Source organism: Pelophylax lessonae (genome assembly GCF_965119305.1).
Source record: "Pelophylax lessonae genome assembly, chromosome: 3".
NCBI classification, from domain to species: Eukaryota; Metazoa; Chordata; class Amphibia; order Anura; family Ranidae; genus Pelophylax; species Pelophylax lessonae.
In genome coordinates, this window is record NC_138770.1 from 5,095,721 (window position 1) to 5,239,899 (window position 144,179).

Consider the following 144,179-nt stretch of genomic DNA (forward strand, 5'->3'; position numbering starts at 1 on the left):
GTTAGGGTGGTATAGATGACAGGTTAGGGTGGTATAGATGGCAGGTTAGGGTGGTATAGATGACAGGTTAGGGTGGTATAGTGTGACAGGTTAGGGTGGTATAGTGTAGCAGGTTAGGGTGGTATAGTGTGACAGGTTAGGGTGGTATAGATGGCAGGTTAGGGTGGTATAGTGTGACAGGTTAGGGTGGTATAGATGACAGGTTAGGGTGGTATAGTGTAGCAGGTTAGGGTGGTATAGATGGCAGGTTAGGTTGGTATAGTGTAGCAGGTTAGGGTGGTATAGTGTGGCAGGTTAGGGTGGTATAGTGTGACAGGTTAGGGTGGTATAGTGTGACAGGTTAGGGTGGTATAGTGTGACAGGTTAGGGTGGTATAGATGGCAGGTTAGGGTGGTATAGTGTGGCAGGTTAGGGTGGTATAGTGTGACAGGTTAGGGTGGTATAGATGGCAGGTTAGGGTGGTATAGTGTAGCAGGTTAGGGTGGTATAGATGGCAGGTTAGGGTGGTATAGTGTGGCAGGTTAGGGTGGTATAGTGTGGCAGGTTAGGGTGGTATAGATGACAGGTTAGGGTGGTATAGTGTGACAGGTTAGGGTGGTATAGTGTAGCAGGTTAGGGTGGTATAGTGGGGCAGGTTAGGGTGGTATAGATGGTAGGTTAGGGTGGTATAGTGTGGCAGGTTAGGGTGGTATAGTGTAGCAGGTTAGGGTGGTATAGTGTGACAGGTTAGGGTGGTATAGTGTGACAGGTTAGGGTGGTATAGTGTGACAGGTTAGGGTGGTATAGATGGCAGGTTAGGGTGGTATAGTGTGGCAGGTTAGGGTGGTATAGTGTGACAGGTTAGGGTGGTATAGATGGCAGGTTAGGGTGGTATAGTGTAGCAGGTTAGGGTGGTATAGATGGCAGGTTAGGGTGGTATAGTGTGGCAGGTTAGGGTGGTATAGTGTGGCAGGTTAGGGTGGTATAGTGTAGCAGGTTAGGGTGGTATAGATGGCAGGTTAGGGTGGTATAGTGTAGGAGGTTAGGGTGGTATAGTGTGGCAGGTTAGGGTGGTATAGTGTAGGAGGTTAGGGTGGTATAGTGTGGCAGGTTAGGGTGGTATAGTGTAGCAGGTTAGGGTGGTATAGATGACAGGTTAGGGTGGTATAGTGTGGCAGGTTAGGGTGGTATAGTGTGGCAGGTTAGGGTGGTATAGTGTAGCAGGTTAAGGTGGTATAGTGTGGCAGGTTAGGGTGGTATAGATGGCAGGTTAGGGTGGTATAGATGACAGGTTAGGGTGGTATAGTGTGACAGGTTAGGGTTGTATAGTGTAGCAGGTTAGGGTGGTATAGATGACAGGTTAGGGTGGTATAGATGGCAGGTTAGGGTGGTATAGTGTAGCAGGTTAGGGTGGTATAGATGACAGGTTAGGGTGGTATAGATGACAGGTTAGGGTGGTATAGTGTAGCAGGTTAGGGTGGTATAGATGACAGGTTAGGGTGGTATAGTGTGGCAGGTTAGGGTGGTATAGTGTGACAGGTTAGGGTGGTATAGTGTGGCAGGTTAGGGTGGTATAGTGTAGCAGGTTAGGGTGGTATAGATGACAGGTTAGGGTGGTATAGATGGCAGGTTAGGGTGGTATAGTGTGGCAGGTTAGGGTGGTATAGTGTAACAGGTTAGGGTGGTATAGTGTAGCAGGTTAGGGTGGTATAGTGTGGCAGGTTAGGGTGGTACAGTGTAGCAGGTTAGGGTGGTATAGATGGCAGGTTAGGGTGGTATAGTGTGGCAGGTTAGGGTGGTATAGTGTGGCAGGTTAGGGTGGTATAGTGTAGCAGGTTAGGGTGGTATAGATGGCAGGTTAGGGTGGTATAGTGTGACAGGTTAGGGTGGTATAGTGTGGCAGGTTAGGGTGGTATAGATGGCAGGTTAGGGTGGTATAGTGTAGGAGGTTAGGGTGGTATAGTGTGGCAGGTTAGGGTGGTATAGTGTAGCAGGTTAGGGTGGTATAGATGGCAGGTTAGGGTGGTATAGTGTAGGAGGTTAGGGTGGTATAGTGTGGCAGGTTAGGGTGATATAGTGTAGGAGGTTAGGGTGGTATAGTGTAGCAGGTTAGGGTGGTATAGTGTGGCAGGTTAGGGTGGTATAGTGTAGCAGGTTAGGGTGGTATAGATGGCAGGTTAGGGTGGTATAGATGACAGGTTAGGGTGGTATAGTGTGGCAGGTTAGGGTGGTATAGATGGCAGGTTAGGGTGGTATAGATGACAGGTTAGGGTGGTATAGTGTGACAGGTTAGGGTGGTATAGTGTAGCAGGTTAGGGTGGTATAGTGTGACAGGTTAGGGTGGTATAGTGTGGCAGGTTAGGGTGGTATAGTGTGACAGGTTAGGGTGGTATAGTGTGACAGGTTAGGGTAGTATAGTGTGGCAGGTTAGGGTGGTATAGTGTAGCAGGTTAGGGTGGTATAGATGACAGGTTAGGGTGGTATAGTGTGGCAGGTTAGGGTGGTATAGTGTGGCAGGTTAGGGTGGTATAGTGTGGCAGGTTAGGGTGGTATAGTGTAGCAGGTTAGGGTGGTATAGTGTGGCAGGTTAGGGTGGTACAGTGTAGCAGGTTAGGGTGGTACAGTGTAGCAGGTTAGGGTGGTATAGTGTGACAGGTTAGGGTGGTATAGTGTGGCAGGTTAGGGTGGTATAGTGTAGCAGGTTAGGGTGGTATAGATGACAGGTTAGGGTGGTATAGTGTAGCAGGTTAGGGTGGTATAGTGTAGCAGGTTAGGGTGGTATAGTGTAGCAGGTTAGGGTGGTATAGATGACAGGTTAGGGTGGTATAGTGTGGCAGGTTAGGGTGGTATAGTGTGACAGGTTAGGGTGGTATAGTGTGGCAGGTTAGGGTGGTATAGATGACAGGTTAGGGTGGTATAGTGTAGCAGGTTAGGGTGGTATAGTGTGACAGGTTAGGGTGGTATAGTGTGGCAGGTTAGGGTGGTATAGTGTGACAGGTTAGGGTGGTATAGTGTGGCAGGTTAGGGTGGTATAGATGGCAGGTTAGGGTGGTATAGATGGCAGGTTAGGGTAGTATAGATGGCAGGTTAGGGTGGTATAGTGTGGCAGGTTAGGGTGGTATAGTGTGGCAGGTTAGGGTGGTATAGTGTGGCAGGTTAGGGTGGTATAGATGGCAGGTTAGGGTGGTATAGATGACAGGTTAGGGTGGTATAGATGACAGGTTAGGGTGGTATAGATGACAGGTTAGGGTGGTATAGTGTAGCAGGTTAGGGTGGTATAGTGTAGCAGGTTAGGGTGGTATAGATGACAGGTTAGGGTGGTATAGTGTAGCAGGTTAGGGTGGTATAGTGTAGCAGGTTAGGGTGGTATAGTGTAGCAGGTTAGGGTGGTATAGATGACAGGTTAGGGTGGTATAGTGTGGCAGGTAAGGGTGGTATAGTGTAGCAGGTTAGGGTGGTATAGTGTAGCAGGTTAGGGTGGTATAGATGACAGGTTAGGGTGGTATAGTGTAGCAGGTTAGGGTGGTATAGTGTAGCAGGTTAGGGTGGTATAGTGTAGCAGGTTAGGGTGGTATAGATGACAGGTTAGGGTGGTATAGTGTGGCAGGTTAGGGTGGTATAGTGTGACAGGTTAGGGTGGTATAGTGTGGCAGGTTAGGGTGGTATAGATGACAGGTTAGGGTGGTATAGTGTAGCAGGTTAGGGTGGTATAGTGTGACAGGTTAGGGTGGTATAGTGTGACAGGTTAGGGTGGTATAGTGTGGCAGGTTAGGGTGGTATAGTGTGACAGGTTAGGGTGGTATAGTGTGGCAGGTTAGGGTGGTATAGATGGCAGGTTAGGGTGGTATAGATGGCAGGTTAGGGTGGTATAGATGGCAGGTTAGGGTGGTATAGTGTGGCAGGTTAGGGTGGTATAGTGTGGCAGGTTAGGGTGGTATAGTGTGGCAGGTTAGGGTGGTATAGATGGCAGGTTAGGGTGGTATAGATGACAGGTTAGGGTGGTATAGATGACAGGTTAGGGTGGTATAGATGACAGGTTAGGGTGGTATAGTGTAGCAGGTTAGGGTGGTATAGTGTGGCAGGTAAGGGTGGTATAGTGTAGCAGGTTAGGGTGGTATAGTGTGGCAGGTTAGGGTGGTATAGTGTGGCAGGTTAGGGTGGTATAGTGTGGCAGGTTAGGGTGGTATAGATGACAGGTTAGGGTGGTATAGTGTGACAGGTTAGGGTGGTATAGTGTGGCAGGTTAGGGTGGTATAGTGTGGCAGGTTAGGGTGGTATAGTGTGGCAGGTTAGGGTGGTATAGATGACAGGTTAGGGTGGTATAGATGGCAGGTTAGGGTGGTATAGTGTAGCAGGTTAGGGTGGTATAGTGTGACAGGTTAGGGTGGTATAGTGTAGCAGGTTAGGGTGGTATAGATGGCAGGTTAGGGTGGTATAGTGAGGCAGGTTAGGGTGGTATAGTGTGACAGGTTAGGGTGGTATAGTGTGACAGGTTAGGGTGGTATAGATGACAGGTTAGGGTGGTATAGTGTAGCAGGTTAGGGTGGTATAGTGTGGCAGGTTAGGGTGGTATAGATGACAGGTTAGGGTGGTATAGTGTGGCAGGTTAGGGTGGTATAGATGACAGGTTAGGGTGGTATAGTGTGACAGGTTAGGGTGGTATAGTGTGGCAGGTTAGGGTGGTATAGATGGCAGGTTAGGGTGGTATAGTGTAGCAGGTTAGGGTGGTATAGATGACAGGTTAGGGTGGTATAGATGACAGGTTAGGGTGGTATAGTGTGGCAGGTTAGGGTGGTATAGTGTGGCAGGTTAGGGTGGTATAGTGTAGCAGGTTAGGGTGGTATAGATGACAGGTTAGGGTGGTATAGTGTGGCAGGTTAGGGTGGTATAGTGTAGCAGGTTAGGGTGGTATAGTGTGGCAGGTTAGGGTGGTATAGTGTGACAGGTTAGGGTGGTATAGTGTGGCAGGTTAGGGTGGTATAGTGTAGCAGGTTAGGGTGGTATAGTGTGGCAGGTTAGGGTGGTATAGTGTGACAGGTTAGGGTGGTATAGTGTGGCAGGTTAGGGTGGTATAGATGACAGGTTAGGGTGGTATAGTGTGACAGGTTAGGGTGGTATAGTGTGACAGGTTAGGGTGGTATAGTGTGACAGGTTAGGGTGGTATAGTGTAGCAGGTTAGGGTGGTATAGTGTGACAGGTTAGGGTGGTATAGTGTAGCAGGTTAGGGTGGTATAGTGTAGGAGGTTAGGGTGGTATAGTGTGGCAGGTTAGGGTGGTATAGTGTGGCAGGTTAGGGTGGTATAGTGTAGCAGGTTAGGGTGGTATAGATGACAGGTTAGGGTGGTATAGATGACAGGTTAGGGTGGTATAGTGTGGCAGGTTAGGGTGGTATAGTGTGACAGGTTAGGGTAGTATAGTGTAGCAGGTTAGGGTGGTATAGATGGCAGGTTATGGTGGTATAGTGTGACAGGTTAGGGTGGTATAGTGTGGCAGGTTAGGGTGGTATAGTGTGACAGGTTAGGGTGGTATAGTGTGACAGGTTAGGGTGGTATAGATGACAGGTTAGGGTGGTATAGTGTGACAGGTTAGGGTGGTATAGTGTGACAGGTTAGGGTGGTATAGTGTGGCAGGTTAGGGTGGTATAGTGTAGCAGGTTAGGGTGGTATAGTGTAGCAGGTTAGGGTGGTATAGTGTGACAGGTTAGGGTGGCATAGTGTAGCAGGTTAGGGTGGCATAGTGTAGCAGGTTAGGGTGGTATAGTGTGGCAGGTTAGGGTGGTATAGTGTAGCAGGTTAGGGTGGTATAGTGTAGCAGGTTAGGGTGGTATAGTGTGACAGGTTAGGGTGGTATAGATGACAGGTTAGGGTGGTATAGTGTGGCAGGTTAGGGTGGTATAGTGTGACAGGTTAGGGTGGTATAGATGACAGGTTAGGGTGGTATAGTGTGACAGGTTAGGGTGGTATAGTGTGGCAGGTTAGAGTGGTATAGATGACAGGTTAGGGTGGTATAGTGTGGCAGGTTAGGGTGGTATAGATGGCAGGTTAGAGTGGTATAGATGACAGGTTAGGGTGGTATAGATGGCAGGTTAGGGTGGTATAGTGTGACAGGTTAGGGTGGTATAGTGTGGCAGGTTAGGGTGGTATAGTGTGGCAGGTTAGGGTGGTATAGTGTGGCAGGTTAGGGTGGTATAGTGTGACAGGTTAGGGTGGTATAGTGTAGCAGGTTAGGGTGGTATAGTGTGACAGGTTAGGGTGGTATAGTGTGGCAGGTTAGGGTGGTATAGTGTGACAGGTTAGGGTGGTATAGTGTGACAGGTTAGGGTGGTATAGTGTGGCAGGTTAGGGTGGTATAGTGTAGCAGGTTAGGGTGGTATAGATGACAGGTTAGGGTGGTATAGTGTGGCAGGTTAGGGTGGTATAGTGTGGCAGGTTAGGGTGGTATAGTGTGGCAGGTTAGGGTGGTATAGTGTGACAGGTTAGGGTGGTATAGTGTAGCAGGTTAGGGTGGTACAGTGTAGCAGGTTAGGGTGGTATAGTGTGGCAGGTTAGGGTGGTATAGTGTAGCAGGTTAGGGTGGTATAGTGTAGCAGGTTAGGGTGGTATAGATGACAGGTTAGGGTGGTATAGTGTGGCTGGTTAGGGTGGTATAGTGTGGCAGGTTAGGGTGGTATAGATGACAGGTTAGGGTGGTATAGTGTAGCAGGTTAGGGTGGTATAGTGTGACAGGTTAGGGTGGTATAGTGTGGCAGGTTAGGGTGGTATAGTGTGGCAGGTTAGGGTAGTATAGTGTGGCAGGTTAGGGTGGTATAGATGGCAGGTTAGGGTGGTATAGATGGCAGGTTAGGGTGGTATAGATGGCAGGTTAGGGTGGTATAGTGTGGCAGGTTAGGGTGGTATAGTGTGGCAGGTTAGGGTGGTATAGTGTGGCAGGTTAGGGTGGTATAGATGGCAGGTTAGGGTGGTATAGATGACAGGTTAGGGTGGTATAGATGACAGGTTAGGGTGGTATAGTGTGGCAGGTAAGGGTGGTATAGTGTAGCAGGTTAGGGTGGTATAGTGTGACAGGTTAGGGTGGTATAGTGTGGCAGGTTAGGGTGGTATAGTGTGGCAGGTTAGGGTGGTATAGTGTGGCAGGTTAGGGTGGTATAGATGACAGGTTAGGGTGGTATAGATGGCAGGTTAGGGTGGTATAGTGTGGCAGGTTAGGGTGGTATAGTGTGGCAGGTTAGGGTGGTATAGTGTAGCAGGTTAGGGTGGTATAGTGTGACAGGTTAGGGTGGTATAGTGTAGCAGGTTAGGGTGGTATAGATGGCAGGTTAGGGTGGTATAGTGAGGCAGGTTAGGGTGGTATAGTGTGGCAGGTTAGGGTGGTATAGATGGCAGGTTAGGGTGGTATAGTGTAGCAGGTTAGGGTGGTATAGTGTGGCAGGTTAGGGTGGTATAGATGGCAGGTTAGGGTGGTATAGTGTGACAGGTTAGGGTGGTATAGTGTGGCAGGTTAGGGTGGTATAGTGTGGCAGGTTAGGGTGGTATAGTGTGACAGGTTAGGGTGGTATAGATGACAGGTTAGGGTGGTATAGTGTAGCAGGTTAGGGTGGTATAGTGTGGCAGGTTAGGGTGGTATAGTGTGGCAGGTTAGGGTGGTATAGATGACAGGTTAGGGTGGTATAGTGTGACAGGTTAGGGTGGTAGTGTGGCAGGTTAGGGTGGTATAGATGGCAGGTTAGGGTGGTATAGTGTAGCAGGTTAGGGTGGTATAGATGACAGGTTAGGGTGGTATAGATGACAGGTTAGGGTGGTATAGTGTGGCAGGTTAGGGTGGTATAGTGTGACAGGTTAGGGTGGTATAGTGTGGCAGGTTTGGGTGGTATAGTGTAGCAGGTTAGGGTGGTATAGTGTGGCAGGTTAGGGTGGTATAGTGTGACAGGTTAGGGTGGTATAGTGTGACAGGTTAGGGTGGTATAGTGTGGCAGGTTTGGGTGGTATAGTGTAGCAGGTTAGGGTGGTATAGTGTGGCAGGTTAGGGTGGTATAGTGTGACAGGTTAGGGTGGTATAGTGTAGGAGGTTAGGGTGGTATAGTGTGGCAGGTTAGGGTGGTATAGTGTGGCAGGTTAGGGTGGTATAGTGTGGCAGGTTAGGGTGGTATAGTGTAGCAGGTTAGGGTGGTATAGATGACAGGTTAGGGTGGTATAGTGTGGCAGGTTAGGGTGGTATAGTGTAGCAGGTTAGGGTGGTATAGTGTGGCAGGTTAGGGTGGTATAGTGTGACAGGTTAGGGTGGTATAGTGTGGCAGGTTAGGGTGGTATAGATGACAGGTTAGGGTGGTATAGTGTAGCAGGTTAGGGTGGTATAGTGTGGCAGGTTAGGGTGGTATAGTGTGACAGGTTAGGGTGGTATAGTGTAGGAGGTTAGGGTGGTATAGTGTGGCAGGTTAGGGTGGTATAGTGTGGCAGGTTAGGGTGGTATAGTGTAGCAGGTTAGGGTGGTATAGATGACAGGTTAGGGTGGTATAGTGTGGCAGGTTAGGGTGGTATAGTGTGGCAGGTTAGGGTGGTATAGTGTAGCAGGTTAGGGTGGTATAGTGTAGCAGGTTAGGGTGGTATAGATGGCAGGTTAGGGTGGTATAGTGTAGCAGGTTAGGGTGGTATAGATGACAGGTTAGGGTGGTATAGTGTAGCAGGTTAGGGTGGTATAGTGTGGCAGGTTAGGGTGGTATAGTGTGACAGGTTAGGGTGGTATAGTGTAGGAGGTTAGGGTGGTATAGTGTGGCAGGTTAGGGTGGTATAGTGTGGCAGGTTAGGGTGGTATAGTGTAGCAGGTTAGGGTGGTATAGATGACAGGTTAGGGTGGTATAGATGACAGGTTAGGGTGGTATAGTGTGACAGGTAAGGGTGGTATAGTGTGGCAGGTTAGGGTGGTATAGTGTGGCAGGTTAGGGTGGTATAGTGTGGCAGGTTAGGGTGGTATAGATGACAGGTTAGGGTGGTATAGATGACAGGTTAGGGTGGTATAGTGTAGCAGGTTAGGGTGGTATAGATGACAGGTTAGGGTGGTATAGTGTGGCAGGTTAGGGTGGTATAGATGACAGGTTAGGGTGGTATAGTGTGACAGGTTAGGGTAGTATAGTGTAGCACGTTAGGGTGGTATAGATGGCAGGTTATGGTGGTATAGTGTGACAGGTTAGGGTGGTATAGTGTGGCAGGTTAGGGTGGTATAGTGTGACAGGTTAGGGTGGTATAGTGTGACAGGTTAGGGTGGTATAGATGACAGGTTAGGGTGGTATAGTGTGACAGGTTAGGGTGGTATAGATGGCAGGTTAGGGTGGTATAGTGTGGCAGGTTAGGGTGGTATAGTGTAGCAGGTTAGGGTGGTATAGTGTAGCAGGTTAGGGTGGTATAGTGTGACAGGTTAGGGTGGTATAGTGTGGCAGGTTAGGGTGGTATAGTGTGACAGGTTAGGGTGGCATAGTGTAGCAGGTTAGGGTGGCATAGTGTGGCAGGTTAGAGTGGTATAGTGTAGCAGGTTAGGGTGGTATAGTGTGGCAGGTTAGGGTGGTATAGTGTGGCAGGTTAGGGTGGTATAGTGTAGCAGGTTAGGGTGGTATAGTGTGACAGGTTAGGGTGGTATAGATGACAGGTTAGGGTGGTATAGTGTGGCAGGTTAGGGTGGTATAGTGTGACAGGTTAGGGTGGTATAGATGACAGGTTAGGGTGGTATAGTGTGACAGGTTAGGGTGGTATAGTGTGGCAGGTTAGAGTGGTATAGATGACAGGTTAGGGTGGTATAGTGTGGCAGGTTAGGGTGGTATAGATGGCAGGTTAGAGTGGTATAGATGACAGGTTAGGGTGGTATAGATGGCAGGTTAGGGTGGTATAGTGTGACAGGTTAGGGTGGTATAGTGTGGCAGGTTAGGGTGGTATAGTGTGGCAGGTTAGGGTGGTATAGTGTGGCAGGTTAGGGTGGTATAGTGTGACAGGTTAGGGTGGTATAGTGTAGCAGGTTAGGGTGGTATAGATGACAGGTTAGGGTGGTATAGATGACAGGTTAGGGTGGTATAGATGACAGGTTAGGGTGGTATAGTGTAGCAGGTTAGGGTGGTATAGATGGCAGGTTAGGGTGGTATAGTGTGGCAGGTTAGGGTGGTATAGATGACAGGTTAGGGTGGTATAGTGTGGCAGGTTAGGGTGGTATAGATGGCAGGTTAGGGTGGTATAGTGTGACAGGTTAGGGTGGTATAGATGACAGGTTAGGGTGGTATAGTGTAGCAGGTTAGGGTGGTATAGTGTGGCAGGTTAGGGTGGTATAGTGTGGCAGGTTAGGGTGGTATAGATGACAGGTTAGGGTGGTATAGTGTGACAGGTTAGGGTGGTATAGATGGCAGGTTAGGGTGGTATAGTGAGGCAGGTTAGGGTGGTATAGTGTAGCAGGTTAGGGTGGTATAGTGTGGCAGGTTAGGGTGGTATAGATGGCAGGTTAGGGTGGTATAGTGTAGCAGGTTAGGGTGGTATAGTGTGGCAGGTTAGGGTGGTATAGATGGCAGGTTAGGGTGGTATAGTGTGACAGGTTAGGGTGGTATAGTGTGGCAGGTTAGGGTGGTATAGTGTGGCAGGTTAGGGTGGTATAGTGTAGCAGGTTAGGGTGGTATAGTGTGACAGGTTAGGGTGGTATAGATGACAGGTTAGGGTGGTAAAGTGTAGCAGGTTAGGGTGGTATAGTGTGGCAGGTTAGGGTGGTATAGATGACAGGTTAGGGTGGTATAGTGTGACAGGTTAGGGTGGTATAGTGTAGCAGGTTAGGGTGGTATAGTGTGGCAGGTTAGGGTGGTATAGTGTGACAGGTTAGGGTGGTATAGTGTAGGAGGTTAGGGTGGTATAGTGTGGCAGGTTAGGGTGGTATAGTGTGGCAGGTTAGGGTGGTATAGTGTGACAGGTTAGGGTGGTATAGTGTGGCAGGTTAGGGTGGTATAGTGTGGCAGGTTAGGGTGGTATAGATGACAGGTTAGGGTGGTATAGATGACAGGTTAGGGTGGTATAGTGTAGCAGGTTAGGGTGGTATAGATGACAGGTTAGGTTGGTATAGTGTGGCAGGTTAGGGTGGTATAGATGACAGGTTAGGGTGGTATAGTGTGGCAGGTTAGGGTGGTATAGTGTAGCAGGTTAGGGTGGTATAGATGGCAGGTTAGGGTGGTATAGATGACAGGTTAGGGTGGTATAGTGTGGCAGGTTAGGGTGGTATAGATGACAGGTTAGGGTGGTATAGTGTAGCAGGTTAGGGTGGTATAGATGACAGGTTAGGGTGGTATAGTGTGACAGGTTAGGGTGGTATAGTGTGGCAGGTTAGGGTGGTATAGTGTGACAGGTTAGGGTGGTATAGTGTGACAGGTTAGGGTGGTATAGTGTGGCAGGTTAGGGTGGTATAGATGACAGGTTAGGGTGGTATAGTGTGGCAGGTTAGGGTGGTATAGATGACAGATTAGGGTGGTATAGTGTAGCAGGTTAGGGTGGTATAGATGGCAGGTTAGGGTGGTATAGTGTGACAGGTTAGGGTGGTATAGTGTGGCAGGTTAGGGTGGTATAGTGTGACAGGTTAGGGTGGTATAGATGACAGGTTAGGGTGGTATAGTGTGGCAGGTTAGGGTGGTATAGTGTAGCAGGTTAGGGTGGTATAGATGACAGGTTAGGGTGGTATAGTGTGGCAGGTTAGGGTGGTATAGTGTGGCAGGTTAGGGTGGTATAGTGTGGCAGGTTAGGGTGGTATAGTGTGGCAGGTTAGGGTGGTATAGTGTGGCAGGTTAGGGTGGTATAGTGTGGCAGGTTAGGGTGGTATAGTGAAGCAGGTTAGGGTGGTATAGTGTAGGAGGTTAGGGTGGTATAGTGTGGCAGGTTAGGGTGGTATAGATGACAGGTTAGGGTGGTATAGTGTGACAGGTTAGGGTGGTATAGTGTAGCAGGTTAGGGTGGTATAGATGGCAGGTTAGGGTGGTATAGTGTAGCAGGTTAGGGTGGTATAGATGGCAGGTTAGGGTGGTATAGTGTAGCAGGTTAGGGTGGTATAGTGTGGCAGGTTAGGATGGTATAGTGTGGCAGGTTAGGGTGGTATAGTGTGGCAGGTTATGGTGGTATAGTGTGGCAGGTTAGGGTGGTATAGTGTAGCAGGTTAGGGTGGTATAGTGTAGCAGGTTAGGGTGGTATAGTGTGGCAGGTTAGGGTGGTATAGATGACAGGTTAGGGTGGTATAGTGTGACAGGTTAGGGTGGTATAGTGTGGCAGGTTAGGGTGGTATAGATGGCAGGTTAGGGTGGTATAGTGTAGCAGGTTAGGGTGGTATAGTGTGGCAGGTTAGGATGGTATAGTGTGGCAGGTTAGGGTGGTATAGTGTAGCAGGTTAAGGTGGTATAGTGTGGCAGGTTATGGTGGTATAGATGGTAGGTTAGGGTGGTATAGTGTGGCAGGTTAGGGTGGCATAGTGTGATAGGTTAGGGTGGCATAGTGTGGCAGGTTAGGGTGGTATAGTGTGGCAGGTTAGGGTGGTATAGTGTGGCAGGTTAGGGTGGTATAGATGGCAGGTTAGGGTGGTATAGTGTAGCAGGTTAGGGTGGTATAGTGTGGCAGGTTGGGGTTGTATAGTGTGATAGGTTAGGGGTTGTATAGTGTGGCAGGTTAGGGTGGTATAGTGTGGCAGGTTAGGGTGTTATAGTGTAGGAGGTTAGGGTGGTATAGTGTAGGAGGTTAGGGTGGTATAGTGTGGCAGGTTAGGGTGGTATAGTGTAGCAAGTTAGGGTGGTATAGTGTGGCAGGTTAGGGTGGTATAGTGTAGCAGGTTAGGGTGGTATAGTGTAATAGGTTAGGGTGGTATAGTGTGGCAGGTTAGGGTGGTATAGTGTGGCAGGTTAGGGTGGTATAGTGTAATAGGTTAGGGTGGTATAGTGTGGCAGGTTAGGGTGGTATAGTGTGGCAGGTTAGGGTGGTATAGTGTAGCAGGTTAGGGTGGTATAGTGTAGGAGGTTAGGGTGGTATAGTGTGGCAGGTTAGGGTGGTATAGTGTGGCAGGTTAGGGTGGTATAGTGCTGCAGGTTAGGGTGGTATATATAGTGTGGCAGGTTAGGGTGGTATAGTTTAGCAGGTTAGGGTGGTATAGTGTGGCAGGTTAGGGTGGTATCGTGTGGCAGGTTAGGGTGGTATAGTGTAGCAGGTTAGGGTGGTATAGTGTGGCAGGTTAGGGTGGTATAGTGTAGCAGGTTAGGGTGGTATAGTGTGGCAGGTTAGGGTGGTATAGTGTGGCAGGTATAGTGTGGCAGGTTAGGGTGGTATAGTGTAGCAGGTTAGGGTGGTATCGTGTAGCAGGTTAGGGTGGTATAGTGTGGCAGGTTAGGGCTGTATGTAGTGACCGTGTGTGCATTGCTCAGTCACTTACAGCAATAGCAGGTGATGAAGATTCCCAGGCTGCTGTGTTGTCTCCTCCTCTTTCTCCTTTAGCAGCGAGATCAGCCTGAGGATAGGAGTCTCTGAAGGAGGAGTGAAGAGGCAGGCAACTACACACCCTGACCCCACCTACCAACTTCGGCTGCCTCAGGCTGCCCCCCCCCCCCGTGTCATCTATATTGTCCGTCCATCCCCCCAGTGTCATTTGTATTGTAGTAATCACATACCTTAGATCAGCGTGGACTCGGAGCATGGCATGCATAATGATTTCCCTCCCCCTCCCCGACTCCTCCTGTGTGTACTGTGTACAGGAATACATCAGAGCCGTGGGAGGAGGAGAGGGCGGGGCGGCTGCAGTCCGCTCTCTGAAAGGTGGCCGGCGGTGGACGGGGAGAGTGTAGAGCCGAGTGGAGATTGTATCATATGGCATATGCTGCGGAGGGGAGGGGGGTGAAACTGGTGCTGCCTGGTGCCCACAGTAGCGTGCCCACGGCGCCCCTCCCGGGTACTTGGCTCTGCTCCAGGATTCACTGGAACTCCAGGACCAGGAGGTATGCAAATTTACCGCCTCCACCACCCTAGCACCCTCAGGCGGCTGCCTGAGCTGCCTTACGGGTTGCGCTGGCCCTGGGTGTGTATAATGTTCTCGTGGGTGGTATAATATTCTGGTGGGTGGTATAATATTCTGGTGGGTCGGTATAAGGTTCTGGTGTGTGGTTAGAATGTCCTGGTGGGTGGGTATAATGTTCTGGTGGGTAGTATAATATTCTGGTGGGTGGTCATAATGTTCTGGTGGGTGGGTATAATGTTCTGGCCCATTCCTGACAATGGGCATCAAAAGCATAAACATGAAATATTCCTGACAACGGACATCAAACACATAAACATGAAATATTCCTGACAACGGACATCAAACACATAAACATAAAATATTCCTGACAATGGGCATCAAATGCAAGAACATGAAATATTCCTAACAATGGGCATCAAACGCATAAACATGAAATATTCCGGACACAATGCCAATAGCTTATAAACGCCGCCCAGCGATGTCAATTATTGATAACGCCGTCCAGCAATGTCAATTATTGAAAACGCCGTCGAGCGATTTAAATTATTGATAATGCTGTCCAGCGATGCCAATTATTGATAATGCCGTCCAGCTATGTAAATTGTTGGTAATGCCTTCCAGCGATGTAAATTGTTAAGTACACCATCCAGCGATGTAAATTATTGATAACTCCGTCCAGCGATGCCAATTACTGATAACGCCATCTAGCGATGTAAATTTTTTATAACGCCGTCCAGCGATGTAAATTTTTTATAACGCCGTCAAGTGATGTAAATTGCTGATAATGCCGTCCAGCGATGTTAATTATTGATAACGCCATCCAGCCATGTAAATTTTTCATAAGACCGTCCAGCAATGTAAATTATTGATAACGCCGTCCAGCGATGCCAATTGTTGATAACCCTGTCCAGTGATGTAAATTCATGATAACAAGGGTTGAGCGAACCCGGACTCTATTGTTCGTGTTCGTACTGTACTTTTGGGTATTCGGTACCCGGACTCGAACATTTCACTATATGTTCAGGTACTGTCCGTTGTGTCAATGAGAATAGTACCACAGGGCCTTTACCGACAGTGTCGGGAGTATTCTGGTGTAGAAGTATAGTGAATCCAGCATGCCCATTTTTTGTGGTGTTTGGAAGGGGTATCTCTGGCGATGGCAATAAGCTCCTCCATCTCCGCCACCTTAGAGAGGCGCTGAAACCACTGCTTGACAGTGGGCTAGTGCGTGGACTTCCAAAGTGCCGGGATGCACTGTCTGGCGGCGTTCACCATGAGAATCGCAAGGGATTTAGAGTAAGTCCTACTGGAGGTAGAGGAGTGGTGCAGAAGGTATTGGGCAGGAGTGAAGGCGACGTCAGCTGTGGTCACTATGTAAATTGTTGATAACGCCATCCACAAACGGTCAAGAGGGAAAAGAACCGCTCAAGTGAGGGGATAGTTCCAAACACATCCAACCCAGGTGCAGGCACGGATCCGCAGTCCTGATAGCAGCAAATGGAAGAGCACAAAAAGCCGCACAACTGGTTGAAGATGCAAAAAGTTAAAATCCAAATTTATTTTGCAGGCAAAAAGATAAAATCATCCAAGATGAAACCAAAACAGTCGGAGACATGGGGGGGAAAAGGGGAGCACGGCGGTTGACGCGTTTCACGGAGTCTTCCGCTTAGTCGTAACGCCATCCAGCCATGTGCATTTTTCATGGGACTGTCCAGCCATGTAAATTATTGAGAACACCGCCCAGCAATGCCAATTGTTGATAACCCTGTCCAGTGATGTAAATTCATGATAACTAGGGTTGAGCGAACCCGGATTGTATTGTTCGTACCGGACTTTTGGGTATTCGGTACCGGGACCTGAACCCGGAAATTTCACTGTATGTTCGGGTACTGTCCGTTGTTCTGTAACATGATTTTAATGTTTTGGCGTGGTTTTAATAGTGCGCTTTCAACAGCCAATCAGCAAGCGTTTAACTAGTGTGCCCTAGGAGCCTTCACAGCCATGTCTAGTAATGGCCTGGCTGTGATAGGCCAGTGCAGCATGTGACCCAGACTCTATATAAGCTGGAGTCACACAGCGCCCTGCGTCACTCTGCTAATACTATACTAGGGAGAGGTTCCTGACTGCTGCTGCTGAGGGACAGCTAGGACTTTACTATAGGGCGAGGCTGGAGAAATTGCTTGTAGGGAAAGCATAGGAGGAACAATCTGCTTTATCATACAGCAATCTACATTGATTTGATTTTGTGGTGTGCAGTGAACAATGTTTTTACCAGGAGGGAGAGATGGCAGTTTACTGTAGGGCCAGGCTGGAGAGATTGCTTTTAGGGAAAGCATAGATAGGAACAATCTGCTTTAATCAGACAACGATCTACATTGATTGTATTGTGTGGGGGTGCAGTAGAACAATCTTTATGCCCTGACCTGAGCCAAGTGAGGAGAAGGGAGAAACAAAAAAACTATTATCAGTCTGTTAGGCGTGCGGTGCTGCACATTTCATGCAACCTCAGTGCATATGTGTGTGCTTAATCTGCATTTAAAAAAGAAAAAACATTTTTTCCTTCATATTTAACTTTAAAGACTGTATGTCAGACAGACATTGCTTTTCTAACCTCCTGTTCAAAAAGCACCAATGTGAGGGGAAAATAATTATCTTACAGTATTTAGGGTAAAAAAATAATTTTTCAGTTTTTCATTCATACATTATAGTGAGATACACCCATTGCATACTGTAGTATTGCGCCGTGCAATAAAAAAAAAAACTATTTAGGGGACAAAAGTTTATTGCTGCCCTGTCCTCATATGTCACAGTGAGATACACCCATTGCGTACTGTTGTATTGCGCCGTGCAATAACATACTATATATATGGATTAAAAACAATACTATATATATATGGATTAAAAAAAGTGGTTGATCCTCACTTCCAGGAGGTCGGCTTGGCATTTGGAGAAATTAGATCTGGGAATTAGATCTGTTCCAAGATTGCCATACCAAGCCGGCCTGGAAGAAGCTTGGGAACTTGAGCATTTCCTAACGCCTGCACTTGTCCCCCCCCGTTAAACGTGCTTTGGGTGAACAGGTCCTTCTGTCTGTCATCCGAAAAAAGAGGTATACCTTCTTTCCCCTTTGACAGTTGAGCCGAAGCACACAGACGGGACAGCAGGAAAGAACTCAGCAAGGACAGGAGGGAAGCATTTTGATAGGCATTTACTATGAATGTCTTTGTAAACAGGCCTCTCTACTAATCCCATAGAAAACTAAAACTAGCCTTCTCTTTACAAGTGAGTTGTAGGACTGTCTAAACAGGTTCTTTTTAACCCATTGCACAGAGTACTGCAGGTTACAACAAGATGGCAGTGTATTCCCACCCACCCATACTCAGAGTTCCCTCGTATATCCGCAGCAACCTTTCTGATCAACCCCCTATAATGGAACACTGAGGGAGAGGAGCGGCAAAATCGCATACTAGCACATTATGATAGGCTTACCTTAAATATCCACTGACAGGGATTCCATCGTCACCTGGTTTTCTTTCCAGGTTCACAGGCTCTGGACACTTGAATGGCGACAATCCAGCAAAAGTGGTTGGTCCTCGCCTAGAGGAGGTCGGCTTGGCATTTGGAGAAATCCTGGGAAATAGATTTGTCCCAAGATTGCCATACCAAGCCGGCCAGGAAGAAGCTTGGGAACCCAAGATTGTTGATAATGCTGTCCAGCGAAGCCAATTGTTGTTAACGTTGTCCAGCAATGTAAATTATTGATAATTCCCTCCAGCAATGTAAATTCTTGATAACGCCATCCAGGAATGCAATTTATTGAAAACGCCGTCTAGAGATGGAAATTGCTGATAATGCCATCCAGCAATGTAAATTGTTGATAACGCTGTCCAGCAATGCCAATTATTGATAGCGCCGTCCAGCGATGTAAATTTTTGATAACGGCGTCCAAAGATGTAAATTGCTAATAATGCCATCCAGCGCTAAAAAAAAAACAACTATATTTATGTATTAAAAAAACATACTATATATATGGATTAAAAAACATACTATATATATATATATATATATATATATATATATATATATATACACACACACAAACACATATATATATAGCAGGTTAGGGTGGTATAGTGTGGCAGGTTAGGGTGGTATAGTGTAGTAGGTTAGGGTGGTATAGATGGCAGGTTAGGGTGGTATAGTGTAGCAGGTTAGGGTGGTATAGTGTAGCAGGTTAGGGTGGTATAGTGTAGCAGGTTAGGGTGGTATAGTGTAGCAGGTTAGGGTGGTATAGTGTAGCAGGTTAGGGTGGTATAGTGTGGCAGGTTAGGGCTGTATGTAGTGACAGTGTGTGCACTGCTCAGTCACTTACAGCAATAGCAGGTGATGAAGATTCCCAGGCTGCTGTGTTGTCTCCTCCTCTTTCTCCTTTAGCAGCGAGATCAGCCTGAGGATAGGAGTCTCTGTTGTAGGAGGACTGAAGAGGCAGGAAACTACACACCCCGACCCCTTAGGCTGCCCCCCCCCGTGTCATCTATATTGTCCGTCCATCCCCCCAGTGTCATTTGTATTGTAGTAATCACAGACCTCAGATCAGCGCGGACTCGGAGCATGGCATGCATGATTTCCCTCCCCGACTCCTCCTCCTACTGTGTACTGTCTACAGGAATACATCAGAGCCGTGGGAGGAGGAGAGGGCGGGGGTGGCTGCAGTCCGCTCTCTGAAAGGTGGCCGGCGGTGGGCGGGGAGAGTGTGGAGCCGAGTGGAGATTGCATCATATGGCATATGCTGCGGAGGGGAGGGGGGTGAAACTGGTGCTGCCTGGTGCCCACGGCGCCCCTCCCGGGTACTTGGCTCTGCTCCAGGATTCACTGGAACTCCAGGACCAGGAGGTATGCAAATTTACCGCCCCCACCACCCTGGCGCCCTCAGGCGGCTGCCTGAGCTGCCTTACGGGTCGCGCCGGCCCTGGGTGTGTATAATGTTCTCGTGGGTGGTATAATATTCTGGTGGGTCGGTATAAGGTTCTGGTGTGTGGTTAGAATGTCCTGGTGGGTGGGTGGGTATAATATTCTGGTGGGTAGTCATAATGTTCTGGTGGGTGGGTATAATGTTCTGGCCCATTCCTGACAATGGGCATCAAAAGCATAAACATGAAATATTCCTGACAATGGGCTTCAAACTCATAAACATGAAATATTACTAACAATGGGGATCAAACGCATAACATGAAATATTCCTAACAATGGGAATCAAATGCATAAACAAAATATTCCTGACAAGAGGGATAGAGAGATATGCAGTGCACAGCCCAACACACGCCTAATGAAAGTATCAGCCTCCAAACACTCTATAGCTGGACCAACACACACCTAAAAAAATACAAACCTTCAACCTCCATATAGAGTGCTGAACACACACCTAAAAAAAATTACTGGCTTCCAACCTCCCCTATAGCTAGTCCAAAACACGCCTAATAAAAGAACAAACCTTCAACCTCCATATAGAGGGTCAAACACACCTAAAAAATTACTGGCCTCCAACCTCCCCTATAACCAGTCCAACACACGCCTAATAAAAGTTCAAACATTCAACCTTCATATAGAGGGTCTAAGACACCTAAAAAGAAAAATACTGGCCTCCAACCTCCCCTATAGCCAGTCCAACACACGCCTAATAAAAGTACAAGCCTTCAACCCCTAAATAGTGGGTCCAACACACATCTAAGATAAAAAAATACTGGCCTCCAACCTCCCCTATAGCCAGTCCAACACACGCCTAATAAAAGTACAAACCTTCAACCTCCATATAAGAGGGTCCAACACACAACTAAAATAAAAAAACTGGCCCATTCCTGACAATGCTCATCAAACGCATAAACATAAAATATTCCTGACAATGGGCATCAAATGCAAGAACATGAAATATTCAAGACAATGGGCATCAAACGCATAAACATGAAATATTCCGGACACAATGCCAATAGCTTATAACGCCGCCCAGCGATGTCAATTATTGATAACGCCATCCAGCGATGTCAATTATTTATAACGCCGTCCAGCGATATCAATTATTTATAACGCCGTCCAGCGATTTAAATTATTGATAACACTGTCCAGCAATTTAAATTGTTCATAACACCGTCCAGCGATGTAAATTGATAAGGCCGTCCAGCTATGTAAATTGTTGATAATGCCGTCCAGCGATGTAAATTGTTGATAACGCCATCCAGCGATGTCAATTATTGATAACTCTGTAAAGCGATGTAAATTGTTGATAACGCCATCCAGCGATGTAAATTATTGATAACTCCGTTAAGCGATGCCAATTACTGATAACGCCGTCCAGCGATGTAAATTTTTTTATAACGCCGTCCAGCTATGTAAATTGCTGATAATGCCGTCCAGCGATGTAAATGAATGAAAACGCCGTCCAGCGATGCCAATTGTTGATAACCCTGTCCAGTGATGTAAATTCATGATAACTAGGTTTGAGCGAACCCGGACTGTATTGTTCGTGTTTGTACCGGACTCGAACATTTCACTGTATGTTCGGGTACTGTTCGTTGTTCCGTAACATGATTTTAATGTTTTAGCGCACTTTAAATGGCGCGCTTTCAACAGCCAATCAGCAAGCGTTTAACTAGTGTGCCCCAGAAGCCATCACAGCCATGTCTAGTAATGGCATGGCTGTGATAGGCCAGTGCAGCATGTGACCCAGACTCTATATAAGCTGGAGTCACACAGCGCCCTGCGTCACTCTGCTAATACTATACTAGGGAGAGGTTCCTGTCTGCTGCTACTGAGGGACAGATAGGACTTTACTATAGGGCGAGGCTGGAGAAATTGCTTGTAGGGAATACATAGGAGGAACAATCTGCTTTATCATACAGCGATCTACATATATTTGATTTTGTAGGGTGCAGTGAATGAAGTTTTTGCCAGGAGGGAGAGATAGCAGTTTACTGTAGGGCCAGGCTGGAGAGATTGCTTTTAGGGAAAGCATAGATAGGAACAATCTGCTTTAATCAGACAACAATCTACATTGATTGTATTGTGTGGGGGTGCAGTAGAACAATCTTTATGCCCTGAGCCAAGTGAGGAGCCAAGTGAGGAGGAGAAGGGAGAAACAAAAAAAACTTTTATCAGTCTGTTAGGCATGCGGTGCTGCACATTTCATGCAACCTCAGTGCATATGTGTGTGCTTAATCTGCATTTAAAAAAGAAAAAACATTTTTTCCTTCATATTTAACTTTAAAGACTGTATGTCAGACAGACATTGCTTTTCTAACCTCCTGTTCAAAAAGCACCAATGTAAGGGGAAAATAATTTTAAAGTATTTAGGGTAAAAAAAATATTTTTCAGTTTTTCATTCATACATTATAGTGAGATACACCCATTGCATACTGTTATATTGCGCTGTGCAATAAAAAAAACTATTTAGGGGACAAAAGAGTTTCTTACTGCCCTGTCCGCATATATTACAGTGAGATACACCCATTGCATACTGTGGAATTGCGCCGTGCAATAACATACTATATATATATATATATATATATATATATATATATATATATATATAATGGATTGAAAAAAAACATACTATATGTATGGATTAAAAACACAATACTATATATGTGGATTAAAAAAAAGTGATTGATCCTCACTTCCAGGAGGTCGGCTTGGCATTTGGAGAAATCCTGGGAAATAGATCTGTTCCATGATTGCCATACCAAGGCAGCCAGGAAGAAGCTTGGGAACTTGAGCATATCCTAATGCCTGCACCTGTCCCCCCGTTAAACGTGCATTGGGCGAACAGGTCCTTCTGTCTGTCCTCCGTTAAAAGAGGTATACCTTCTTTCCCCTTTGACAGTTGAGCCGAAGCACACAGACCAGACAGCAGGAAAGAACTCAGCAAGGACAGCAGGGAAGCATTCTGATAGGCATTTACTATGAATGTCATAGTAAACAGGCCTCTCTACTAATCCCATAGAAAACTAAAACTAGCCTTCTCTTTACAAGTGAGTTGTAGGACTGTCTAAACAGGTTCTTTTTAACCCATTGCACAGAGTACTGCAGGTTACAACAAGATGGCAGTGTATTCCCACCCACCCATACTCAGAGTTCCCTCGTATATCCGCAGCAACCTTTCTGATCAACCCCCTATAATGGAACACTGAGGGAGAGGAGCGGCAAAATCGCATACTAGCACATTATGATAGGCTTACCTTAAATATCCACTGACAGGGATTCCATCGTCACCTGGTTTTCTTTCCAGGTTCACAGGCTCTGGTCACTTGAATGGCTACAATCCAGCAAAAGTGGTTGGTCCTCGCCTAGAGGAGGTTGGCTTGGCATTTGGAGAAATCCTGGGAAATAGATCTGTCCCAAGATTGCCATACCAAGCCGGCCAGGAAGAGGCTTGGGAACCCAAGATTGTTGATAATGCTGTCCAGCGAAGCCAATTGTTGATAACGTCGTCCAGCAATGTAAATTATTGATAATGCCATCCAGCAATGCAATTTATTGAAAACGCCGTCTAGAGATGGAAATTGCTGATAATGTCGTCCAGCGATATAAATTATTGATAACGCCATCCAGCGATTTAATTTTTTGATAACGCCGTCCAGCAACGTATACTGTCTCTGTATATTAGAGGGTCAGCTCTGCAGCACACATCTCTATATACTGTCTCTGTATAGTAGAGGGTCAGCTCTGCAGGACACATCTCTCTCTATATACTGTCTCTGTATCCTCTCTATATATTAGAGGGTCAGCTCTGCAGGACACATCTCTCTATATACTGTCTCTGTATATTAGAGGGTCAGCTCTGCAGGACACATCTCTATATACTGTCTCTGTATATTAGAGGGTCAGCTCTGCAGGACACATCTCTCTATATACTGTCTCTATTAGAGGGTCAGCTCTGCAGGACACATCTCTCTATATACAGTCTCTGTATCCTCCCTGTATATTAGAGGGTCAGCTCTGCAGGACACATCTCTCTATATACTGTCTCTGTATATTAGAGGGTCAGCTCTGCAGGACACATCTCTCTGTATACTGTCTCTATTAGAGGGTCAGCTCTGCAGGACATCTCTCTATATACAGTCTCTGTATCCTCCCTGTATATTAGAGGGTCAGCTCTGCAGGACACATCTCTCTCTATATACTGTCTCTGTATATTAGAGGGTCAGCTCTGCAGGACACATCTTTCTCTATATACTGTGTCTGTATATTAGAGGGTCAGCTCTGCAGGACACCTCTCTCTATATACTGTCTCTGTATATTAGAGGGTCAGCTCTGCAGGACACATCTCTCTCTATATACTGTCTCTGTATATTAGAGGGTCAGCTCTGCAGGACACATCTCTCTCTATATACTGTCTCTGTATATTAGAGGGTCAGCTCTGCAGGACACATCTCTCTCTATATACTGTCTCTGTATCCTCTCTGTATATTAGAGGGTCAGCTCTGCAGGACACATCTCTCTCTAGGACACATCTCTCTCTATATACTGTCTCTATCCTCTCTGTATATTAGAGGGTCAGCTCTACAGGACACCTCTCTATATATACTGTCCCTGTATATTAGAGTGTCAGCTCTGCAGGACACATCTCTCTATATACTGTCTCTGTATATTAGAGGATCAGCTCTGCAGGACACATGTCTCTCTATATACTGTCTCTGTATATTAGAGTGTCAGCTCTGCAGGACACATCTCTCTATATACAGTCTCTGTATCCTCTCTGTATATTAGAGGGTCAGCTCTGCAGGACACCTCTCTCTATATACTGTCTCTGTATATTAGAGGATCAGCTCTGCAGGACACATCTCTCTCTATATACTGTCTCTGTATATTAGAGGGTCAGCTCTGCAGGACACATCTCTCTCTATATACTGTCTCTGTATCCTCTCTGTATATTAGAGGGTCAGCTCTGCAGGACACATCTCTCTATATACTGTCTCTATATATTAGAGGATCAGCTCTGCAGGACAAATCTCTCTCTATATATACTGTCTCTGTATATTAGAGGGTCAGCTCTGCAGGACACATCTCTCTCTATATACTGTCTCTGTATATTAGAGGGTCAGCTCTGCAGGACACATCTCTCTATATACTGTCTTAGTATCCTCTCTGTATATTAGAGGGTCAGCTCTGCAGGACACATCTCTCTATATATACTGTCTCTGTACTGTCTCTGTATATTAGAGGGTCAGCTCTACAGGACACATCTCTCTATATACTGTCTCTGTATATTAGAGGGTCAGCTCTGCAGGACACATCTCTCTATATACTGTCTCTGTATATTAGAGGGTCAGCTCTGCAGGACACATCTCTCTATATACTGTCTCTGTATATTAGAGTGTCAGCTCTGCAGGACACATCTCTCTCTATATACTGTCTCTGTACTGTCTCTGTATATTAGAGGGTCAGCTCTACAGGACACATCTCTCTATAAACTGTCTCTGTGTATTAGAGTGTCAGCTCTGCAGGACACATCTCTCTATATACTGTCTCTGTATCCTCTCTGTATATTAGAGGGTCAGCTCTGCAGGACACATCTCTCTATATACTGTCTTAGTATCCTCTCTGTATATTAGAGGGTCAGCTCTGCAGGACACATCTCTCTATATACTGTCTCTGTATATTAGAGTGTCAGCTCTGCAGGACACATCTCTCTATATACTGTCTCTGTATCCTCTCTGTATATTAGAGGGTCAGCTCTGCAGGACACATCTCCCTCTATATACTGTCTCTGTATCCTCTCTGTATATTAGAGTGTCAGCTCTGCAGGACACATCTCTCTATATACAGTCTCTGTATATTAGAGGGTCAGCTCTGCAGGACACATCTCTCTATATACTGTCTCTGTATATTAGAGGGTCAGCTCTGCAGGACACCTCTCTCTATATACTCTGTATATTAGAGGGTCAGCTCTGCAGGACACATCTCTCTATATACTGTCTCTGTATATTAGAGGGTCAGCTCTGCAGGACACATCTCTCTATATACTGTCTCTGTATATTAGAGGGTCAGCTCTGCAGGACACCTCTCTCTATATACTCTGTATATTAGAGGGTCAGCTCTGCAGGACACATTTCTCTATATATACTGTCTCTGTATATTAGAGTGTCAGCTCTGCAGGATACATCTCTCTATATACTGTCTCTGTATATTAGAGGGTCAGCTCTGCAGGACACATCTCTCTCTATATTGTCTCTGTATATTAGAGGGTCAGCTCTGCAGGACACATCTCTCTCTATATACTGTCTCTGTATCCTCTCTGTATATTAGAGGGTCAGCTCTGCAGGACACATCTCTCTATATACTGTCTCTATATATTAGAGGATCAGCTCTGCAGGACAAATCTCTCTCTATATATACTGTCTCTGTATATTAGAGGGTCAGCTCTGCAGGACACATCTCTCTCTATATACTGTCTCTGTATATTAGAGGGTCAGCTCTGCAGGACACATCTCTCTATATATACTGTCTCTGTACTGTCTCTGTATATTAGAGGGTCAGCTCTACAGGACACATCTCTCTATATACTGTCTCTGTATATTAGAGGGTCAGCTCTGCAGGACACATCTCTCTATATACTGTCTCTGTATATTAGAGGGTCAGCTCTGCAGGACACATCTCTCTATATACTGTCTCTGTATATTAGAGTGTCAGCTCTGCAGGACACATCTCTCTCTATATACTGTCTCTGTACTGTCTCTGTATATTAGAGGGTCAGCTCTACAGGACACATCTCTCTATAAACTGTCTCTGTATATTAGAGTGTCAGCTCTGCAGGACACATCTCTCTATATACTGTCTCTGTATATTAGAGTGTCAGCTCTGCAGGACACATCTCTCTATATACTGTCTCTGTATCCTCTCTGTATATTAGAGGGTCAGCTCTGCAGGACACATCTCTCTATATACTGTCTCTGTATATTAGAGTGTCAGCTCTGCAGGACACATCTCTCTATATACTGTCTCTGTATCCTCTCTGTATATTAGAGGGTCAGCTCTGCAGGACACATCTCCCTCTATATACTGTCTCTGTATCCTCTCTGTATATTAGAGTGTCAGCTCTGCAGGACACATCTCTCTATATACAGTCTCTGTATCCTCTCTGTATATTAGAGTGTCAGCTCTGCAGGACACATCTCTCTATATACTGTCTCTGTATATTAGAGGGTCAGCTCTGCAGGACACATCTCTCTATATACTGTCTCTGTATATTAGAGGGTCAGCTCTGCAGGACACCTCTCTCTATATACTCTGTATATTAGAGGGTCAGCTCTGCAGGACACATCTCCCTCTATATACTGTCTCTGTATATTAGAGGGTCAGCTCTGCAGGACACATCTCTCTCTATATACTGTCTCTGTATATTAGAGTGTCAGTTCTGCAGGACACATCTCCCTCTATATACTGTCTCTGTATCCTCTCTGTATATTAGAGGGTCAGCTCTGCAGGACACATCTCTCTATATACTGTCTCTGTATATTAGAGTGTCAGCTCTGCAGGACACATCTCTCTCTATATACTGTCTCTGTACTGTCTCTGTATATTAGAGGGTCAGCTCTACAGGACACATCTCTCTATATACTGTCTCTGTATATTAGAGGGTCAGCTCTGCAGGACACCTCTCTCTATATACTGTCTCTGTATATTAGAGTGTCAGCTCTGCAGGACACCTCTCTCTATATACTGTCTCTGTATCCTCTCTGTATATTAGAGGGTCAGCTCTGCAGGACACATCTCTCTATATACTGTCTCTGTATATTAGAGGGTCAGTTCTGCAGGACACATCTCTCTCTATATACAGTCTCTGTATATTAGAGGGTCAGCTCTGCAGGACACATCTCTCTCTATATACTGTCTCTGTATATTAAAGGGTCAGCTCTGCAGGACACATCTCTCTCTATATACTGTCTCTGCATATTAGAGGGTCAGCTCTGCAGGACACCTCTCTCTATATACTGTCTCTGTATATTAGAGGGTCAGCTCTGCAGGACACATCTCTCTCTATATACTGTCTCCGAATATTAGAGTGTCAGCTCTGCAGGACACATCTCTCTCTATATTGTCTCTGTATATTAGAGGGTCAGCTCTGCAGGACACATCTCTCTATATACTGTCTCTGTATATTAGAAGGTCAGCTCTGCAGGACACATCTCTCTATATACTGTCTCTGTATATTAGAGGGTCAGCTCTGCAGGACACATCTCTCTCTATATTGTCTCTGTATATTAGAGTGTCAGCTCTGCAGGACACATCTCTCTGTATACTATCTCTGTATATTAGAGGGTCAGCTCTGCAGGACACATCTCTCTCTATACTGTCTCTATATATTAGAGGGTCAGCTCTGCAGGACACATCTCTCTCTATATGCTTTCTCTGTATATTAGAGGGTCAGCTCTGCAGAACACATCTCTCTATATACAGTCTCTGTATATTAGAGGGTAAGCTCTGCAGGACACATCTCTCTATATACTGTCTCTGTATATTAGAGGGTCAGCTCTGCAGGACACATCTCTCTATATACTGTCTCTGTATATTAGAGTGTCAGCTCTGCAGGACACCTCTCTCTATATATACTGTCTCTGTATCCTCTCTGTATATTAGAGGGTCAGCTCTGCAGGTCACATCTCTCTATATATACTGTCTCTGTATCCTCTCTGTATATTAGAGGGTCAGCTCTGCAGGACACATCTCTCTATATACTGTCTCTGTATATACGAGGGTCAGCTCTGCAGGACACATCTCTCTCTATATACTGTCTCTGTATATTAGAGGGTCAGCTCTGCAGGACACATCTCTCTATATACTGTCTCTGTATATTAGAGTGTCAGCTCTGCAGGACACATCTCTCTCTATATACTGTCTCTGTATATTAGAGGGTCAGCTCTGCAGGACACATCTCTCTATATACTATCTGTAAATTAGAGGGTCAGCTCTGCAGGACACATCTCTCTATATACTGTCTCTGTATCCTCTCTGTATATTAGAGGGTCAGCTCTGCAGGACACATCTATCTATATACTGTCTCTGTATCCTCTCTGTATATTAGAGGGTCAGCTCTGCAGGACACATCTCTCTATGTACAGTCTCTGTATATTAGAGGGTCAGTTCTGCAGGACACATCTCTCTATATACGGTCTCTGTATATTAGAGGGTCAGCTCTGCAGGACACATCTCTCTATATACTGTCTCTGTATCCTCTCTGTATATTAGAGGGTCAGCTCTGCAGGACACATCTCTCTATATACTGTATCTGTATATTAGAGGGTCAGCTCTGCAGGACACATCTCTCTCTATATACTGTCTCTGTATATTAGAGGGTCAGCTCTGCAGGACACATCTCTCTATATACTGTCTCTGTATATTAGAGTGTCAGCTCTGCAGGACACCCCTCTCTATATACTGTCTCTGTATCCTCTCTGTATATTAGAGGGTCAGCTCTGCAGGACACATCTCTCTATATACTGTCTCTGTATATTAGAGGGTCAGTTCTGAAGGACACATCTCTCTCTATATACAGTCTCTGTATATTAGAGGGTCAGCTCTGCAGGACACATCTCTCTATATACTGTCTCTGTATATTAAAGGGTCAGCTCTGCAGGACTCATCTCTCTCTATATACTGTCTCTGTATATTAGAGGGTCAGCTCTGCAGGACACATCTCTCTATATACAGTCTCTGTATCCTCTCTGTATATTAGAGGGTCAGCTCTGCAGGACACATCTCTCTCTATATACCGTCTCTGCATATTAGAGGGTCAGCTCTGCAGGACACATCTCTCTATATACTGTCTCTGTATATTCGAGTGTCAGCTCTGCAGGACACCCCTCTCTATATACTGTCTCTGTATCCTCTCTGTATATTAGATTGTCAGCTCTGCAGGACACATCTCTCTATATACTGTCTCTGTATATTAGAGTGTCAGCTCTGCAGGACACATCTCTCTCTATATACTGTCTCTGTACTGTCTCTGTATATTAGAGGGTCAGCTCTACAGGACACATCTCTCTATATACTGTCTCTGTATATTAGAGGGTCAGCTCTACAGGACACATCTCTCTATATACTGTCTCTGTATATTAGAGGGTCAACTCTGCAGGACACATCTCTCTATATACTGTCTCTGTATATTAGAGGGTCAGCTCTGCAGGACACATCTCCCTCTATATACTGTCTCTGTATATTAGAGTGTCAGCTCTGCAGGACACATCTCCCTCTATATACTGTCTCTGTATCCTCTCTGTATATTAGAGTGTCAGCTCTGCAGGACACATCTCTCTATATACAGTCTCTGTATCCTCTCTGTATATTAGAGTGTCAGCTCTGCAGGACACATCTCTCTATATACTGTCTCTGTATATTAGAGTGTCAGCTCTGCAGGACACATCTCTCTCTATATTGTCTCTGTATATTAGAGTGTCAGCTCTGCAGGACACCTCTCTCTATATACTCTGTCTCTGTATATTAGAGGGTCAGCTCTGCAGGAAACATCTCTCTATATATACTGTCTCTGTATATTAGAGTGTCAGCTCTGCAGGATACATCTCTCTATATACTGTCTCTGTATATTAGAGGGTCAGCTCTGCAGGACACATCTCTATATATTAGAGTGTCAGCTCTGCAGGACACATCTCTCTACATATACTGTCTCTGTATATTAGAGTGTCAGCTCTGCAGGATACATCTCTCTCTATATACTGTCTCTGTATATTAGAGTGTCAGCTCTGCAGGACACATCTCTCTATATACAGTCTCTGTATCCTCTCTGTATATTAGAGGGTGAGCTCTGCAGGACACATCTCTCTATATACTGTCTCTATATATTAGAGGATCAGCTCTGCAGGACACATCTCTCTCTATATACTGTCTCTGTATATTAGGTCAGCTCTGCAGGACACATCTCTCTATATACTGTCTTAGTATCCTCTCTGTATATTAGAGGGTCAGCTCTGCAGGACACATCTCTCTATATACTGTCTCTGTATATTAGAGGGTCAGCTCTGCAGGACACATCTCTCTATATACTGTCTCTGTATATTAGAGTGTCAGCTCTGCAGGACACATCTCTCTCTATATACTGTCTCTGTACTGTCTCTGTATATTAGAGTGTCAGCTCTGCAGGACACATCTCTGTATATACTGTCTCTGTATCCTCTCTGTATATTAGAGGGTCAGCTCTGCAGAACACATCTCTCTATATACTGTCTCTGTATATTAGAGGGTAAGCTCTGCAGGACACATCTCTCTATATACTGTCTCTGTATATTAGAGGGTCAGCTCTGCAGGACACATCTCTCTCTATATACTGTCTCTGTATATTAGAGGGTCAGCTCTGCAGGACACATCTCTCTATATACTATCTCTGTAAATTAGAGGGTCAGCTCTGCAGGACACATCTCTCTATATACTGTCTCTGTATCCTCTCTGTATATTAGAGGGTCAGTTCTGCAGGACACATCTCTCTATATATACGGTCTCTGTATATTAGAGGGTCAGCTCTGCAGGACACATCTCTCTATATACTGTCTCTGTATCCTCTCTGTATATTAGAGGGTCAGCTCTGCAGGACACATCTCTCTCTATATACCGTCTCTGCATATTAGAGGGTCAGCTCTGCAGGACACATCTCTCTATATACAGTCTCTGTATATTAGATTGTCAGCTCTGCAGGACACATCTCTCTATATACTGTCTCTGTATATTAGAGGGTCAGCTCTGCAGGACACATCTCTCTATATACTGTCTCTGTATATTAGAAGGTCAGCTCTGCAGGACACATCTCTCTCTATATACTGTCTCTGTATATTAGAGGGTCAGCTCTGCAGGACACATCTCTCTCTATATTGTCTCTGTATATTAGAGTGTCAGCTCTGCAGGACACATCTCTCTGTATACTATCTCTGTATATTAGAGGGTCAGCTCTGCAGGACACATCTCTCTCTATATGCTTTCTCTGTATATTAGAGGGTCAGCTCTGCAGGACACATCTCTCTATATACTGTCTCTGTATCCTCTCTGTATATTAGAGGGTCAGCTCTGCAGAACACATCTCTCTATATACTGTCTCTGTATATTAGAGGGTCAGCTCTGCAGGACACATCTCTCTATATACTGTCTCTGTATATTAGAGGGTCAGCTCTGCAGGACACATCTCTCTATATACTGTCTCTGTATATTAGAGTGTCAGCTCTGCAGGACACCTCTCTCTATATATACTGTCTCCTCTCTGTATATTAGAGGGTCAGCTCTGCAGGTCACATCTCTCTATACATACTGTCTCTGTATCCTCTCTGTATATTCGAGGGTCAGCTCTGAAGGACACATCTCTCTGTATACTATCTCTGTATATACGAGGGTCAGCTCTGCAGGACACATCTCTCTCTATATACTGTCTCTGTATATTAGAGGGTCAGCTCTGCAGGACACATCTCTCTATATACTATCTCTGTAAATTAGAGGGTCAGCTCTGCAGGACACATCTCTCTATATACTGTCTCTGTTAATTCTCTGTATGTTAGAGTGTCAGCTCTGCAGGACACATCTCTCTATATACTGTCTCTGTATATTAGAGGGTCAGCTCTGCAGGACACATCTCTCTATATACTGTCTCTGTATCCTTTCTGTATATTAGAGTGTCAGCTCTGCAGGACACATCTCTCTATGTATACTGTCTCTGTATATTAGAGGGTCAGCTCTGCAGGACACATCTCCCTCTATATACTGTCTCTGTATATTAGAGGGTCAGCTCTGCAGGACATCTCTCTCTATATACTGTCTCTGTATATTAGAGGGTCAGCTCTGCAGGACACATCTCTCTATATACTGTCTCTGTATATTAGAGGGTCAGCTCTGCAGGACACATCTCCCTCTATATAATGTCTCTGTATATTAGAGGGTCAGCTCTGCAGGACATCTCCCTCTATATACAGTCTCTGTATATTAGAGGGTCAGCTCTGCAGGACACATCTCTCTATATACTGTCTCTGTATATTAAAGGGTCAGCTCTGCAGGACACATCTCTCTATATACAGTCTCTGTATCCTCTCTGTATATTAGAGGGTCAGCTCTGCAGGACACATCTCTCTATATATACTGTCTCTGTATATTAGAGTGTCAGCTCTGCAGGACACATCTCTCTCTATATATTAGAGTGTCAGCTCTGCAGGACACATCTCTCTATATACAGTCTCTGTATCCTCTCTGTATATTAGAGGGTCAGCTCTGCAGGACACATCTCTCTATATACTGTCTTAGTATCCTCTCTGTATATTAAAGGGTCAGCTCTGCAGGACACATCTCTCTATATACTCTCTCTGTATATTAGAGTGTCAGCTCTGCAGGACACATCTCTCTCTATATACTGTCTCTGTACTGTCTCTGTATATTAGAGGGTCAGCTCTACAGGACACATCTCTCTATATACTGTCTCTGTATATTAGAGGGTCAGCTCTGCAGGACACATCTCTCTATATACTGTCTCTGTATCCTCTCTGTATATTAGAGTGTCAGCTCTGCAGGACACATCTCTCTATATACAGTCTCTGTATCCTCGCTGTATATTAGAGGGTCAGCTCTGCAGGACACATCTCCCTCTATATACTGTCTCTGTATCCTCTCTGTATATTAGAGTGTCAGCTCTGCAGGACACATCTCTCTATATACAGTCTCTGTATCCTCTCAGTATATAGAGAGATGTGTCCTGCAGAGCTGACACTCTAATATACAGAGAGGATACAGAGACTGTATATAGAGAGATGTGTCCTGCAGAGCTGACCCTCTAATATACAGAGACAGTATATAGAGAGATGTGTCCTGCAGAGCTGACCCTCTAATATACAGAGAGGATACAGAGACTCTATATAGAGAGATGTGTCCTGCAGAGCTGACACTCTAATATACAGAGAGGATACAGAGACAGTATATAGAGAGAGATGTATCCTGCAGAGCTGACACTCTAATATACAGAGACAGTATATATAGAGAGATGTTGTTCTGCAGAGCTGACCCTCTAATATACAGAGACAGTATATAGAGAGATGTGTCCTGCAGAGCTGACACTCTAATATACAGTCTCTGTATATTAGAGGGTCAGCTCTGCAGGACACATCTCTCTATATACTGTCTCTGTATATTAGAGGGTCAGCTCTGCAGGACACATCTCTCTATATATACTGTCTCTGTATATTAGAGTGTCAGCTCTGCAGGATACATCTCTCTCTATATACTGTCTCTGTATCCTCTCTGTATATTAGAGTGTCAGCTCTGCAGGACACATCTCTCTATATACTGTCTCTGTATATTAGAGTGTCAGCTCTGCAGGACACATCTCCCTCTATATACTGTCTCTGTATCCTCTCTGTATATTAGAGGGTCAGCTCTGCAGGACAAATGTCTCTATATACTGTCTCTATATATTAGAGGATCAGCTCTGCAGGACACATCTCTCTCTATATATATACTGTCTCTGTATATTAGAGGGTCAGCTCTGCAGGACACATCTCTCTATATACTGTCTTAGTATCCTCTCTGTATATTAGAGGGTCAGCTCTGCAGGACACATCTCTCTATATACTGTCTCTGTATATTAGAGGGTCAGCTCTGCAGGACACATCTCTCTATATACTGTCTCTGTATATTAGAGGGTCAGCTCTGCAGGACACATCTCTCTATATACTGTCTCTGTATCCTCTCTGTATATTAAAGGGTCAGCTCTGCAGGACACATCTCTGTATATACTGTCTCTGTATCCTCTCTGTATATTAGAGGGTCAGCTCTGCAGGACACATCTCTCTATATACTGTCTCTGTATATTAGAGTGTCAGCTCTGCAGGATACATCTCTCTCTATATACTGTCTCTGTATCCTCTCTGTATATTAGAGTGTCAGCTCTGCAGGACACATCTCTCTATATACTGTCTCTGTATATTAGAGTGTCAGCTCTGCAGGACACATCTCCCTCTATATACTGTCTCTGTATCCTCTCTGTATATTAGAGGGTCAGCTCTGCAGGACAAATGTCTCTATATACTGTCTCTATATATTAGAGGATCAGCTCTGCAGGACACATCTCTCTCTATATATATACTGTCTCTGTATATTAGAGGGTCAGCTCTGCAGGACACATCTCTCTATATACTGTATCTGTATATTAGAGGGTCAGCTCTGCAGGACACATCTCTCTATATACTGTCTCTGTATATTAGAGGGTCAGCTCTGCAGGACACATCTCTCTATATACTGTCTCTGTATCCTCTCTGTATATTAGAGGGTCAGCTCTGCAGGACACATCTCTCTATATACTGTATCTGTATATTAGAGGGTCAGCTCTGCAGGACACATCTCTCTCTATATACTGTCTCTGTATATTAGAGGGTCAGCTCTGCAGGACACATCTCTCTCTATATACTGTCTCTGTATATTAGAGGGTCAGCTCTGCAGGACACATCTCTCTCTATATACTGTCTCTGTATATTAGAGGGTCAGCTCTGCAGGACACATCTCTCTATATACTGTCTCTGTATATTAGAGGGTCAGCTCTGCAGGACACATCTCTCTATATACTGTCTCTGTATCCTCTCTGTATATTAGAGGGTCAGTTCTGCAGGACACATCTCTCTCTATATACAGTCTCTGTATATTAAAGGGTCAGCTCTGCAGGACACATCTCTCTCTATATACTGTCTCCAAATATTAGAGTGTCAGCTCTGCAGGACATCTCTCTCTATATTGTCTCTGTATATTAGAGGGTCAGCTCTGCAGGACACATCTCTCTATATACTGTCTCTGTATATTAGAAGGTCAGCTCTGTAGGACACATCTCTCTCTATATACTGTCTCTGTATATTAGAGGGTCAGCTCTGCAGGACACATCTCTCTGTATACTATCTCTGTATATTAGAGGGTCAGCTCTGCAGGACACATCTCTCTCTATACTGTCTCTATATATTAGAGGGTCAGCTCTGCAGGACACATCTCTCTCTATATGCTTTCTCTGTATATTAGAGGGTCAGCTCTGCAGGACACCTCTCTATATACTGTCTCTGTATCCTCTCTGTATATTAGAGGGTCAGCTCTGCAGAACACATCTCTCTATATACTGTCTCTGTATATTAGAGGGTAAGCTCTGCAGGACACATCTCTCTATATACTGTCTCTGTATATTAGAGTGTCAGCTCTGCAGGACACCTCTCTCTATATATATACTGTCTCTGTATCCTCTCTGTATATTAGAGGGTCAGCTCTGCAGAACACATCTCTCTATATACTGTCTCTGTATATTAGAGGGTCAGCTCTGCAGGACACATCTCTCTATATACTGTCTCTGTATATTAGAGGGTCAGCTCTGCAGGACACCTCTCTCTATATATACTGTCTCTGTAAATTAGAGGGTCAGCTCTGCAGGACACATCTCTCTATATACTGTCTCTGTATCCTCTCTGTATATTAGAGGGTCAGCTCTGCAGGACACATCTCTCTATGTACAGTCTCTGTATATTAGAGGGTCAGTTCTGCAGGACACATCTCTCTATATATACGGTCTCTGTATATTAGAGGGTCAGCTCTGCAGGACACATCTCTCTATATATACGGTCTCTGTATCCTCTCTGTATATTAGAGGGTCAGCTCTGCAGGACACATCTCTCTATATACTGTATCTTTATATTAGAGGGTCAGCTCTGCAGGACACATCTCTCTCTATATACTGTCTCTGTATATTAGAGGGTCAGCTCTGCAGGACACATCTCTCTATATACAGTCTCTGTATCCTCTCTGTATATTAGAGGGTCAGCTCTGCAGGACACATCTCTCTCTATATACCGTCTCTGCATATTAGAGGGTCAGCTCTGCAGGACACATCTCTCTATATACAGTCTCTGTATATTAGATTGTCAGCTCTGCAGGACACATCTCTCTATATACTGTCTCTGTATATTAGAGGGTCAGCTCTGCAGGACACATCTCTCTCTATATACTGTCTCCATATATTAGAGTGTCAGCTCTGCAGGACACATCTCTCTCTATATTGTCTCTGTATATTAGAGGGTCAGCTCTGCAGGACACATCTCTCTATATACAGTCTCTGTATATTAGAGTGTCAGCTCTGCAGGACACCTCTCTCTATATATACTGTCTCTGTATCCTCTCTGTATATTAGAGGGTCAGCTCTGCAGAACACATCTCTCTATATACTGTCTCTGTATATTAGAGGGTCAGCTCTGCAGGACACATCTCTCTATATACTGTCTCTGTATATTAGAGGGTCAGCTCTGCAGGACACATCTCTCTATATACTGTCTCTGTATATTAGAGGGTCAGCTCTGCAGGACACATCTCTCTATATACTGTCTCTGTATATTAGAGGGTCAGCTCTGCAGGACACATCTCTCTATATACTGTCTCTGTATATTAGAGTGTCAGCTCTGCAGGACACCTCTCTCTATATATACTGTCTCCTCTCTGTATATTAGAGGGTCAGCTCTGCAGGTCACATCTCTCTATACATACTGTCTCTGTATCCTCTCTGTATATTCGAGGGTCAGCTCTGCAGGACACATCTCTCTCTATATACTGTCTCTGTATATTAGAGGGTCAGCTCTGCAGGACACATCTCTCCATATACTGTCTCTGTATTCTCTCTGTATATTAGAGGGTCAGCTCTGCAGGACACATCTCTCTATATACTGTCTCTGTATATTAGAGGGTCAGTTCTGCAGGACACATCTCTCTATATACTGTCTCTGTATATTAGAGGGTCAGCTCTGCAGGACACATCTCTCTATATACTGTCTCTGTATATTAGAGGGTCAGCTCTGCAGGACACCTCTCTCTATATACTGTCTCTGTATATTAGAGTGTCAGCTCTGCAGGACACATCTCTCTCTATATACGGTCTCTGTATATTAAAGGGTCAGCTCTGCAGGACACATCTCTCTATATACTGTCTCTGTATCCTCTCTGTATATTAGAGGGTCAGCTCTGCAGGACACATCTCTCTATATACTGTCTCTGTATATACGAGGGTCAGCTCTGCAGGACACATCTCTCTCTATATACTGTCTCTGTATATTAGAGGGTCAGCTCTGCAGGACACATCTCTCTCTATATACTGTCTCTGTATATTAGAGGGTCAGCTCTGCAGGACACATCTCTCTATATACTATCTGTAAATTAGAGGGTCAGCTCTGCAGGACACATCTCTCTATATACTGTCTCTGTATCCTCTCTGTATATTAGAGGGTCAGCTCTACAGGACACATCTATCTATATACTGTCTCTGTATCCTCTCTGTATATTAGAGGGTCAGCTCTGCAGGACACATCTCTCTATGTACAGTCTCTGTATATTAGAGGGTCAGTTCTGCAGGACACATCTCTCTATATACGGTCTCTGTATATTAGAGGGTCAGCTCTGCAGGACACATCTCTCTATATACTGTCTCTGTATCCTCTCTGTATATTAGAGGGTCAGCTCTGCAGGACACATCTCTCTATATATACGGTCTCTGTATCCTCTCTGTATATTAGAGGGTCAGCTCTGCAGGACACATCTCTCTATATACTGTATCTTTATATTAGAGGGTCAGCTCTGCAGGACACATCTATCTATATACTGTCTCTGTATCCTCTCTGTATATTAGAGGGTCAGCTCTGCAGGACACATCTCTCTATATACTATATCTGTATATTAGAGGGTCAGCTCTGCAGGACACATCTCTCTCTATATACTGTCTCTGTATATTAGAGGGTCAGCTCTGCAGGACACATCTCTCTATATACTGTCTCTGTATATTAGAGTGTCAGCTCTGCAGGACACCTCTCTCTATATACTGTCTCTGTATCCTCTCTGTATATTAGAGGGTCAGCTCTGCAGGACACATCTCTCTATATACTGTCTCTGTATATTAGAGGATCAGCTCTGCAGGACACATCTCTCTATATACTGTCTCTGTATATTAAAGGGTCAGCTCTGCAGGACACATCTCTCTCTATATACTGTCTCTGTATATTAGAGGGTCAGCTCTGCAGGACACATCTCTCTATATACAGTCTCTGTATCCTCTCTGTATATTAGAGGGTCAGCTCTGCAGGACACATCTCTCTCTATATACCGTCTCTGCATATTAGAGGGTCAGCTCTGCAGGACACATCTCTCTATATACAGTCTCTGTATATTAGATTGTCAGCTCTGCAGGACACATCTCTCTATATATACCGTCTCTGTATATTAGAGGGTCAGCTCTGCAGGACACATCTCTCTCTATATTGTCTCTGTATATTAGAGGGTCAGCTCTGCAGGACACATCTCTCTCTATATTGTCTCTGTATATTAGAGTGTCAGTTCTGCAGGACACATCTCCCTCTATATACTGTCTCTGTATCCTCTCTGTATATTAGAGGGTCAGCTCTGCAGGACACATCTCTCTATATACTGTCTTAGTATCCTCTCTGTATATTAGAGGGTCAGCTCTGCAGGACACATCTCTCTATATATACTGTCTCTGTATATTAGAGTGTCAGCTCTGCAGGACACATCTCTCTATATACTGTCTCTGTATATTAGAGTGTCAGCTCTGCAGGACACATCTCTCTCTATATACTGTCTCTGTACTGTCTCTGTATATTAGAGGGTCAGCTCTACAGGACACATCTCTCTATATACTGTCTCTGTATATTAGAGGGTCAGCTCTGCAGGACACATCTCTCTATATACTGTCTCTGTATATTAGAGTGTCAGCTCTGCAGGACACATCTCTCTATATACTGTCTCTGTATCCTCTCTGTATATTAGAGTGTCAGCTCTGCAGGACACATCTCTCTATATACAGTCTCTGTATCCTCGCTGTATATTAGAGGGTCAGCTCTGCAGGACACATCTCCCTCTATATACTGTCTCTGTATCCTCTCTGTATATTTGAGTGTCAGCTCTGCAGGACACATCTCTCTATATACAGTCTCTGTATCCTCTCTGTATATTAGAGTGTCAGCTCTGCAGGACACCTCTCTCTATATACTGCCTCTGTATATTAGAGTGTCAGCTCTGCAGGACACATCTCTCTCTATATACTGTCTCTGTATATTAGAGGGTCAGCTCTGCAGGACACATCTCTCTATATACTGTCTCTGTATATTAGAGGGTCAGCTCTGCAGGACACATCTCTCTCTATATACTGTCTCTGTACTGTCTCTGTATATTAGAGGGTCAGCTCTACAGGACACATCTCTCTATATACTGTCTCTGTATATTAGAGGGTCAGCTCTGCAGGACACATCTCTCTATATACTGTCTCTGTATATTAGAGTGTCAGCTCTGCAGGACACATCTCTCTATATACTGTCTCTGTATCCTCTCTGTATATTAGAGTGTCAGCTCTGCAGGACACATCTCTCTATATACAGTCTCTGTATCCTTGCTGTATATTAGAGGGTCAGCTCTGCAGGACACATCTCTCTATATATTGTCTCTGTATATTAGAGTGTCAGCTTTGCAGGACACATCTCTCTATATACTGTCTCTGTATATTAGAGGGTCAGCTCTGCAGGACACATCTCTCTATATACTCTGTCTCTGTATATTAGAGGGTCAGCTCTGCAGGACACATCTCTCTATATATACTGTCTCTGTATATTAGAGTGTCAGCTCTGCAGGATACATCTCTCTCTATATACTGTCTCTCTATATTAGAGGGTCAGCTCTGCAGGACACCTCTCTCTATATACTCTGTCTCTGTATATTAGAGGGTCAGCTCTGCAGGAAACATCTCTCTATATATACTGTCTCTGTATATTAGAGGGTCAGCTCTGCAGGACACATCTCTCTCTATATTGTCTCTGTATATTAGAGGGTCAGCTCTGCAGGACACATCTCTCTCTATATTGTCTCTGTATATTAGAGTGTCAGTTCTGCAGGACACATCTCCCTCTATATACTGTCTCTGTATCCTCTCTGTATATTAGAGGGTCAGCTCTGCAGGACAAATGTCTCTCTATATACTGTCTCTGTATATTAGAGGGTCAGCTCTGCAGGACACATCTCTCTATATACTGTCTCTATATATTAGAGTGTCAGCTCTGCAGGACACATCTCTCTATATATACTGTCTCTGTATATTAGAGTGTCAGCTCTGCAGGATACATCTCTCTCTATATACTGTCTCTGTATATTAGAGTGTCAGCTCTGCAGGACACATCTCTCTATATACAGTCTCTGTATCCTCTCTGTATATTAGAGGGTGAGCTCTGCAGGACACATCTCTCTATATACTGTCTCTATATATTAGAGGATCAGCTCTGCAGGACACATCTCTCTCTATATACTGTCTCTGTATATTAGAGGGTCAGCTCTGCAGGACACATCTCTCTATATACAGTCTCTGTATCCTCTCTGTATATTAGAGGGTCAGCTCTGCAGAACACATCTCTCTATATACTGTCTCTGTATATTAGAGGGTAAGCTCTGCAGGACACATCTCTCTATATACTGTCTCTGTATATTATAGGGTCAGCTCTGCAGGACACATCTCTCTATATACAGTCTCTGTATCCTCTCTGTATATTAGAGGGTCAGCTCTGCAGAACACATCTCTCTATATACTGTCTCTGTATATTAGAGGGTAAGCTCTGCAGGACACATCTCTCTATATACTGTCTCTGTATATTAGAGGGTCAGTTCTGCAGGACACATCTCTCTATATATACGGTCTCTGTATATTAGAGGGTCAGCTCTGCAGGACACATCTCTCTATATACTGTCTCTGTATCCTCTCTGCATATTAGAGGGTCAGCTCTGCAGGACACATCTCTCTATATACAGTCTCTGTATATTAGATTGTCAGCTCTGCAGGACACATCTCTCTATATACTGTCTCTGTATATTAGAGGGTCAGCTCTGCAGGACACATCTCTCTATATACTGTCTCTGTATATTAGAAGGTCAGCTCTGCAGGACACATCTCTCTATATACTGTCTCTGTATATTAGAGGGTCAGCTCTGCAGGACACATCTCTCTCTATATTGTCTCTGTATATTAGAGTGTCAGCTCTGCAGGACACATCTCTCTGTATACTATCTCTGTATATTAGAGGGTCAGCTCTGCAGGACACATCTCTCTCTATATGCTTTCTCTGTATATTAGAGGGTCAGCTCTGCAGGACACATCTCTCTATATACTGTCTCTGTATCCTCTCTGTATATTAGAGGGTCAGCTCTGCAGGACACATCTCTCTATATACTGTATCTGTATATTAGAGGGTCAGCTCTGCAGGACACCTCTCTCTATATACTGCCTCTGTATATTAGAGTGTCAGCTCTGCAGGACACATCTCTCTCTATATACTGTCTCTGTATATTAGAGGGTCAGCTCTGCAGGACACATCTCTCTCTCTATATACTGTCTCTGTATATTAGAGGGTCAGCTCTGCAGGACACATCTCTCTATATACTGTCTCTGTATATTAGAGGGTCAGCTCTGCAGGACACATCTCTCTATATACTGTCTCTGTATCCTCTCTGTATATTAGAGGGTCAGCTCTGCAGGACACATCTCTCTATATACTGTATCTGTATATTAGAGGGTCAGCTCTGCAGAACACCTCTCTCTATATACTGCCTCTGTATATTAGAGTGTCAGCTCTGCAGGACACATCTCTCTCTATATACTGTCTCTGTATATTAGAGGGTCAGCTCTGCAGGACACATCTCTCTCTATATACTGTCTCTGTATATTAGAGGGTCAGCTCTGCAGGACATATCTCTCTATATAATGTCTCTGTATATTAGAGGGTCAGCTCTGCAGGACACATCTCTCTATATACTGTCTCTGTATCCTCTCTGTATATTAGAGGGTCAGTTCTGCAGGACACATCTCTCTCTATATACAGTCTCTGTATATTAAAGGGTCAGCTCTGCAGGACACATCTCTCTCTATATACTGTCTCTGCATATTAGAGGGTCAGCTCTGCAGGACACCTCTCTCTATATACTGTCTCTGTATATTAGAGGGTCAGCTCTGCAGGACACATCTCTCTCTATATACTGTCTCTGTATATTAGAGGGTCAGCTCTGCAGGACACATCTCTCTATATACTGTCTCTGTATATTAGAGGGTCAGCTCTGCAGGACACATCTTTCTATATACTGTCTCTGTATCCTCTCTGTATATTAGAGGGTCAGTTCTGCAGGACACATCTCTCTCTATATACTGTCTCTGCATATTAGAGGGTCAGCTCTGCAGGACACCTCTCTCTATATACTGTCTCTGTATATTAGAGGGTCAGCTCTGCAGGACACATCTCTCTCTATATACTGTCTCCAAATATTAGAGTGTCAGCTCTGCAGGACACATCTCTCTCTATATTGTCTCTGTATATTAGAGGGTCAGCTCTGCAGGACACATCTCTCTATATACTGTCTCTGTATATTAGAAGGTCAGCTCTGTAGGACACATCTCTCTCTATATACTGTCTCTGTATATTAGAGGGTAAGCTCTGCAGGACACATCTCTCTCTATATTGTCTCTGTATATTAGAGTGTCAGCTCTGCAGGACACATCTCTCTGTATACTATCTCTGTATATTAGAGGGTCAGCTCTGCAGGACACATCTCTCTCTATACTGTCTCTATATATTAGAGGGTCAGCTCTGCAGGACACATCTCTCTCTATATGCTTTCTCTGTATATTAGAGGGTCAGCTCTGCAGGACACATCTCTCTATATACTGTCTCTGTATCCTCTCTGTATATTAGAGGGTCAGCTCTGCAGAACACATCTCTCTATATACTGTCTCTGTATATTAGAGGGTAAGCTCTGCAGGACACATCTCTCTATATACTGTCTCTGTATATTAGAGTGTCAGCTCTGCAGGACACCTCTCTCTATATATACTGTCTCTGTATCCTCTCTGTATATTAGAGGGTCAGCTCTGCAGAACACATCTCTCTATATACTGTCTCTGTATATTAGAGGGTCAGCTCTGCAGGACACATCTCTCTATATACTGTCTCTGTATCTCTATATACTGTCTCTGTATATTAGAGTGTCAGCTCTGCAGGACACCTCTCTCTATATATACTGTCTCTGTATCCTCTCTGTATATTAGAGGGTCAGCTCTGCAGGTCATATCTCTCTATATATATACTGTCTCTGTATCCTCTCTGTATATTAGAGGGTCAGCTCTGCAGGACACATCTCTCTATATATTGTCTCTGTATATACGAGGGTCAGCTCTGCAGGACACATCTCTCTATATATACGGTCTCTGTATATTAGAGGGTCAGCTCTGCAGGACACATCTCTCTATATATACGGTCTCTGTATCCTCTCTGTATATTAGAGGGTCAGCTCTGCAGGACACATCTCTCTATATACTGTATCTTTATATTAGAGGGTCAGCTCTGCAGGACACATCTCTCTCTATATACTGTCTCTGTATATTAGAGGGTCAGCTCTGCAGGACACATCTCTCTATATACAGTCTCTGTATATTAGAGGGTCAGTTCTGCAGGACACATCTCTCTATATATACGGTCTCTGTATATTAGAGGGTCAGCTCTGCAGGACACCTCTCTATATACTGTCTCTGTATCCTCTCTGTATATTAGAGGGTCAGCTCTGCAGGACACATCTCTCTATATACTGTATCTTTATATTAGAGGGTCAGCTCTGCAGGACACATCTCTCTCTATATACTGTCTCTGCATATTAGAGGGTCAGCTCTGCAGGATACCTCTCTCTATATACTGTCTCCAAATATTAGAGTGTCAGCTCTGCAGGACACATCTCTCTCTATATTGTCTCTGTATATTAGAGGGTCAGCTCTGCAGGACACATCTCTCTATATACTGTCTCTGTATATTAGAGTGTCAGCTCTGCAGGACACCTCTCTCTATATATACTGTCTCCTCTCTGTATATTAGAGGGTCAGCTCTGCAGGTCACATCTCTCTATACATACTGTCTCTGTATCCTCTCTGTATATTCGAGGGTCAGCTCTGAAGGACACATCTCTCTCTATATACTGTCTCTGTATATTAGAGGGTCAGCTCTGCAGGACACATCTCTCTATATACTATCTCTGTAAATTAGAGGGTCAGCTCTGCAGGACACATCTCTCTATATACTATCTCTGTAAATTAGAGGGTCAGCTCTGCAGGACACATCTCTCTATATACTGTCTCTGTTTATTCTCTGTATGTTAGAGTGTCAGCTCTGCAGGACACATCTCTCTATATACTGTCTCTGTATATTAGAGGGTCAGCTCTGCAGGACACATCTCTCTATATACTGTCTCTGTATCCTTTCTGTATATTAGAGTGTCAGCTCTGCAGGACACATCTCTCTATGTATACTGTCTCTGTATATTAGAGGGTCAGCTCTGCAGGACACATCTCCCTCTATATACTGTCTCTGTATATTAGAGGGTCAGCTCTGCAGGACATCTCTCTCTATATACTGTCTCTGTATATTAGAGGGTCAGCTCTGCAGGACACATCTCTCTATATACTGTCTCTGTATATTAGAGGGTCAGCTCTGCAGGACACATCTCTCTATATACTGTATCTGTATATTAGAGGGTCAGCTCTGCAGGACACATCTCTCTCTATATACTGTCTCTGTACTGTCTCTGTATATTAGAGGGTCAGCTCTGCAGGACACATCTCTCTATATACTGTCTCTGTATATTAGAGGGTCAGCTCTGCAGGACACATCTCTCTATATACTGTCTCTGTATCCTCTCTGTATATTAAAGGGTCAGCTCTGCAGGACACATCTCTGTATATACTGTCTCTGTATCCTCTCTGTATATTAGAGGGTCAGCTCTGCAGGACACATCTCTCTATATACTGTATCTGTATATTAGAGGGTCAGCTCTGCAGGACACATCTCTCTATATACTGTCTCTGTATATTAGAGGGTCAGCTCTGCAGGACACATCTCTCTATATACTGTCTCTGTATCCTCTCTGTATATTAGAGGGTCAGCTCTGCAGGACACATCTCTCTATATACTGTATCTGTATATTAGAGGGTCAGCTCTGCAGGACACCTCTCTCTATATACTGCCTCTGTATATTAGAGTGTCAGCTCTGCAGGACACATCTCTCTCTATATACTGTCTCTGTATATTAGAGGGTCAGCTCTGCAGGACACATCTCTCTCTATATACTGTCTCTGTATATTAGAGGGTCAGCTCTGCAGGACACCTCTCTCTATATACTGCCTCTGTATATTAGAGTGTCAGCTCTGCAGGACACATCTCTCTCTATATACTGTCTCTGTATATTAGAGGGTCAGCTCTGCAGGACACATCTCTCTCTATATACTGTCTCTGTATATTAGAGGGTCAGCTCTGCAGGACACATCTCTCTATATAATGTCTCTGTATATTAGAGGGTCAGCTCTGCAGGACACATCTCTCTATATACTGTCTCTGTATCCTCTCTGTATATTAGAGGGTCAGTTCTGCAGGACACATCTCTCTCTATATACAGTCTCTGTATATTAAAGGGTCAGCTCTGCAGGACACATCTCTCTCTATATACTGTCTCTGCATATTAGAGGGTCAGCTCTGCAGGACACCTCTCTCTATATACTGTCTCTGTATATTAGAGGGTCAGCTCTGCAGGACACATCTCTCTCTATATACTGTCTCTGTATATTAGAGGGTCAGCTCTGCAGGACACATCTCTCTATATACTGTCTCTGTATATTAGAGGGTCAGCTCTGCAGGACACATCTCTCTATATACTGTCTCTGTATCCTCTCTGTATATTAGAGGGTCAGTTCTGCAGGACACATCTCTCTCTATATACAGTCTCTGTATATTAAAGGGTCATCTCTGCAGGACACATCTCTCTCTATATACTGTCTCTGCATATTAGAGGGTCAGCTCTGCAGGATACCTCTCTCTATATACTGTCTCCAAATATTAGAGTGTCAGCTCTGCAGGACACATCTCTCTCTATATTGTCTCTGTATATTAGAGGGTCAGCTCTGCAGGACACATCTCTCTATATACTGTCTCTGTATATTAGAGTGTCAGCTCTGCAGGACACCTCTCTCTATATATACTGTCTCCTCTCTGTATATTAGAGGGTCAGCTCTGCAGGTCACATCTCTCTATACATACTGTCTCTGTATCCTCTCTGTATATTCGAGGGTCAGCTCTGAAGGACACATCTCTCTCTATATACTGTCTCTGTATATTAGAGGGTCAGCTCTGCAGGACACATCTCTCTATATACTATCTCTGTAAATTAGAGGGTCAGCTCTGCAGGACACATCTCTCTATATACTGTCTCTGTTTATTCTCTGTATGTTAGAGTGTCAGCTCTGCAGGACACATCTCTCTATATACTGTCTCTGTATATTAGAGGGTCAGCTCTGCAGGACACATCTCTCTATATACTGTCTCTGTATCCTTTCTGTATATTAGAGTGTCAGCTCTGCAGGACACATCTCTCTATGTATACTGTCTCTGTATATTAGAGGGTCAGCTCTGCAGGACACATCTCCCTCTATATACTGTCTCTGTATATTAGAGGGTCAGCTCTGCAGGACATCTCTCTCTATATACTGTCTCTGTATATTAGAGGGTCAGCTCTGCAGGACACATCTCTCTATATACTGTCTCTGTATATTAGAGGGTCAGCTCTGCAGGACACATCTCCCTCTATATACGGTCTCTGTATATTAGAGGGTCAGCTCTGCAGGACATCTCCCTCTATATACTGTCTCTGTATATTAGAGGGTCAGCTCTGCAGGACACATCTCTCTATATACTGTCTCTGTATATTAGAGGGTCAGTTCTGCAGGACACATCTCTCTCTATATACAGTCTCTGTATATTAGAGGGTCAGCTCTGCAGGACACATCTCTCTATATACTGTCTCTGTATATTAAAGGGTCAGCTCTGCAGGACACATCTCTCTATATACAGTCTCTGTATCCTCTCTGTATATTAGAGGGTCAGCTCTGCAGGACACATCTCTCTATATATACTGTCTCTGTATATTAGAGTGTCAGCTCTGCAGGACACATCTCTCTCTATATACTGTCTCTATATATTAGAGTGTCAGCTCTGCAGGACACATCTCTCTATATACAGTCTCTGTATCCTCTGTGTATTAGAGGGTCAGCTCTGCAGGACACATCTCTCTATATACTGTCTTAGTATCCTCTCTGTATATTAAAGGGTCAGCTCTGCAGGACACATCTCTCTATATACTCTCTCTGTATATTAGAGTGTCAGCTCTGCAGGACACATCTCTCTCTATATACTGTCTCTGTACTGTCTCTGTATATTAGAGGGTCAGCTCTACAGGACACATCTCTCTATATACTGTCTCTGTATATTAGAGGGTCAGCTCTGCAGGACACATCTCTCTATATACTGTCTTTGTATATTAGAGTGTCAGCTCTGCAGGACACATCTCTCTATATACAGTCTCTGTATCCTCGCTGTATATTAGAGGGTCAGCTCTGCAGGACACATCTCCCTCTATATACTGTCTCTGTATCCTCTCTGTATATTAGAGTGTCAGCTCTGCAGGACACATCTCTCTATATACAGTCTCTGTATCCTCTCTGTATATTAGAGTGTCAGCTCTGCAGGACACATCTCTCTATATACTGTCTCTGTATATTAGAGTGTCAGCTCTGCAGGACACATCTCTCTATATAGAGTCTCTGTATCCTCTCTGTATATTAGAGGGTCAGCTCTGCAGGACACATCTCTCTATATACTGTCTCTGTATATTAGAGGGTCAGCTCTGCAGGACACATCTCTCTCTATATACTGTCTCTGTATATTAGAGTGTCAGCTCTGCAGGACACATCTCCCTCTATATACTGTCTCTGTATCCTCTCTGTATATTAGAGGGTCAGCTCTGCAGGACAAATGTCTCTATATATACTGTCTCTGTATATTAGAGGGTCAGCTCTGCAGGACACATCTCTCTATATACAGTCTCTGTATCCTCTCTGTATATTAGAGGGTGAGCTCTGCAGGACACATCTCTCTATATACTGTCTCTATATATTAGAGGATCAGCTCTGCAGGACACATCTCTCTCTATATATATACTGTCTCTGTATTTTAGAGGGTCAGCTCTGCAGGACACATCTCTCTCTATATACTGTCTCTGTATATTAGAGGGTCAGCTCTGCAGGACACATCTCTCTATATACTTTCTCTGTATATTAGAGGGTCAGCTCTGCAGGACACATCTCTCTATATACTGTCTCTGTATCCTCTCTGTATATTAGAGGGTCAGCTCTGCAGGACACATCTCTCTATATACTGTATCTGTATATTAGAGGGTCAGCTCTGCAGGACACCTCTCTCTATATACTGCCTCTGTATATTAGAGTGTCAGCTCTGCAGGACACATCTCTCTCTATATACTGTCTCTGTATATTAGAGGGTCAGCTCTGCAGGACACATCTCTCTCTATATACTGTCTCTGTATATTAGAGGGTCAGCTCTGCAGGACACATCTCTCTATATAATGTCTCTGTATATTAGAGGGTCAGCTCTGCAGGACACATCTCTCTATATACTGTCTCTGTATATTAGAGGGTCAGCTCTGCAGGACACATCTCTCTATATACTGTCTCTGTATATTAGAGGGTCAGTTCTGCAGGACACATCTCTCTCTATATACAGTCTCTGTATATTAAAGGGTCAGCTCTGCAGGACACATCTCTCTCTATATACTGTCTCTGCATATTAGAGGGTCAGCTCTGCAGGACACCTCTCTCTATATACTGTCTCTGTATATTAGAGGGTCAGCTCTGCAGGACACATCTCTCTCTATATACTGTCTCTGTATATTAGAGGGTCAGCTCTGCAGGACACATCTCTCTATATACTGTCTCTGTATATTAGAGGGTCAGCTCTGCAGGACACATCTCTCTATATACTGTCTCTGTATCCTCTCTGTATATTAGAGGGTCAGTTCTGCAGGACACATCTCTCTCTATATACAGTCTCTGTATATTAAAGGGTCATCTCTGCAGGACACATCTCTCTCTATATACTGTCTCTGCATATTAGAGGGTCAGCTCTGCAGGACACCTCTCTCTATATACTGTCTCTGTATATTAGAGGGTCAGCTCTGCAGGACACATCTCTCTCTATATACTGTCTCCAAATATTAGAGTGTCAGCTCTGCAGGACACATCTCTCTCTATATTGTCTCTGTATATTAGAGGGTCAGCTCTGCAGGACACATCTCTCTCTATATACTGTCTCTGTACTGTCTCTGTATATTAGAGGGTCAGCTCTGCAGGACACATCTCTCTATATACTGTCTCTGTATATTAGAAGGTCAGCTCTGTAGGACACATCTCTCTCTATATACTGTCTCTGTATATTAGAGGGTCAGCTCTGCAGGACACATCTCTCTCTATATTGTCTCTGTATATTAGAGTGTCAGCTCTGCAGGACACATCTCTCTGTATACTATCTCTGTATATTAGAGGGTCAGCTCTGCAGGACACATCTCTCTATATACTGTCTCTGTATCCTCTCTGTATATTAGAGGGTCAGCTCTGCAGAACACATCTCTCTATATACTGTCTCTGTATATTAGAGGGTAAGCTCTGCAGGACACATCTCTCTATATACTGTCTCTGTATATTAGAGTGTCAGCTCTGCAGGACACCTCTCTCTATATATACTGTCTCTGTATCCTCTCTGTATATTAGAGGGTCAGCTCTGCAGAACACATCTCTCTATATACTGTCTCTGTATATTAGAGGGTCAGCTCTGCAGGACACATCTCTCTATATACTGTCTCTGTATCTCTATATACTGTCTCTGTATATTAGAGTGTCAGCTCTGCAGGACACCTCTCTCTATATATACTGTCTCTGTATCCTCTCTGTATATTAGAGGGTCAGCTCTGCAGGTCACATCTCTCTATATATACTGTCTCTGTATCCTCTCTGTATATTAGAGGGTCAGCTCTGCAGGACACATCTCTCTATATATTGTCTCTGTATATACGAGGGTCAGCTCTGCAGGACACATCTCTCTCTATATACTGTCTCTGTATATTAGAGGGTCAGCTCTGCAGGACACATCTCTCTATATACTGTCTCTGTATCCTCTCTGTATATTAGAGGGTCAGCTCTGCAGGACACATCTCTCTATGTACAGTCTCTGTATATTAGAGGGTCAGTTCTGCAGGACACATCTCTCTATATATACGGTCTCTGTATATTAGAGGGTCAGCTCTGCAGGACACATCTCTCTATATATACGGTCTCTGTATCCTCTCTGTATATTAGAGGGTCAGCTCTGCAGGACACATCTCTCTATATACTGTATCTTTATATTAGAGGGTCAGCTCTGCAGGACACATCTCTCTCTATATACTGTCTCTGTATATTAGAGGGTCAGCTCTGCAGGACACATCTCTCTATATACAGTCTCTGTATATTAGAGGGTCAGTTCTGCAGGACACATCTCTCTATATATACGGTCTCTGTATATTAGAGGGTCAGCTCTGCAGGACACCTCTCTATATACTGTCTTAGTATCCTCTCTGTATATTAGAGGGTCAGCTCTGCAGGACACATCTCTCTATATACTGTCTCTGTATATTAGAGGGTCAGCTCTGCAGGACACATCTCTCTATATACTGTCTCTGTATATAAGAGTGTCAGCTCTGCAGGACACATCTCTCTCTATATACTGTCTCTGTACTGTCTCTGTATATTAGAGGGTCAGCTCTACAGGACACATCTCTCTATATACTGTCTCTGTATATTAGAGGGTCAGCTCTGCAGGACACATCTCTGTATATACTGTCTCTGTATCCTCTCTGTATATTAGAGGGTCAGCTCTGCAGGACACATCTCTCTATATACTGTATCTGTATATTAGAGGGTCAGCTCTGCAGGACACATCTCTCTCTATATACTGTCTCTGTACTGTCTCTGTATATTAGAGGGTCAGCTCTGCAGGACACATCTCTCTATATACTGTCTCTGTATATTAGAGGGTCAGCTCTGCAGGACACATCTCTCTATATACTGTCTCTGTATCCTCTCTGTATATTAAAGGGTCAGCTCTGCAGGACACATCTCTGTATATACTGTCTCTGTATCCTCTCTGTATATTAGAGGGTCAGCTCTGCAGGACACATCTCTCTATATACTGTATCTGTATATTAGAGGGTCAGCTCTGCAGGACACATCTCTCTATATACTGTCTCTGTATATTAGAGGGTCAGCTCTGCCGGACACATCTCTCTATATACTGTCTCTGTATCCTCTCTGTATATTAGAGGGTCAGCTCTGCAGGACACATCTCTCTATATACTGTCTCTGTATCCTCTCTGTATATTAGAGGGTCAGCTCTGCAGGACACATCTCTCTCTATATACTGTCTCTGTATATTAGAGGGTCAGCTCTGCAGGACACCTCTCTCTATATACTGCCTCTGTATATTAGAGTGTCAGCTCTGCAGGACACATCTCTCTCTATATACTGTCTCTGTATATTAGAGGGTCAGCTCTGCAGGACACATCTCTCTCTATATACTGTCTCTGTATATTAGAGGGTCAGCTCTGCAGGACACATCTCTCTATATAATGTCTCTGTATATTAGAGGGTCAGCTCTGCAGGACACATCTCTCTATATACTGTCTCTGTATCCTCTCTGTATATTAGAGGGTCAGTTCTGCAGGACACATCTCTCTCTATATACAGTCTCTGTATATTAAAGGGTCAGCTCTGCAGGACACATCTCTCTCTATATACTGTCTCTGCATATTAGAGGGTCAGCTCTGCAGGACACCTCTCTCTATATACTGTCTCTGTATATTAGAGGGTCAGCTCTGCAGGACACATCTCTCTCTATATACTGTCTCTGTATATTAGAGGGTCAGCTCTGCAGGACACATCTCTCTATATACTGTCTCTGTATATTAGAGGGTCAGCTCTGCAGGACACATCTCTCTATATACTGTCTCTGTATCCTCTCTGTATATTAGAGGGTCAGTTCTGCAGGACACATCTCTCTCTATATACAGTCTCTGTATATTAAAGGGTCATCTCTGCAGGACACATCTCTCTCTATATACTGTCTCTGCATATTAGAGGGTCAGCTCTGCAGGACACCTCTCTCTATATACTGTCTCTGTATATTAGAGGGTCAGCTCTGCAGGACACATCTCTCTATATACTGTCTCTGTATATTAGAAGGTCAGCTCTGTAGGACACATCTCTCTCTATATACTGTCTCTGTATATTAGAGGGTCAGCTCTGCAGGACACATCTCTCTGTATACTATCTCTGTATATTAGAGGGTCAGCTCTGCAGGACACATCTCTCTCTATACTGTCTCTATATATTAGAGGGTCAGCTCTGCAGGACACATCTCTCTCTATATGCTTTCTCTGTATATTAGAGGGTCAGCTCTGCAGGACACATCTCTCTATATACTGTCTCTGTATCCTCTCTGTATATTAGAGGGTCAGCTCTGCAGAACACATCTCTCTATATACTGTCTCTGTATATTAGAGGGTAAGCTCTGCAGGACACATCTCTCTATATACTGTCTCTGTATATTAGAGTGTCAGCTCTGCAGGACACCTCTCTCTATATATACTGTCTCTGTATCCTCTCTGTATATTAGAGGGTCAGCTCTGCAGAACACATCTCTCTATATACTGTCTCTGTATATTAGAGGGTCAGCTCTGCAGGACACATCTCTCTATATACTGTCTCTGTATCTCTATATACTGTCTCTGTATATTAGAGTGTCAGCTCTGCAGGACACCTCTCTCTATATATACTGTCTCTGTATCCTCTCTGTATATTAGAGGGTCAGCTCTAGAGGTCACATCTCTCTATATACTGTCTCTATATCCTCTCTGTATATTAGAGGGTCAGCTCTGCAGGACACATCTCTCTATGTACAGTCTCTGTATATTAGAGGGTCAGTTCTGCAGGACACATCTCTCTATATATACGGTCTCTGTATATTAGAGGGTCAGCTCTGCAGGACACATCTCTCTATATATACGGTCTCTGTATCCTCTCTGTATATTAGAGGGTCAGCTCTGCAGGACACATCTCTCTATATACTGTATCTTTATATTAGAGGGTCAGCTCTGCAGGACACATCTCTCTCTATATACTGTCTCTGTATATTAGAGGGTCAGCTCTGCAGGACACATCTCTCTATATACAGTCTCTGTATCCTCTCTGTATATTAGAGGGTCAGCTCTGCAGGACACATCTCTCTCTATATACCGTCTCTGCATATTAGAGGGTCAGCTCTGCAGGACACATCTCTCTATATACAGTCTCTGTATATTAGATTGTCAGCTCTGCAGGACACATCTCTCTATATACTGTCTCTGTATATTAGAGGGTCAGCTCTGCAGGACACATCTCTCTCTATATACTGTCTCCATATATTAGAGTGTCAGCTCTGCAGGACACATCTCTCTCTATATTGTCTCTGTATATTAGAGGGTCAGCTCTGCAGAACACATCTCTCTATATACTGTCTCTGTATATTAGAGGGTCAGCTCTGCAGGACACATCTCTCTATATACTGTCTCTGTATATTAGAGGGTCAGCTCTGCAGGACACATCTCTCTATATACTGTCTCTGTATATTAGAGGGTCAGCTCTGCAGGACACATCTCTCTATATACTGTCTCTGTATATTAGAGGGTCAGCTCTGCAGGACACATCTCTCTATATACTGTCTCTGTATATTAGAGTGTCAGCTCTGCAGGACACCTCTCTCTATATATACTGTCTCCTCTCTGTATATTAGAGGGTCAGCTCTGCAGGTCACATCTCTCTATACATACTGTCTCTGTATCCTCTCTGTATATTCGAGGATCAGCTCTGCAGGACACATCTCTCTCTATATACTGTCTCTGTATATTAGAGGGTCAGCTCTGCAGGACACATCTCTCTATATACTGTCTCTGTATTCTCTCTGTATATTAGAGGGTCAGCTCTGCAGGACACATCTCTCTATATACTGTCTCTGTATATTAGAGGGTCAGTTCTGCAGGACACATCTCTCTATATACTGTCTCTGTATATTAGAGGGTCAGCTCTGCAGGACACATCTCTCTATATACTGTATCTGTATATTAGAGGGTCAGCTCTGCAGGACACCTCTCTCTATATACTGTCTCTGTATATTAGAGTGTCAGCTCTGCAGGACACATCTCTCTCTATATACGGTCTCTGTATATTAAAGGGTCAGCTCTGCAGGACACATCTCTCTATATACTGTCTCTGTATCCTCTCTGTATATTAGAGGGTCAGCTCTGCAGGTCACATCTCTCTATATATACTGTCTCTGTATCCTCTCTGTATATTAGAGGGTCAGCTCTGCAGGACACATCTCTCTATATACTGTCTCTGTATATACGAGGGTCAGCTCTGCAGGACACATCTCTCTCTATATACTGTCTCTGTATATTAGAGGGTCAGCTCTGCAGGACACATCTCTCTATATACTGTCTCTGTATATTAGAGTGTCAGCTCTGCAGGACACATCTCTCTCTATATACTGTCTCTGTATATTAGAGGGTCAGCTCTGCAGGACACATCTCTCTATATACTATCTGTAAATTAGAGGGTCAGCTCTGCAGGACACATCTCTCTATATACTGTCTCTGTATCCTCTCTGTATATTAGAGGGTCAGCTCTACAGGACACATCTATCTATATACTGTCTCTGTATCCTCTCTGTATATTAGAGGGTCAGCTCTGCAGGACACATCTCTCTATGTACAGTCTCTGTATATTAGAGGGTAAGTTCTGCAGGACACATCTCTCTATATACGGTCTCTGTATATTAGAGGGTCAGCTCTGCAGGACACATCTCTCTATATACTGTCTCTGTATCCTCTCTGTATATTAGAGGGTCAGCTCTGCAGGACACATCTCTCTATATACTGTATCTGTATATTAGAGGGTCAGCTCTGCAGGACACATCTCTCTCTATATACTGTCTCTGTATATTAGAGGGTCAGCTCTGCAGGACACATCTCTCTATATACTGTCTCTGTATATTAGAGTGTCAGCTCTGCAGGACACCTCTCTCTATATACTGTCTCTGTATCCTCTCTGTATATTAGAGGGTCAGCTCTGCAGGACACATCTCTCTATATACTGTCTCTGTATATTAGAGGGTCAGTTCTGCAGGACACATCTCTCTCTATATACAGTCTCTGTATATTAGAGGGTCAGCTCTGCAGGACACATCTCTCTATATACTGTCTCTGTATATTAAAGGGTCAGCTCTGCAGGACACATCTCTCTCTATATACTGTCTCTGTATATTAGAGGGTCAGCTCTGCAGGACACATCTCTCTATATACAGTCTCTGTATCCTCTCTGTATATTAGAGGGTCAGCTCTGCAGGACACATCTCTCTCTATATACCGTCTCTGCATATTAGAGGGTCAGCTCTGCAGGACACATCTCTCTCTATATACCGTCTCTGCATATTAGAGGGTCAGCTCTGCAGGACACATCTCTCTATATACAGTCTCTGTATATTAGATTGTCAGCTCTGCAGGACACATCTCTCTCTATATTGTCTCTGTATATTAGAGGGTCAGCTCTGCAGGACACCTCTCTCTATATTGTCTCTGTATATTAGAGTGTCAGTTCTGCAGGACACATCTCCCTCTATATACTGTCTCTGTATCCTCTCTGTATATTAGAGGGTCAGCTCTGAGGACAAATGTCTCTCTATATACTGTCTCTGTATATTAGAGGGTCAGCTCTGCAGGACACATCTCTCTATATATACTGTCTCTGTATATTAGAGTGTCAGCTCTGCAGGACACATCTCTCTCTATATACTGTCTCTGTATATTAGAGTGTCAGCTCTGCAGGACACATCTCTCTATATACAGTCTCTGTATCCTCTCTGTATATTAGAGGGTCAGCTCTGCAGGACACATCTCTCTATATACTGTCTTAGTATCCTCTCTGTATATTAGAGGGTCAGCTCTGCAGGACACATCTCTCTATATACTGTCTCTGTATATTAGAGTGTCAGCTCTGCAGGACACATCTCTCTCTATATACTGTCTCTGTACTGTCTCTGTATATTAGAGGGTCAGCTCTACAGGACACATCTCTCTATATACTGTCTCTGTATATTAGAGGGTCAACTCTGCAGGACACATCTCTCTATATACTGTCTCTGTATATTAGAGGGTCAGCTCTGCAGGACACATCTCTCTATATACTCTCTCTGTATATTAGAGTGTCAGCTCTGCAGGACACATCTCTCTATATACTGTCTCTGTACTGTCTCTGTATATTAGAGGGTCAGCTCTACAGGACACATCTCTCTATATACTGTCTCTGTATATTAGAGGGTCAGCTCTGCAGGACACATCTCTCTATATACTGTCTCTGTATATTAGAGTGTCAGCTCTGCAGGACACATCTCTCTATATACAGTCTCTGTATCCTCGCTGTATATTAGAGGGTCAGCTCTGCAGGACACATCTCCCTCTATATACTGTCTCTGTATCCTCTCTGTATATTAGAGTGTCAGCTCTGCAGGACACATCTCTCTATATACTGTCTCTGTATATTAGAGGGTCAGCTCTGCAGGACACATCTCTCTATATACTGTCTCTGTATATTAGAGGGTCAGCTCTTCAGGACACATCTCTCTCTATATTGTCTCTGTATATTAGAGGGTCAGCTCTGCAGGACACATCTCTCTATATACAGTCTCTGTATCCTCTCTGTATATTAGAGGGTCAGCTCTGCAGGACACATCTCTCTATATACTGTCTCTGTATATTAGAGGGTCAGCTCTGCAGGACACATCTCTCTCTATATACTGTCTCTGTATATTAGAGTGTCAGCTCTGCAGGACACATCTCCCTCTATATACTGTCTCTGTATCCTCTCTGTATATTAGAGGGTCAGCTCTGCAGGACAAATGTCTCTCTATATACTGTCTCTGTATATTAGAGGGTCAGCTCTGCAGGACACATCTCTCTATATATACTGTCTCTGTATATTAGAGTGTCAGCTCTGCAGGATACATCTCTCTCTATATACTGTCTCTGTATATTAGAGTGTCAGCTCTGCAGGACACATCTCTCTATATACAGTCTCTGTATCCTCTCTGTATATTAGAGGGTGAGCTCTGCAGGACACATCTCTCTATATACTGTCTCTATATATTAGAGGATCAGCTCTGCAGGACACATCTCTCTCTATATATACTGTCTCTGTATATTAGAGGGTCAGCTCTGCAGGACACATCTCTCTCTATATACTGTCTCTGTATATTAGAGGGTCAGCTCTGCAGGACACATCTCTCTATATACTGTCTTAGTATCCTCTCTGTATATTAGAGGGTCAGCTCTGCAGGACACATCTCTCTATATACTGTCTCTGTATATTAGAGGGTCAGCTCTGCAGGACACATCTCTCTATATACTGTCTCTGTATCCTCTCTGTATATTAGAGGGTCAGCTCTGCAGGACACATCTCTGTATATACTGTCTCTGTATCCTCTCTGTATATTAGAGGGTCAGCTCTGCAGGACACATCTCTCTATATACTGTATCTGTATATTAGAGGGTCAGCTCTGCAGGACACATCTCTCTCTATATACTGTCTCTGTACTGTCTCTGTATATTAGAGGGTCAGCTCTACAGGACACATCTCTCTATATACTGTCTCTGTATATTAGAGGGTCAGCTCTGCAGGACACATCTCTCTATATACTGTCTCTGTATATTAGAGTGTCAGCTCTGCAGGACACATCTCTCTATATACAGTCTCTGTATCCTCGCTGTATATTAGAGGGTCAGCTCTGCAGGACACATCTCCCTCTATATACTGTCTCTGTATCCTCTCTGTATATTAGAGTGTCAGCTCTGCAGGACACATCTCTCTATATACTGTCTCTGTATATTAGAGGGTCAGCTCTGCAGGACACATCTCTCTATATACTGTCTCTGTATATTAGAGGGTCAGCTCTGCAGGACACATCTCTCTCTATATTGTCTCTGTATATTAGAGGGTCAGCTCTGCAGGACACATCTCTCTATATACAGTCTCTGTATCCTCTCTGTATATTAGAGGGTCAGCTCTGCAGGACACATCTCTCTATATACTGTCTCTGTATATTAGAGGGTCAGCTCTGCAGGACACATCTCTCTCTATATACTGTCTCTGTATATTAGAGTGTCAGCTCTGCAGGACACATCTCCCTCTATATACTGTCTCTGTATCCTCTCTGTATATTAGAGGGTCAGCTCTGCAGGACAAATGTCTCTCTATATACTGTCTCTGTATATTAGAGGGTCAGCTCTGCAGGACACATCTCTCTATATATACTGTCTCTGTATATTAGAGTGTCAGCTCTGCAGGATACATCTCTCTCTATATACTGTCTCTGTATATTAGAGTGTCAGCTCTGCAGGACACATCTCTCTATATACAGTCTCTGTATCCTCTCTGTATATTAGAGGGTGAGCTCTGCAGGACACATCTCTCTATATACTGTCTCTATATATTAGAGGATCAGCTCTGCAGGACACATCTCTCTCTATATATACTGTCTCTGTATATTAGAGGGTCAGCTCTGCAGGACACATCTCTCTCTATATACTGTCTCTGTATATTAGAGGGTCAGCTCTGCAGGACACATCTCTCTATATACTGTCTTAGTATCCTCTCTGTATATTAGAGGGTCAGCTCTGCAGGACACATCTCTCTATATACTGTCTCTGTATATTAGAGGGTCAGCTCTGCAGGACACATCTCTCTATATACTGTCTCTGTATCCTCTCTGTATATTAGAGGGTCAGCTCTGCAGGACACATCTCTGTATATACTGTCTCTGTATCCTCTCTGTATATTAGAGGGTCAGCTCTGCAGGACACATCTCTCTATATACTGTATCTGTATATTAGAGGGTCAGCTCTGCAGGACACATCTCTCTCTATATACTGTCTCTGTACTGTCTCTGTATATTAGAGGGTCAGCTCTACAGGACACATCTCTCTATATACTGTCTCTGTATATTAGAGGGTCAGCTCTGCAGGACACATCTCTCTATATACTGTCTCTGTATCCTCTCTGTATATTAGAGGGTCAGCTCTGCAGGACACATCTCTCTCTATATGCTTTCTCTGTATGTGTCCTGCAGAGCTGACCCTCTAATATACAGAGAGGATACAGAGACAGTATATAGAGAGATGTGTCCTGCAGAGCTGACCCTCTAATATACAGAGACAGTATATAGAGAGATGTGTCCTGCAGAGCTGACCCTCTAATATACAGAGAGGATACAGAGAAAGCATATAGAGAGAGATATTAGAGGGTCAGTTCTGCAGGACACATCTCTCTCTATATACAGTCTCTGTATATTAGAGGGTCAGCTCTGCAGGACACATCTCTCTCTATATACTGTCTCTGTATATTAAAGGGTCAGCTCTGCAGGACACATCTCTCTCTATATACTGTCTCTGCATTTTAGAGGGTCAGCTCTGCAGGACACCTCTCTCTATATACTGTCTCTGTATATTAGAGGGTCAGCTCTGCAGGACACATCTCTCTCTATATACTGTCTCCGAATATTAGAGTGTCAGCTCTGCAGGACACATCTCTCTCTATATTGTCTCTGTATATTAGAGGGTCAGCTCTGCAGGACACATCTCTCTATATACTGTCTCTGTATATTAGAAGGTCAGCTCTGCAGGACACATCTCTCTCTATATACTGTCTCTGTATATTAGAGGGTCAGCTCTGCAGGACACATCTCTCTCTATATTGTCTCTGTATATTAGAGTGTCAGCTCTGCAGGACACATCTCTCTATATACTGTCTCTGTATATTAGAGGGTCAGCTCTGCAGGACACATCTCTCTATATACTGTCTCTGTATATTAGAGTGTCAGCTCTGCAGGACACATCTCTCTCTATATACTGTCTCTGTATATTAGAGGGTCAGCTCTGCAGGACACATCTCTCTATATACTATCTCTGTAAATTAGAGGGTCAGCTCTGCAGGACACATCTCTCTATATACTGTCTCTGTATCCTCTCTGTATATTAGAGGGTCAGCTCTGCAGGACACATCTCTCTATGTACAGTCTCTGTATATTAGAGGGTCAGTTCTGCAGGACACATCTCTCTATATATACGGTCTCTGTATATTAGAGGGTCAGCTCTGCAGGACACATCTCTCTATATACTGTCTCTGTATCCTCTCTGTATATTAGAGGGTCAGCTCTGCAGGAAACATCTCTCTATATACTGTATCTTTATATTAGAGGGTCAGCTCTGCAGGACACATCTCTCTCTATATACTGTCTCTGTATATTAGAGGGTCAGCTCTGCAGGACACATCTCTCTATATACAGTCTCTGTATCCTCTCTGTATATTAGAGGGTCAGCTCTGCAGGACACATCTCTCTATATATACCGTCTCTGCATATTAGAGGGTCAGCTCTGCAGGACACATCTCTCTATATACTGTCTCTGTATATTAGAGGGTCAGCTCTGCAGGACACATCTCTCTCTATATTGTCTCTGTATATTAGAGGGTCAGCTCTGCAGGACACATCTCTCTATATACTGTCTCTGTATATTAGAAGGTCAGCTCTGCAGGACACATCTCTCTCTATATACTGTCTCTGTATATTAGAGGGTCAGCTCTGCAGGACACATCTCTCTCTATATTGTCTCTGTATATTAGAGTGTCAGCTCTGCAGGACACATCTCTCTGTATACTATCTCTGTATATTAGAGGGTCAGCTCTGCAGGACACATCTCTCTCTATACTGTCTCTATATATTAGAGGGTCAGCTCTGCAGGACACATCTCTCTCTATATGCTTTCTCTGTATATTAGAGGGTCAGCTCTGCAGGACACATCTCTCTATATACTGTCTCTGTATCCTCTCTGTATATTAGAGGGTCAGCTCTGCAGAACACATCTCTCTATATACTGTCTCTGTATATTAGAGGGTCAGCTCTGCAGGACACATCTCTCTATATACTGTCTCTGTATATTAGAGGGTCAGCTCTGCAGGACACATCTCTCTATATACTGTCTCTGTATATTAGAGTGTCAGCTCTGCAGGACACCTCTCTCTATATATACTATCTCCTCTCTGTATATTAGAGGGTCAGCTCTGCAGGTCACATCTCTCTATACATACTGTCTCTGTATCCTCTCTGTATATTCGAGGGTCAGCTCTGCAGGACACATCTCTCTATATACTGTCTCTGTATATACGAGGGTCAGCTCTGCAGGACACATCTCTCTCTATATACTGTCTCTGTATATTAGAGGGTCAGCTCTGCAGGACACATCTCTCTATATACTATCTCTGTAAATTAGAGGGTCAGCTCTGCAGGACACATCTCTCTATATACTGTCTCTGTTTATTCTCTGTATGTTAGAGTGTCAGCTCTGCAGGACACATCTCTCTATATACTGTCTCTGTATATTAGAGGGTCAGCTCTGCAGGACACATCTCTCTATATACTGTCTCTGTATCCTTTCTGTATATTAGAGTGTCAGCTCTGCAGGACACATCTCTCTATGTATACTGTCTCTGTATATTAGAGGGTCAGCTCTGCAGGACACATCTCCCTCTATATACTGTCTCTGTATATTAGAGGGTCAGCTCTGCAGGACATCTCTCTCTATATACTGTCTCTGTATATTAGAGGGTCAGCTCTGCAGGACACATCTCTCTATATACTGTCTCTGTATATTAGAGGGTCAGCTCTGCAGGACACATCTCCCTCTATATACTGTCTCTGTATATTAGAGGGTCAGCTCTGCAGGACATCTCCCTCTATATACTGTCTCTGTATATTAGAGGGTCAGCTCTGCAGGACACATCTCTCTATATACTGTCTCTGTATCCTCTCTGTATATTAGAGGGTCAGCTCTGCAGGACACATCTCTCTCTATATACCGTCTCTGCATATTAGAGGGTCAGCTCTGCAGGACACATCTCTCTATATACAGTCTCTGTATATTAGATTGTCAGCTCTGCAGGACACATCTCTCTATATACTGTCTCTGTATATTAGAGGGTCAGCTCTGCAGGACACATCTCTCTCTATATTGTCTCTGTATATTAGAGTGTCAGTTCTGCAGGACACATCTCCCTATATATATACTGTCTCTGTATCCTCTCTGTATATTAGAGGGTCAGCTCTGCAGGACAAATGTCTCTCTATATACTGTCTCTGTATATTAGAGGGTCAGCTCTGCAGGACACATCTCTCTATATACTGTCTCTGTATATTAGAGTGTCAGCTCTGCAGGACACATCTCTCTATATATACTGTCTCTGTATATTAGAGTGTCAGCTCTGCAGGACACATCTCTCTATATACTGTCTTAGTATCCTCTCTGTATATTAGAGGGTCAGCTCTGCAGGACACATCTCTCTATATACTGTCTCTGTATATTAGAGTGTCAGCTCTGCAGGACACATCTCTCTCTATATACTGTCTCTGTACTGTCTCTGTATATTAGAGGGTCAGCTTTACAGGACACATCTCTCTATATACTGTCTCTGTATATTAGAGGGTCAACTCTGCAGGACACATCTCTCTATATACTGTCTCTGTATATTAGAGGGTCAGCTCTGCAGGACACATCTCTCTCTATATACTGTCTCTATACTGTCTCTGTATATTAGAGGGTCAGCTCTACAGGACACATCTCTCTATATACTGTCTCTGTATATTAGAGGGTCAGCTCTGCAGGACACATCTCTCTATATACTGTCTCTGTATATTAGAGTGTCAGCTCTGCAGGACACATCTCTCTATATACTGTCTCTGTATCCTCTCTGTATATTAGAGTGTCAGCTCTGCAGGACACATCTCTCTATATACAGTCTCTGTATCCTCGCTGTATATTAGAGGGTCAGCTCTGCAGGACACATCTCCCTCTATATACTGTCTCTGTATCCTCTCTGTATATTAGAGTGTCAGCTCTGCAGGACACATCTCTCTATATACAGTCTCTGTATCCTCTCTGTATATTAGAGTGTCAGCTCTGCAGGACACATCTCTCTATATACTGTCTCTGTATATTAGAGGGTCAGCTCTGCAGGACACATCTCTCTATATACTGTCTCTGTATATTAGAGGGTCAGCTCTGCAGGACACCTCTCTCTATATACTCTGTCTCTGTATATTAGAGGGTCAGCTCTGCAGGACACATCTCTCTATATATACTGTCTCTGTATATTAGAGTGTCAGCTCTGCAGGATACATCTCTCTCTATATACTGTCTCTGTATATTAGAGGGTCAGCTCTGCAGGACACATCTCTCTCTATATTGTCTCTGTATATTAGAGGGTCAGCTCTGCAGGACACATCTCTCTATATACAGTCTCTGTATCCTCTCTGTATATTAGAGGGTCAGCTCTGCAGGACACATCTCTCTATATACTGTCTCTGTATATTAGAGGGTCAGCTCTGCAGGACACATCTCTCTATATACTCTCTCTGTATATTAGAGTGTCAGCTCTGCAGGACACATCTCTCTCTATATACTGTCTCTATACTGTCTCTGTATATTAGAGGGTCAGCTCTACAGGACACATCTCTCTATATACTGTCTCTGTATATTAGAGGGTCAGTTCTGCAGGACACATCTCTCTATATACTGTCTCTGTATATTAGAGGGTCAGCTCTGCAGGACACATCTCTATATACTGTCTCTGTATCCTCTCTGTATATTAGAGTGTCAGCTCTGCATTACACATCTCTCTATATACTGTCTCTGTATATTAGAGGGTCAGTTCTGCAGGACACATCTCTCTATATACTGTCTCTGTATATTAGAGGGTCAGCTCTGCAGGACACCTCTCTCTATATACTGTCTCTGTATATTAGAGGGTCAGCTCTGCAGGACACATCTCTCTATATACTGTCTCTGTATATTAGAGGGTCAGTTCTGCAGGACACATCTCTCTATATACTGTCTCTGTATATTAGAGTGTCAGCTCTGCAGGACACCTCTCTCTATATATACTGTCTCTGTATCCTCTCTGTATATTAGAGGGTCAGCTCTGCAGGTCACATCTCTCTATATATACTGTCTCTGTATCCTCTCTGTATATTAGAGGGTCAGCTCTGCAGGACACATCTCTCTATATACTGTCTCTGTATATACGAGGGTCAGCTCTGCAGGACACATCTCTCTCTATATACTGTCTCTGTATATTAGAGGGTCAGCTCTGCAGGACACATATCTCTATATACTGTCTCTGTATATTAGAGTGTCAGCTCTGCAGGACACATCTCTCTCTATATACTGTCTCTGTATATTAGAGGGTCAGCTCTGCAGGACACATCTCTCTATATACTGTCTCTGTATATTAGAGTGTCAGCTCTGCAGGACACATCTCTCTCTATATACTATCTCTGTAAATTAGAGGGTCAGCTCTGCAGGACACATCTCTCTATATACTGTCTCTGTATATTAGAGTGTCAGCTCTGCAGGACACATCTCTCTGTATACTATCTCTGTATATTAGAGTGTCAGCTCTGCAGGACACATCTCTCTATATACAGTCTCTGTATCCTCGCTGTATATTAGAGGGTCAGCTCTGCAGGACACATCTCCCTCTATATACTGTCTCTGTATCCTCTCTGTATATTAGAGTGTCAGCTCTGCAGGACACATCTCTCTATATACTGTCTCTGTATATTAGAGGGTCAGCTCTGCAGGACACATCTCTCTCTATACTGTCTCTATATATTAGAGGGTCAGCTCTGCAGGACACATCTCTCTCTATATGCTTTCTCTGTATATTAGAGGGTCAGCTCTGCAGGACACATCTCTCTATTTACTGTCTCTGTATCCTCTCTGTATATTAGAGGGTCAGCTCTGCAGGACACATCTCTCTATATACTGTCTCTGTATCCTCTCTGTATATTAGAGGGTCAGCTCTGCAGGACACATCTCTCTATATACTGTATCTGTATATTAGAGGGTCAGCTCTGCAGGACACCTCTCTCTATATACTGTCTCTGTATATTAGAGTGTCAGCTCTGCAGGACACATCTCTCTCTATATACTGTCTCTGTATATTAAAGGGTCAGCTCTGCAGGACACATCTCTCTCTATATACTGTCTCTGCATATTAGAGGGTCAGCTCTGCAGGACACATCTCTCTATATACAGTCTCTGTATATTCGAGTGTCAGCTCTGCAGGACACATCTCTCTATATACTGTCTCTGTATATTAGAGGGTCAGCTCTGCAGGACACATCTCTCTCTATATACTGTCTCCGAATATTAGAGTGTCAGCTCTGCAGGACACATCTCTCTCTATATTGTCTCTGTATATTAGAGGGTCAGCTCTGCAGGACACATCTCTCTATATACTGTCTCTGTATATTAGAAGGTCAGCTCTGCAGGACACATCTCTTTCTATATACTGTCTCTGTATATTAGAGGGTCAGCTCTGCAGGACACATCTCTCTGTATACTATCTCTGTATATTAGAGGGTCAGCTCTGCAGGACACATCTCTCTCTATACTGTCTCTATATATTAGAGGGTCAGCTCTGCAGGACACATCTCTCTCTATATGCTTTCTCTGTATATTAGAGGGTCAGCTCTGCAGGACACATCTCTCTATATACTGTCTCTGTATCCTCTCTGTATATTAGAGGGTCAGCTCTGCAGGACACATCTCTCTATATACTGCCTCTGTATATTAGAGGGTCAGCTCTGCAGGACACATCTCTCTATATACTGTCTCTGTATATTAGAGGGTCAGCTCTGCAGGACACATCTCTCTATATACTGTCTCTGTATATTAGAGGGTCAGCTCTGCAGGACACATCTCTCTATATACTGTCTCTGTATATTAGAGGGTCAGCTCTGCAGGACACATCTCTCTATATACTGTCTCTGTATATTAGAGGGTCAGCTCTGCAGGACACATCTCTCTATATACTGTCTCTGTATATTAGAGTGTCAGCTCTGCAGGACACCTCTCTCTATATACTGTCTCTGTATCCTCTCTGTATATTAGAGGGTCAGCTCTGCAGGACACATCTCTCTATATACTGTCTCTGTATATTAGAGGGTCAGTTCTGCAGGACACATCTCTCTCTATATACAGTCTCTGTATATTAGAGGGTCAGCTCTGCAGGACACATCTCTCTATATACTGTCTCTGTATATTAAAGGGTCAGCTCTGCAGGACACATCTCTCTATATACTGTCTCTGTATATTAGAATGTCAGCTCTGCAGGACACATCTCTCTATATACTGTCTCTGTATATTAGAGTGTCAGCTCTGCAGGACACATCTCTCTATATACAGTCTCTGTATCCTCTCTGTATATTAGAGGGTCAGCTCTGCAGGACACATCTCTCTCTATATACCGTCTCTGCATATTAGAGGGTCAGCTCTGCAGGACACATCTCTCTATATACAGTCTCTGTATATTAGAGGGTCAGCTCTGCAGGACACATCTCTCTCTATACTGTCTCTGTATCCTCTCTGTATATTAGAGGGTCAGCTCTGCAGGACACATCTCTCTATATACTGTATCTGTATATTAGAGGGTCAGCTCTGCAGGACACCTCTCTCTATATACTGTCTCTGTATATTAGAGTGTCAGCTCTGCAGGACACATCTCTCTCTATATACTGTCTCTGTATATTAAAGGGTCAGCTCTGCAGGACACATCTCTCTCTATATACTGTCTCTGCATATTAGAGGGTCAGCTCTGCAGGACACATCTCTCTATATACAGTCTCTGTATATTCGAGTGTCAGCTCTGCAGGACACATCTCTCTATATACTGTCTCTGTATATTAGAGGGTCAGCTCTGCAGGACACATCTCTCTCTATATACTGTCTCCGAATATTAGAGTGTCAGCTCTGCAGGACACATCTCTCTCTATATTGTCTCTGTATATTAGAGGGTCAGCTCTGCAGGACACATCTCTCTCTATATGCTTTCTCTGTATATTAGAGGGTCAGCTCTGCAGGACACATCTCTCTATTTACTGTCTCTGTATCCTCTCTGTATATTAGAGGGTCAGCTCTGCAGGACACATCTCTCTATATACTGTCTCTGTATATTAGAGGGTCAGCTCTGCAGAACACATCTCTCTATATACTGTCTCTGTATATTAGAGGGTCAGCTCTGCAGGACACATCTCTCTATATACTGTCTCTGTATATTAGAGGGTCAGCTCTGCAGGACACATCTCTCTATATACTGTCTCTGTATCCTCTCTGTATATTAGAGGGTCAGCTCTGCAGGACACATCTCTCTATATACTGTATCTGTATATTAGAGGGTCAGCTCTGCAGGACACCTCTCTCTATATACTGTCTCTGTATATTAGAGTGTCAGCTCTGCAGGACACATCTCTCTCTATATACTGTCTCTGTATATTAAAGGGTCAGCTCTGCAGGACACATCTCTCTCTATATACTGTCTCTGCATATTAGAGGGTCAGCTCTGCAGGACACATCTCTCTATATACAGTCTCTGTATATTCGAGTGTCAGCTCTGCAGGACACATCTCTCTATATACTGTCTCTGTATATTAGAGGGTCAGCTCTGCAGGACACATCTCTCTATATACTGTCTCTGTATCCTCTCTGTATATTAGAGGGTCAGCTCTACAGAACACATCTCTCTATATACTGTCTCTGTATATTAGAGGGTCAGCTCTGCAGGACACATCTCTCTATATACTGTCTCTGTATATTAGAGGGTCAGCTCTGCAGGACACATCTCTCTATATACTGTCTCTGTATATTAGAGTGTCAGCTCTGCAGGACACCTCTCTCTATATATACTGTCTCTGTATCCTCTCTGTATATTAGAGGGTCAGCTCTGCAGGTCACATCTCTCTATATATACTGTCTCTGTATCCTCTCTGTATATTAGAGGGTCAGCTCTGCAGGACACATCTCTCTATATACTGTCTCTGTATATACGAGGGTCAGCTCTGCAGGACACATCTCTCTCTATATACTGTCTCTGTATATTAGAGTGTCAGCTCTGCAGGACACATCTCTCTCTATATACTATCTCTGTAAATTAGAGGGTCAGCTCTGCAGGACATATCTCTCTATATACTGTCTCTGTATCCTCTCTGTATATTAGAGGGTCAGCTCTGCAGGACACATCTATCTATATACTGTCTCTGTATCCTCTCTGTATATTAGAGGGTCAGCTCTGCAGGACACATCTCTCTATGTACAGTCTCTGTATATTAGAGGGTCAGTTCTGCAGGACACATCTCTCTATATACGGTCTCTGTATATTAGAGGGTCAGCTCTGCAGGACACATCTCTCTATATACTGTCTCTGTATCCTCTCTGTATATTAGAGGGTCAGCTCTGCAGGACACATCTCTCTATATACTGTATCTGTATATTAGAGGGTCAGCTCTGCAGGACACATCTCTCTATATACTGTCTCTGTATATTAGAGGGTCAGCTCTGCAGGACACATCTCTCTATATACTGTCTCTGTATATTAGAGTGTCAGCTCTGCAGGACACCTCTCTCTATATACTGTCTCTGTATCCTCTCTGTATATTAGAGGGTCAGCTCTGCAGGACACATCTCTCTATATACTGTCTCTGTATATTAGAGGGTCAGTTCTGCAGGACACATCTCTCTCTATATACAGTCTCTGTATATTAGAGGGTCAGCTCTGCAGGACACATTTCTCTATATACTGTCTCTGTATATTAAAGGGTCAGCTCTGCAGGACACATCTCTCTATATACTGTCTCTGTATATTAGAATGTCAGCTCTGCAGGACACATCTCTCTATATACTGTCTCTGTATATTAGAGTGTCAGCTCTGCAGGACACATCTCTCTATATACTGTCTCTGTATATTAAAGGGTCAGCTCTGCAGGACACATCTCTCTCAATATACTGTCTCTGCATATTAGAGGGTCAGCTCTGCAGGACACATCTCTCTATATACAGTCTCTGTATATTCGAGTGTCAGCTCTGCAGGACACATCTCTCTATATACTGTCTCTGTATATTAAAGGGTCAGCTCTGCAGGACACATCTCTCTCTATATTGTCTCTGTATATTAGAGGGTCAGCTCTGCAGGACACATCTCTCTATATACTGTCTCTGTATATTAGAAGGTCAGCTCTGCAGGACACATCTCTCTCTATATACTGTCTCTGTATATTAGAGGGTCAGCTCTGCAGGACACATCTCTCTCTATATTGTCTCTGTATATTAGAGTGTCAGCTCTGCAGGACACATCTCTCTGTATACTATCTCTGTATATTAGAGGGTCAGCTCTGCAGGACACATCTCTCTCTATACTGTCTCTATATATTAGAGGGTCAGCTCTGCAGGACACATCTCTCTCTATATGCTTTCTCTGTATATTAGAGGGTCAGCTCTGCAGGACACATCTCTCTATTTACTGTCTCTGTATCCTCTCTGTATATTAGAGGGTCAGCTCTGCAGAACACATCTCTCTATATACTGTCTCTGTATATTAGAGGGTCAGCTCTGCAGGACACATCTCTCTATATACTGTCTCTGTATATTAGAGGGTCAGCTCTGCAGGACACATCTCTCTATATACTGTCTCTGTATCCTCTCTGTATATTAGAGGGTCAGCTCTGCAGGACACATCTCTCTATATACTGTATCTGTATATTAGAGGGTCAGCTCTGCAGGACACCTCTCTCTATATACTGTCTCTGTATATTAGAGTGTCAGCTCTGCAGGACACATCTCTCTCTATATACTGTCTCTGTATATTAAAGGGTCAGCTCTGCAGGACACATCTCTCTCTATATACTGTCTCTGCATATTAGAGGGTCAGCTCTGCAGGACACATCTCTCTATATACAGTCTCTGTATATTCGAGTGTCAGCTCTGCAGGACACATCTCTCTATATACTGTCTCTGTATATTAGAGGGTCAGCTCTGCAGGACACATCTCTCTCTATATACTGTCTCCGAATATTAGAGTGTCAGCTCTGCAGGACACATCTCTCTCTATATTGTCTCTGTATATTAGAGGGTCAGCTCTGCAGGACACATCTCTCTATATATTGTCTCTGTATATTAGAGTGTCAGCTCTGCAGGACACATCTCTCTGTATACTATCTCTGTATATTAGAGGGTCAGCTCTGCAGGACACATCTCTCTCTATACTGTCTCTATATATTAGAGGGTCAGCTCTGCAGGACACATCTCTCTCTATATGCTTTCTCTGTATATTAGAGGGTCAGCTCTGCAGGACACATCTCTCTATATACTGTCTCTGTATCCTCTCTGTATATTAGAGGGTCAGCTCTACAGAACACATCTCTCTATATACTGTCTCTGTATATTAGAGGGTCAGCTCTGCAGGACACATCTCTCTATATACTGTCTCTGTATATTAGAGGGTCAGCTCTGCAGGACACATCTCTCTATATACTGTCTCTGTATATTAGAGTGTCAGCTCTGCAGGACACCTCTCTCTATATATACTGTCTCTGTATCCTCTCTGTATATTAGAGGGTCAGCTCTGCAGGTCACATCTCTCTATATATACTGTCTCTGTATCCTCTCTGTATATTAGAGGGTCAGCTCTGCAGGACACATCTCTCTATATACTGTCTCTGTATATACGAGGGTCAGCTCTGCAGGACACATCTCTCTCTATATACTGTCTCTGTATATTAGAGGGTCAGCTCTGCAGGACACATCTCTCTCTATATACTATCTCTGTAAATTAGAGGGTCAGCTCTGCAGGACATATCTCTCTATATACTGTCTCTGTATCCTCTCTGTATATTAGAGGGTCAGCTCTGCAGGACACATCTCTCTATGTACAGTCTCTGTATATTAGAGGGTCAGTTCTGCAGGACACATCTCTCTATATACGGTCTCTGTATATTAGAGGGTCAGCTCTGCAGGACACATCTCTCTATATACTGTCTCTGTATCCTCTCTGTATATTAGAGGGTCAGCTCTGCAGGACACATCTCTCTATATACTGTATCTGTATATTAGAGGGTCAGCTCTGCAGGACACATCTCTCTATATACTGTCTCTGTATATTAGAGGGTCAGCTCTGCAGGACACATCTCTCTATATACTGTCTCTGTATATTAGAGTGTCAGCTCTGCAGGACACCTCTCTCTATATACTGTCTCTGTATCCTCTCTGTATATTAGAGGGTCAGCTCTGCAGGACACATCTCTCTATATACTGTCTCTGTATATTAGAGGGTCAGTTCTGCAGGACACATCTCTCTCTATATACAGTCTCTGTATATTAGAGGGTCAGCTCTGCAGGACACATCTCTCTATATACTGTCTCTGTATATTAAAGGGTCAGCTCTGCAGGACACATCTCTCTATATACTGTCTCTGTATATTAGAATGTCAGCTCTGCAGGACACATCTCTCTATATACTGTCTCTGTATATTAGAGTGTCAGCTCTGCAGGACACATCTCTCTATATACAGTCTCTGTATCCTCTCTGTATATTAGAGGGTCAGCTCTGCAGGACACATCTCTCTCTATATACCGTCTCTGCATATTAGAGGGTCAGCTCTGCAGGACACATCTCTCTATATACAGTCTCTGTATATTAGAGTGTCAGCTCTGCAGGACACATCTCTCTATATACTGTCTCTGTATATTAGAGGGTCAGCTCTGCAGGACACATCTCTCTCTATATACTGTCTCCATATATTAGAGTGTCAGCTCTGCAGGACACATCTCTCTCTATATTGTCTCTGTATATTAGAGGGTCAGCTCTGCAGGACACATCTCTCTATATACAGTCTCTGTATATTCGAGTGTCAGCTCTGCAGGACACATCTCTCTATATACTGTCTCTGTATATTAGAGGGTCAGCTCTGCAGGACACATCTCTCTCTATATACTGTCTCCGAATATTAGAGTGTCAGCTCTGCAGGACACATCTCTCTCTATATTGTCTCTGTATATTAGAGGGTCAGCTCTGCAGGACACATCTCTCTATATACTGTCTCTGTATATTATAAGGTCAGCTCTGCAGGACACATCTCTCTCTATATACTGTCTCTGTATATTAAAGGGTCAGCTCTGCAGGACACATCTCTCTCTATACTGTCTCTATATATTAGAGGGTCAGCTCTGCAGGACACATCTCTCTCTATATGCTTTCTCTGTATATTAGAGGGTCAGCTCTGCAGGACACATCTCTCTATTTACTGTCTCTGTATATTAGAGGGTCAGCTCTGCAGAACACATCTCTCTATATACCGTCTCTGTATATTAGAGGGTCAGCTCTGCAGGACACATCTCTCTATATACTGTCTCTGTATATTAGAGGGTCAGCTCTGCAGGACACATCTCTCTATATACTGTCTCTGTATATTAGAGTGTCAGCTCTGCAGGACACCTCTCTCTATATATACTGTCTCTGTATCCTCTCTGTATATTAGAGGGTCAGCTCTGCAGGACACATCTATCTATATACTGTCTCTGTATCCTCTCTGTATATTAGAGGGTCAGCTCTGCAGGACACATCTCTCTATATACGGTCTCTGTATATTAGAGGGTCAGCTCTGAAAGGACACATCTCTCTATATACTGTCTCTGTATCCTCTCTGTATATTAGAGGGTCAGCTCTGCAGGACACATCTTTCTATATACTGTATCTGTATATTAGAGGGTCAGCTCTGCAGGACACATCTCTCTATATACTGTCTCTGTATATTAGAGGGTCAGCTCTGCAGGACACATCTCTCTATATACTGTCTCTGTATATTAGAGTGTCAGCTCTGCAGGACACCTCTCTCTATATACTGTCTCTGTATCCTCTCTGTATATTAGAGGGTCAGCTCTGCAGGACACATCTCTCTATATACTGTCTCTGTATATTAGAGGGTCAGTTCTGCAGGACACATCTCTCTCTATATACAGTCTCTGTATATTAGAGGGTCAGCTCTGCAGGACACATCTCTCTATATACTGTCTCTGTATATTAAAGGGTCAGCTCTGCAGGACACATCTCTCTATATACAGTCTCTGTATCCTCTCTGTATATTAGAGGGTCAGCTCTGCAGGACACATCTCTCTCTATATACCGTCTCTGCATATTAGAGGGTCAGCTCTGCAGGACACATCTCTCTATATACAGTCTCTGTATATTAGAGTGTCAGCTCTGCAGGACACATCTCTCTATATACTGTCTCTGTATATTAGAGGGTCAGCTCTGCAGGACACATCTCTCTCTATATACTGTCTCCATATATTAGAGTGTCAGCTCTGCAGGACACATCTCTCTCTATATTGTCTCTGTATATTAGAGGGTCAGCTCTGCAGGACACATCTCTCTATATACTGTATCTGTATATTAGAGGGTCAGCTCTGCAGGACACCTCTCTCTATATACTGTCTCTGTATATTAGAGTGTCAGCTCTGCAGGACACATCTCTCTCTATATACTGTCTCTGTATATTAAAGGGTCAGCTCTGCAGGACACATCTCTCTCAATATACTGTCTGCATATTAGAGGGTCAGCTCTGCAGGACACATCTCTCTATATACAGTCTCTGTATATTCGAGTGTCAGCTCTGCAGGACACATCTCTCTATATACTGTCTCTGTATATTAGAAGGTCAGCTCTGCAGGACACATCTCTCTCTATATACTGTCTCTGTATATTAGAGGGTCAGCTCTGCAGGACACATCTCTCTCTATATTGTCTCTGTATATTAGAGGGTCAGCTCTGCAGGACACATCTCTCTGTATACTATCTCTGTATATTAGAGGGTCAGCTCTGCAGGACACATCTCTCTCTATACTGTCTCTATATATTAGAGGGTCAGCTCTGCAGGACACATCTCTCTCTATATGCTTTCTCTGTATATTAGAGGGTCAGCTCTGCAGGACACATCTCTCTATTTACTGTCTCTGTATCCTCTCTGTATATTAGAGGGTCAGCTCTGCAGAACACATCTCTCTATATACTGTCTCTGTATATTAGAGGGTCAGCTCTGCAGGACACATCTCTCTATATACTGTCTCTGTATATTAGAGGGTCAGCTCTGCAGGACACATCTCTCTATATACTGTCTCTGTATCCTCTCTGTATATTAGAGGGTCAGCTCTGCAGGACACATCTCTCTATATACTGTATCTGTATATTAGAGGGTCAGCTCTGCAGGACACCTCTCTCTATATACTGTCTCTGTATATTAGAGTGTCAGCTCTGCAGGACACATCTCTCTCTATATACTGTCTCTGTATATTAAAGGGTCAGCTCTGCAGGACACATCTCTCTCTATATACTGTCTCTGCATATTAGAGGGTCAGCTCTGCAGGACACATCTCTCTATATACAGTCTCTGTATATTCGAGTGTCAGCTCTGCAGGACACATCTCTCTATATACTGTCTCTGTATATTAGAGGGTCAGCTCTGCAGGACACATCTCTCTCTATATTGTCTCTGTATATTAGAGTGTCAGCTCTGCAGGACACATCTCTCTGTATACTATCTCTGTATATTAGAGGGTCAGCTCTGCAGGACACATCTCTCTCTATACTGTCTCTATATATTAGAGGGTCAGCTCTGCAGGACACATCTCTCTCTATATGCTTTCTCTGTATATTAGAGGGTCAGCTCTGCAGGACACATCTCTCTATATACTGTCTCTGTATCCTCTCTGTATATTAGAGGGTCAGCTCTACAGAACACATCTCTCTATATACTGTCTCTGTATATTAGAGGGTCAGCTCTGCAGGACACATCTCTCTATATACTGTCTCTGTATATTAGAGGGTCAGCTCTGCAGGACACATCTCTCTATATACTGTCTCTGTATATTAGAGTGTCAGCTCTGCAGGACACCTCTCTCTATATATACTGTCTCTGTATCCTCTCTGTATATTAGAGGGTCAGCTCTGCAGGTCACATCTCTCTATATATACTGTCTCTGTATCCTCTCTGTATATTAGAGGGTCAGCTCTGCAGGACACATCTCTCTATATACTGTCTCTGTATATACGAGGGTCAGCTCTGCAGGACACATCTCTCTCTATATACTGTCTCTGTATATTAGAGGGTCAGCTCTGCAGGACACATCTCTCTCTATATACTGTCTCTGTATATTAGAGTGTCAGCTCTGCAGGACACATCTCTCTCTATATACTATCTCTGTAAATTAGAGGGTCAGCTCTGCAGGACATATCTCTCTATATACTGTCTCTGTATCCTCTCTGTATATTAGAGGGTCAGCTCTGCAGGACACATCTATCTATATACTGTCTCTGTATCCTCTCTGTATATTAGAGGGTCAGCTCTGCAGGACACATCTCTCTATGTACAGTCTCTGTATATTAGAGGGTCAGTTCTGCAGGACACATCTCTCTATATACTGTCTCTGTATCCTCTCTGTATATTAGAGGGTCAGCTCTGCAGGACACATCTCTCTATGTACAGTCTCTGTATATTAGAGGGTCAGCTCTGCAGGACACATCTCTCTATATACTGTCTCTGTATATTAGAGTGTCAGCTCTGCAGGACACATCTCTCTCTATATACTGTCTCTGTATATTAAAGGGTCAGCTCTGCAGGACACATCTCTCTCAATATACTGTCTCTGCATATTAGAGGGTCAGCTCTGCAGGACACATCTCTCTATATACAGTCTCTGTATATTCGAGTGTCAGCTCTGCAGGACACATCTCTCTATATACTGTCTCTGTATATTAGAGGGTCAGCTCTGCAGGACACATCTCTCTCTATATACTGTCTCCGAATATTAGAGTGTCAGCTCTGCAGGACACATCTCTCTCTATATTGTCTCTGTATATTAGAGGGTCAGCTCTGCAGGACACATCTCTCTATATACTGTCTCTGTATATTAGAAGGTCAGCTCTGCAGGACACATCTCTCTCTATATACTGTCTCTGTATATTAGAGGGTCAGCTCTGCAGGACACATCTCTCTCTATATTGTCTCTGTATATTAGAGTGTCAGCTCTGCAGGACACATCTCTCTGTATACTATCTCTGTATATTAGAGGGTCAGCTCTGCAGGACACATCTCTCTATATACAGTCTCTGTATCCTCTCTGTATATTAGAGGGTCGGCTCTGCAGGACACATCTCTCTATATACTGTCTCTGTATCCTCTCTGTATATTAGAGGGTCAGCTCTGCAGAACACATCTCTCTATATACCGTCTCTGTATATTAGAGGGTCAGCTCTGCAGGACACATCTCTCTATATACTGTCTCTGTATATTAGAGGGTCAGCTCTGCAGGACACATCTCTCTATATACTGTCTCTGTATATTAGAGTGTCAGCTCTGCAGGACACCTCTCTCTATATATACTGTCTCTGTATCCTCTCTGTATATTAGAGGGTCAGCTCTGCAGGACACATCTATCTATATACTGTCTCTGTATCCTCTCTGTATATTAGAGGGTCAGCTCTGCAGGACACATCTCTCTATATACTGTCTCTGTATATTAGAGGGTCAGTTCTGCAGGACACATCTCTCTCTATATACAGTCTCTGTATATTAGAGGGTCAGCTCTGCAGGACACATCTCTCTATATACTGTCTCTGTATATTAAAGGGTCAGCTCTGCAGGACACATCTCTCTCTATATACTGTCTCTGTATATTACAGGGTCAGCTCTGCAGGACACATCTCTCTATATACAGTCTCTGTATCCTCTCTGTATATTAGAGGGTCAGCTCTGCAGGACACATCTCTCTCTATATACCGTCTCTGCATATTAGAGGGTCAGCTCTGCAGGACACATCTCTCTATATACAGTCTCTGTATATTAGAGTGTCAGCTCTGCAGGACACATCTCTCTATATACTGTCTCTGTATATTAGAGGGTCAGCTCTGCAGGACACATCTCTCTCTATATACTGTCTCCATATATTAGAGTGTCAGCTCTGCAGGACACATCTCTCTCTATATTGTCTCTGTATATTAGAGGGTCAGCTCTGCAGGACACATCTCTCTATATACTGTATCTGTATATTAGAGGGTCAGCTCTGCAGGACACCTCTCTCTATATACTGTCTCTGTATATTAGAGTGTCAGCTCTGCAGGACACATCTCTCTCTATATACTGTCTCTGTATATTAAAGGGTCAGCTCTGCAGGACACATCTCTCTCAATATACTGTCTGCATATTAGAGGGTCAGCTCTGCAGGACAGATCTCTCTATATACAGTCTCTGTATATTCGAGTGTCAGCTCTGCAGGACACATCTCTCTATATACTGTCTCTGTATATTAGAAGGTCAGCTCTGCAGGACACATCTCTCTCTATATACTGTCTCTGTATATTAGAGGGTCAGCTCTGCAGGACACATCTCTCTCTATATTGTCTCTGTATATTAGAGTGTCAGCTCTGCAGGACACATCTCTCTGTATACTATCTCTGTATATTAGAGGGTCAGCTCTGCAGGACACATCTCTCTCTATACTGTCTCTATATATTAGAGGGTCAGCTCTGCAGGACACATCTCTCTCTATATGCTTTCTCTGTATATTAGAGGGTCAGCTCTGCAGGACACATCTCTCTATTTACTGTCTCTGTATCCTCTCTGTATATTAGAGGGTCAGCTCTGCAGAACACATCTCTCTATATACAGTCTCTGTATATTCGAGTGTCAGCTCTGCAGGACACATCTCTCTATATACTGTCTCTGTATATTAGAAGGTCAGCTCTGCAGGACACATCTCTCTCTATATACTGTCTCTGTATATTAGAGGGTCAGCTCTGCAGGACACATCTCTCTCTATACTGTCTCTGTATATTAGAGGGTCAGCTCTGCAGGACACATCTCTCTATATACTGTCTCTGTATATTAGAGGGTCAGCTCTGCAGGACACATCTCTCTATATACTGTCTCTGTATCCTCTCTGTATATTAGAGGGTCAGCTCTGCAGGACACATCTCTCTATATACTGTATCTGTATATTAGAGGGTCAGCTCTGCAGGACACCTCTCTCTATATACTGTCTCTGTATATTAGAGTGTCAGCTCTGCAGGACACATCTCTCTCTATATACTGTCTCTGTATATTAAAGGGTCAGCTCTGCAGGACACATCTCTCTCTATATACTGTCTCTGCATATTAGAGGGTCAGCTCTGCAGGACACATCTCTCTATATACAGTCTCTGTATATTCGAGTGTCAGCTCTGCAGGACACATCTCTCTATATACTGTCTCTGTATATTAGAGGGTCAGCTCTGCAGGACACATCTCTCTCTATATACTGTCTCCGAATATTAGAGTGTCAGCTCTGCAGGACACATCTCTCTCTATATTGTCTCTGTATATTAGAGGGTCAGCTCTGCAGGACACATCTCTCTATATACTGTCTCTGTATATTAGAAGGTCAGCTCTGCAGGACACATCTCTCTCTATATACTGTCTCTGTATATTAGAGGGTCAGCTCTGCAGGACACATCTCTCTCTATATTGTCTCTGTATATTAGAGTGTCAGCTCTGCAGGACACATCTCTCTGTATACTATCTCTGTATATTAGAGGGTCAGCTCTGCAGGACACATCTCTCTCTATACTGTCTCTATATATTAGAGGGTCAGCTCTGCAGGACACATCTCTCTCTATATGCTTTCTCTGTATATTAGAGGGTCAGCTCTGCAGGACACATCTCTCTATATACTGTCTCTGTATCCTCTCTGTATATTAGAGGGTCAGCTCTACAGAACACATCTCTCTATATACTGTCTCTGTATATTAGAGGGTCAGCTCTGCAGGACACATCTCTCTATATACTGTCTCTGTATATTAGAGGGTCAGCTCTGCAGGACACATCTCTCTATATACTGTCTCTGTATATTAGAGTGTCAGCTCTGCAGGACACCTCTCTCTATATATACTGTCTCTGTATCCTCTCTGTATATTAGAGGGTCAGCTCTGCAGGTCACATCTCTCTATATATACTGTCTCTGTATCCTCTCTGTATATTAGAGGGTCAGCTCTGCAGGACACATCTCTCTATATACTGTCTCTGTATATACGAGGGTCAGCTCTGCAGGACACATCTCTCTCTATATACTGTCTCTGTATATTAGAGGGTCAGCTCTGCAGGACACATCTCTCTCTATATACTGTCTCTGTATATTAGAGTGTCAGCTCTGCAGGACACATCTCTCTCTATATACTATCTCTGTAAATTAGAGGGTCAGCTCTGCAGGACATATCTCTCTATATACTGTCTCTGTATCCTCTCTGTATATTAGAGGGTCAGCTCTGCAGGACACATCTATCTATATACTGTCTCTGTATCCTCTCTGTATATTAGAGGGTCAGCTCTGCAGGACACATCTCTCTATGTACAGTCTCTGTATATTAGAGGGTCAGTTCTGCAGGACACATCTCTCTATATACGGTCTCTGTATATTAGAATGTCAGCTCTGCAGGACACATCTCTCTATATACTGTCTCTGTATATTAGAGTGTCAGCTCTGCAGGACACATCTCTCTATATACAGTCTCTGTATCCTCTCTGTATATTAGAGGGTCAGCTCTGCAGGACACATCTCTCTCTATATACCGTCTCTGCATATTAGAGGGTCAGCTCTGCAGGACACATCTCTCTATATACTGTCTCTGTATATTAGAGGGTCAGCTCTGCAGGACACATCTCTCTCTATATTGTCTCTGTATATTAGAGGGTCAGCTCTGCAGGACACATCTCTCTATATACTGTATCTGTATATTAGAGGGTCAGCTCTGCAGGACACATCTCTCTATATACTGTCTCTGTATATTAGAGTGTCAGCTCTGCAGGACACATCTCTCTCTATATACTGTCTCTGTATATTAAAGGGTCAGCTCTGCAGGACACATCTCTCTCAATATACTGTCTCTGTATATTCGAGTGTCAGCTCTGCAGGACACATCTCTCTATATACTGTCTCTGTATATTAGAGGGTCAGCTCTGCAGGACACATCTCTCTCTATATACTGTCTCCGAATATTAGAGTGTCAGCTCTGCAGGACACATCTCTCTCTATATTGTCTCTGTATATTAGAGGGTCAGCTCTGCAGGACACATCTCTCTATATACTGTCTCTGTATATTAGAAGGTCAGCTCTGCAGGACACATCTCTCTCTATATACTGTCTCTGTATATTAGAGGGTCAGCTCTGCAGGACACATCTCTCTCTATATTGTCTCTGTATATTAGAGTGTCAGCTCTGCAGGACACATCTCTCTGTATACTATCTCTGTATATTAGAGGGTCAGCTCTGCAGGACACATCTCTCTATATACTGTCTCTGTATCCTCTCTGTATATTAGAGGGTCAGCTCTGCAGAACACATCTCTCTATATACCGTCTCTGTATATTAGAGGGTCAGCTCTGCAGGACACATCTCTCTATATACTGTCTCTGTATATTAGAGGGTCAGCTCTGCAGGACACATCTCTCTATATACTGTCTCTGTATATTAGAGTGTCAGCTCTGCAGGACACCTCTCTCTATATATACTGTCTCTGTATCCTCTCTGTATATTAGAGGGTCAGCTCTGCAGGACACATCTATCTATATACTGTCTCTGTATCCTCTCTGTATATTAGAGGGTCAGCTCTGCAGGACACATCTCTCTATATACGGTCTCTGTATATTAGAGGGTCAGCTCTGCAGGACACATCTCTCTATATACTGTCTCTGTATCCTCTCTGTATATTAGAGGGTCAGCTCTGCAGGACACATCTTTCTATATACTGTATCTGTATATTAGAGGGTCAGCTCTGCAGGACACATCTCTCTATATACTGTCTCTGTATATTAGAGGGTCAGTTCTGCAGGACACCTCTCTCTATATACTGTCTCTGTATATTAAAGGGTCAGCTCTGCAGGACACATCTCTCTCTATATTGTCTCTGTATATTAGAGTGTCAGCTCTGCAGGACACATCTCTCTATATATTGTCTCTGTATATTAGAGTGTCAGCTCTGCAGGACACATCTCTCTATATACTGTCTCTGTATATTAGAGTGTCAGCTCTGCAGGACACCTCTCTCTATATACTGTCTCTGTATCCTCTCTGTATATTAGAGGGTCAGCTCTGCAGGACACATCTCTCTATATACTGTCTCTGTATATTAGAGGGTCAGTTCTGCAGGACACATCTCTCTCTATATACAGTCTCTGTATATTAGAGGGTCAGCTCTGCAGGACACATCTCTCTATATACTGTCTCTGTATATTAAAGGGTCAGCTCTGCAGGACACATCTCTCTCTATATACTGTCTCTGTATATTAGAGGGTCAGCTCTGCAGGACACATCTCTCTATATACAGTCTCTGTATCCTCTCTGTATATTAGAGGGTCAGCTCTGCAGGACACATCTCTCTCTATATACCGTCTCTGCATATTAGAGGGTCAGCTCTGCAGGACACATCTCTCTATATACAGTCTCTGTATATTAGAGTGTCAGCTCTGCAGGACACATCTCTCTACATACTGTCTCTGTATATTAGAGGGTCAGCTCTGCAGGACACATCTCTCTCTATATACTGTCTCCATATATTAGAGTGTCAGCTCTGCAGGACACATCTCTCTCTATATTGTCTCTGTATATTAGAGGGTCAGCTCTGCAGGACACATCTCTCTATATACTGTCTCTGTATATTAGAGTGTCAGCTCTGCAGGACACATCTCTCTCTATATACTGTCTCTGTATATTAAAGGGTCAGCTCTGCAGGACACATCTCTCTCTATATTGTCTCTGTATATTAGAGTGTCAGCTCTGCAGGACACATCTCTCTATATATTGTCTCTGTATATTAGAGTGTCAGCTCTGCAGGACACATCTCTCTATATACTGTCTCTGTATATTAGAAGGTCAGCTCTGCAGGACACATCTCTCTCTATATACTGTCTCTGTATATTAGAGGGTCAGCTCTGCAGGACACATCTCTCTCTATATTGTCTCTGTATATTAGAGTGTCAGCTCTGCAGGACACATCTCTCTGTATACTATCTCTGTATATTAGAGGGTCAGCTCTGCAGGACACATCTCTCTCTATACTGTCTCTATATATTAGAGGGTCAGCTCTGCAGGACACATCTCTCTCTATATGCTTTCTCTGTATATTAGAGGGTCAGCTCTGCAGGACACATCTCTCTATTTACTGTCTCTGTATCCTCTCTGTATATTAGAGGGTCAGCTCTGCAGAACACATCTCTCTATATACTGTCTCTGTATATTAGAGGGTCAGCTCTGCAGGACACATCTCTCTATATACTGTCTCTGTATATTAGAGGGTCAGCTCTGCAGGACACATCTCTCTATATACTGTCTCTGTATCCTCTCTGTATATTAGAGGGTCAGCTCTGCAGGACACATCTCTCTATATACTGTATCTGTATATTAGAGGGTCAGCTCTGCAGGACACCTCTCTCTATATACTGTCTCTGTATATTAGAGTGTCAGCTCTGCAGGACACATCTCTCTCTATATACTGTCTCTGTATATTAAAGGGTCAGCTCTGCAGGACACATCTCTCTCTATATACTGTCTCTGCATATTAGAGGGTCAGCTCTGCAGGACACATCTCTCTATATACTGTCTCTGTATATTCGAGTGTCAGCTCTGCAGGACACATCTCTCTATATACTGTCTCTGTATATTAGAGGGTCAGCTCTGCAGGACACATCTCTCTCTATATTGTCTCTGTATATTAGAGTGTCAGCTCTGCAGGACACATCTCTCTGTATACTATCTCTGTATATTAGAGGGTCAGCTCTCCAGGACACATCTCTCTCTATACTGTCTCTATATATTAGAGGGTCAGCTCTGCAGGACACATCTCTCTATATGCTTTCTCTGTATATTAGAGGGTCAGCTCTGCAGGACACATCTCTCTATATACTGTCTCTGTATCCTCTCTGTATATTAGAGGGTCAGCTCTACAGAACACATCTCTCTATATACTGTCTCTGTATATTAGAGGGTCAGCTCTGCAGGACACATCTCTCTATATACTGTCTCTGTATATTAGAGGGTCAGCTCTGCAGGACACATCTCTCTATATACTGTCTCTGTATATTAGAGTGTCAGCTCTGCAGGACACCTCTCTCTATATATACTGTCTCTGTATCCTCTCTGTATATTAGAGGGTCAGCTCTGCAGGTCACATCTCTCTATATATACTGTCTCTGTATCCTCTCTGTATATTAGAGGGTCAGCTCTGCAGGACACATCTCTCTATATACTGTCTCTGTATATACGAGGGTCAGCTCTGCAGGACACATCTCTCTCTATATACTGTCTCTGTATATTAGAGGGTCAGCTCTGCAGGACACATCTCTCTCTATATACTGTCTCTGTATATTAGAGTGTCAGCTCTGCAGGACACATCTCTCTCTATATACTATCTCTGTAAATTAGAGGGTCAGCTCTGCAGGACATATCTCTCTATATACTGTCTCTGTATCCTCTCTGTATATTAGAGGGTCAGCTCTGCAGGACACATCTATCTATATACTGTCTCTGTATCCTCTCTGTATATTAGAGGGTCAGCTCTGCAGGACACATCTCTCTATGTACAGTCTCTGTATATTAGAGGGTCAGTTCTGCAGGACACATCTCTCTATATACGGTCTCTGTATATTAGAGGGTCAGCTCTGCAGGACACATCTCTCTATATACTGTCTCTGTATCCTCTCTGTATATTAGAGGGTCAGCTCTGCAGGACACATCTCTCTATATACTGTATCTGTATATTAGAGGGTCAGCTCTGCAGGACACATCTCTCTATATACTGTCTCTGTATATTAGAGGGTCAGCTCTGCAGGACACATCTCTCTATATACTGTCTCTGTATATTAGAGTGTCAGCTCTGCAGGACACCTCTCTCTATATACTGTCTCTGTATCCTCTCTGTATATTAGAGGGTCAGCTCTGCAGGACACATCTCTCTATATACTGTCTCTGTATATTAGAGGGTCAGTTCTGCAGGACACATCTCTCTCTATATACAGTCTCTGTATATTAGAGGGTCAGCTCTGCAGGACACATCTCTCTATATACTGTCTCTGTATATTAAAGGGTCAGCTCTGCAGGACACATCTCTCTATATACTGTCTCTGTATATTAGAATGTCAGCTCTGCAGGACACATCTCTCTATATACTGTCTCTGTATATTAGAGTGTCAGCTCTGCAGGACACATCTCTCTATATACAGTCTCTGTATCCTCTCTGTATATTAGAGGGTCAGCTCTGCAGGACACATCTCTCTCTATATACCGTCTCTGCATATTAGAGGGTCAGCTCTGCAGGACACATCTCTCTATATACAGTCTCTGTATATTAGAGTGTCAGCTCTGCAGGACACATCTCTCTATATACTGTCTCTGTATATTAGAGGGTCAGCTCTGCAGGACACATCTCTCTCTATATTGTCTCTGTATATTAGAGGGTCAGCTCTGCAGGACACATCTCTCTATATACTGTATCTGTATATTAGAGGGTCAGCTCTGCAGGACACCTCTCTCTATATACTGTCTCTGTATATTAGAGTGTCAGCTCTGCAGGACACATCTCTCTCTATATACTGTCTCTGTATATTAAAGGGTCAGCTCTGCAGGACACATCTCTCTCAATATACTGTCTCTGCATATTAGAGGGTCAGCTCTGCAGGACACATCTCTCTATATACAGTCTCTGTATATTCGAGTGTCAGCTCTGCAGGACACATCTCTCTATATACTGTCTCTGTATATTAGAGGGTCAGCTCTGCAGGACACATCTCTCTCTATATACTGTCTCCGAATATTAGAGTGTCAGCTCTGCAGGACACATCTCTCTCTATATTGTCTCTGTATATTAGAGGGTCAGCTCTGCAGGACACATCTCTCTATATACTGTCTCTGTATATTAGAAGGTCAGCTCTGCAGGACACATCTCTCTCTATATACTGTCTCTGTATATTAGAGGGTCAGCTCTGCAGGACACATCTCTCCCTATATTGTCTCTGTATATTAGAGTGTCAGCTCTGCAGGACACATCTCTCTGTATACTATCTCTGTATATTAGAGGGTCAGCTCTGCAGGACACATCTCTCTATATACTGTCTCTGTATCCTCTCTGTATATTAGAGGGTCAGCTCTGCAGAACACATCTCTCTATATACCGTCTCTGTATATTAGAGGGTCAGCTCTGCAGGACACATCTCTCTATATACTGTCTCTGTATATTAGAGGGTCAGCTCTGCAGGACACATCTCTCTATATACTGTCTCTGTATATTAGAGTGTCAGCTCTGCAGGACACCTCTCTCTATATATACTGTCTCTGTATCCTCTCTGTATATTAGAGGGTCAGCTCTGCAGGACACATCTCTCTATATACGGTCTCTGTATATTAGAGGGTCAGCTCTGCAGGACACATCTCTCTATATACTGTCTCTGTATCCTCTCTGTATATTAGAGGGTCAGCTCTGCAGGACACATCTTTCTATATACTGTATCTGTATATTAGAGGGTCAGCTCTGCAGGACACATCTCTCTATATACTGTCTCTGTATATTAGAGGGTCAGCTCTGCAGGACACATCTCTCTATATACTGTCTCTGTATATTAGAGTGTCAGCTCTGCAGGACACCTCTCTCTATATACTGTCTCTGTATCCTCTCTGTATATTAGAGGGTCAGCTCTGCAGGACACATCTCTCTCTATATACAGTCTCTGTATATTAGAGGGTCAGCTCTGCAGGACACATCTCTCTATATACTGTCTCTGTATATTAAAGGGTCAGCTCTGCAGGACACATCTCTCTCTATATACTGTCTCTGTATATTAGAGGGTCAGCTCTGCAGGACACATCTCTCTATATACAGTCTCTGTATCCTCTCTGTATATTAGAGGGTCAGCTCTGCAGGACACATCTCTCTCTATATACCGTCTCTGCATATTAGAGTGTCAGCTCTGCAGGACACATCTCTCTATATACAGTCTCTGTATATTAGAGTGTCAGCTCTGCAGGACACATCTCTCTATATACTGTCTCTGTATATTAGAGGGTCAGCTCTGCAGGACACATCTCTCTCTATATACTGTCTCCATATATTAGAGTGTCAGCTCTGCAGGACACATCTCTCTCTATATTGTCTCTGTATATTAGAGGGTCAGCTCTGCAGGACACATCTCTCTATATACAGTCTCTGTATATTAGAGTGTCAGCTCTGCAGGACACATCTCTCTATATACTGTCTCTGTATATTAGAGGGTCAGCTCTGCAGGACACATCTCTCTCTATATACTGTCTCCATATATTAGAGTGTCAGCTCTGCAGGACACATCTCTCTCTATATACTGTCTCTGTATATTAGAGGGTCAGCTCTGCAGGACACATCTCTCTATATACTGTCTCTGTATATTAGAGTGTCAGCTCTGCAGGACACATCTCTCTGTATACTATCTCTGTATATTAGAGTGTCAGCTCTGCAGGACACATCTCTCTATATACTGTCTCTGTATATTAGAGGGTCAGCTCTGCAGGACACATCTCTCTCTATATACTGTCTCCATATATTAGAGTGTCAGCTCTGCAGGACACATCTCTCTCTATATACTGTCTCTGTATATTAGAGGGTCAGCTCTGCAGGACACATCTCTCTATATACTGTCTCTGTATATTAGAAGGTCAGCTCTGCAGGACACATCTCTCTCTATATACTGTCTCTGTATATTAGAGGGTCAGCTCTGCAGGACACATCTCTCTCTATATTGTCTCTGTATATTAGAGGGTCAGCTCTGCAGAACACATCTCTCTATATACTGTCTCTGTATCCTCTCTGTATATTAGAGGGTCAGCTCTGCAGAACACATCTCTCTATATACTGTCTCTGTATATTAGAGGGTCAGCTCTGCAGGACACATCTCTCTATATACTGTCTCTGTATATTAGAGGGTCAGCTCTGCAGGACACATCTCTCTATATACTGTCTCTGTATATTAGAGTGTCAGCTCTGCAGGACACCTCTCTCTATATATACTGTCTCTGTATCCTCTCTGTATATTAGAGTGTCAGCTCTGCAGGACACATCTCTCTGTATACTATCTCTGTATATTAGAGGGTCAGCTCTGCAGGACACATCTCTCTCTATACTGTCTCTATATATTAGAGGGTCAGCTCTGCAGAACACATCTCTCTATATACTGTCTCTGTATCCTCTCTGTATATTAGAGGGTCAGCTCTGCAGGACACATCTCTCTCTATATACTGTCTCCAAATATTAGAGGGTCAGCTCTGCAGGACACATCTCTCTATATACTGTCTCTGTATATTAGAGTGTCAGCTCTGCAGGACACCTCTCTCTATATATACGGTCTCTGTATCCTCTTTGTATATTCGAGGGTCAGCTCTGCAGGACACATCTCTCTATATACTGTCTCTGTATATACGAGGGTCAGCTCTGCAGGACACATCTCTCTCTATATACTGTCTCTGTATATTAGAGGGTCAGCTCTGCAGGACACATCTCTCTATATACTGTCTCTGTATATTAGAGGGTCAGCTCTGCAGGACACATCTCTCTATATATACCTGTCTCTATATGTTAGAGGGTCAGCTCTGCAGGACACATCTCTCTCTATACTGTCTCTATATATTAGAGGGTCAGCTCTGCAGGACACATCTCTCTATATATGCTTTCTCTGTATATTAGAGGGTCAGCTCTGCAGGACACATCTCTCTATATATGCTTTCTCTGTATATTAGAGGGTCAGCTCTGCAGGACACATCTCTCTATATACTGTCTCTGTATCCTCTCTGTATATTAGAGGGTCAGCTCTGCAGAACACATCTCTCTATATACTGTCTCTGTATATTAGAGGGTCAGCTCTGCAGGACACATCTCTCTATATACTGTCTCTGTATATTAGAGGGTCAGCTCTGCAGGACACATCTCTATATACTGTCTCTGTATCCTCTCTGTATATTAGAGTGTCAGCTCTGCAGGACACATCTCTCTATATACTGTCTCTGTATATTAGAGGGTCAGTTCTGCAGGACACATCTCTCTATATATACTGTCTCTGTATCCTCTCTGTATATTAGAGGGTCAGCTCTGCAGGACACATCTCTCTATATACTGTCTCTGTATCCTCTCTGTATATTAGAGTGTCAGCTCTGCAGGACACATCTCTCTATATACTGTCTCTGTATTCTCTCTGTATATTAGAGGGTCAGCTCTGCAGGACACATCTCTCTCTATATACTGTCTCTGTATATTAGAGGGTCAGTTCTGCAGGACACATCTCTCTATATACGGTCTCTGTATATTAGAGGGTCAGCTCTGCAGGACACATCTCTCTATATACTGTCTCTGTATCCTCTCTGTATATTAGAGTGTCAGCTCTGCAGGACACATCTCTCTATATACTGTCTCTGTATATTAGAGGGTCAGCTCTGCAGGACACATCTCTCTATATACAGTCTCTGTATCCTCTCTGTATATTAGAGGGTCAGCTCTGCAGGACACCTCTCTCTATATACTGTCTCTGTATCCTCTCTGTATATTAGATGGTCAGCTCTGCAGGACACATCTCTCTATATACAGTCTCTGTATCCTCTCTGTATATTAGAGGGTCGGCTCTGCAGGACACATCTCTCTATATACTGTCTCTGTATCCTCTCTGTATATTAGAGGGTCAGCTCTGCAGGACACATCTCTCTATATACTGTCTCTGTATCCTCTCTGTATATTAGAGGGTCAGCTCTGCAGGACACATCTCTCTATATACTGTCTCTGTATCCTCTCTGTATATTAGAGGGTCAGCTCTGCAGGACACATCTCTCTATATACTGTCTCTTTATATTAGAGGGTCAGTTCTGCAGGACACATCTCTCTATATACGGTCTCTGTATAATAGAGGGTCAGCTCTGCAGGACACATCTATCTATATACTTTATCTGTATATTAGAGTGTCAGCTCTGCAGGACACCTCTCTCTATATATACTGTCTCTGTATATTAGAGTGTCAGCTCTGCAGGACACATCTCTCTCTATATACTGTCTCTGTATATTAGAGGGTCAGCTCTGCAGGGCACATCTCTCTATATACTGTCTCTGTATATTAGAAGGTCAGCTCTGCAGGACACCTCTCTCTATATATACTGTCTCTGTATATTAGAAGGTCAGCTCTGCAGGACACATCTCTCTCTATATATCTGTATATTAGAGTGTCAGCTCTGCAGGACACCTCTCTCTATATATACTGTCTCTGTATCTCTCTCTATATACTGTCTATGTATATTAGAGGGTAAGCTCTGCAGGACACATCTCTCTATATACAGTCTCTGTATCCTCTCTGTATATTAGAAGGTCAGCTCTGCAGGACACATCTCTCTCTATATACTGTCTCTGTATATTAGAGGGTCAGCTCTGCAGGACACCTCTCTCTATATATACTGTCTCTGTATCTCTCTCTATATACTGTCTATGTATATTAGAGGGTCAGCTCTGCAGGACACATCTCTCTATATACAGTCTCTGTATCCTCTCTGTATATTAGAGGGTCAGCTCTGCAGGACACCTCTCTCTATATACTGTCTCTGTATCCTCTCTGTATATTAGAGGGTCAGCTCTGCAGGACACTAATATACAGATACAGTGTATAGAGAATAGAGGGTCAGCTCTGCAGGACACATCTCTCTATATACTGTCTCTGTATATTAGAGGGTCAGCTCTGCCGGACACATCTCTCTATATACTGTCTCTGTATATTAGAGGGTCAGCTCTGCAGGACACATCTCTCTATATACTGTCTCTGTATATTAGAGTGTCAGCTCTGCAGGACACCTCTCTCTCTATATACTGTCTCTGTATCCTCTCTGTATATTAGATGGTCAGCTCTGCAGGACACATCTCTCTATATACAGTCTCTGTATCCTCTCTGTATATTAGAGGGTCGGCTCTGCAGGACACATCTCTCTATATACTGTCTCTGTATCCTCTCTGTATATTAGAGGGTCAGCTCTGCAGGACACATCTCTCTATATACTGTCTCTGTATATTAGAGGGTCAGCTCTGCCGGACACATCTCTCTATATACTGTCTCTGTATATTAGAGGGTCAGTTCTGCAGGACACATCTCTCTATATACGGTCTCTGTATAATAGAGGGTCAGCTCTGCAGGATACATCTCTCTATATACTGTCTCTGTATCCTCTCTGTATATTAGAGGGTCAGCTCTGCAGGACACATCTATCTATATACTTTATCTGTATATTAGAGTGTCAGCTCTGCAGGACACCTCTCTCTATATATACTGTCTCTGTATATTAGAGTGTCAGCTCTGCAGGACACATCTCTCTCTATATACTGTCTCTGTATATTAGAGGGTCAGCTCTGCAGGACACATCTCTCTATATACTGTCTCTGTATATTAGAAGGTCAGCTCTGCAGGACACCTCTCTCTATATATACTGTCTCTGTATATTAGAAGGTCAGCTCTGCAGGACACATCTCTCTCTATATATCTATATATTAGAGTGTCAGCTCTGCAGGACACCTCTCTCTATATATACTGTCTCTGTATCTCTCTCTATATACTGTCTATGTATATTAGAGGGTAAGCTCTGCAGGACACATCTCTCTATATACAGTCTCTGTATCCTCTCTGTATATTAGAAGGTCAGCTCTGCAGGACACATCTCTCTCTATATACTGTCTCTGTATATTAGAGGGTCAGCTCTGCAGGACACATCTCTCTCTATATACTGTCTCCGTATATTAGAGTGTCAGCTCTGCAGGACACATCTCTCTATATTTTGTCTCTGTATATTAGAGGATCAGCTCTGCAGGACACATCTCTCTGTATACTATCTCTGTATCCTCTCTGTATATTAGAGGGTCAGCTCTGCAGAACACATCTCTCTATATACTGTCTCTGTATATTAGAGGGTCAGCTCTGCAGGACACATCTCTCTATATACTGTCTCTGTATATTAGAGGGTCAGCTCTGCAGGACACATCTCTCTATATACTGTTTCTGTATATTAGAGGGTCAGCTCTGCAGGACACATCTCTCTATATACTGTCTCTGTATATTAGAGTGTCAGCTCTGCAGGACACCTCTCTCTATATATACTGTCTCTGTATCCTCTCTGTATATTAGAGGGTCAGCTCTGCAGGACACCTCTCTATATACTGTCTCTGTATATACGAGGGTCAGCTCTGCAGGACAAATCTCTCTATATATACTGTCTCTGTATATTAGAGGGTCAGCTCTGCAGGACACATCTCTCTATATACTGTCTCTGTATATTAGAGTGTCAGCTCTGCAGGACACATCTCTCTCTATATACTGTCTCTGTATGTTAGAGGGTCAGCTCTGCAGGACACATCTCTCTATATACTATCTCTGTAAATTAGAGGGTCAGCTCTGCAGGACACATCTCTCTATATACTGTCTCTGTTTGTTCTCTGTATGTTAGAGTGTCAGCTCTGCAGGACACATGTCTCTATATACTGTCTCTGTATATTAGAGGGTCAGCTCTGCAGGACACATCTCTCTATATACTGTCTCTGTATCCTTTCTGTATATTAGAGTGTCAGCTCTGCAGGACACATCTCTCTATGTATACTGTCTCTGTATATTAGAGGGTCAGCTCTGCAGGACACATCTCCCTCTATATACTGTCTCTGTATATTAGAGTGTCAGCTCTGCAGGACATCTCTCTCTATATACTGTCTCTGTATATTAGAGGGTCAGCTCTGCAGGACACATCCCTCTATATACTGTCTCTGTATATTAGAAGGTCAGCTCTGCAGGACACATCTCTCTATATATACTGTCTCTGTATATTAGAAGGTCAGCTCTGCAGGACACATCTCTCTCTATATACTGTCTCTGTATATTAGAGGGTCAGCTCTGCAGGACACATCTCTCTCTATATTGTCTCTGTATATTAGAGTGTCAGCTCTGCAGGACACCTCTCTATATATCTGTATATTAGAGTGTCAGCTCTGCAGGACACCTCTCTCTATATATACTGTCTCTGTATCTCTCTCTATATACTGTCTATGTATATTAGAGGGTAAGCTCTGCAGGACACATCTCTCTATATACAGTCTCTGTATCCTCTCTGTATATTAGAAGGTCAGCTCTGCAGGACACATCTCTCTCTATATACTGTCTCTGTATATTAGAGGGTCAGCTCTGCAGGACACATCTCTCTATATACTGTCTCTGTATATTAGAGGGTCAGCTCTGCAGGACACCTCTCTCTATATATACTGTCTCTGTAACATACTATATATATATATATATATATATATATATATATATATATATATATATATATATATATAATATATATAATAGATAGATAGATAAATAAATAATAAAAACATACTATATATAGGGATTAAAAAACAATACTATATATATATATATATATATGGATTAAAAAAACAAAGACAAACATACTATATATATGGATTAAAAACACATACTATATATATGGATTAAAAAAAGTGATTGATCCTCACTTCCAGGAGGTCGGCTTGGCATTTGGAGAAATTAGATCTGGGAATTAGATTTGTTCCAAGATTGCCATACCAAGCCGGCCAGGAAGAAGCTTGGGAACTTGAGCATTTCCTAACGCCTGCACTTGTCCCCCCCCGTTAAACGTGCTTTGGATGAACAGGTCCCTCTGTCTGTCATCCGTAAAAAGAGGTATACCTTCTTTCCCCTTTGACGGTTGAGCCGAAGCACACAGACGGGACAGCAGGAAAGAACTCAGCAAGGACAGCAGGGAAGCATTTTGATAGGCATTTACTATGAATGTCATAGTAAACAGGCCTCTCTACTAATCCCATAGAAAACTAAAACTAGCCTTCTCTTTACAAGTGAGTTGTAGGACTGTCTAAACAGGTTCTTTTTAACCCATTGCACAGAGTACTGCAGGTTACAACAAGATGGCAGTGTATTCCCACCCACCCATACTCAGAGTTCCCTCGTATATCCGCAGCAACCTTTCTGATCAACCCCCTATAATGGAACACTGAGGGAGAGGAGCGGCAAAATCGCATACTAGCACATTATGATAGGCTTACCTTAAATATCCACTGACAGGGATTCCATCGTCACCTGGTTTTCTTTCCAGGTTCACAGGCTCTGGACACTTGAATGGCGACAATCCAGCAAAAGTGGTTGGTCCTCGCCTAGAGGATGTCAGCTTGGCATTTGGAGAAATCCTGGGAAATAGATCTGTCCCAAGATTGCCATACCAAGCCCGCCAGGAAGAAGCTTGGGAACCCAAGATTGTTGATAATGCTGTCCAGCGAAGCCAATTGTTGATAACGTCGTCCAGCAATGTAAATTATTGATAATTCCCTCCAGCAATGTAAATTCTTGATAACGCCATCCAGGAATGCAATTTATTGAAAACGCCGTCTAGAGATGGAAATTGCTGATAATGTCGTCCAGCGATGTAAATTATTGATAACGCCATCCAGCGATTTAATTTTTTGATAACACCGTCCAGCAATGTGAATTGTTGATAACGCTGTCCAGCAATGCCAATTATTGATAACGCCATCCAGAAATTTAAAATGATGGGCATCAAACGCATAAACATGAAATATTCCTAACAATGGGTATCAAATGCATAAACATAAAATATTCCGGACAATGGGCATCAAACGCATAAATATGAAATATTCTAATGTTATGATGTTCTGGTGGGTCGGTATAAGGTTCGGGTGTATGGTTATAAAGTTCTGGTGGGTGGGTATAATGTTTTGGTGGGTGGGTATAATGTTCTGGTGGGTGGGTATAATATTCTGGTGGGTGGGTAAAATGTTCTGGTGGGTGCCAGAACCACAACCTTATGGAATTTGGAAAAAAAGGTGTGCACCGACGACCAAGTCGCAGCCTTGCACACCTGGGTCACCGAGACCTGATGCTGGTAGGCCCAGGACGTACTCATTGATCTGGTAGAGTGCGCCTTAACAGGGAAGGGTGGAACCCATTCCTTCAAAGCATAAGCCTGGACAATCGTCTGTCTGATCCATTTGGCAATGGCCGCCGCAGACGCAGCCATGCCCTTCCGAGGTCCCTCAGGAAGGACAAAAAAAGGCAATCCGATTTCCGAAAGGATTCAGTGGACAACAGGCAAACCCTGATCGCCCTGACAACATCCATAGAGCGAAGGCAAAACAATGTCCTCATTAAGGTGGAAGTCAGACACCACCTTAGGGAGAAATGACGAGTTAGGTCGCAAGACCACCTTATCTTTATGAACCACCAGGTAAGGAGAGCGGCAAGACAACGCCGCCAACTCCGACACCCTGCGAGCCACTAAAAAGGCAACCTTCTTAGACAGCAGAGTCAACGATATCTTCAGGATGTGTTCAAAGGGAGAACACTGTAACGCAGACAGAACCAAGTTCAAGTCCCATGGAGGTAAAGGCTCCTTCCTGGGAGGAGCCAAGTGTTGCACACCTTGAATGAAGGTGCGGACCAAAGAATTAGATGCCACCGGGCGTTGGAAAAGAATAGCCAGGGCAGACACCTGACCCTTGATTGTGGCCAGTGCCAATCGCTGATCCACTCCAGACTGGAGGAAAGCCAACACTCTTGACACCGAGTACGAGCGAAGGGAAAACCCCCTGGACTCACACCAGGCGAAATAAGCCTTCCAAGTACGGTAATAGATCTTACCAGAAGAGGATTTCCTAGCCTTGATCAGCATAGGGATAACCTCGGGAGAGCCTTGTCCTTCAGGACCTGGGTCTCAGCAGCCAGGCCGTTAAAGCCAGCGACTATAAAGCAGGATGGAAGATCGGTCCTTGAGACAGAAGATCTTCCCGCATGGGCAGTAGCCACGGAGGCGCCACTGCCAGGTGAACCACGTCGGCGTACCAGGACCGGCGAGGCCAGTCCGGCGCTATCAGAATCACCAGGTGCGGCTCCGAGGCACACCAGTCATATGATGGCACTGTACTGGTGACACCCTGATCACCCCACACCAGTCATATGATGGCTCTGTACTGTACTGGTGACACCCTGATCACCCCACACCAGTCATATGATGGCTCTGTACTGTACTGGTGACACCCTGATCACCTCACACCAGTCATATGATGGCTCTGTACTGTACTGGTGACACCCTGATCACCCCACACCAGTCATATGATGGCACTGTACTGTACTGGTGACACCGTGATCACCCCACACCAGTCATATGATGGCGCTGTACTGTACTGGTGACACCGTGATCACCCCACACCAGTCATATGACGGCACTGTACTGTACTGGTGACACCCTGATCACCCCACACCAGTCACATGATGGCTCTGTACTGTACTGGTGACACCGTGATCACCCCACACCAGTCATATGACGGCACTGTACTGTACTGGTGACACCCTGATCACCCCACACCAGTCACATGATGACTCTGTACTGTACTGGTGACACCCTGATCACCCCACACCAGTCATATGATGGCGCTGTACTCCACTGGTGACACCCTGATCACCTCACACCAGTCATATGATGGCGCTGTACTGTGACACCCTGATCACCCCACACCAGTCATATGATGACTCTGTACTGTACTGGTGACACCCTGATCACCCCACACCAGTCATATGATGGTGCTGTACTCCACTGGTGACACCCTGATCACCTCACACCAGTCATATGATGGCGCTGTACTGTACTGGTGACACCCTGATCACCCCACACCAGTCATATGATGGCGCTGTACTCCACCGGTGACACCCTGATCACCTCACACCAGTCATATGATGGCACTGTACTGGTGACACCCTGATCACCCCTATATTGATGTAAATTGCTGAAAGCAGTCCATCGATGAAAATTGCTGATAACGCCGTTCAGCGATGTAAATTGTTGATAATGCTGCCCAGCGATGAAAATTGTTTAGAACGCCGTCCAGCTTTGCCAATTACCGGTAATGCCTTCCAGTGAGGTAAATTTTTCATTCCGTCCAGCGATGTAAATTGTTGATAATGCCGTCCAGCGATGCCAAGTATTGATAACGCCGTCTAGCAATGCCAATTGCTTATAACGCCATTCAGCGATGTAAATTGCTGCTAATGCCATTCAGCGATGTAAATTGTTGATAATGCCATCCAGCGATGTAAATTGTTGATAATGCCATCCAGCGATGTAAAATGTTGATAACGCCGTCCAGCGATGTAAAATGTTGATAACGCCGTCCAGCGATGTAAATTGTTGATAATGCCATCCAGCGATGTAAAATGTTGATAACGCTGTCCAGCGATGTAAAATGTTGATAATGCTGACCAGCGATGCCAACTATTGATAATGCCATCCAGCAATATAAATTGTTAATAACGCTGGACAGCAATGAAAGTTGCTTATAACGCCGTCCAGCTATGCCAATTATCATTAACACCGTCCAGTGATGTAAATTGCTGATAAGCCGTCCAGTGAGGTAAATTTTTAAAAACTCCGCCCAGCGATGTGAATTGTTGATAACGCTGTCCAGCGATGCCAAGTATTGATAACGCTGTCCAGTGATGTAAATTTTTCATAACGCCATCCATTGATGGCAATTGTTGATAACGCCATCCAGCGATGTAAATTGCTAATAATGCTGTCCAGCAATGCCAATTATTAATAACGCCGTCCAGCGATGTAAATTATTGATAACAACCTCCAGTGATTTAAATTGCTGATAACACCGCCCAGCGATGTCAATTGCTAAAAATGCTGTCAAGCAATGCCAATTATATCGCCATCCAGCGATGTAAATTGTGGATAACGCCGTCCAGCAATGCCAATTATTGATAACTTCGTCCAGCAATGCCAATTGCTGATAACACCGTTCAGCAATGTAAATTGCTGATAATGCCGTCCAGCGATTTCAATTAATGTTAACGCCGTCCAGCGATTTAAAATGTTGATAACACCGACCAGCGATGCCAATTATTGATAACGCCATCCAGGAATTTAAAATGATGGGCATCAAACGCATAAACATGAAATATTCCTAACAATGGGCATCAAACGTATAGACATAAAATATTACGGAAAATGGGCAGCAAACGCATAAACATGAAATATTCTAATGTTTTAATGTTCTGGTGGGTCGGTATAAGGTTCTGGTGGGTCGGTATAAGGTTCTTGTGCATGGTTATAATTTTCTGGTGGGTGGTATAATGTTCTGCTAGATGGTATAATGTTTTGGTGGGTGGTATAATGTTCTGGCAGGTGGTATAATGTTCAGGAGGGTGGGTATAATGTTCTGGCAGGTGGTATAATGTTCTGGTGGGTGGTATAATGTTCTGGTAAGTGGGTACAAGGTTCTGGTGGGTGGGTATAAGATTCTAGTGGGTGAGTATAAGGTTTTGGTGGGTTGGTATAATATTCTGGCTGGTGGTATAATGTTCTGGTGGGTGGTATAATGTTATGGTGTGTGGGTATAATGTTCTGATGAGTGATATAATGTTCTGGTGGTTGGGTATAATCTGGTGGGTGGAATAATAATTTGGTGGGTGGGTATAATGTTCTGGTGGGTGATATAATGTTCTGGCAGGTGGTATAATGTTCTGGTGGGTGGTATAATGTTCTGGTAAGTGGGTAAAAGGTTCTGGTGGGTGGGTATAAGATTCTAGTGGGTGAGTATAAGGTTTTGGTGGGTTGGTATAATATTCTGGCTGGTGGTATAATGTTCTGGTGGGTGGTATAATGTTTTGGTGTGTGGGTATAATGTTCTGATGAGTGATATAATGTTCTGGTGGTTGGGTATAATCTGGTGGGTGGAATAATAATTTGGTGGGTAGGTATAATGTTCTGGTGGGTGGTGATAATGTTATGGTGGGTGGTCATGTTATGGTGGGTGGGTATAATGTTCTGGTGGGTTGGTATAATATTCTGATTGGTTTGACTGTTCAATAAAGAGTTCTACTTCACCCTCAATCTAGAGTCCTGTCTCTTATTGGGGGAATCTGTTACAAGGGATTGCTATGCTCTTCATACTCCCTGAAATAAGCACTAAGCTCTTGTAAGAGCTTGTTCCTGTTCCTGCTTCACCTCTGGGGAAAGAGGGTTACCTACTGGAACCTGGAGCATTGTTGTAGGTCCAGGGTGGGTAGGAGACGGTGAGACCTCAACCAAGATGCGGTTGTTTGTGGGGTTTGAGGTGGTTACGGTGTCTAGTGGAGTGCTTGGAGCCCTCGGGAAGCACTAGGAGCATCCATCAATGGAGGTATCCAGTCAGGGTGCCAGTTGATCTGTTACAGTTCTGGTAAGTGGTATAATGTTCTGGTGGGTGGGTGTAATATTCTGGTATGTGGCATAATATTCTGGAGTGTGGCATAATGTTCTGGTGGGTGTGTATAATTTTCTTGTGGGTGGTATAATGTTCTGGTGTGTGGTTATAATGTCCTGGTGGGTGGTAAAATGTTCTGTAGGGTGGGTATAATGTTCTGGTGGGTGGGTATAATGTTCTGGTGGGTGGGTATAATGTTCTGGTGGGTGGATAAAAATGTTCTGGTGGGTGGATAAAAATGTTCTGGTGGGTGGATAAAAATGTTCTGGTGGGTGGATAAAATGTTCTGGTGGGTGGATAAAATGTTCTGGTGGGTTGGTAAAATATTCTGGTGGGTGGGTATAATGTTCTGGTGCATGATATAATGTATTAGTGGTTGGGTATAATATTCTGGTGGGTGGTATAATAATTTGGTGGGTGGGTATAATGTCCTGGTGGGTGGGTATAATGTTCTGGTGGGTGGTTATAATGTTCTGGTGGGTGGGTATAATGTTCTGGTGGGTGGATAAAATGTTCTGGTGGGTGGATAAAATGTTCTGGTGGGTGGATAAAATGTTCTGGTGCATGATATAATGTATTAGTGGTTGGGTATAATATTCTGGTGGGTGGTATAATAATTTGGTGGGTGGGTATAATGTCCTGGTGGGTGGGTATAATGTTCTGGTGGTTGGTATAATGTTCTGGTGTTTGGTTATAATGTTATGGTGGGTGGTCATAATGTTATGGTGGGTGGTCATAATGTTCTGGTGGGTGGTCATAATGTTCTGGTGGGTGGTCATAATGTTCCGGTGGGTGGTCATAATGTTCCGGTGGGTGGTCATAATGTTATGGTGGGTGGTCATAATGTTATGGTGGGTGGTCATAATGTTATGGTGCATGGGTATAATGTTCTGGTGGGTGGTATAATGTTCTGGTGGGTGGTGATAATGTTCTGGTGGGTGGTGATAATGTTCTGGTGGGTGGTCATAATGTTCTGGTGGGTGGTCATAATGTTCTGGTGGGTGGTCATAATGTTCTGGTGGGTGGTCATAATGTTATGGTGTGTGGGTATAATGTTCTGGTGGGTAGTATAATATTCTGGTGGGTGGTCATAATGTTATGGTGGGTGGTATAATGTTCTGGTCCATTCCTGACAATGGGCATCAAATGCATAAACATGAAATATTCCTGACAACGGGCATCAAACACATAAACATGAATATTCCTAACAATGGGCATCAAACGCATAGATATGTAATATTTCTAACAATGGGCATCAAATGCATAAACATAAAATATTCCTGACAAGAGGGATAGAGGGATATGCAGTGCACAGCCCAACACACGCCTAATGAAAGTACCAACCTCCAAACACTCTATAGCTGGTCCAACACACACCTAAAAAATAATGCCCTCCAACCTCCCCTATAGTCAGTCCAACACACACCTAAGAAAAATACAAACCTTCAACCTCCATATAGAGTGCTGAATAGGGCTGAACGATAGTCGATATGATATCGACTATCGTTCTGCGGGCGTGGGCGATATTCATATCGCCGAAGACACGATATTTAGCATTAGGCAAGGGGCATGGCCGGAAGATGCGCAGAACGGACGCGGCTTGTGAGAGCTCCGATACCGCTGTACAGAATCCTCAGCAATCTTCCTAAATCTCCCCTATTCAGGGAGAAAAAACAGCTTGGGGAGACCCATCGAGGCACCAGAGACCAATACTGCCCGGTATTGCGGAGGAAAGACTCCGTCACAGAAGCCGCGGCTTTGCCTAGATCGGAGCATGATCGCGTGCTCATGGTTCCCGGTAAGGCCTACTTACTCTGCACTCATTTGGGACTTGCCTCCATCCCCCGGGTGCCCCCAAAGCCATACATAGACCTCCTAATCTTCACAAAAAAGGACCCCAGTGTACTCATATCCCTCAGCAAGCTGTGCCGACCGCCATCTTGGCTGCACAGGGGGACACAGATCCACAGCAGACTGCAACTCTCTCACCTTGTTCAGCAATCCCCCCTTGCATAGAACTCTTTGCAGCTGCTCTACAGCATTAGGCAGGGAGAAGTCGGGACTCTGGGGGATTCTTCTACCTCCTACCACCACTGTGAGTCCTGACTCTGCCTAATCCACACTGTCAGTGTCTTCTGCACTCCACCCAGTTAAATATCGCGATATATATCATTGAAAAACGAATATCGCAATGTACTATTTTTCCGAATATCCTGCAGCCCTAGTACTGAACACAAATCTAAAAAAATTACTGGCTTCACACCTCCCCTATAGCCAGTCGAACTCACCTTATAAAAGTACAAACCTTCAACCTCCATATAGAGGGTCCAACACACACCATATAAAATAGCCTCCAACCTCCCCTATAGCCAGACCAACACATGCCTAGTAAAATACAAACCTTCAACCTCCATATGGAGGGTCAAACACACACCTAAAAAATTACTGGCCTCCAAACCTCCATTATAACCAGTCCAACACACGCCTAATAAAAGTTCAAACATTCAACCTCCATATAGAGGGTCTAAGACACCTAAAAAGAAAAATACTGGCCTCCAACCTCCCCTATAGCCAGTCCAACACATGCCTAAGTACAAACCTTCAACCTACATTTAGAGGGTCCAACACACACCTAAAATAGAAATATATTGGCCTCCAACCTCCCCTACAGCCAGTCCAACACACGCCTAATAAAAGTACAAGCCTTCAACCGCCAAATAGTGGCTCCAACACACATCTAAAATAAAAAAAATACTGGCCTCCAACCTTCACTATAGCCAGTCCAACACACACCTAATAAAAGTACAAACCTTCAGCCTTCATATAGAGGGTCCAACACACACCTAAGAAAAAAACTGGCTTCCAACCTCCCCTATAGCCAGTCCAACACACGCCTAAGAAAAATACAAATCTTCAACCTCCATATAGAGTGTCGAACACACACCTAAAAAAAATAAAAAATTACTGGCCTCCAACCTCCCCTATAGCCAGTCCAACACACGCCTAAGAAAAATACAAACCTTCAACCTCCATATAGAGTGTCGAACACACCTAAAAAAATAAAAAATTCTGGCCTCCAACCTCCCCTATAGCCAGTCCAACACACGCCTAAGAAAAATACAAACCTTCAACCTCCATATAGAGGGTCAAACACACACCTAAAAAAAAATACTGGCCTCCAACCTCCCCTATAGCCAGTCCAACACACGCCTAATAAATGTACAAACCTTCAACTTACATATAGATAGAGGATCCAATACACACCTAATAGAAAAAAATACTGCCCTCTAACCCCCCTTGTATCCAGTCCAACACATGCCTAAGTACAAACCTTCAACCCCCTTATAGAGGGTCCAACACACACCTAAAATAAGAAAAATACTGGCCTCCAACCTCCCTTATCGCTAGTCCAACACAAGCCTAATAAAAGTACAAACCTTCAACCTCCATATAACAGGGTCCAACACACAACTAAAATAAAAAAACTGGCCCATTCCTGGCAATGCTCATCAAACGCATAAACATAAAATATTCTGGACACGATTCCAATAGCTTATAACGCTGTCCAGCGATGTGAATTATTGATAACGTCGTCCAGCGATGTAAATTGTTGAGAACGCCGCCCAGCGATGTCAATTATTGATAACGCCGTCCAGCAATGTAAATTATTGATAACGCCCTATAGCGATGTAAATTATTGATAACGCCCCTATAGCGATGTAAATTATAGATAACGCCGTCCAGCGATGTAAATTATTGATAACTCCGTAAAGCAATGTAAATTGTTGATAACTCCGTAAAGCAATGTAAATTGTTGATAACGCTGACCAGCGATGCCAATTATTGATAATGCCATCCAGCAATATAAATTGTTAATAATGCTGTACAGCAATGAAAGTTGCTTATAACGCCATCCAGCTATGCCAATTATCAGTAACACCGTCCAGTGATGTAAATTGCTGATAACGCTGTCCAGTGATGCCATGTATTGATAACGCTGTCCAGTGATGTAAATTTTTCATAACGCCATCCATTGATGGCAATTGTTGATAACGCCATCCAGCGATGTAAATTGCTAATAATGCTGTCCAGCAATGCCAATTATTAATAACGCCGTCCAGCGATATTAATTGTTTTTAACGACGTCCAGCAATGCCAATTATTGATAACGCCGTCCAGCGATGTAAATTATTGATAACAACCTCCAGTGATTTAAATTGCTGATAACGCCGCCCAGCTATGTCAATTGCTAAAAATGCTGTCAAGCAATGCCAATAATTTATATCGCCATCCAGCAATGTAAATTGTTGATAACGCCATCCAGCGATGTAAATTGTTGATAACGCCGTCCAGCAATGGCAATTATTGATAACGTCGTCCAGCAATGCTAATTGCTGATAACACCGTTCAGCAATGTAAATTGCTGATAACGCCGTCCAGCGATGTAAATTGTTGATAACGCGGTCCAGCGATGTAAATTGCTGATAACGCGGTCCAGCGATGTAAATTGTTGATAACGCGGTCCAGCGATGTAAAATGTTGATAACGCGGTCCAGCGATGCCAATTGTAGATAACGCCATCCAGGAATTTAAAATGATGGGCATCAAACGCATAAACATGAAATATTCTAATGCTTTAATGTTCTGGTGGGTCGGTATAAGGTTCTAGTGGGTCGATATAAGGTTTTTGTGCATGGTTATAATTTTCTGGTGGGTGGTATAATGTTCTGCTAGGTGGTATAATGATTTGGTGGCTGGGTATAATGTTCTGGTGAGTGGGTATAATGTTCTGGTGAGTGGGTATAATGTTCTCGTAAGTGGTATAATGTTCTGGTGGGTGGTATATTGATATGTTGTGTGGGTATAATGTTCTGGAGAGTGATATAATGTACTGGTGAGTGGGTATGCTCTGGTGGATGGGTATAATAATTTGGTGTGTGGGGATGTTCTGGTGGGTGGGTAGAATGTTCTGGTGGGTGGTATAATGTTCTGGTGGGTGGTGATAATATTCTGGTGTTCTGTATATAGATGGATTAAAAAAACAAACATACTATATATATGGATTAAAAAACATACTAAATATATATGGATTAAAAAACATACTATATATATGGATTAAAAAACAAACATACTATATATGGATTAAAGCATATTATATATCTATATCTATATTTTAATAAAAATACTATATATATATATGGATTTTAAAAAACATACTATATATATATATTGATTAAAAAACATGCATATATATATATATATATGCATTAAAAAAACATACTATAAATATGGATTTTAAAAAAAAACATACATACATTTTAGATATATATAAAAAATATAGATGGATTAAAAAACATACTGTATATAGATGGATTAAAAAACAAACATACTATATATATGGATTAAAAACAAACATACTATATAACTATACATTAAAAAAACATACTATAAATATGGATTTAAAAAAAACATACTAATATTATATATATATATATATATATATATATATATATATATATATATATATATATATATAAAATATAGATGGATTAAAAGACATACTGTATATATATGGATTAAAAAAAAAACTATATATATGGATAAAAAAACATACTATATATATGGTTTAAAAAACATACTATATATATGGATTAACAAACATAGTATATATAGATGGATTTAAAAAAACAAACATACTATATATAGAGGGATTAAAAAACATACTATATATATATATATATATATATATATATATATTGATTAAATATACTATATACGTGGATTAAAAAAAAAACATACTATATATATGGATTAAAAAGAACATACTATATATATATATATATATATATATATATGGATTTAAAAAACATACTACATATATGGATTAAAAACACATACTATATATGGATTAAAAAAAAAACATACTACATATATAGATTAAAAAAAAACATACTATATATATGGATTAAAAAAACATACTATATATATGGATTAAAAAAAATAATACTATATGTATGGATTAAAAAAACAATACTATATATATGGATTAAAAACACATACTATATATATGGATTAAAAAAAGTGGTTGATCCTCACTTCCAGGAGGTCGGCTTGGCATTTGGAGAAATTAGATCTGGGAATTAGATCTGTTCCAAGATTGCCATACCAAGCCGGCCAGGAAGAAGCTTGGGAACTTGAGCATTTCCTAACGCCTGCACTTGCATTTACTATGAATGTCATAGTAAACAGGCCTCTCTACTAATCCCATAGAAAACTAAAACTAGCCTTCTCTTTACAAGTGAGTTGTAGGACTGTCAAAACAGGTTCTTTTTAACCCATTGCACAGAGTACTGCAGGTTACAACAAGATGGCAGTGTATTCCCACCCACCCATACTCAGAGTTCCCTCGTATATCCGCAGCAACCTTTCTGATCAACCCCCTATAATGGAACACTGAGGGAGAGGAGCGGCAAAATCGCATACTAGCACATTATGATAGGCTTACCTTAAATGTCCACTGACAGGAATTCCATCGTCACCTGGTTTTCTTTCCAGGTTCACAGGCTCTGGTCACTTGAATGGCGACAATCCAGCAAAAGTGGTTGGTCCTCGCCTAGAGGAGGTCGGCTTGGCATTTGGAGAAATCCTGGGAAATAGATCTGTCCCAAGATTGCCATACCAAGCCCGCCAGGAAGAAGCTTGGGAACCCAAGATTGTTGATAATGCTGTCCAGCGAAGCCAATTGTTGATAACGTCGTCCAGCAATGTAAATTATTGATAATTCCCTCCAGCAATGTAAATTCTTCATAACACCATCCAGGAATGCAATTTATTGAAAACGCCGTCTAGAGATGGAAATTGCTGATAATGTCGTCCAGCGATGTAAATTATTGATAACGCCATCCAGCGATTTAATTTTTTGATAACGCCGTCCAGCAATGTGAATTGTTGATAACGCTGTCCAGCAATGCCAATTATTGATAACGCCATCCAGAAATTTAAAATGATGGGCATCAAACGCATAAACATGAAATATTCCTAACAATGGGTATCAAATGCATAAACATAAAATATTCCGGACAATGGGCATCAAACGCATAAATATGAAATATTCTAATGTTATGATGTTCTGGTGGGTCGGTATAAGGTTCTGGTGTATGGTTATAAAGTTCTGGTGGGTGGGTATAATGTTCTGGTGTATGGTTATAAAGTTCTGGTGGGTGGGTATAATGTTCTGGTGTATGGTTCTAAAGTTCTGGTGGGTGGATATAATGTTCTGGTGGGTGCCAGAACAACAACCTTATAGAATTTGGAAAAAAAGGTGTGCACCGACGACCAAGTCGCAGCCTTGCACACCTGGGTCACCGAGACCTGATGCTGGTAGGTCCAGGACGTACTCATTGATCTGGTAGAGTGCGCCCTAACAGGGAAGGGTGGAACCCATTCCTTCAAAGCATAAGCCTGGACAATCGTCTGTCTGATCCATTTGGCAATGGCCGCCGCAGACGCAGCCATGCCCTTCCGAGGTCCCTCAGGAAGGACAAAAAAAGGCAATCCGATTTCCGAAAGGATTCAGTGGACGACAGGCAAACCCTGATCGCCCTGACAACATCCAAGGAATGCAACGCGCCCTCCTTAGGATGCTTGGGCTTTGCACAGAGCGAAGGCAAAACAATGTCCTCATTAAGGTGGAAGTCAGACACCACCTTAGGGAGAAATGACGAGTTAGGTCGCAAGACCACCTTATCTTTATGAACCACCAGGTAAGGACAGCGGCAAGACAACGCCGCCAACTCCGACACCCTGCGAGCCGAAGTGATCGCCACTAAAAAGGCAACCTTCTTAGACAGCAGAGTCAACGATATCTCCAGGATGTGTTCAAAGGGAGAACACTAAACACAGACAGAACCAAGTTCAACTCCCATGGAGGTAAAGGCTCCCTCCGGGGAGGGGCCAAATGTCACACACCTTGAATGAAGGTGCGAATTAAGGAATGAGACGCCACAGGGCAGCGAAGGAACCTGGATAACAACTGAATCTGAGGAAAGGCAATACAACTGTTGTATTGCGCCGTGCAATAAAAAAAAAAACTATTTAGGGGACAAAAGTTAATTGCGGCCCTGTCCACATATGTTACAGTGAGATACACCCGTTGCGTACTGTTGTATTGCGCCGTGCAATAACATACTAATATATAGTATTGTTTTTTAATATATATATACAAGTCATCACTATTGGGTATTGTCATCTGCTCCGCAGGAGTAGCTAGGCATATAGACTTAGTTAAAACAAAAGGCATTTGCATGTATACACACCTGGGGGCTGTCCCATCTGGTCAATACCCCCCTGCAGTGTCCACTCCCAACTCAGTTTGGTAGCATAGCAGTAAGAACAAGAACCCCATAGAGAGGCGGGGGCGGCGACTGTCGGAGGACTCAGAGAAAGGAATTTTACAGGTAAGATTTTACAAAAATTCCGTTTTCTCTTACGTCCTCCGACAGTCGCCGCCTCCTCTAAGTCATCACTATTGGGATGTCCCAAAGCAGTATAGACATGAGGGGTGGGATACGCAACGGTAGAAGAGGCAACGCCGTACCCATAACAGAGAAAGGAACCTTACAAACACTGTAAGGGAACCCACTGGGCAACAGAAAAATAACAATGCTCAACAGGAGCAACTGCCCAGAACAGCAAACACCAACAGCCAGGGACCCATAAAAAAACAAGGGTCCTTCATGGCACTGCCGCACTGAGAACTTTGCGGCCAAAGGAAGCATCAGCTGATGCCTGAACGTCTACTTTGTAGAACTTGGAAAAAGTGTACACCGACGACCAAGTCGCAGCCTTGCACACCTGGGCCACCGAGGCCCTGTGCCAACAAGCCCAGGACGCACTCACAGATCTAGTAGAGTGCGCCTTAACAGGGAAGGGTGGAACCCGTTCCTTCAAAGCATAAGCCTGCTCAATGGTCTGTCTGATCCATTCGGCAATAGTTGCTGTGGACGCAGCCATGCCCTTCCGAGATCCCTCAGGAAGAACAAACAGGGAATCCATTTTACGAAAGGATTCAGTAGACGACAGGTAAACCCTGATCGCCCGAACAACATCCAAAGAATGCAAAGCAATCTCCTTCGGATGCTTAGGCTTCGTGCAAAGCGAAGGCAGAACAATTTCCTCATTAAGGTGAAATTCAGTGACCACCTTGGGAAGAAAGGACGGAAGTGTCCTCAACACCACCTTATCCCTATGGATCACCAAGTAAGGGGAGCGGCAAGACAACGCCGCCAGCTCCGACACCCTGCGAGCCGAAGTGATCGCCACCAAAAAAGCGACCTTCTTTGACAGCAGAGGCAAAGAGATCTCCCTGATATTTTCAAAGGGAGCACGCTGTAGCACGGACAGAACCAAGTTCAAGTCCCATGGAGGTAAAGGCTCCTTCCTGGGAGGAGCCAAGTGTCGCACACCTTGAATGAAGGTGCGGACCAAAGAATTAGACGCCACCGGGCATTGGAAAAGAATAGCCAGGGCAGACACCTGACCCTTGATTGTGGCCAGTGCCAATCGCTGATCCACTCCAGACTGGAGGAAAGCCAACACTCTTGACACCGAGTACGAGCGAGGGGAAAACCCCCTGGACTCACACCAGGCGAAATAAGCCTTCCAAGTATGGTAATAGATCTTACCAGAAGAGGATTTCCTAGCCTTGATCAGCATAGGGATAACCTCAGGAGAGAGACCCTTGTCCTTCAGGACCTATGTCTCAGCAGCCAGGCCATTAAAGCCAGCGACTGTAAAGCAGGATGGAAGATCGGTCCTTGAGACAGAAGATCTTCCCGCATGGGCAGTCGCCGCGGAGGCGCCACAGCCAGGTGAACCACGTCGGCGTACCAGTCCGGCGCTATCAGAATCACCAGGTGCGGCTCCGAGGCTAGCCTGCGGAGGAACCTGGAAAGCAACTGAATCGGAGGAAAGGCATACATCAGCCGATACTGATGCCAAGGGGCCACCAACGCATCCGAGGCGTCCGCCAATGGATCGCGCGTTCTTGCCACGAACCTTTCCACCTTTCGATTTAGCCGAGACGCGAACAGATCCACGTCCGGGGATCCCCACTTTGCACACAGCATTTGGAAGACCTCCGGGTGTAAGGACCATTCCCCCTGGTCCAGGGCCTGGCGACTCAGGTAGTCCGCCTGCCAATTTTCCACACCCGGAATGTGAACCGCTGAGATTGCAGGGACATGAATCTCGGCCCAAGACAGAATGTCGGACACCTCCCGGCCCGCCCGAGCACTCCTGGAGCCCCCTTGGTGGTTGATGTAAGCCACCACGGTAGCATTGTCCGTCTGTACCCGGACAGGACAACCCCGTAGACGGTCCGACCACTGTAGAAGGCAGAGCTTGATCGCTCGCAATTCCAGGACGTTGATCGGAAAGGGAGGACTCCTACTCCGACCAAGTGCCCTGGGCAGACAGGGTGCCCAGGACCCCACCCCAGCCCAACAGGCTGGCATCCGTGGTGATCACCGTCCAAACCAAGGGACTAAACGACTTGCCCCCCGTCACCGACGGGGACTGGAGCCACCACAGAAGGGCCAATCTTGTCTGACAACTCAAGGAGACCTGCAGATCCAGGGACTGAGCCTGTCCATCCCAGTTGGCCAGGACCTCCGCTTGGAGAGCCCGCGTGTGGAACTGAGCAAAGGGTATCGCCTTAAAAGTTGATAACATTAACCCCAGGACTCGCATACAGGTCCTGAGTGACAATGCTGGAACGTCCCTGAGGGACCCGATCTTGTCCCGCAATGCTCGGAGCTTGTCCTCCGGCAGGAACACCTTCGCCTGAGCAGAGTCCAAAATCATTCCCAGGTAGGGAAGACGAACCGAAGGGGACAACGATGACTTCTGAACGTTGATGGTCCATCCGAACTACTGAAGCATCCGGATCGTGATGGACAGATCCCGCACCAGGTCCTGACTGACACTCGATCTGACGAGGAGGTCGTCCAGATACCCCAGGATCGCAATGAACTGAGCCCTCAGTAGGCCCAGAACCGGCGCCAGAACCTTGGTAAAGACCCTGGGAGCCGAAGCGAGACCGAAAGGTAACACCACAAACTGATAATGGTCTCCCGCGACGGCAAACCGAAGGTACCGCTGATGACCCTCGAAGATGGGGACATGCAGGTACGCATCCTTGAGGTCTATTGAAGCCAGGAACTCTCCTGGGCTCAGAGAAGCCACCACCGATCGGAGAGACTCCATACGGAATTTTTCGAACGCGCACAAAGCGGTTCAGAGCTTTCAGGTCCAGGATAGGACACACCTTGCCCTCCTTTCTGGGCACAGTGAACAGATTGGAATAAAAACTCCGAAACCTGTCCCAGTGAGGCACCGGGACGATCACCCCCTGAGCAAGGAGGTCCTGGACCGCACGGTGCAAGTCCTGCAGACGCCCCGGAGGCAAATGAAGATTCAAGGGGAAGAATCTGTCTGCTGGCCGGGAAAGAAACTCGATCTTGTATCCCGACCGAACGATTTCCTGAACCCACCTGTCCGAAATCTGGAGCAGCCAAGGTTGAAGGAAACCGCGCAAACGTCCCCCCACCCCAGAGACGGGTGAGGGCGCGCCTTCAGGCAGAAGTGGACTGGCCCGTCGTAGCGGTATTGCCTGACTTCTGCTTACCCGCCCAGGGCTTCTTCTGTCCTCCCTGGGACTTGAAGGGCTTGCACTTGGACTGGTTCCGAAAGGCACGAAAGGAACCCTGACTGGATCTAGGTGCAAAACTCCTCTTACCCCGAAGGGCTTGTGCTTCGGGTTCTGGGGCAGCATAGTACTCTTGCCCCCCGTGATGCCTTTTACCAGGGTATCCAACGCCTCGCCAAAAAGGCGAGAGCCAGCATAAGGAAAATCCGCCACCGTTTTCCGCGAGGACTGGTCAGCCGACCAGCTCTTCAGCCATATCAGGCGTCGATTAAGCACCGCGACACTAGAGAGGCGTGCTACTAGAGGGGCCTCATTCAAGGCCGCATCACACAGATACATGATTCCCTGGTGGATCTGGTCCACCATATCCAGCCGGGCAGGCGGGACACCATCAGTCACTAGGTTGCTCCTAAGCACCTTAGACCAGTCAGCAACCGCCTGCGCCACTAATACGGACGCGAAAATCGGTTTGAGCAGAGAGCCCGCCACCGTATAGGAATGGCGGGCCAAAGACTCCAAACGCCGGGCCGTAGGATCCCGGAAAACTGGGGAATCCTCCGTAGGAACCAGGGTAGCCTTATTCAGCACTGCGACTGTGTGATCCACCTGTGGCGGCACACACCAGCGCGATACCGTAGCCGGTGCAAAGGGATAAAGCAATTTGAACCGACTAGGCACCACGAACGGACGCTTCAAAGTGCGCCACACTTCATTAACAGTATAATGAAATTCAGCGGGACAGGGAAAAACCTGTGCTGACTTGTGGGTCCTGTGCGTCCCAAAAGAGGACACAACGCCCGGAGGGCTGGGCTCATCCTCCAAATGTAAGGTGTCCTTCACAGAAATAATTAATTCATCCATGGTCGCCCGTTCCTTGGGCGACCCCGGAGAGGAGGTATCAACCCCCTCTACCTCCGCCTCCCCCTCAGACCCCTGCAGGTCCACAGATGAGCGGGACCCTGAAAAGAGTATAGTGAAAAAACTATCAGCGCAAGACTAAGTGAAATTCAAATGTGTATAAAATGTGCTAGAATAAATCAATATATAAATCCGGCTGCATACACAAATTGTGTCCACACCTCACAACAAAAACATAAAAATCAAAAAACGTGCTGCGCCAGAAGTGCACAAAAATAATTAGTGATTACATGAATCAACAAGTGTTATCAACAAAATATGGTGTCCATCATATGTGCTCTGATGAAACATAAATGTTCATATAAAGTGCTCCAAAGTAATGATTAGTATATCCAGGTGATGACAGGACAGCCTCAATCCCTTGTGAATCAAGCAGGAACCACCAGTGTGTGAACTCCCTCCACCAGTAAGATTGGCCTCTCACCTTGATACCAGACCCAAACGGGCCAGCATGAGCATATCAGGGGATAAACAGACTATCACAGGTAACCTCTCCAGCCTTCACCTCCGGGGGTCGCCAGGACATAAAATAAAGATAAAGCAAAGATCTAGTGCTCTCTGAATGTAAATATGAGCTTTTATTGAGCATAAAGGGGTAACTCACATTTGTTGGGCACTGAAAAGGGCATGCTCGCAGCAGCCATATCACCATCTGAATCAGAGGAGAGGGACAATCTGGGCCTCTTACGAGCAGCACGTTCAGCCATCAACATTTCCATGTTTGACACCAAAGTCGCCACTACCGCAGCCAAATCAGGTCTCAGAGGGGGCACCGGAGAACTGGGGGCCCCCACCAGGGCTGGTGGAAATTTGCTATCCTGAGAATCCATGCTCAGGTGAGAAAAATCAGGGCAGTGCAAGAATCAGGTGCTGTCCCTTTAAAAGCGCTGCGATTGCGCAGCCCACCGCTCCAGCTATCAAGATAGAAAAGAGACCCCCAACAGGAAGGAGACAAAACTGAGCCAGAAGCGACAGTACAGAAATATATTGAGAGCAATAACCTGCAGAGCCCCCGCAGAGCGTTGCCACCGCTGTCCTGCTTCAGAGGAAAGAGGAAGTGCTGTGAAAGTAGGCTGAACTATGCAGCTGCATGACCCAGGGAAAATGGCTGCCTCATAGAAACGTATGGGAGGCTCCACCAAAATGGCCACCGACATGCGGCCTGACCGACCGATCGGTCCCCGCAAAAATGGCGGCGATTGGCGCCAATTCAGCATGTAGATGCGCCCATAGAGGAACTCACATGCTTGCCCAGTGTAAAAAATGGCGGACCGCGCGGTGACACCCCACCGCGGTCCTTACACAGTTTGCACCCCCAAACACCGAAGTGACCCAGGGAAGGGGACCCCTCACACACACACGCCTGTACAATCGAACCCCGCAGGGATCGCAGCCGGGGGTCACACAAGGCACAGACATGGGGGACACACAGCAACCAGGACTGCCAACCCACACAGAGGCCCCACAAAGAAGCACTTACCTGTACCCGATGGCGTGGGGAGCCTCACAAAATGGAAAGCCGCTGTCCTCACCTGACAGGGAGTGCCGTTTGCTAGGGACATTGCACTGCTGAGCCGCAGATGCGTCCGGTGAGGTAGCCACCTCACAGCTGCATCCCTGCAGCGAAAAGGGATGGGTCGTTCATAATGCCAGGGCGAACCATAGCTGAACGCTCGATGGCGGGCTGGGGGTCCATCTGACCCTCTGTGCCCTGATAAACCAGGGTGGCCAGTCCAAATCCCAGCACCGCATGACCATCTTCGTCCGAAGAGTCGACTAAAAACTAAAGCTGATCAAATAAACAGCTAGTAAAGAAAGAAAAAAAAAACTGAATTTTTTTTCAATAAAATCAAATAAAAAGGAAGATAGGCTGAGACCGAAGCCCCAGCACAGGGAAAGCCTAACTACTCCTATGCTAGGCAAATTAAAACTGAGTTGGGAGTGGACACTGCAGGGGGTTATTGACCAGATGGGACAGCCCCCAGGGGTGTATACATGCAAATGCCTTTTGTTTTAACTAAGTCTATATGCCTAGCTACTCCTGCGGAGCAGATGACAATACTCAATAGTGATGACTTAGAGGAGGCGGCGAACGGATTAAAAAAATGTTTGCTGTGGGGAACGGGTGTTTTTTGCTTCAATAAATATTTGGCAGAATTACGCTGTGTCCCCTTATGCTTGCATTCACATGTCAAATTGAACGATAAGGATAAAGCTTCATATTAAAGAGCCAGACGGTTGGTGCAAATGGTCTTGGTGGAGGAGCCAGCGTTGACATTTTAAGGCCTGTTTTTATCCGAGATTTGGTGAGTTTCCAATCTGATGGGTGATCACGGCTTGCTGGTGGTGGTACACGGACATTCCTACTAGCCGCACACTCTTCCATGTTACTAGTTGCACAGGTACTTGGGACTGTACTTTGGCCGAAAACTTATATATACACATCAGCAGGAGTTTTTGACCACTGACGGACATTTTATAGTTTTATATTATTTATTGTTCGTTGATTACCATTCCTAGCCATGATGTTTTAGACCAATTCTTATTATTTATGATATTTATTCTGTAGCGCTGCTAGTGTCGCAAATTAGTTTATGCAATCTATATTTGTTGCACCCTCCTTTGGATTATAAATATGCACTGTTACTATAAAAATGACACTGGCAGGGAAGGGGTTAACACTGTTGGTGATCAAGGGGTTAAATGTATGCCTCATGCTTACTGACGTGTGTGGGGGAATGCCTACACTTGTCCCCCCATTAAACGTGCTTTGGGTGAACAGGGCCTTCTGTCTGTCCTCCGTAAAAAGAGGTATACCTTCTTTCCCCTTTGACAGTCGAGCCGAAGCACACAGACGGGACAGCAGGAAAGAACTCAGTAAGGACAGCAGGGAAGCATTCCGATAGGCATTTACTATGAATATCATAATAAACAGACCTTTCTACTAATCCCATAGAAAACTAAAACTAGCCTTCTCTTTACAAGTGAGTTGTAGGACTGTCTAAACAGGTTCTTTTTAACCCATTGCACAGAGTACTGCAGGTTACAACAAGATCTCAGGGTATTCCAACCACTAATGCTCAAGAGTTCCAGATTTTATGTTCTGGTGGGTGGGTATAATGTTCTGGTGGGTGGGTATAATGTTCTGGTGGGTGCCCCCCTCCACTCCAGAGAGTTTCAGCGAGGGGAGCCCATGGCTTTCTGCCGAACCTGGCTCACAGGGTACCTTTTCGACTCCTACGAGTCTGCAGGTAAGTCTTTGTGCTGCATTTCTTTTGGTAGGAAGAAACACAATCTAAACTGGGGCTAGAGGGGAAGGTGGGGCCTTTTAAATGTGCTTAATTGATTGTGTTTCCGGTAGGGAGGAGCCTATCATCTCATGTTGGGACATCCTGGAAAGGAGAGAAAATAGGTTTGAGCATGGAACCCGCCACCATGTAGGCATGGCGGGCAAGAGCCTCCAACCTCCTGTCCGTAGGATCCCGGAGAACCAGGGTATCCTCAGTGGGAACCAAAGTAGCCTTGTTCAACACGGCCACCATGTGATCCACCTGGGGGACCACACACCAGTGCAAATCTGTAGAAGGCGCAAAGGGGTAGAGCAGTTGAAACTGTTTAGGCACCGTGAAAGTGCACCATTGTTCATTCACTGTGTGATGAAAGTCAGCGGGGCAGGGAAAAACCTGCGCCGACTTGCGGGTCCTATGTGTACCAAAGGAGGACACAATGCCCGGAGGATTGGGCTCATCCTCTAAATGCAGTGTTTCTTTTACAGAAGAAATCAACGCATCCATAGCTGCGCATTCTTCAGGCCACCCCGGGGGAGAATCATCTACCTCCTCCACCTCCGCCTCCCCCTCAGACCCCAGCGGGTCCAGGGACGAGCGAGACCCTGAAAAGGGCACGCCAGCCACATCACCATCTGAATCAGAGGAGAAAGATAAACTAGGCCCTTTTCCAGCAGCTCGTTCAGCCATCAGCACCTCCATTTTGGACACTAAAGTCGCCACCAACATCGGCCAAATTAGGTATAACGGGGGGCACAGCAGACTGGGGTCCCCCACCAAGGCTAGGGGGAATTTTCTGTCCTGAGAATGCATTGCAGGAAAAAAACATAAAAAAGTACTGGCCCTTTAAGAGCGCTGTGGACCGCGCAGCCCATCGCTATATATACTGTGAACACAGACCCCCCCAAAAAGGGACAAAAACTGAGCCAGGAGAGATAAACAGAGAAATATGGAAGAGACAGTCTGAGGAGCCCCACAGTGTTACCACACCGATCGCTGCTCCAGAGGAAAAGGAAGGGAGGTCACCAGAGGCTGAACTATATGCTACAAGGCTAAGGCAAAATGGCTGCCAATAGAAAGCAATGGGAGGCTTCGGCAAGATGGCACCCTGATCACCCCACACCAGTCATATGATGGCACTGTACTGTACTGGTGACACCCTGATCACCTCACACCAGTCATATGATGCCGCTGTACTGTACTGGTGACACCCTGATCACCCCACTCCAGTCATATGATGGCTCTGTACTGTACTGGTGACACCCTGATCACCTCACACCAGTCATATGATGGCTCTGTACTGTACTGGTGACACCCCGATCACCCCACACCAGTCATATGATGGCACTGTACTGTACTGGTGACACCCTGATCACCTCACACCAGTCATATGATGGCACTGTACTGGCGATACCCTGATCACCTTACACCAGTCATATGATGGCACTGTACTGTACTGGTGACACCCTGATCACCCCACACCAGTCATATGATGGCACTGTACTGTACTGGTGACACCCTGATCACCTCACACCAGTCATATGATGGCAATGTACTGGTGACACCCTGATCACCCCACACCAGTCATATGATGGCACTGTACTGTACTGGTGACACCCTGATCACCTCACACCAGTCATATGATGGCGCTGTACTGTACTGGTGACACCCTGATTACCTCACACCAGTCATATGATGGCTCTGTACTGTACTGGTGACACCCTGATCACCTCACACCAGTCATATGATGGCGCTGTACTGTACTGGTGACACCCTGATCACCCCACTCCAGTCATATGATGGCTCTGTACTGTACTGGTGACACCCTGATCACCTCACACCAGTCATATGATGGCTCTGTACTGTACTGGTGACACCCCGATCACCCCACACCAGTCATATGATGGCACTGTACTGTACTGGTGACACCCTGATCACCTCACACCAGTCATATGATGGCACTGTACTGGCGATACCCTGATCACCTTACACCAGTCATATGATGGCACTGTACTGTACTGGTGACACCCTGATCACCCCACACCAGTCATATGATGGCACTGTACTGTACTGGTGACACCCTGATCACCTCACACCAGTCATATGATGGCACTGTACTGGTGATACCCTGATCACCTTACACCAGTCATATGATGACTCTGTACTGTACTGGTGATACCCTGATCACCTCACACCAGTCATATGATGGCACTGTACTGTACTGGCGACACCCTGATCACCCCACACCAGTCATATGATGGCACTGTACTGTACTGGTGACACCCTGATCACCTCACACCAGTCATATGATGGCGCTGTACTGTACTGGTGACACCCTGATCACCTCACACCAGTCATATGATGGCTCTGTACTGTACTGGTGACACCCTGATCACCTCACACCAGTCATATGATGGCACTGTACTGTACTGGTGACACCCTGATCACCCCACACCAGTCATATGATGGCACTGTACTGTACTGGTGACACCCTGATCACCTCACACCAGTCATATGATGGCGCTGTACTGTACTGGTGACACCCTGATCACCCCACACCAGTCATATGACGGCCCTGTACTGTACTGGTGACACCCTGATCACCCCACACCAGTCATATGATGGCACTGTACTGTACTGGTGACACCCTGATCACCCCACACCAGTCATATGATGGCACTGTACTGTACTGGTGACACCCTGATCACCTCACACCAGTCACATGATGGCGCTGTACTGGTGACACCCTGATCACCCCACTCCAGTCATATGATGGCTCTGTACTGTACTGGTGACACCCTGATCACCTCACACCAGTCATATGATGGCACTGTACTGTACTGGTGACACCCTGATCACCCCACTCCAGTCATATGATGGCTCTGTACTGTACTGGTGACACCCTGATCACCTCACACCAGTCATATGATGGCACTGTACTGTACTGGTGACACCCTGATCACCCCACTCCAGTCATATGATGGCACTGTACTGTACTGGTGACACCCTGATCACCTCACACCAGTCATATGATGGCACTGTACTGTACTGGTGTCACCCTGATCACCCCACACCAGTCATATGATGGCTCTGGACTTTACTGGTGACATCCTGATCACCTCACACTAGTCATATGATGGCACTGTACTGGCGATACCCTGATCACCTCACACCAGTCATATGATGGCACTGTACTGTACTGGTGACACCCTGATCACCCCACACAAGTCATATGACGGCTCTGTACTGTACTGGTGACACCCTGATCACCCCACACCAGTCATATGACGGCCCTGTACTGTACTGGTGACACCCTGATCACCCCACACCAGTCATATGATGGCACTGTACTGTACTGGTGACATCCTGATCACCCCACACCAGTCATATGATGGCACTGTACTGTACTGGTGACACCCTGATCACCTCACACCAGTCACATGATGGCGCTGTACTGGTGACACCCTGATCACCCCACTCCAGTCATATGATTGCTCTGTACTGTACTGGTGACACCCTGATCACCTCACACCAGTCATATGATGGCACTGTACTGTACTGGTGACACCCTGATCACCCCACTCCAGTCATATGATGGCACTATACTGTACTGGTGACACCCTGATCACCTCACACCAGTCATATGATGGCACTGTACTGTACTGGTGACACCCTGATCACCTCACACCAGTCATATGATGGCACTGTACTGTACTGGTGTCACCCTGATCACCCCACACCAGTCATATGATGGCTCTGGACTTTACTGGTGACATCCTGATCACCTCACACTAGTCATATGATGGCACTGTACTGGCGATACCCTGATCACCTCACACCAGTCATATGATGGCACTGTACTGTACTGGTGACACCCTGATCACCCCACACCAGTCATATGATGGCTCTGTACTGTACTGGTGACACCCTGATCACCCCACACCAGTCATATGACGGCCCTGTACTGTACTGGTGACACCCTGATCACCCCACACCAGTCATATGATGGCACTGTACTGTACTGGTGACACCCTGATCACCTCACACCAGTCATATGATGGCACTGTACTGGTGATACCCTGATCACCTTACACCAGTCATATGATGACTCTGTACTGTACTGGTGATACCCTGATCACCTCACACCAGTCATATGATGGCACTGTACTGTACTGGCGACACCCTGATCACCCCACACCAGTCATATGATGGCACTGTACTGTACTGGTGACACCCTGATCACCTCACACCAGTCATATGATGGCACTGTACTGTACTGGTGACACCCTGATCACCTCACACCAGTCATATGATGGCTCTGTACTGTACTGGTGACACCCTGATCACCTCACACCAGTCATATGATGGCACTGTACTGTACTGGTGACACCCTGATCACCCCACACCAGTCATATGATGGCACTGTACTGTACTGGTGACAGCCTGATCACCCCACACCAGTCATATGATGGCACTGTACTGGTGATACCCTGATCACCTCACACCAGTCATATGATGGCTCTGTACTGTACTGGTGACACCCCGATCACCTCACACCAGTCATATGATGGCACTGTACTGTACTGGTGACACCCTGATCACCCCACTCCAGTCATATGATGGCTCTGTACTGTACTGGTGACACCCTGATCACCTCACACCAGTCATATGATGGCACTGTACTGTACTAGTGACACCCTGATCACCCCACTCCAGTCATATGATGGCACTGTACTGTACTGGTGACACCCTGATCACCTCACACCAGTCATATGATGGCACTGTACTGTACTGGTGTCACCCTGATCACCCCACACCAGTCATATGATGGCTCTGGACTTTACTGGTGACATCCTGATCACCTCACACTAGTCATATGATGGCACTGTACTGGCGATACCCTGATCACCTCACACCAGTCATATGATGGCACTGTACTGTACTGGTGACACCCTGATCACCCCACACAAGTCATATGACGGCTCTGTACTGTACTGGTGACACCCTGATCACCCCACACCAGTCATATGACGGCCCTGTACTGTACTGGTGACACCCTGATCACCCCACACCAGTCATATGATGGCACTGTACTGTACTGGTGACATCCTGATCACCCCACACCAGTCATATGATGGCACTGTACTGTACTGGTGACACCCTGATCACCTCACACCAGTCACATGATGGCGCTGTACTGGTGACACCCTGATCACCCCATTCCAGTCATATGATTGCTCTGTACTGTACTGGTGACACCCTGATCACCTCACACCAGTCATATGATGGCACTGTACTGTACTGGTGACACCCTGATCACCCCACTCCAGTCATATGATGGCACTATACTGTACTGGTGACACCCTGATCACCTCACACCAGTCATATGATGGCACTGTACTGTACTGGTGACACCCTGATCACCTCACACCAGTCATATGATGGCACTGTACTGTACTGGTGTCACCCTGATCACCCCACACCAGTCATATGATGGCTCTGGACTTTACTGGTGACATCCTGATCACCTCACACTAGTCATATGATGGCACTGTACTGGCGATACCCTGATCACCTCACACCAGTCATATGATGGCACTGTACTGTACTGGTGACACCCTGATCAACCCACACCAGTCATATGATGGCTCTGTACTGTACTGGTGACACCCTGATCACCCCACACCAGTCATATGACGGCCCTGTACTGTACTGGTGACACCCTGATCACCCCACACCAGTCATATGATGGCACTGTACTGTACTGGTGACACCCTGATCACCTCACACCAGTCATATGATGGCACTGTACTGGTGATACCCTGATCACCTTACACCAGTCATATGATGACTCTGTACTGTACTGGTGATACCCTGATCACCTCACACCAGTCATATGATGGCACTGTACTGTACTGGCGACACCCTGATCACCCCACACCAGTCATATGATGGCACTGTACTGTACTGGTGACACCCTGATCACCTCACACCAGTCATATGATGGCACTGTACTGTACTGGTGACACCCTGATCACCTCACACCAGTCATATGATGGCTCTGTACTGTACTGGTGACACCCTGATCACCTCACACCAGTCATATGATGGCACTGTACTGTACTGGTGACACCCTGATCACCCCACACCAGTCATATGATGGCACTGTACTGTACTGGTGACAGCCTGATCACCCCACACCAGTCATATGATGGCACTGTACTGGTGATACCCTGATCACCTCACACCAGTCATATGATGGCTCTGTACAGTACTGGTGACACCCTGATCACCTCACACCAGTCATATGATGCGCTGTACTGTACTGGTGACACCCTGATCACCTCACACCAGTCATATGATGGCGCTGTACTGAACTGGTGACACCCTGATCACCCCACACCAGTCATATGATGGCTCTGTACTCCACTGGTGACACCCTGATCACCCCACACCAGTCATATGATGGCACTGTACTGTACTGGTGACATCCTGATCACCCCACACTAGTCATATGATGGCACTGTACAGTACTGGTGATACCCTGATCACCCCACACCAGTCATATGATGGCACTGTACAGTACTGGTGATACCCTGATCACCCCACACCAGTCATATGATGGCACTGTACTGTACTGGTGACACCCTGATCACCCCACACCAGTCATATGATGGCGCTGTACTGCACTGGTGACATCCTGATCACTCCACACCAGTCATATGATGGCACTGTACAGTACTGGTGATACCCTGATCACCCCACACCAGTCATATGATGGCACTGTACTGTACTGGTGACACCCTGATCACCCCACACCAGTCATATGATGGCTCTGTACTGTACTGGTGACACCCTGATCACCCCACACCAGTCATATGATGGCTCTGTACTGTACTGGTGACACCCTGATCACCCCACACCAGTCATATGACGGCCCTGTACTGTACTGGTGACACCCTGATCACCCCACACCAGTCACATGATGGCGCTGTACTGGTGACACCCTGATCACCCCACTCCAGTCATATGATGGCTCTGTACTGTACTGGTGACACCCTGATCACCTCACACCAGTCATATGATGGCACTGTACTGTACTGGTGACACCCTGATCACCCCACTCCAGTCATATGATGGCTCTGTACTGTACTGGTGACACCCTGATCACCTCACACCAGTCATATGATGGCACTGTACTGTACTAGTGACACCCTGATCACCCCACTCCAGTCATATGATGGCACTGTACTGTACTGGTGACACCCTGATCACCTCACACCAGTCATATGATGGCACTGTACTGTACTGGTGTCACCCTGATCACCCCACACCAGTCATATGATGGCTCTGGACTTTACTGGTGACATCCTGATCACCTCACACTAGTCATATGATGGCACTGTACTGGCGATACCCTGATCACCTCACACCAGTCATATGATGGCACTGTACTGGTGACACCCTGATCACCCCACACCAGTCATATGATGGCTCTGTACTGTACTGGTGACACCCTGATCACCCCACACCAGTCATATGACGGCCCTGTACTGTACTGGTGACACCCTGATCACCCCACACCAGTCATATGATGGCACTGTACTGTACTGGTGACATCCTGATCACCCCACACCAGTCATATGATGGCACTGTACTGTACTGGTGACACCCTGATCACCTCACACCAGTCACATGATGGCGCTGTACTGGTGACACCCTGATCACCCCACTCCAGTCATATGATTGCTCTGTACTGTACTGGTGACACCCTGATCACCTCACACCAGTCATATGATGGCACTGTACTGTACTGGTGACACGCTGATCACACCACTCCAGTCATATGATGGCACTATACTGTACTGGTGACACCCTGATCACCTCACACCAGTCATATGATGGCACTGTACTGTACTGGTGACACCCTGATCACCCCACACCAGTCATATGATGGCTCTGTACTTTACTGGTGACATACTGATCACCTCACACCAGTCATATGATGGCACTGTACTGGCGATACCCTGATCACCTCACACCAGTCATATGATGGCACTGCACTGTACTGGTGACACCCTGATCACCCCACACCAGTCATATGATGGCACTGTACTGTACTGGTGACACCCTGATCACCCCACACCAGTCATATCATGGCACTGTACTGTACTGGTGACACCCTGATTACCCCACACCAGTCATATGATGGCACTGTACTGTACTGGTGACATCCTGATCACCCCACACCAGTCATATGATGGCACTGTACTGTACTGGTGACACCCTGATCACCTCACACCAGTCATATGATGGCTCTGTACTGTACTGGTGACACCCTGATCACCTCACACCAGTCATATGATGGCACTGTACTGGTGATACCCTGATCACCTCACACCAGTCATATGATGGCTCTGTACAGTACTGGTGACACCCTGATCACCTCACACCAGTCATATGATGGCTCTGTACAGTACTGGTGACACCCTGATCACCTCACACCAGTCATATGATGCGCTGTACTGTACTGGTGACACCCTGATCACCTCACACCAGTCATATGATGGCGCTGTACTGAACTGGTGACACCCTGATCACCCCACACCAGTCCTATGATGGCTCTGTACTGTACTGGTGACATCCTGATCACCCCACACCAGTCATATGATGGCACTGTACAGTACTGGTGATACCCTGATCACCCCACACCAGTCATATGATGGCACTGTACTGTACTGGTGACACCCTGATCACCCCAGACCAGCCATATGATGGCGCTGTACTGTACTGGTGACATCCTGATCACTCCACACCAGTCATATGATGGCACTGTACAGTACTGGTGATACCCTGATCACCCCACACCAGTCATATGATGGCACTGTACTGTACTGGTGACACCCTGATCACCCCACACCAGTCATATGATGGCTCTGTACTGTACTGGTGACACCCTGATCACCCCACACCAGTCATATGATGGCTCTGTACTGTACTGGTGACACCCTGATCACCCCACACCAGTCATATGACGGCCCTGTACTGTACTGGTGACACCCTGATCACCCCACACCAGTCATATGATGGCACTGTACTGTACTGGTGACATCCTGATCGCCCCACACCAGTCATATGATGACACTGTACAGTACTGGTGATACCCTGATCACCCCACACCAGTCACATGATGGCTCTGTACTGTACTGGTGACACCCTGATCACCTCACACCAGTCACATGATGGCGCTGTACTGTACTGGTGACACCATGATCACCCCACACCAGTCATATGATGGCGCTGTACTGTACTGGTGATACCCTGATCACCCAACACCAGTCATATGATGGCTCTGTACTATACTGGTGACACCCTGATCACCCCACACCAGTCATATGATGGTGCTGTACTGTACTGGTGACACCCTGATCACCGCACACCAGTCATATGATGGCACTGTACTGTACTGGTGATACCCTGATCACCTCACACCAGTCATATGATGGCGCTGTACTGTACTGGTGACACCCTGAATACCTCACACCAGTCATATGATGGCGCTGTACTGTACTGGTGATACCCTGATCACCCCACACCAGTCATATGATGGCGCTGTACTGTACTGGTGACACCCTGATCACCTCACACCAGTCATATGATGGCGCTGTACTGGTGACACCCTGATCACCTCACACCAGTCATATGATGGCGCTGTACTGTACTGGTGACACCCTGATCACCTCACACCAGTCATATGATGGCGCTGTACTGTACTGGTGATACCCTGATCACCTCACACCAGTCATATGATGGCGCTGTACTGTACTGGTGACACCCTGATCACCTCACACCAGTCATATGATGGCACTGTACTGGTGACACCCTGATCACCTCACACCAGTCATATGATGACACTGTACTGGTGATACCCTGATCACCCCACACCAGTCATATGATGGCGCTGTACTGTACTGGTGACACACACCAGTCATATGATGGCACTGTACTGATGATACCCTGATCACCTCACACCAGTCATATGATGGCGCTGTACTGTACTGGTGACACCCTGATCACCTCACACCAGTCATATGATGGCACTGTACTGTACTGGTGATACCCTGATCACCTCACACCAGTCATATGATGGCGCTGTACTGTACTGGTGACACCCTGAATACCTCACACCAGTCATATGATGGCGCTGTACTGTACTGGTGACACCCTGATCACCTCACACCAGTCATATGATGGCGCTGTACTGTACTGGTGACACCCTGATCACCCCACACCAGTCATATGATGGCTCTGTACTGTACTGGTGACACCCTGATCACCCCACACCAGTCATATGACGGCCCTGTACTGTACTGGTGACACCCTGATCACCCCACACCAGTCATATGATGGCACTGTACTGTACTGGTGACATCCTGATCGCCCCACACCAGTCATATGATGACACTGTACAGTACTGGTGATACCCTGATCACCCCACACCAGTCACATGATGGCTCTGTACTGTACTGGTGACACCCTGATCACCTCACACCAGTCACATGATGGCGCTGTACTGTACTGGTGACACCATGATCACCCCACACCAGTCATATGATGGCGCTGTACTGTACTGGTGATACCCTGATCACCCAACACCAGTCATATGATGGCTCTGTACTATACTGGTGACACCCTGATCACCCCACACCAGTCATATGATGGTGCTGTACTGTACTGGTGACACCCTGATCACCGCACACCAGTCATATGATGGCACTGTACTGTACTGGTAATACCCTGATCACCTCACACCAGTCATATGATGGCGCTGTACTGTACTGGTGACACCCTGAATACCTCACACCAGTCATATGATGGCGCTGTACTGTACTGGTGATACCCTGATCACCCCACACCAGTCATATGATGGCGCTGTACTGTACTGGTGACACCCTGATCACCTCACACCAGTCATATGATGGCGCTGTACTGGTGACACCCTGATCACCTCACACCAGTCATATGATGGCGCTGTACTGTACTGGTGACACCCTGATCACCTCACACCAGTCATATGATGGCGCTGTACTGTACTGGTGATACCCTGATCACCTCACACCGGTCATATGATGGCGCTGTACTGTACTGGTGACACCCTGATCACCTCACACCAGTCATATGATGGCACTGTACTGGTGACACCCTGATCACCTCACACCAGTCATATGATGACACTGTACTGGTGATACCCTGATCACCCCACACCAGTCATATGATGGCGCTGTACTGTACTGGTGACACACACCAGTCATATGATGGCACTGTACTGATGATACCCTGATCACCTCATACCAGTCATATGATGGCGCTGTACTGTACTGGTGACACCCTGATCACCTCACACCAGTCATATGATGGCACTGTACTGTACTGGTGACACCCTGATCACCTCACACCAGTCATATGATGGCACTGTACTGGTGATACCCTGATCACCCCACACCAGTCATATGATGGCGCTGTACTGTACTGGTGACACCCTGATCACCTCACACCAGTCATATGATGGCGCTGTACTGTACTGGTGACACCCTGATCAACTCACACCAGTCATATGATGGCGCTTACTCCGCACTCATTTGGGACTTGCCTCCATCCCCCGGGTGCCCCCAAAGCCATACATAGACCTCCTAATCTTCACAAAAAAGGACCCCAGTGTACACATATCCCTCAGCAAGCTGTGCCGACTGCCATCTTGGCTGCACAGGGGGACACAGATCCACAGCAGACTGCAACTCTCTCACCTTGTTCAGCAATCCCCCTTTGCATAGAACTCTTTGCAGCTGCTCTACAGCATTAGGCAGGGAGAAGTCGGGACTCTGGGGGATTCTTCTACCTCCTACCACCACTGTGAGTCCTGACTCTGCCTAATCCACACTGTCAGTGTCTTCTGCACTCCACCCAGTTAAATATCGCGATATATATCGTTGAAAAACGAATATCGCAATGTACTTTTTTTCCGAATATCCTGCAGCCCTAGTACTGAACACAAATCTAAAAAAATTACTGGCTTCACACCTCCCCTATAGCCAGTCGAACACACCTTATAAAAGTACAAACCTTCAACCTCCATATAGAGGGTCCAACACACACCATATAAAATAGCCTCCAACCTCCCCTATAGCCAGACCAACACATGCCTAGTAAAATACAAACCTTCAACCTCCATATGGAGGGTCAAACACACACCTAAAAAATTACTGGCCTCCAAACCTCCCCTATAACCAGTCCAACACATGCCTAATAAAAGTTCAAACATTCAACCTCCATATAGAGGGTCTAAGACACCTAAAAAGAAAAATACTGGCCTCCAACCTCCCCTATAGCCAGTCCAACACATGCCTAAGTACAAACCTTCAACCTACATTTAGAGGGTCCAACACACACCTAAAATAGAAATATATTGGCCTCCAACCTCCCCTATAGCCAGTCCAACACACGCCTAATAAAAGTACAAGCCTTCAACCGCCAAATAGTGGGTCCAACACACATCTAAAATAAAAAAATACTGGCCTCCAACCTTCACTATAGCCAGTCCAACACACACCTAATAAAAGTACAAACCTTCAGCCTTCATATAGAGGGTCCAACACACACCTAAGAAAAAAACTGGCTTCCAACCTCCCCTATAGCCAGTCCAACACACGCCTAAGAAAAATACAAATCTTCAACCTCCATATAGAGTGTCGAACACACACCTAAAAAAAATAAAAAATTACTGGCCTCCAACCTCCCCTATAGCCAGTCCAACACATGCCTAATGAAGTACAAACCTTCAACCTCCATATAGAGTGTCGAACACACACCTAAAAAAAATAAAAAATTACTGGCCTCCAACCTCCCCTATAGCCAGTCCAACACACGCCTAAGAAAAATACAAACCTTCAACCTCCATATAGAGTGTCGAACACACACCTAAAAAAAATAAAAAAATACTGGCCTCCAACCTCCCCTATAGCCAGTCCAACACACGCCTAATAAAAGTACAAACCTTCAACTTACATATAGATAGAGGATCCAATACACACCTAATAGAAAAAAATACTGCCCTCTAACCCCCCTTGTATCCAGTCCAACACATGCCTAAGTACAAACCTTCAACCCCCTTATAGAGGGTCCAACACACACCTAAAATAAGAAAAATACTGGCCTCCAACCTCCCTTATCGCTAGTCCAACACAAGCCTAATAAAAGTACAAACCTTCAACCTCCATATAACAGGGTCCAACACACAACTAAAATAAAAAAACTGGCCCATTCCTGGCAATGCTCATCAAACGCATAAACATAAAATATTCTGGACACGATTCCAATAGCTTATAACGCTGTCCAGCGATGTAAATTATTGATAACGTCGTCCAGCGATGTAAATTGTTGAGAACGCCGCCCAGCGATGTCAATTATTGATAACGCCGTCCAGCAATGTAAATTATTGATAACGCCCTATAGCGATGTAAATTATTGATAACGCCCCTATAGCGATGTAAATTATAGATAACGCCGTCCAGCGATGTAAATTATTGATAACTCCGTAAAGCAATGTAAATTGTTGATAACGCTGTCCAGGGATGTAAATTGTTTATAAAGCTGTCCAGCAAAGAAAATTATTGATAACGGCATCCAGCGATGCCTATTATTGTTAATGCCATCCAGCGATATAAATTGTTAATAACGCTGCCCAGCGCTGAAAATTGTTTATAACGCCGTCCAGCTTTGCCAATTACCGGTAATGCCGTCCAGCGATGTAAATTGCTGATAAGCCTTCCAGTGAGGTCAATTTTTCATTCCGTCCAGCGATGTAAATTGTTGATAATGCCGTCCAGCGATGCCAAGTATTGATAACGCTGTCCAGCGTGTAAATTTTTCATAATGCCATCCATTGATGGCAATTGTTGATAATGCCATCCAGCGATGTAAATTGCTAATAATGCTGTCCAGCGATGCCAATTATTGATAACACCATCAAGCGATAAAAACAATTAATAACGATGTCCAGCGATGCCAAATATTGATAACGCCGTCTAGCAATGCCAATTGCTTATAACACCGTCCAGGGATGTAAATTGTTGATGACTATGTCCAGCGATGTAAATTGTTGATAATGCCGTCCAGCGATGTAAATTGCTGATGATTCCATCCAGCGATGTAAATTGCTGAAAGCAGTCCAGCGATGAAAATTGCTGATAACGCCGCTCAGCAATGTAAATTGTTGAGAACGCCATCCACCGATGTAAACTGCTGATAATGTCATCCAGCGATGCCAATTATTAATATTGCCATCCAGCGATAAAAAATGTTGATAACGCCGTCCAGTAATGTAAATTGTTGATAACACCGTCCAGCAAAGAAAATTATTGATAACGCCATCCAGCGATGCCTATTATTGTTAATGCCATCCAGCGATATAAATTGTTAATAATGCTGACCAGCGATGTAAATTTTTGATAACGCTGTCCAGCGATGTAAATTGTTGATAACGCTGTCCAGCGATGTAAATTGTTGATAACGCTGACCAGCGATGCCAATTATTGATAATGCCATCCAGCAATATAAATTGTTAATAATGCTGTCCAGCAATGAAAGTTGCTTATAACGCCATCCAGCTATGATAATTATCAGTAACACCGTCCAGTGATGTAAATTGCTGATAAGCCGTCCAGTGAGGTAAATTGCTAATATTGCTATCCAGCAATGCCAATTATTGCAATGTAAATTGCTGATAATGCCGTCCAGCGATTTCAATTAATGATAATGCCGTCCAGCGATGTAAAATGTTGATAACGCCGCCCAGCGATGTAAATTGTTGATAACGCCGGCCAGCGATGTAAATTGTTGATAACGCCGTCCAGCGATGTAAATTGTTGATAACGCCGTCCAGCGATGTAAATTGTTGATAACGCCGTCCAGAGATGTAAATTGTTGATAACGCTGACCAGCGATGCCAATTATTGATAATGCCATCCAGCGATAAAAATTGTTGATAAAGCTGCCCAGCGATGTAAATTGTTGATAACGCCGCCCAGCAAAGTAAATTATTGATAATGCCATCCAGCGATGCCAACTATTGATAATGCCATCCAGCAATATAAATTGTTAATAATGCTGTACAGCAATGAAAGTTGCTTATAACGCCATCCAGCTATGCCAATTATCAGTAACACCGTCCAGTGATGTAAATTGCTGATAAGCCGTCCAGTGAGGTAAATTTTTAATAACTCCGTCCAGCGATGTGAATTGTTGATAACGCTTTCCAGTGATGCCATGTATTGATAACGCTGTCCAGTGATGTAAATTTTTCATAACGCCATCCATTGATGGCAATTGTTGATAACGCCATCCAGCGATGTAAATTGCTAATAATGCTGTCCAGCAATGCCAATTATTAATAACGCCGTCCAGCGATATTAATTGTTTTTAACGACGTCCAGCAATGCCAATTATTGATAACGCCGTCCAGCGATGTAAATTATTGATAACAACCTCCAGTGATTTAAATTGCTGATAACGCCGCCCAGCGATGTCAATTGCTAAAAATGCTGTCAAGCAATGCCAATTATTTATATCGCCATCCAGCAATGTAAATTGTTGATAACGCCATCCAGCGATGTAAATTGTTGATAACGCCGTCCAGCAATGGCAATTATTGATTACATCGTCCAGCAATGCCAATTGCTGATAACACCGTTCAGCAATGTAAATTGCTGATAACGCGGTCCAGCGATGTAAATTGTTGATAACGCGGTCCAGCGATGTAAATTGTTGATAACGCGGTCCAGCGATGTAAATTGTTGATAACGCGGTCCAGCGATGTAAATTGTTGATAACGCGGTCCAGCGATGTAAAATGTTGATAACGCCCACCAGCGATGCCAATTGTAGATAACGCCATCCAGGAATTTAAAATGATGGGCATCAAACGCATAAACATGAAATATTCCTAACAATGGGCATCAAACGCATAAACATGAAATATTCTAATGCTTTAATGTTCTGGTGGGTCGGTATAAGGTTCTAGTGGGTCGGTATAAGGTTTTTGTGCATGGTTATAATTTTCTGGTGGGTGGTATAATGTTCTGCTAGGTGGTATAATGATTTGGTGGCTGGGTATAATGTTCTGGTGGGTGATATAATGTTCTGGTGGGTGGGTATAATGTTATGGTGAGTGGGTATAATGTTCTGGTGAGTGGGTATAATGTTCTCGTAAGTGGTATAATGTTATGGTGGGTGGGTATAATTTTTTGGTGGGTTGGTATAATATTCTGGTGGGTGGTATATTGATATGGTGTGTGGGTATAATGTTCTGGAGAGTGATATAATGTACTGGTGAGTGGGTATGCTCTGGTGGATGGGTATAATAATTTGGTGTGTGGGGATGTTCTGGTGGGTGGGTGGGTAGAATGTTCTGGTGGGTGGTGATAATATTCTGGTGTTCTGTATATAGATGGATTAAAAAAACAAACATACTATATATATATGGATTAAAAAACATACTAAATATATATGGATTAAAAAACATACTATATATATGGATTAAAAAACAAACATACTATATATGGATTAAAGCATATTATATATCTATATCTATATTTTAATAAAAATACTATATATATGGATTTAAAAAAAACTATATATATATATATATATATATATATATATATATATATATATATATATATATATATATATTGATTAAAAAAACATGCATATATATATATATATATATATATATATGCATAAGAAACATACTATAAATATGGATTTAAAAAAAAAACATACTTACATTTTATATATATATATATATATATATATATATATATAAAAAAAATATAGATGGATTAAAAAACATACTGTATATAGATGGATTAAAAAACAAACATACTATATATCTATACATTAAAAAAAACATACTATAAATATGGATTTAAAAAAAAACATACTAATATATATTATATATATATATATATATATATATATATAATATAGATGGATTAAAAGACATACTGTATATATATGGATTAAAAAAAAAACTATATATATGGATAAAAAAACAAACTATATATATGGTTTAAAAAACATACTATATATATAGATTAACAAACATACTATATATAGATGGATTTAAAAAAACAAACATACTATATATAGAGGGATTAAAAAACATACTATATATATATATATATTGATTAAATATACTATATACGTGGATTAAAAAAAACATACTATATATATGGATTAAAAAAAAACATACTATATATATGGATTAAAAAAACATACTATATATATATGGATTTAAAAAACATACTACATATATGGATTAAAAACACATACTATATATGGATTAAAAAAAATATACTATATATATGGATTAAAAAAAATAATACTATATGTGTGGATTAAAAAAACAATACTATATATATGGATTAAAAACACATACTATATATATGGATTAAAAAAAGTGGTTGATCCTCACTTCCAGGAGGTCAGCTTGGCATTTGGAGAAATTAGATCTGGGAATTAGATCTGTTCCAAGATTGCCATACCAAGCCGGCCAGGAAGAAGCTTGGGAACTTGAGCATTTCCTAACGCCTGCACTTGTCCCCCCTGTTAAACGTGCTTTGGGCGAACAGGTCCTTCTGTCTGTCATCCGTAAAAAGAGGTATACCTTCTTTCCCCTTTGACAGTTGAGCCGAAGCACACAGACGGGACAGCAGGAAAGAACTCAGCAAGGACAGCAGGGAAGCATTTTGATAGGCATTTACTATGAATGTCATAGTAAACAGGCCTCTCTACTAATCCCATAGAAAACTAAAACTAGCCTTCTCTTTACAAGTGAGTTGTAGGACTGTATAAACAGGTTCTTTTTAACCCATTGCACAGAGTACTACAGGCTCTGGTCACTTGAATGGCGACAATCCAGCAAAAGCGGTTGGTCCTCGCCTAGAGGAGGTCAGCTTGGCATTTGGAGAAATCCTGGGAAATAGATCTGTCCCAAGATTGCCATACCAAGCCCGCCAGGAAGAAGCTTGGGAACCCAAGATTGTTGATAATGCTGTCCAGCGAAGCCAATTGTTGATAACGTCGTCCAGCAATGTAAATTATTGATAATTCCCTCCAGCAATGTAAATTCTTGATAACGCCATCCAGGAATGCAATTTATTGAAAACGCCGTCTAGAGATGGAAATTGCTGATAATGTCGTCCAGCGATGTAAATTATTGATAACGCCATCCAGCGATTGAATATTTTGATAACGCCGTCCAGCAACGTAAATTGTTGATAACGCTGTCCAGCAATGCCAATTATTGATAACGCCATCCAGAAATTTAAAATGATGGGCATCAAACGCATAAACATGAAATATTCCTAACAATGGGTATCAAATGCATAAACATAAAATATTCCGGACAATGGGCCTCAAACGCATAAATATGAAATATTCTAATGTTATGATGTTCTGGTGGGTCGGTATAAGGTTCTGGTGTATGGTTATAAAGTTCTGGTGGGTAGGTATAATGTTCTGGTGTATGGTTATAAAGTTCTGGTGGGTGGGTATAATGTTCTGGTGGGTGGGTATAATGTTCTGGTGTATGGTTATAAAGTTCTGGTGGGTGGGTATAATGTTCTGGTGGGTGGGTAAAATGTTCTGGTGGGTGCCAGAACAACAACCTTATGGAATTTGGAAAAAAAGGTGTGCACCGACGACCAAGTCGCAGCCTTGCACACCTGGGTCACCGAGACCTGATGCTGGTAGGCCCAGGACGTACTCATTGATCTGGTAGAGTGCGCCTTAACAGGGAAGGGTGGAACCCATTCCTTCAAAGCATAAGCCTGGACAATCGTCTGATCCATTTGGCAATGGCCGCCGCAGACGCAACCATGCCCTTCCGAGGTCCCTCAGGAAGGACAAAAAAAGGCAATCCGATTTCCGAAAGGATTCAGTGGACGACAGGCAAACCCTGATCGCCCTGACAACATCCAAGGAATGCAACGCGCCCTCCTTAGGATGCTTGGGTTTCGCACAGAGCGAAGGCAAAACAATGTCCTCATTAAGGTGGAAGTCAGACACCACCTTAGGGAGAAATGACGAGTTAGGTCGCAAGACCACCTTATCTTTATGAACCACCAGGTAAGGAGAGCGGCAAGACAATGCCGCCAACTCCGACACCCTGCGAGCCGAAGTGATCGCCACCAAAAAAGCGACCTTCTTTGACAGCAGAGGCAAAGAGATCTCCCTGATATTTTCAAAGGGAGCACGCTGTAGCACAGACAGAACCAAGTTCAAGTCCCATGGAGGTAAAGGCTCCTTCCTGGGAGGAGCCAAGTGTCGCACACCTTGAATGAAGGTGCGGACCAAAGAATTAGACGCCACCGGGCGTTGGAAAAGAATAGCCAGGGCAGACACCTGACCCTTGATTGTGGCCAGTGCCAATCGCTGATCCACTCCAGACTGGAGGAAAGCCAACACTCTTGACACCGAGTACGAGCGAGGGGAAAACCCCCTGGACTCACACCAGGCGAAATAAGCCTTCCAAGTACGGTAATAGATCTTACCAGAAGAGGATTTCCTAGCCTTGATCAGCATAGGGATAACCTCAGGAGAGAGACCCTTGTCCTTCAGGATCTGGGTCTCAGCAGCCAGGCCGTTAAAGCCAGCGACTGTAAAGCAGGATGGAAGATCGGTCCTTGAGACAGAAGATCTTCCCGCATGGGCAGTCGCCACAGAGGCGCCACTGCCAGGTGAACCACGTCGGCGTACCAGTCCGGCGCTATCAGAATCACCAGGTGCGGCTCCGAGGCTAGCCTGCGGAGGAACCTGGACAGCAACTGAATGGGAGGAAAGGCATACATCAGCCGATACTGATGCCAAGGGGCCACCAACGCATCCGAGGCGTCCGCCAATGGATTGCGCGTTCTTGCCACGAACCTTTCGATTTAGCCGAGATGCGAACAGATCCACGTCCGGGGATCCCCACTTCGCACACAGCATTTGGAAGACCTCCGGGTGTAAGGACCATTCCCTCTGGTCCAGGGCCTGGCGACTCAGGTAGTCTGCCTGCCAATTTTCCACACCCGGAATGTGAACTGCTGAGATTGCCGGGACATGAATCTCGGCCCAAGAAAGAATGTCGGACACCTCCCGTGCCGCCCGAGCACTCCTGGAGCCCCCTTGGTGGTTGATGTAAGCCACCGCGGTAGCATTGTCCATCTGTACCCGGACAGGACGACCCCATAGACGGTCCGACCACTGTAGAAGGCAGAGCTTGATCGCTCGCAATTCCAGGACGTTGATCAGAAAGGGAGGACTCCTACTCTGACCAAGTGCCCTGGGCAGACAGGGTGCCCAGGACCCCACCCCAGCCCAACAGGCTGGCATCCGTGGTGATCACCGTCCAAACCAACGGACTAAACGAATTGCCCCCCGTCACCGACGGGAACTGGAGCCACCACAGAAGGGCCAATCTTGTCTGACAACTCAAGGAGACCTGGAGATCCAGGGACTGAGCCTGTCCATCCCAGTTGGCCAGGACCTCCGCTTGGAGAGCCCGCGTGTGGAACTGAGCAAAGGGTATCGCCTCGAAAGTTGATACCATTAACCCCAGGACTCGCATACAGGTCCTGAGTGACGATGCTGGAACGTCCCTGAGGGACCCGATCTCGTCCCGCAATGCTCGGAGCTTGTCCTCCGGCAGGAACACCTTCGCCTGAGCAGAGTCCAAATCATTCCCAGGTAGGGAAGACGAACCGAAGGGGACAACGATGACTTCTGAACATTGATGGTCCATCCGAACTCCTGAAGCATCCGGATCGTGATGGACAGATCGCGCACCAGGTCCTGACTGACACTCGATCCGACGAGGAGGTCGTCCAGATACCCCAGGATCGCAATGAACTGAGCCCTCAGTAGGCCCAGAACCGGCGCCAGAACCTTGGTAAAGACCCTGGGAGCCGAAGCGAGACCGAAAGGTAACGCCACAAACTGATAATGGTCTCCCGAGACGGCAAACCGAAGGTACCGCTGATGACCCTCGAAGATGGGGACATGCAGGTACGCATCTTTGAGGTCTATTGAAGCCAGGAACTCTCCTGGGCTCAGAGAAGCCACCGATCGGAGAGACTCCATACGGAATTTTCGAACACGCACAAAGCGGTTCAGAGCTTTCAGGTCCAGGATAGGACGCACCTTGCCCTCCTTTCTGGGCACAGTGAACAGATTGGAATAAAAACTCCGAAACCTGTCCCGGTGAGGCACCGGGACGATCACCCCCTGAGCAAGAAGGTCGGGTGAGGGCGCGCCTTCAGGCAGAAGTGGACTGGCCCGTCGTAGCTGTATTGCCTGACTTCTGCTTACCCGCCCAGGGCTTCTTCTGTCCTCCCTGGGACTTGAAGGGCTTGCCCTTGGACTGGTTCCGAAAGACACGAAAGGAACCCTGACTGGATCTAGGTGCAGAACTCCTCTTACCCCGAAGGGCTTGTGCTTCGGGTTCTGGGGCAGCATAGTACTCTTGCCCCCCGTGATGCCTTTTACCAGGGTATCCAACGCCTCGCCAAAAAGGCGAGAGCCAGCATAAGGAAAATCCGCCACCGTTTTCCACGAGGACTGGTCAGCCGACCAGCTCTTCAGCCATATCAGGCGTCGATTAAGCACCGCGACACTAGAGAGGCGTGCTACTAGAGGGGCCTCATTCAAGGCCGCATCACACAGATACATGATTCCCTGGTGGATCTGGTCCACCATATCCAGCCGGGCAGGCGGGACACCATCAGTCACTAGGTTGCTCCTAAGCACCTTAGACCAGTCAGCAAGGCTACCAGTTCCTCCGTAGGAACCAGGGTAGCCTTATTCAGCACTGCGACCGTGTGATCCACCTGCGGCGGCACACACCAGCGCGATACCGTAGCTGGTGCAAAGGGATAAAGCAATTTGAACCGACTAGGCACCACGAACGGACGCTTCAAAGTGCGCCACACTTCATTAACAGTATAATGAAATTCAGCGGGGCAGGGAAAAACCTGTGCCGACTTGTGGGTCCTGTGCGTCCCAAAAGAGGACACAACGCCCGGAGGGCTGGGCTCATCCTCCAAATGTAAGGTGTCCTTCACAGAAATAATTAATTCATCCATGGTCGCCCGTTCCTCGGGCGACCCCAGAGAGGAGGTATCAACCCCCTCTACCTCCGCCTCCCCCTCAGACCCCTGCAGGTCCACAGATGAGTGGGACCCTGAAAAGGGCACGCTCGCAGCAGCCATATCACCATCTGAATCAGAGGAGAGGGACAATCTGGGTCTCTTACGAGCAGCACGTTCAGCCATCAACATTTCCATGTTTGACACCAAAGTCGCCACTACCGCGGCCAAATCAGGTCTCAGAGGGGGCACCGGAGAACTGGGGGCCCCCACCAGGGCTGGTGGAAATTTGCTATCCTGAGAATCCATGCTCAGGTGAGAAAAATCAGGGCAGTGCAAGAATCAGGTGCTGTCCCTTTAAAAGCGCTGCGATTGCGCAGCCCACCGCTCCAGCTATCAAGATAGAAAAGAGACCCCCAACAGCAAGGAGACAAAACTGAGCCAGAAGCAACAGTACAGAGATATATTGAGAGCAATAACCTGCAGAGCCCCCGCAGAGCGTTGCCACCGCTGTCCTGCTTCAGAGGAAAGAGGAAGTGCTGTGAAAGTAGGCTGAACTATGCAGCTGCATGACCCAGGGAAAATGGCTGCCCCATAGAAAGGTATGGGAGGCTCCACCAAAATGGCCGCCGACATGCGGCCGGACCGACCGATCGGTCCCCGCAAAAATGGCGGCGATTGGCGCCAATTCAGCATGTAGATGCGCCCATAGAGGAACTCACATGCTTGCCCAGTGTAAAAAATGGCGGACCGCGCGGTGACACCCCGCCGCGGTCCTTACACAGTCTGCACCCCCAAACACCGAAGTGACCCAGGGAAGGGGACCCCTCACACACACACAGCGCCGCAGTGCCTGTACAAACGAACCCCGCAGGGATCGCAGCCGGGGGTCACACAAGGCACAGACAGTTATGGGGGACACACAGCAACCAGGACTTCCACCCCACACAGAAGCACTTACCTGTACCCGATGGCGTGGTGAGCCTCACAGAACGGAAAGCCGCTGTCCTCACCTGACAGGGAGTGCCGTTTGCTAGGGACATTGCACTGCTGAGCCGCAGATGCGTCCGGTGAGGTAGCCACCTCACAGCTGCATCCCTGCAGCGAACAGGGATGGGTCGTTCATAATGCCAGGGCGAACCATAGCTGAACGCTCGATGGCGGGCTGGGGGTCCATCTGACCCTCTGTGCCCTGATGAACCAGGGCGGCCAGTCCAAATCCCAGCACCGCATGACCATCTTCGTCCGAAGAGTCGACTAAAAACTAAAGCTGATCAAATAAACAGCTAGTAAAGAAATAAAAAAAACTGACATTTTTTTCAATAAAATCAAATAAAAAGGAAGATAGGCTGAGACTGAAGCCCCAGCACAGGGAAAGCCTAACTACTCCTATGCTAGGCAAATTAAAACTGAGTTGGGAGTGGACACTGCAGGGGGGTATTGACCAGATGGGACAGCCCCCAGGGGTGTATACATGCCAATGCCTTTTGTTTTAACTAAGTCTATATGCCTAGCTACTCCTGCGGAGCAGATGACAATACTCAATAGTGATGACTTAGAGGAGGCGGCGACTGTCGGAGGATGTAAGAGAAAAAACATACTATATATATGGATTAAAAAAACAAACATACTATATAGACGGATTAAAAAACATACTATATATATTTATATATATATATATATATATATATGACGGATTAAAAAAATGTTTGCTGTGGGGAACGGGTGTTTTTTGCTTCAATAAATATTTGGCAGAATTACGCTGTGTCCCCTTATGCTTGCATTCACATGTCAAATTGAACGATAAGGATAAAGCTTCATATTAAAGAGCCAGACGGTTGGTGCAAATGGTCTTGGTGGAGGAGCCAGCGTTGACATTTTAAGGCCTGTTTTTATCCGAGATTTGGTGAGTTTCCAATCTGATGGGTGATCACGGCTTGCTGGTGGTGGTACACGGACATTCCTACTAGCCGCACACTCTTCCATGTTACTAGTTGCACGGGTACTTGGGACTGTACTTTGGCCGAAAGCTTATATATACACATCAGCAGGAGTTTTTGACCACTGACGGACATTTTATAGTTTTATATTATTTATTGTTCGTTGATTACCATTCCTAGCCATGATGTTTTAGACCAATTCTTATTATTTATGATATTTATTCTGTAGCGCTGCTAGTGTCGCAAATTAGTTTATGCAATCTATATTTGTTGCACCCTCCTTTGGATTATAAATATGCACTGTTACTATAAAAATGACACTGGCAGGGAAGGGGTTAACACTGTTGGTGATCAAGGGGTTAAATGTATGCCTCATGCTTACTGACGTGTGTGGGGGAATGCCTACACTTGTCCCCCCGTTAAACGTGCTTTGGGTGAACAGGTCCTTCTGTCTGTCCTCCGTAAAAAGAGGTATACCTTCTTTCCCCTTTGACAGTCGAGCCGAAGCACACAGACGGGACAGCAGGAAAGAACTCAGTAAGGACAGCAGGGAAGCATTCTGATAGGCATTTACTATGAATGTCATAGTAAACAGACCTTTCTACTAATCCCATAGAAAACTAAAACTAGCCTTCTCTTTACAAGTGAGTTGTAGGACTGTCTAAACAGGTTCTTTTTAACCCATTGCACAGAGTACTGCAGGTTACAACAAGATCTCAGGGTATTCCAACCACTAATGCTCAAGAGTTCCAGATTTTATGTTCTGGTGGGTGGGTATAATGTTCTGGTGGGTGGGTATAATGTTCTGGTGGGTGGGTATAATGTTCTGGTGGGTGCCCCCCTCCACTCCAGAGAGTTTCAGCGAGGGGAGCCCATGGCTTTCTGCCGAACCTGGCTCACAGGGTACCTTTTCGACTCCGAGTCTGCAGGTAAGTCTTTGTGCTGCATTTCTTTTGGTAGGAAGAAACACAATCTAAACTGGGGCTAGAGGGGAAGGTGGGGCCTTTTAAATGTGCTTAATTGATTGTGTTTCCGGTAGGGAGGAGCCTATCATCTCATGTTGGGACATCCTGGAAAGGAGAGAAAATAGGTTTGAGCATGGAACCCGCCACCATGTAGGCATGGCGGGCAAGAGCCTCCAACCTCCTGTCCGTAGGATCCCGGAGAACCAGGGTATCTTCAGTGGGAACCAAAGTAGCCTTGTTCAACACGGCCACCATGTGATCCACCTGGGGGGCCACACACCAGTGCAAATCTGTAGAAGGCGCAAAGGGGTAGAGCAGTTGAAACCGTTTAGGCACCGTGAAAGTGCACCATTGTTCATTCACTGTGTGATGAAAGTCAGCGGGGCAGGGAAAAACCTGCGCCGACTTGCGGGTCCTATGTGTACCAAAGGAGGACACAATGCCCGGAGGATTGGGCTCATCCTCTAAATGCAGTGTTTCTTTTACAGAAGAAATCAACGCATCCATAGCTGCGCATTCTTCAGGCCACCCCGGGGGAGAATCATCTACCTCCTCCACCTCCGCCTCCCCCTCAGACCCCAGCGGGTCCAGGGACGAGCGAGACCCTGAAAAGGGCACGCCAGCCACATCACCATCTGAATCAGAGGAGAAAGATAATCTAGGCCCTTTTCCAGCAGCTCGTTCAGCCATCAGCACCTCCATTTTGAACACTAAAGTCGCCACCAACAGCGGCCAAATTAGGTATAACGGGGGGGGGGTGCAGCAGACTGGGGTCCCACACCAAGGCTAGGGGGAATTTTCTGTCCTGAGAATGCATTGCAGGAAAAAAACATAAAAAAGTACTGGCCCTTTAAGAGCGCTGCGGACCGCGCAGCCCATCGCTATATATACTGTGAACACAGACCCCCCCAAAATGGGACAAAAACTGAGCCAGGAGGGATAAACCAAGAAATATGGAAGAGACAGTCTGAGGAGCCCCACAGTGTTACCACACCGATCGCTGCTCCAGAGGAAAAGGAAGGGAGGTCACCAGAGGCTGAACTATATGCTACAAGGCTAAGGCAAAATGGCTGCCAATAGAAAGCAATGGGAGGCTTCGGCAAGATGGCACCCTGATCACCCCACACCAGTCATATGATGGCACTGTACTGTACTGGTGACACCCTGATCACCTCACACCAGTCATATGATGGCGCTGTACTGTACTGGTGACACCCTGATCACCCCACACTAGTCATATGATGGCACTGTACTGTACTGGTGACACCCTGATCACCTCACACCAGTCACATGATGGCGCTGTACTGGTGACACCCTGATCACCCCACTCCAGTCATATGATGGCTCTGTACTGTACTGGTGACACCCTGATCACCTCACACCAGTCATATGATGGCATTGTACTGTACTGGTGACACCCTGATCACCCCACACCAGTCACATGATGGCACTGTACTGTACTGGTGACACCCTGATCACCTCACACCAGTCACATGATGGCGCTGTACAGGTGACACCCTGATCACCCCACTCCAGTCATATGATGGCTCTGTACTGTACTGGTGACACCCTGATCACCTCACACCAGTCATATGATGGCACTGTACTGGTGACACCCTGATCACCCCACTCCAGTCATATGATGGCTCTGTACTGTACTGGTGACACCCTGATCACCTCACACCAGTCATATGATGGCACTGTACTGTACTGGTGACACCCTGATCACCTCACACCAGTCATATGATGGCACTGTACTGTACTGGTGATACCCCGATCACCCCACACCAGTCATATGATGGCGCTGTACTGTACTGGTGACACCCTGATCACCTCACACCAGTCATATGATGGCACTGTACTGTACTGGTGACACCCTGATCACCCCACACCAGTCATATGATGGCGCTGTACTGTACTGGTGATACCCTGATCACCTCACACCAGTCATATGATGGCGCTGTACTGTACTGGTGACACCCTGATCACCTCACACCAGTCATATGATGGCGCTTACTCCGCACTCATTTGGGACTTGCCTCCATCCCCCGGGTGCCCCCAAAGCCATACATAGACCTCCTAATCTTCACAAAAAAGGACCCCAGTGTACTCATATCCCTCAGCAAGCTGTGCCGACTGCCATCTTGGCTGCACAGGGGGACACAGATCCACAGCAGACTGCAACTCTCTCACCTTGTTCAGCAATCCCCCCTTGCATAGAACTCTTTGCAGCTGCTCTACAGCATTAGGCAGGGAGAAGTCGGGACTCTGGGGGATTCTTCTACCTCCTACCACCACTGTGAGTCCTGACATTGCCTAATCCACACTGTCAGTGTCTTCTGCACTCCACCCAGTTAAATATCGCGATATATATCGTTGAAAAACGAATATCGCAATGTACTTTTTTTCCGAATATCCTGCAGCCCTAGTACTGAACACAAATCTAAAAAAATTACTGGCTTCACACCTCCCCTATAGCCAGTCGAACACACCTTATAAAAGTACAAACCTTCAACCTCCATATAGAGGGTCCAACACACACCATATAAAATAGCCTCCAACCTCCCCTATAGCCAGACCAACACATGCCTAGTAAAATACAAACCTTCAACCTCCATATGGAGGGTCAAACACACACCTAAAAAATTACTGGCCTCCAAACCTCCCCTATAACCAGTCCAACACACGTCTAATAAAAGTTCAAACATTCAACCTCCATATAGAGGGTCTAAGACACCTAAAAAGAAAAATACTGGCCTCCAACCTCCCCTATAGCCAGTCCAACACATGCCTAAGTACAAACCTTCAACCTACATTTAGAGGGTCCAACACACACCTAAAATAGAAATATATTGGCCTCCAACCTCCCCTATAGACAGTCCAACACACGCCTAATAAAAGTACAAGCCTTCAACCGCCAAATAGTGGGTCCAACACACATCTAAAATAAAAAAAGTAATGGCCTCCAACCTTCACTATAGCCAGTCCAACACACACCTAATAAAAGTACAAACCTTCAGCCTTCATATAGAGGGTCCAACACACACCTAAGAAAAAAACTGGCTTCCAACCTACCCTATAGCCAGTCCAACACACGCCTAAGAAAAATACAAATCTTCAACCTCCATATAGAGTGTCGAACACACACCTAAAAAAAATAAAAAATTACTGGCCTCCAACCTCCCCTATAGCCAGTCCAACACATGCCTAATGAAGTACAAACCTTCAACCTCCATATAGAGTGTCGAACACACACCTAAAAAAAATAAAAAATTACTGGCCTCCAACCTCCCCTATAGCCAGTCCAACACACGCCTAAGAAAAATACAAACCTTCAACCTCCATATAGAGTGTCGAACACACCTAAAAAAATAAAAAAATTCTGGCCTCCAACCTCCCCTATAGCCAGTCCAACACATGCCTAATGAAGTACAAACCTTCAACCTCCATATAGAGGGTCAAACACACACCTAAAAAAAAAATACTGGCCTCCAACCTCCCCTATAGCCAGTCCAACACACGCCTAATAAAAGTACAAACCTTCAACTTACATATAGATAGAGGATCCAATACACACCCAATAGAAAAAAATACTGCCCTCTAACCCCCCTTGTATCCAGTCCAACACATGCCTAAGTACAAACCTTCAACCCCCTTATAGAGGGTCCAACACACACCTAAAATAAGAAAAATACTGGCCTCCAACCTCCCTTATCGCTAGTCCAACACAAGACTAATAAAAGTACAAACCTTCAACCTCCATATAACAGGGTCCAACACACAACTAAAATAAAAAAACTGGCCCATTCCTGGCAATGCTCATCAAACGCATAAACATAAAATATTCTGGACACGATTCCAATAGCTTATAACGCTGTCCAGCGATGTAAATTATTGATAACGTCGTCCAGCGATGTAAATTGTTGAGAACGCCGCCCAGCGATGTCAATTATTGATAACGCCGTCCAGCAATGTAAATTATTGATAACGCCCTATAGCGATGTAAATTATTGATAACGCCCCTATAGCGATGTAAATTATAGATAACGCCGTCCAGCGATGTAAATTATTGATAACTCCGTAAAGCAATGTAAATTGTTGATAACGCTGTCCAGGGATGTAAATTGTTTATAACGCTGTCCAGCAAAGAAAATTATTGATAACGGCATCCAGCGATGCCTATTATTGTTAATGCCATCCAGCGATATAAATTGTTAATAACGCTGCCCAGCGCTGAAAATTGTTTATAACGCCGTCCAGCTTTGCCAATTACTGGTAATGCCGTCCAGCGATGTAAATTGCTGATAAGCCTTCCAGTGAGGTCAATTTTTCATTCCGTCCAGCGATGTAAATTGTTGATAATGCCGTCCAGCGATGCCATATATTGATAACGCTGTCCAGCGTGTAAATTTTTCATAATGCCATCCATTGATGGCAATTGTTGATAATGCCATCCAGCGATGTAAATTTCTAATAATGCTGTCCAGCGATGCCAATTATTGATAACACCATCAAGCGATAAAAACAATTAATAACGATGTCCAGCGATGCCAATTATTGATAACGCCGTCTAGCAATGCCAATTGCTTATAACACCGTCCAGGGATGTAAATTGTTGATGACTATGTCCAGCGATGTAAATTGTTGATAATGCCGTCCAGCGATGTAAATTGCTGATGATTCCATCCAGCGATGTAAATTGCTGAAAGCAGTCCAGCGATGAAAATTGCTGATAACGCCATCCACCGATGTAAATTGTTGAGAACGCCATCCACCGATGTAAACTGCTGATAATGTCATCCAGCGATGCCAATTATTAATATTGCCATCCAGCGATAAAAAATGTTGATAACGCC